The sequence below is a fragment of the Nyctibius grandis genome, chromosome Z (assembly GCF_013368605.1).
Source record: "Nyctibius grandis isolate bNycGra1 chromosome Z, bNycGra1.pri, whole genome shotgun sequence".
NCBI classification, from domain to species: Eukaryota; Metazoa; Chordata; class Aves; order Nyctibiiformes; family Nyctibiidae; genus Nyctibius; species Nyctibius grandis.
The window spans coordinates 25,023,035-25,158,425 of NC_090695.1; the positions used below are offsets into that span (position 1 = coordinate 25,023,035).

The window sequence follows — 135,391 nt, forward strand, 5'->3', positions numbered from 1 at the left end:
TTCTTTGGCCCATTGGCAACTCCAGCTATTCTTGATGGAAGGAGCCAATCCCTTCCTCAGGAGAGAAACATTTCTTCTCTCAGAGACAACAGTGTGACTAGCACTGCAGAAATCTTCTCAGGATACATAGAATCAAGTTAATTACCATGTTAATTACCACCCATGGTTGAACTTCCATTCCCTAGCAACTTCCTAGAGGAGTTTAGATTCAGGCTCACCCAGATCATGCTAATATCGCAGGCCTAGCACAACCTGGACTCAGGCCAGGAAGGGGAACTCAATGTGCTTGGTGTGCATTGCTGATCTCCTGATGATCTCCTGCTCTCCCCCCAAACCTCTGTATGCTGATGGTTAGATGTGAGATAGATAGTGATGTGACAAAAAGCATCAAATCCTTGAAGGAATGCCCCGAGGTTGCCCTGGTGTACCACAAAGACCTTGAGCTGGCGAGAGCTACAGGGTCCATTTTTTCCTCAGTCTTTTTCATCACCTTCAGTCACTAAGTGAGCTGGTTATACAGCATGACCTCAAGCACCAGAGGATGCAAGTGACACTTAGCTATCCCCCATCACCCAGGGCCACATCGTACCTCTAAGAGGGCCTATGGATTGAAAGGGATAATTTCTCTGCAGGAATAACTAATATCTGAGCATTTGTGTCACTCACCTGACCTGCAGAATGCAACATCATGACCTGTTAGCCATTTCCTAAGAGGATGGATTTAACAGCCATTGAACAGAAAGTACAGCAGAATGGATTTTTAAGGCACATATGCTGGTTATAACAGAGTATCATGTAGGCTGTCCATTGAAATATCATCTGTTGGCTGGACTACTCTGCTTCTAACTCTGTTTCTTTAATATGTGAAATGTTTTGGACTGTATTTGGTCCTGGCAGAGAGTGAAATCCTTGCAGGCACTTTTCAACTAATATATTTATTAGACACAAGGGAAAATACTGTCTGGATTAGGCATAGATTTTGAAACTGAATCACAGCTAACCATATCTCAAAGGTATATAGCCTGATTTAGAGAAGCAATCTTTAAAATAACATTTTCTAGTACCTCCTTTGTAAAAATCTCTCTAAGCAATTCTTAAAATAAGACTGATTCTAAACTGTTTACTTGTTCCTAGCTACTCTCTTTGACGAATATAATTGTAGAAAAATTTGAATTGTGTGAGCTGAGGAAACTGTAATAGGCTTCAGCAATTTGTAAACAGAGAAGCAATGTCAGTGCATTCATGAATCGGCTTTTCTCTCTCCTATATAAAACTAAATTCTGATGTACCCACGTTAGCTACACAGATCTATACCTGTGTGTTTTGTATGTGTGTGTATACCTACATACACACACACATATACATATACATATGTATATGCAAGCTCATGCAGAAAAAATTGGTCCATTTGTTTAAGTGTCTTGATGCCTACACTAAACTAAGGCATTATGCAGTTAGTAGGACTGCAGATGACTATGTGAAAAGCTTCTTATTGTTAATGACAAGTTCAGGGATAACACGATGGGAAATGAAAATGCCATATGTGATTGTGACAGAAATGTGACAGTGTTTGGGGAAGAGTTATAAATGCTAAGCATCCAAACCCTGTGGTACTGCTGCACAGTACTTTCACTATGCAAAGCTCACAGGAACATTAAAGTTATCAGTCTAACAACGTGGCTGTAAAATGACTGTTTCTGAAGACTTGGGATTTTTAGAGGTTTACATCATTGTATTTGGTTGATCTAACAGAATACGCCAGGCAAGAGCTATACAATTAAAGTGACATATTAGAAATGTTAATTAAAAGAGCACAGAGAGGAAGAGATAACCAGCGACAGTTTCTGTGCTTAATCGCTACAGCAGAGGCCAGAATCTCATTGGGGCTTGTTGAAAGGGAAGACATAGTGCTAGAAGCTAGAAAGAAAACGTATTCCTCCATCAAGGTACAAAGGTCCAGGGCCAAGAAATGCCAAGTCTGTGGAAGACAGTCTCCTTTTGCAAGTGTAATCATAACATATGCTGCAAATTTCCTGCAGTGACAGCTATCCTCAAACAGACCCATCATTTTCATATTAAGAGCCTCAGTGCAACCCTTCACCAATGGCCAACAGTTGACAGCAACAAGCCTTTATATTGCAGAAGACACGGCATCTTGGCCTCGCAACTGGAACGCTGTGGTAGATTGCACTTTACTGAGGCATCGCGACAAACATAGCACCTGTACAAACTACTCTGGGAAATAGAGAAGTTGTTTCTGCTTCCAGGAAGTGTACAATACATCTTGCTCCATGTGCACCTAAAATTCAAAACGGCTGCCCAGATCATTGCGTTAAGGACAGAGGAGCTGGACTGAGAATTACGTGAGGCTGTTGTTTAGCCCGATGGTGCAGCCGCGGTTTGAAGGTGGTGTATTTGTACAGTGTTTGCTACCGCACCCTGACAAGGACATCGCAGACCTAAAGGAGATTCAGCGAAGGAGAATGAAAACAATCACAGCCAAGGGAACTCCGTTATATACACAAAATTTTGGTGGTTGTTTACTCGAGGAAACAGGTATGATGGTCACAATAAAATGGTAATAATTATTCTTTTGTGGTAGCATAAATTTCCTCTGAAATTGGAAGACAGCAAGTAAAAACCTAGTAAGTATTTTACTTGTCCATTATACGGAATTAACACGCTCGGCAGCTAAACTGCAGAATCACCCACAGCGAAACCCGAACCGGCCGGAGGCTCCCGCCACACCGCCGCCCCTCACCGCGCCCTCCGGCGGCGGCACAGCACCCGCTCGGCGATCGATTGCTCAGGCGCCTCTCGGCCCCGCCCGCTGGAGGGCTGCTCTCCGCGAGGAGCTCGATTAAGAACGCCTTCCCCTCAGCGTGAGCCTCCGCCCCCCGCCGTCCCGCCGAGCCGCTGGGCGCAGCAGGCGGCGGGGCACAGGCCCGCTGCCGTAGCGAGCCGTCAGTGGCGGGGGACGCATCTGCCGCTCCCGATGCTGCGGTGGCTGATCGGCGGCGGCCGGGAGCCGCAGGGCCTGGCGGAGGTAACGCAGCGGCGGGCGTGGCGGAAGGAGGCAGAGCAGGGCGCGGCGTGAGGCGGGGCCAGGAGGAGCTGTTGGCGAGGGAAGGGGAGCGTTGTCCCCTCAGTCTGGAGGCGCCGGCCGGGCCGGGTGGCCGTACCTGGGGACAGCGGCCTTCCCGCAGCACGGTGCCTTGGAAAGGCCGTGGGGAGCTTTAGGCCTGTGGAGGGGGAGTGCTATGAGGAAGAGGGGGCGTTGGGCGGTGGCCTTTCCGTCGGGGTGGGTCCGCTGTCCCGTGGTAGGGCGGCTGGCCCTTGCGCTGGGCTCTGCAGGGCGAGGGGCATTCAGGCTCGCAGCCTGTGGGGCTTTTTGGCAGTTAGAAAGGGTTATAGGCTTTGTTGAAGAGACAGAGGGAAGGGGAAAAAAACACAAAAGCAAACAGAAAAACCCCCAAGCTGAGCTCGCCCAGGAGCTGAAGAGCTCAGGAGCCGTCCCTGTCAGGAGCATCCCGGCTTCCTCCCTCCTGTCAGCGAGTTCTGGGCCAGTGGGGGTTATGTTGTGTAGCTTGCAAGCATATGGAGTCCTGCTGCCCGACTCCCCGGTCGATAATCTAAATTGTAGGCAGTAACTTATTATTTGTGTGGCCTAGTTGTAGTTTGTAGTAGTCTAACATTTCTTATTAGTTTCTCATCCATAAAACAAACGATGCCTATGTAATGCACTGAACACTGACATCCTTCCCATTGCCTTACTTGGACAAAGAATTTTACTGGATTTGAGGGGGAGATTATTGGGATTTTCTTGTCCCTAAGACCGCTGAAGTTAGCCTGGACTTAACAAGAGTTAATTAACACTATTACTGGGCTCCTTATACTTAGTGCTTTTATAGTCTAGACAAATATGAGGAAATAATTATTTTTCAGCTACTGTACATGAGTAAGTCATGACAATGTCATGGTTGATTGCAAATGCCAGTAGTTCCTTTGGTGGAAATTTGAGTCTGTACCAGTTTGGAATGACAGTGTCTGGGAATGCCTCTGACCTTTGTCATCAGTCAAAATGTTGGTTGTATTGTAGTCATATTTAGCAGGTTTGTGTGCAGTTGTTTTTAAAAGGAGGTTGGGAAATATGCAACAGCTTTCTAAGATGTGCTGGAAAACTACGTTGATGTGTGTCCCTCTCCAAAGTTTAAACTCTGGCTATGGTTTACTTATACTGTGATTTAATAAAGCATGAGCATGAGTCAAGGTGTGGTCCAGTTCTTCCATTCTGCCATTCGTAGCTTGGTTAAACCCAATCCACAGGACTTCTGTAACCCATTGGTACCACTGGTTTGCTGAATGATGGTGATAATTTTGCTTCTCTTCAGAAAAACTGCATAACAAATATTCATAAGTGTTAGTCCCTAAACTCTTTTTGTTCTTTTTTCCTGCATTGTGTGATATTCTTTCATCTAAAGATCACGTTCATAACCATTAATTCTCTGTGTACTCTTCTTAAATAAATAAGGAAGCCCATAGCAGTATGTGGACTATGGACTTATGATGTTTGTTTCACGTGCTATTATGGCTTCAACCAGTCATGAAAAGGAGAGATGTATTAGAGTGACATTGCACTGGGTGAATAGATGGCAAAGCTGTCCTAAATTCATGAAATGTAAATTTCTTCTTATCAGTTTTTTATTTTTACTATGGGATTGAAAATCATTTAGACACAAGCTCGTTAATCTCTTCAGCTGATGGCCGTGGTGTACGTTTTAAGCAGGGGTGGCTCTGGTAGTGGGAGCAGTCTAACTGCAGTAGCATCATGGTCCATATAAGCTAATTTATCATGCTCCGTGACGCATACATAAGTATGTCTGTGTACTCTTGTATCCATGATGAATTGCTTTTGAAAATCCTACTTTTAAATGCTTCAGATCATGGGGGTTATAGGAAGTTCTGAAGCTGAGATGAATGTTGTGGGTTTTTTAGTGATTATTGTCGTGATGCTTACAAGTCCTGCATAAAAACATGCAAGTTGGAAATGGATTCCATTAGCATCAGCATCTAGCTTTCTCTTCTAAAAAGTTGGTGTTGCAACAAGAGAGTTCAATTAATAGTTTATATCAAAAATAGATTCCTTCAAAGAAGGAATGCACATGTAACCCAACACTTTGGTAAATATTAATGAAGACCTGAAGAGAGCATAGTTTGTTGTATGACAGTACTGGGGGAAAAACTGTTATTTTGTTGTTATCTATAGTACTTCATCAGCACTGTGCCTTTCAATATTCACAGGCAGTCTTAGAATTAAGAAAAAATAAGATTAAACACATTATTCAAAAGAAGTAGCACTATCTTGTACTGAATAGGAAGTAATAACAGATTGTAGTATTGAGATGTTAATGTTACAAATTTTTACTTTTTCAAAGCAGTCTTACAGTTGTTTTGTGAATGTATGTTTCTATTAGTAAATAACAATGGAACTCTTCTGACTACAGTATTGCTAATGTCATCCAGTGATGCTGAGATTTGCTTAGGATTAGAACTCTCAATTTCTTTAAGGAACGTTTTGATTAGCTTTTGACAGATGAACTCCAAGTTTCCATATTTGTCCAACTTTTCTTTATAACCGTGCAGGGTCTACTTGCATTATTTTAAATGGGAACTGCTATTCTCACATAATTACATAAACTGAGGAACAGTTGCTTCATGAAATGCATCAGATAGCACAAAACCAAGATAAAATCACAAGAACTAGCATTTTGACAACCTCTTCATTTTAAAAATAAACACAGATTTCTTTCCCTATTTATTAACTTTGTCTTTCTTAACTTCTGAAGAGTAGTATCATAATACCAATATAGAAGTAATAGAAAATAATTTATTATTCCTGCAAGGAAATGTTGAAGTTTCTGAGGATATGTTTGTCTTTCATGTAGGATTACCTGTCATGTATGCTGCATGTTGTACAGTGTTCAGTAATTACTGTTTTACAGTGTAGGTTCTGTTGATGTCCTCAAGGAAGAGACAGTCCTGGAAGTAGGATGATATTGACTGTCATGTAAAATAAATCTAGAAGGAGGAGAGAGCTGTCACTGAGTTACTACTGAACTATTTAGATTTTTTTTATTTTTTAAATAATGTCTAATAGCAAGTTGTTCCAGAATGTGGAAATATATACAAAATATAAAAAATACTTAAATACAAAAAAGTTGTCTTCTATTGAAACAAACTGAAGATTGAGATTAGCAGAACTATCGTGCCTTGAAACTGCAGTTCAATGCAATGTTTTATTCAATATTGCTTTGGAACAAGCCCGGTGATCAGCTTCTTATGAGTGATTGATTGTTCTTTTAATTAATAGTCTAGTTGGGAGTAATTGCAGATGCTGTTCTATAAAATGATTAATCATTACATTTTTTTTTAAGCTATTTGCTTTGGTATTTTGTGAATATATGGATGATTTATATATTATGTAACAGAACAGCATTTATTCTTATTTGTTTTAAATATGTCATCTTTGTATAGGATTTTAAAATTGAACAGTAGATGAAAGATATGAGAGGTTCACAGACCTCTCGGAAGAGGTGTAATTTAGTGAAAAACTGAATGTATGGTGAATTGAGTCATGAAGCTGGCTCCACGTGACAGCTCATGACTAAACTGGATTTTCATCTTCGTGTATCAGTGATTAAAGCAGTACAAAATGTTTCTATTAAACATAAAATGCTATACTATAATTTAAAATACATGCTATAGAAAGATATTATTTATTTGAAATAATAAAAAATGATCTTTTGTAATGATTTTCATTAAGGCAAAATTATATTTCAGAAACTTAATTTAACTTCAAATATAACTATACATTCATATGAGTCTGTATGTAGATTGTTAGACATTACAAAAACCTGATGAAAATAATTATGTCAGTACAAAAGAAATTTAATTCCTTTTTTATGAATTTTAGACATCATCTGTACAGACTATTGGTGAAGAACAAATACAGAATCCTTACACGGAGCTCCTTGTGTTGAAAGGTCATCAAGATATAGTACGATTTCTAGTGCAAATAGATGATTACAGGTATGAAATTGCGTTTCAAATTGTTTCACAGCATCCTTAGCACTACTTCAGAGAATATTTATGAAAATGTAGTAATATTTTTAATCCTCTCTTTTTATTTTTGATGGGGGAGGTCAGGAAAAGTCTGCAGTTAAAATAAGGCAAGGGATGAATACTCCCTTTTTCTTGGTATGTTACTACGTCTTTTGGCTTCTCTTGTAAGTTATAGTTTCATGAGAAAACAATGGTGATGGAGTTATATTTCTTGTACAAATTAATTTGTTTGAAAGAAATGCCTTTAGCCTATTCAGCCCTTCTTTTTCAGGCTGTTCCTGGGTTGAATGTTCCCTTCTGTACGTGCATATGCACACTTTGTCCCAGGACAATAAGCAGTAGTGTCTGCTTCTGTTCTGAGTGGGTGCATGTGTTCTATGTTTTTGAGTTGAGGACAGCTGTTATTTCACCTGTTGGTTCTACGAAAGAATGTCATAGACTCCTACAGATATATTGTAGCAATTGAACATGACATTCTCAACAATATTGAAAGTTGCTGTTCCTTTCTTTCCAATCTTTTGTTACACTTTCTTCTGAAACTAGAGCATAATTCACTGGAGCTTTAGTTAATGCAACTTTTTTCTGAACTTTTCAAATTTTGAAATTTTCACCACTTTATTCAGAATGACTACTTAGTAAAATTCAACATATGCCTAATTTCTGCATTACATATCTCTTTCAGTTTCATCTTGTTCAACTTGCTGTACTTTGAAATCTTAGAGTTCCTTTGTTTCCGTCTTCCAGTTTTTAGCTTTGTGCACCTTTTTTTTGTATATTCCCTGGCAATCTGTATCTATTCTGTTCTTAGTTCCTCGTAGCTAGGTACAGCTTTATTGTGAACTCTGAGGACAGAGTTATGTGAAAACTGGTTATGAAGCAGAGTTGAAGTCACTACATTTATGATTGTGGCTTTGGCAGTGTGACTGAGAATTATGATAGTTTTACGTTACGACCTGGCTTCTATCCTAGCTTTGTCCAAATTAGCCTTTCACGTTCTCTAATTTAACTTAATCCTGCAAGAGAGGAGATATTTATCTGCCTTAAAAGTAAGGTTGTGAAGCCTTTAGTCAATAAGTATAGTGACTCTCGGCTAATGTGGAGAATTAAATAGAAAACCTTTAGAACTAAGAACATAAGTAATAGGCAAGAGTCTCTCTGTTACGGAGCTGCAGTAATTTATATCTTTCATGGATTAGGCACAGAAGGGGATTTCTAATATATTCATCAATACACTACACAAAGTTAACGTGGGTAAGAGTTTGGTTTATATCCTTGCAGTGTACAGCAGGTGTTTTGTGAAGGAAGGTTCTCTCCTTCCCCATGCACATTGATCAGGCAGGTGGTCTTTTCCTAATTTGAAATGCCTGCAGAATCTTATTTTCTAATAATTTTGTAAATATATATATATATATATATATATGTAAAGATTTCACAGAAGACTCCATGGAGAATTTTTAGCCTGTCAGTTTTCATTCTTAATGTCATAAATATATGTATCAGAAAAGTTACAGGCATCACCATAAAATTTATTTTTCTACATTATAGTAATCCACCAAAAGATTGATATAAAAATAGAAGAATCATGTGGGTTTTTTTTCAGTCCTTTTTTTTCCCAGACAAGTTATTAAAATAACCTTTCCTCAAAGTACATTTTTCCCAAAACATATACTCAATAAATCTAATTGGTCTTTATATAAGTACCGGAGTATTCTTAGATTCTATGCACTGTCTGATGCAAAGAAATCTTTTACTATTTTGGGCTTCATTGTGTGGTAGCAGGTAAATTATTGAAGCTAAACTAATGATAATCAGTGTAAAACTAAAGCCTGTATGGCTGCATTGAAGATAGGTTATAAAATAGCATATGGATAGGGAGTAAGTTATACAGCTGGTTAATATTCTGGGAGTTTGAGGGGTTTAACAGAGTCGCTTCACTGGACAGTAATTCTAAGGTTTTATTTATCAAGAATATGGTAGTTTCTGGATTGTTAAACAGCTGATAATATTTTTCACTCTATTCTTTTCAGTAAAATTAGTATTGTTACTCAGCTTCTGAAATGTTTTTATTTAGTTTCTGTAGCTATTCCATTGTGTGCTTTTTGTCAACTATTGCAAGCCAAGTTGCACGCTTCAGGTCTTTAGATAATATCATCTTATCGAGAATTTTGCAGAAGGATTTTCTTGTTTTCTCAGTGGCTCAGCTAAAACCAGTGAGTGGAAAATTTTCTCAGATTGGTTTTTGAACGTACTAAATAAATCCTGTATAAATGTAACAGAAAGCTGTTTTTTTTTCTTCTTTTCTCTTGTACTTTTTGAACATGAAGTAAGGGTCATATTGATTGGAAGATCACTAAAGAAGGCTAAGCCTCAGCAAGAGTCTTCCAAAAAATGGACTGAGATAAAATTGCATGTAATACTCTAGCATTTGACACATTAAACTAAACAGAGTTCATAACACATTATAAGAATAGCTTTTTTTGTTGCTCATTTGACCATTCCTTGCTCCTTCAGGAAACAGACAAGGTTATAGATGATGGTGATCATGACTGAAAAAGAATCAGGTGACCCATGAATCTCCACCTTGGTGAACAGAATGTAACCGTAGGATAACTGACTCTACAATATACCTTTATATTTAAACAGAAATCCTGGTTAGAAGATGAGAAGGAAAATACACAAAACAGCGCTCTATTGAACTTCTGTGTTGATGAATTACGCTCATGCCTTCTTTCAAACTCCAGTTTTCTTCCCAGAATTTTGTTCAAGCAGCACACAGCTCCAATATTACTCAAGAAAGGAATTAGAATTTAAAGGGTTATTGCTGAATTGTGAAAGTCTTACTATTTTAAGTTCTTGAAGCTGTGACAAAACAAGGTGTAATAAAGCTAGAAGGCAACTAAAGATAAGAAATTAGTATTATCAGAGGTGTGCATGAAAGATTGTTTTTTGCTCTGATCTTTTTAAAGAAGGGGCTTGATTGGACATAAAATAATGAAAGATATGAAGAAAGTACAGAGTCTGATATATCTTAATATTTTTCTTACGTAACTGTTTACTGCTTTTCCGTTATATTATGCTATATTGACGTTTTCACAGCTTTTTTTAATTATTTTTTTTAATTTCAGGTTTGCATCTGCAGGAGATGATGGAATCGTATTTCTGTGGAATGCTCAGGTTAGCTTTTTTTTGGGGGTAGCTTCTGTGCTCTGGAGAGGGTAGAAGTTGGGGAGAGAAGTTAGAAATGTCTAGTTGCGAAAAAGCTGAATAAATAAGAATTGCTGCGGAGCTACTGTTTGAAAATGTAAAAGTGAAAGGAGTCTGTCAAATCTTAGTTTACAAAGGAGAGCTAGGAGAGTAAAAGTTGTGTGAACCGAAGAGAACAATAAGTTTTAAAAGTTAGAATGTTTTGGGTAGACATAGTGATTGTAGAGAGATTTGGGATGAAAAGATGATGTGAAAAGCAGAAGCGTGTATGAACTTGTGGCTTTAATTCTTTTAAAATATGTTTGGTATTTGCTGTAAACACTGAAACATTGACTAGTGACTCAACAAATGCGTAGCAAGGTCCCAATCCTGCCAAGATTTATATATATACTTAAGTTTTAAGTACATTTCAATGGCTCTATTAGCAATATCTATTTGTAGTATAACTGATTAGTCTAAATGGAGAGCTAACACAAAACTCTATTAGAAAGACACCAAAGTCAGTGGAAGTTAAACATTTCATGCAGTGCAGAAACAAGGCCTTAATTGCTTGCTGTGATAAAAATCTTCTTGTAACTTTTGAAAACCTCACTAAGACATTAGATTTATCAGGGAAATAGTGCTCTGTAAGTATGATACCCACTGTTCTGCTCTTCTGCTCTGTGTCTCCTTATCATTGTATAGAGAAGGGATGAGCATTAGACCTGTGTTAAGGAGGGCTAGTATACAAGTTAGATTGTTCAATAGGAAGTCTAAAAGGGAGACGTGCTGTGCTGTCTAAACTGTGAGTATCAAACATTCAAATTAAGGAAGAAAGAAATCTCAGACAGTAACCTTTTTTAGAAACCTTTTGGAAAAATTATGTAACATTTATGATGGTGTTATTTTAGAATATGGAAGGGGAACCTGAAACTTTGCCTCTCTTTTGAGTAGTTTTGGTTAGTGCTTTGCTGTTGTTGAAGGCCTTTTATATTTCTGTAATTTGGAAAAGGAAATTGTTTTTGAATATTCAAAACCATGTATGTGAGTATATATATGCAGTGTTCTGAGCAGTTTGTGAATGTAAAACTCATTTAGATATCCAGCTTAGGAACTGAGTTCCATTTTCGACTTCTGTAGGTTTTTTATTATGTTTTTGTTACAGCAAATCTTTTTAGTTTTAATTTAAAAACTTAACCCACTAGTCTAAAGAAGTTTACAGTTATAACTACCCTGTATTTTAATTGCATGTTTAAAATGCCAGTATGCTTCTGCATGTTTGTTTGTAGGGTTTTGGCATCTAACTAAACAGAGCAGAAGTAGCTGCAGTTATCTAAACCAACAGCTTGAAGTTACAGATAATGTACATACTAAATAAAGCTGTCAGGAAATTGGCAATACTGTGTTTGCCATAAATATAGGTAAAGTTTTTCTAATCATTAAAATAAAAAAAATTACTTTTTCAAGAGAGGGTTTGTCAACAAATCTGAATTATTGTAGTATTCGTTAAAATGGGTGAGTGGCCAATATTTGCATTAAAATGAAATTAGCTTAATACAGAACTTAGTCCTTAAGGACTTCCAGAGTTTTGTTATTTTTTTTTTTTACTCTTAGAGTAATTTTTATGATGTAGTACTCCTTTACACTTATTCATAATATGTTATTTAATTATGGGTAAGATCCTGAACAGTATTGAAGGCAGTAAGAAGTAAATCCATAAATTACTTTAGAAAAGGAGATTTTAGACTCTTAGAAATTCTTGCTTTCGAAAGTCATTTGGTACCTATATCATATGCTACAGTAGGCATTTTTCAAATTTTACCCTTAGTTTTCCATGTTTTTATTTTTCAGACCGGAGAAAAACTTTTTGAACTTCATGGACACACACACAAAATCACAGCTATAGCACCATTTTCTTCATCAGATGCTTCTGAAGAAAAAAACCATTTCATTTTAACAGCATCAGCTGATAGAACAGTTATTGTATCCTTAGATCTGGAGAGGGTTCAAATTTCCATGGGCTTTTTGTTGATTTTTACTTTTAAAGGTAGCATTGAGACAGGCTGCATGTTGTTTAAATTTATTGGCTGGTAATATCCTGTAGGTATAATTGAATTACAGTAGGATTTTACTAGTTATTGCTCACAAGTAGATGCAATCCTTGCTACAAAAAATAAATCCATAACAGACCTTTATTAATATGTCATTTTGGCCAAATATTGAAAAGGCAGTCAGGGTTTAGAAGACTGAGTCTCTGCATACCTGTTTCCTGATCTGTCATTTAGTTACAAACACAGTAGTTATATTATAAATATATAAAAAACCTTTCTGTTTCCTTAATGAATGAAGTCAGGTTTGGGACTGCACTAGTGGCAGACAGGTTCAGAAAGTGTCATGTTTCCATTCTACTGTAAAGGTAAGCTGAGGAAACCCTAGGTGTGTCTATTTTTTTGTTGTATACAAGAATCTATTATGTATGGCTCATGGGCCATATGGGCAGGTGTGTTAAAGTGAACAGCAGTGTTTGATTTAAGAACAGGTAGATAATGAGTGGGTGACAAGTGGGCACAATTCTTAGTTTGTTTTTGGAACTCTTAATGCCTCAGTTTTCTTTTTGAAAGCATGTAGAACAAAGGACATTTTATGGCTTCGTTTTGTTACTGTGTCAGAAGTGGCAACCTACAGTCAAACTAATTCTTGAATGTTAATAGTAGAAGAAAATCACTGAAAAATCAGTTTTTGCATTGCTGATGGAAAAATGTAGCACATAGTATGTAATTAAATCTGTATTTCTTAGGAAAGTGACACCTTAATACTGTATTTCATAGTACTTACAGCTTTATCTAGCTAAAGCTCATGATCATTTCACTGAAAAATTCCCTGTAGAACTTTTGCAGGGAACATATATCTGATTTTTGTTCTGCAGTGTTTGACAGTTCTTCAAAGGCTGGATGTATGGTTGTCTGGAGGGAGTGATCTATGTGTTTGGAACCGAAAATTAGATCTCTTGTGTAAGACCAGCCATCTTACTGATGCAGGTAAAAATGTAAATGACTCATTATAGCTGTTAAAGTGCAAGTAAAATGGATCTGTATAATGATGCAAAACCAACTTGGCAAATTCTCTTTAATTCTAATGATAACATTATGTATTAGAGCCACTCTTTTTTTAAATGTCAGACTTAATAGTTTCAGAATTAAGACTGCTTTTAATCTCCTGTGCTGTGTGAATTTTAGAATATGTCAAATCTCAGTAACTGTACATTAGCTTGGACTTACAGGGCTAGACCTCAGATGCTGATTTGTACATGTTTGCTGTAATGTGGACCAGATCTTTTGGCTGGCTTTCTCTGTGAATGAGCAGGACTTCTATTATTCCTAAGTAAAGCTTTGTAGTAGTAGAGCAGTAAAGATATCTTTTTATTATTAAGGATCAGTACTTTTGATGTAGAAAATGCAGGTTTTGATAGGAATACAGTAAATGTAATCTGATCTCAATGTCAATCATGCTGTTCTATTAATAAGCTTATATATTATCTATCCATGCAAAGAAAATTGTTGCATATTATTGCCATACTTGACAAAGATACCTATGAAGCTGTGAATCAAGTTCAAAGTTGGAACCAGTATTTTCCTTATTTTTGTCATAGAATGGAGTAGTGGTAGGCAAAACCTTCTGAATCTTTGAGGATATTAATACTTCTTTTGGTTCAATATGAAATACAATGTCAGATACCAGTTGGAAGTGGTGCCACAGTGCTTAGCGTGAAGTGCTATTGAAACTTTTGTACAAGGGGTCAACAGGATATGCAGCATGGGCCCTCTGTTCCCTCCTAATCTCTTGCTTCCTTTGTGGGGAAAGAGACAGATTGCTTTATTCCTTGGGGAATTTTCCTTTAATGGTGTGGCAGCACAAACTGGGGGAATTCTGTGCAGGGTGAAGGCAGAGTAACAGCAAGCTGGATACTTTACCTTGTGCCCTATTCTTCTTCAGCTGGCTCTGCACAGTATTTTAGTATCGTGCATACTGTGGTAGTATCAGTATCTAATAACTTTGGTACTGCATATGTTTAGTGTCTCAGTAATTACCACAGTATCCTTAGTATTGTCCAGCATTAGGACATAAACATCTTAACTGTATTTAAAATAAAAAGATTATTGATTCTCTCAGCTTCACCTCAAGTTTGATGTTCAGAATTCTGGTGGATTCAGGACCAAAACTCCTGACTCTGCCTCCATCTGAGGTAATCTGTTCCATTCCAATGCCATTTAACTTTCACTTCAGGCAATATGCTTTTATTTTGATAATAACTTATAAGTGGAAGGAAGATTATGAAGAACTTTATTAATAAGGAATTAACAGTTTGCTGTGTTTTCTTGTGGCCAACGAGTATCCTTTTCTCCCTTATCTCCTGTATTTTTTCAAAGGTATCAGTGCTTTGGTTGAATTGCCTAAAAATTGTGTTGCAGCAGCTGTTGGCAAAGAGCTAAGTGAGTATGTTGCATTTCTGTTAAATGTTCATGTTCCTTTATAACAGCTGCTTATCAGACATGCGTAAAGAGCATGCTCTGGGATTGTATACGAAAGGTAAATGGTATTAGGGTGTGATTAGCAACCTTCCTCCTTTTTTCCATATTTGACAAAGAGGCAGACAGTGCTAATCTCATTCAGGAATTTTGTTGAGATCTCCATGTCAAAACTTTTGTATATTCTTTGTTATTACTGTTATTGCCACCTGTCCAGATCTGATTGTGGCAATCTACATTTGTCGTTCTGGAGAAGGTCTGGAACTCATTATCTGAGCTGTTAGATACTAGGCTTCTCTAGAGCCTCCTTGTCCCAATATCAGGAGTATGAGATATTGCCAATCTCATTATACTGTCCAAAGCTACAGTGAGACAACGTGATGGTTTCTGTTGCTCACTTGGAGACAAGGTTTTCTGTGTATGAAAACTGTAAGTCATTGGCTAGCTGTTGGTGGACAGTCTTTTAAATAAAAGTGTTTTATAAAATTACTGAAATTTCAAAATACGGAAAAAAATCCAAGAGAAAAAGTAGAGCACCTAATCAGCAAAACAACAGACTTTGCTCAATATGATCAAACACTTAGCTGAAAAATAGCAATCTGATATTCTGATCGAAGAATCGGGAGCAAATTAAAAATAGTCTTGTGTTCAGACATTGGTATACAGTGAACTTCCCACAGTTCTTTTGTAGTGCCCTTGATATATCATAAAAGAAATGCCAAGAGTGGTTAAAATGAAGTCTTAATTCCTGGTGACCTTACTAGAGAATATTGCATCCTTTTGAATAATAGTTTTCGGTCAGATGAGTCCTTAAGAAAGATGTTGCACTTTTAGCTTACTTATCCATAAAGATGTCTAATACTTTTCACTTCTGCTTTCTGCAGCTTCTGCTGTTGAACGATTCTCTGAATTTCAGAGTTACTAGGCTACTTTAGGATGTTTTATCCTATAGTTGCTGTTGTAAGAGGCCTTAATAATAACACGTACATAATTTATTCCCATTTTTTTTTGTGTTGGGAGTGGTCATAAGTGGCTTTGCACATCTTATTCTGTCTCACTTATAATATCTTCTAGTTTGTGTCTTTCAAAAAATTATGTGTTTTATTTAAGCATAGCTACATTTTACTCTGAATGATAAAGCTTCTTTAGACAATTTTTCTCACTATCTTTGAAGTAATTTTTAGGTTGATCGCTTCTAATGATGGGTCTGAAGGTTGGAATGTCCTTGAAATAAAACGCCTTGTTGACCATCAGGATAACATTTTGTCATTAGTCAGTGTCAATGGTAAGAGTAATTTTATAATGTTACTAGTTTTGTTAGTTACCAGTGGGATATTTCAACTATGGAGTTTTCATTGGGACAAACTTCTAACTGGCGTGAAAATTCATAACTAGTAGGTGTACCTCCCTGTGTAGCTGCAAAGGTAGTGAAATGTAAAAATAACAGCTTTATTTATGGTTTAACAGTAAAGTGAAACCAGGCAGGTTACGATGCAGAAAAGGCACAGAAGAGGCAATGTCATTGATGGGAATGGAACTCTGGGTCTTCTTCCTGTTGGGAAAGTTTAAAATGCTATTTTTTTTCTTGTTCCTTCTGATTCTTAAAATGGAATATACAATGCCACGTCCTTTGCAGTTGTAGTCCCAAGGTAACTGAAAGTTATCTTGTGTAACTGTGCAGATGTGGGCCTGCATATAGATCCATTATTTAGAGGCTCTGGAAGATGACACGATCTCTGCTGCTCATGGGGGCAATATTGAGCTATTATGTGAAATTCTGTCTACTACAGGTATCAACCCCTTCTACTTTGTTCTTCCCTGTCTTTTTTTTATGGAGCACTGCCAGAGCCCAGGACGAGTTATTCCTGCTGTGACAGAGAGTGTATATTTGACCTTGGGCTTATTTGTGTCAACCTGGTTGGCACAAAGGGGCTGTGGTACAGAGGTAACAACAAGCTGGAAAGAAGAAAACTTGGATTCTATGGTAGTTGTTTCTGGGGTTTCCTGTTGCCATTTTCTCCTTTTTGATATGAAGGGGAAGCAATATGGGGCTTAAGACAATATGCTACCTGTGTTAAATATTGTTGAAGCAGTTCCTTTCCATGTGTGATTAACAAATTCATCAATCTTGCCATTAACTCATCCATTTAATTTGTGATCTGTTTATGGCAAAGACATACTTTGCTGTGTCTGAGGGGTGCTGATACACCTTCTTGTCCAAGGAATAGAAGGGTTTTTTATGTAGGCAACAAATAAACTTCAGATACTTGTACATACTTCTGGTGGTGTTCCTTGCCTTTGCTATACTGTACTGTGCACTGTAGCTGGTGAATGTTCTCTTCCCTAGTTTTAATTTTACAAGAGAGAACTCATCTCCTTTTGCTCATCTGAGCCATGCTAGGTAATCAAATGAGTATTACTCAAAGGGAGACTTGTTTGTCCAGTCAGTTACATACTGCACATTCTACATAGCTTCACTCAAAAAATGGGCTCTCTTAACTTTCTACTGTAATAACTTCATGTGGAATGGATTTTTTTTTTTTTTTAATATCGTGTGATTTCTATGTGTGTGGGTTTTTTTTTCCCCTCTAGACTTGACTTTTGTGACAGGTTCTCATGTGGGTGAGTTAATAGTTTGGGATGCACTTGACTGGACAAAGCAGGCATCTGAGTGCAACTTCTGGGACTCCTCTGTCCATGCAGATGTACAGCCAGAAATAAAGTTACCCCAAAGCCCAAATGAAACTTCAGTTCAACACTTAACATCTGATGAGGAGGTAAAAAGCTTTAAACAGAGTAAACTACTTCAAGTGAGCTAGCACAACTTTACCACAGAGGGCCAAGTGTTTTGTGTTTTTAGTTTGCTTGTTTTAATATGAGAGGCTTCTTTAAAATGTGCACAGCTATTTTTATACAGTCAACAGTTTTTAGATAAAATTTTGGTCATTGAGCTAACTAAAGGTTTTAATATGTTGATGGTATGGGAGCTACCATAATGGACTGTCATAACAGCATTTCTTTTTGACTGGCGAAGATTTATTAGTTGTTTACAGTACCACTAGAGAAAAATAAACAAGGAGGTGTGTGTTTTGATGGCATACATCTTTCATATTCAATGGTTCTGGAAATGCAGTTTCCACAATAATGTGCCTCTTGAACGGTTATAGCTGAGGGTACTAGGAAGTGAGTTAAAGAATAGGCATATGTCTATGCTTAGTAGTAAATAAATATTGCTGCTTCTGTTCAGATGGGCTATACTCAATTGTAAAGAGCACAAATATGGGTCCAAAATCCAGTCTACTGTAATCATGCTTTGGAGATAATCCAGTGTTCTCGGTCAGAATTCTCAGGGAGAACCCAGTGTTCAGGAAACACTAAAAATCCTCAGGTTGTTACTTATTTTTGTGAAATGTTACTAGCTGTTAGTGGCAAAAGAGGAGATGTTTTGTAGTTGGCATACAGTGGGATTCTGTTTTGGGGCTTGTAGGCCCATTGTTGGGGAATGATTAAGAAAGGGATTCCTGGAAATGGATTCAGGTATATGAGCTATAACAAAATAGAAGCTGTGGAAAAGCCTGAATGTAGGCTGAGGGCAGAGTAGTCACCAGATGCATTTGTCTGTTTGTGAAAAGAGCATTCCTAAAACACTGAGGAGAGAAACATTGCGAGGTGTGGGTGTTGAGGCAAAGAGATGTAGTTGTCTCTAAAGGCAGGATTTCCAGTCACTTTGTTGTGGGTGCTTAGTTCTAGAAAGAGCAAAAAGCCAATCCTGTTCAGGAGAAGTTCTGTAATTGGCTTCAAGACATTTTGATTCCCTGCTTGAAAGCTACACAAGATGTGTTTTAAGGGAGGGAAAGAGAAATTTGGGAAGTTCAGAAGCAGTTAAAACATTAAACATGGAATCTGAGGCTGCTGAGAACTTTCTTCCATTCATGGAACTGAACTAAACAAATTGCTGCAGAATTTTATTTACTGTGAGACTTTTGAATAGTGGGAAGAAAAGGTGGTTCTAGCATTATGTCCTGAAATAGAAGGTGCTTTTAGGGCAGAGCTGTTTGTATTCTAAAGTTCCTATTTAGAAAGTGGTGAAGAAATGTGTTCCTCTAATTAATTACTTAGTGTTCTGTTTTTACATAGCAGGTAACAGTTCTTCATGTTAAAAAAAAAATTGATGTTTTCTCTGTTAGGAACTTTGTCAGCAGGCTTCGTAGTTAGGTCGCTGGAGAAGGTGCACTGCTCTAGTTTGAGCTCATAGGCAAAACATAATTCAGAAACAAATGGGAGGTAAGGGTTTGGCAATACTAGGAAACAGTGCTAAGGAGTGCATCTGCTGTCCTGATACGTGCATGTGTGTTTTTAACTTGCCTGTTAAGATAGGTGTACAATTTATGCTTCATCATCTGTTATTTTTGTGAGGTTTTGCCGGGGCTTGTGTAAACAACAATAAAAAAGATCTGTGAAGATCATCTTTTGCAAAGCTGTAAGACTACATGAAACTCAAGAGCCTGTCTCAAGGTGGAAGACTGTAAGGGAGAAAAGGCTGAGATACAGGGGTGGAAGAGTGGTGTGGAAGGCCATTGAAATGAGCCTCACACAAAAGTAGGAAAATAATAAAAATGGGCTCAGTGTTTTTTCCTTGATTTGGTAGAGTGCTATCAGAAGTCTGAGCTTAGTTTCAGAGCTATTGGAGCTCCTGTGACAGATATGCATAAGGAAAAAAGAAAAAAAAAAAGTGGATAAGGAGTTTTGAACAGTGTCAAAACACTGTTGAATATATATAGGGAATCTTAGTCAAAGACACTGGGTTACCAGTTTTATAAAATGTTGACAAGTGTGTAGTGTGAACTGCTTATGAGACATTTAATGTTGGGCTGTGAAGATGGAAGCAGGCCATTCAGGGAAAAGATCCAGCATACCATCACCTAAACATGATACATTCAAAAATCCAAGTATGTACTGAATGGAAGCATTTTACACTCCTCTGTTTGGTACCAAATATTTATTGTGTGTACGTACACATGATTGTATGTTTGTCCTCTCTAAAATCATTACAAGTCATGAGAGGGTCCAGGTCCAATGATCTGTAAACTGCTTGTGGCTTCTTAGGGCCATGATGGTTATGAGGCAGAATCCCTGGACTTTTCTGAAGAAAAGTATTGAATGTAAAATGGTTCCAGATCTTTGCAGTATTGTGTAATACCTTTCTGTGAGAGAGTTGCTTTTCTACAATCAGTAGATCCCAAACGCTTGAGCAAGATCTCTTTGTGCAACTTCAGTTAAATTTAAAAAAATGGCAAAAATGCAGAACAGCTTCCTGTATTCTCAATCATTCTTCATAAAACAAGACTTTATCAAAACACAGAGCATTATTTTAGTGTAAGAACATAGATGTTTAATTGCAGAAATGTGTTTATTTGTTGGTATGCTTAGTTTCTGCTTAGGCTGTAAGGTACAGGATGAAAATAGAGAAATTAAACAACTGCTTAGAGTATAGGAGGATATCATTTCTTAAAAAAAATCCCTATTTTTTCTATAACTTGGTGATTCCATATGTTTGGAATAAAGCAGTAACATGAGGACAGAAACAAGCTAGATAATGCAGGCTGGATGACATCATAGTACTACTGGAAATCCATTACATGCAGGGTGATCTTTCAGTATCTGTTTCTGTATGTTGTTCCATTGAATTTTCTTTCCAGTGTGTGTTTGCTGCTATTGGGAAAGGCATATACGTATATAATCTTCAAATGAAGCGTGTGATTGCCTGCCAGAGAACCGCTCACGACTCCTCTGTACTGCACATTGAGAAGCTTCCAAACAGGTACAAGTCATGGTACATTTTGTTAATGCAGTAAAGAAATACAGAACTTGGAAGGATGGCTAGAGACAATCTGCAAAGCTACATCTAATTTCTGGGGCAGGGACTTGATCTTTAGTTTGATCTGCTTTTATTAGATAGAGCTTGTTGATTTGATTTTTGAAAATGCATCATTGTAATTCAATGTGGAAAAAACCCCCTATAATCCAGTATGCTTGATGCACAGGCTCAGAGTAAAATGTCTTGTCTGTTTTCCAAATCAGACTTGATAAAGCACTTTTGTCTACCTTGTGAAAGTATAGCTTAATGGCATTTTACTTCTATAAAGCAAAGGCCTATGGCATATTCAGTAAATATTTTTCACTAAATATTTTGTAACAGTTGAAAAGTTCTAACAAAAAATAATAACTTCCAGCCTTTGTTCGTTAGTGTTGAATTTCTAGCTGGAACTTATTTTGACAGCCAAATTGAACAATTTGATACATATATATAATCTAATAGTTGTGTTGTTAGATCCCTTCATATTCTTGTTCAATGGAGAAGTCTGTCAGAAGATAAAAATTAGGGCCTTGATCTTATGCTGTTCTAAACATGTAACGAAAAGGAGTATTTTCCCTTTTGTTCTTTTTCCATAAGAAAAAGTATGTTTTTGCTTCAAGTAAGCTTATGGAAGCCAGTCAGTGGAGCTGTGTTTGCAGAGCCTAGACTTGTTATTTTTTGTTTTACAGAGTGGTATACTTTTGAAAAGAGATTGAAGATGCATTTTTTTCCATCTATTTTTCAAGTCCATTATAGTTTGTCCTGCTACAAATGCACCTTGTTTTGTATGGAGCATCTGGATGTCCTGCTACATTTGAAAGTTCTAGCAAACTTGTGTAGAACCTGAGGCACTTTCTGTCCCTTTTATAGAAACATCACAAGGTGACTTGCGCAGATAAGTATCCATGCTAGTGTTGCTTATCAACTGTTTTTACAGGCAGCTGATCTCCTGTTCAGAAGATGGCAGTGTGCGCGTTTGGGAGCTCCGAGAAAAGCAGCAGCTGCCAGCTGAACCCGTTCCAACAGGTTTGCTAGTAGTCGGGGGTGAAAAGAACACTTAGAAAGGATAACGGGTAACCTGATATTCACCATACAGGAATAGAGAGGCTTACAGGCTTTGTAAGAAGAGATAATGTCTTGTGTTCAACCAACTGATAACAGGTGTGGGCGGGAAACCGAAGAAAACATGGGTGTACAAGCCCTCCAAGATCTGATATGGGAAGTTAGAAGGTCCAACTGAAGCAGTTCTGTGCCATAAAGCTTATATAAAGTTTACAGTTGTATCAGCTGGTTTAATAAAAATTATGACCTCTCCTGACAAATCTTGGTCCACTTCTTCTTGTACTGCATAGCACTGGATCCTCAACCATGCAAGACTAAATAGTTGCAGGAGCTTGTGAAGAAAGATAAAGAGAAGCTTGCAAATGAGCAGCTGGCACAAAAAAAAAGTGTTTTCCACATCTCCTCCTTGAACTTGGAATGACATTGGCTACAGCCTCAGAGTGACTCCCAATCTCACATACCGCCTCTGGGCATTGCAGTCCTCAGGGCTAGTTGCTAGTGTTTTAGGAAGCCTTTTCCCAAGGACAGACATTACCTGTGTAGTGATTGCTGCTCTTTGACCAGGCCAGCAGCTTCCCTGGACACTGGTAGTTGCTGTCTTGGATAGGTGCTGTGGAAAATATAAATATTGTGGACTGGGAACAGTAATAGACTGTTACTGTCTCGTGTAGGAAATTTTTTATTTGAGCTGTCACTAATTTTCTTGATGTATCTTGTTTGCCTGGCTGTTCACCTGTTGATGGTAATTTTTGCAAGTATCTTTTTGCTGCCTGGTTTGATTTAGAAACACTTTTTCAGGAATGTTCTGTCTTCAGTATTGCTGGTCACGGCTGATGTACACAGTTTTGCTTCTTATTGTGAAAAGTGGCATTTGGTTTCACATTGGAAATTTATAACTTCTGTGATTAGAGACATTTGAAAGAAAGCGTATGCAATAGTGAGATAGATGGACTGCTGTTGATTTGCTCTATTTTTATTCTAAGGAATCCCCTGGGTAGTTGTTCATCTCTCCAGTTACCTCCCTTGCACCAGGGCCATGGTCTAGCACAGTTCTTGTTTTGTGTGCTCATGGGGCTGAGGGAAGGGTCAGGAAGAAAGTCTGAATTGCATTGTGTACAGAACCCAACTTTCTTTCTTCTGTCAGTATTATTACACAGTTCTTCTGAAGACTGTAGCACAAATGTGTATTTTCTTGCTATCTAAATGGAACATGTGGAGTACTATCTTTACACTTAGTTTGGCTGATAGTTTTAAATCTGAAGGAGAAAGCCAGTGGGCAGTATTAAACGGGCAATTCAGCAACAGAAACTTGCTTGTTAACTGTATGCCAACACTGTAATGCCTTAGTGCAGGACACACAGAGGAGAGACACACTGTCACCTCATTTCTCTCCTCTTTACACAAGTAGCAGTTTAGGAGGACAGAGCAAAGGTAAACATCACTGTCCTGCATCTACCTGTGCTGTTCAGTTAGTTCATTTAGGCAGTCCTTGAATTTCTTGGTAAATCTGTATATTGTCTCATCCAGATGAGTAATTCAACATGTTTGCTAAATTACATCTAGTAAGGACAAAAGACGAAGTAGCTGTGTTTCCTTCCCCCCTCAAAATGAATAATCCAGATGTAGAAATGCTGTGCAATACAATGCTTCTGTCATTTTGCCATGCAGACTCTCTTCCTTTCAGGTTTTAAGTGACTCCTGTAGCTCTCTCTTTAGCTAGAGGAAATAAATTGTGTTTGTGATTTTTGCCAAAATAAAAGATTTTATTTTCAGGGTTTTTCAACATGTGGGGATTTGGAAGGGCGAACAAGCAGGCAAACCAAGCTCCTAAGAAGATGCAGGACAATACACCAATGTATTTTTTGGAGCTGGTTGGTGATTTGATTGGTCACTCATCAGCTGTGCAGGTAGGTCAGCTTTAGTAAGGACAAGGAAAGGTGTATATCACTTACTAATGTAATTTTGGCAGTGTTTCTTTAAACAGCTGTAACTTTTGACTGTCTGGCTCTGGAGGCTGGGAACACATTGATTTTGTGGTATATTTAATGCAGTGTGAAAATAATATATACTGACTTGAAGTTCTAGTGGGAACTCACTTACTGATGCCTGAGGATTGTGTGTGCAGGTATATACATATGTGCTACAGGTAGTCTGGTGGGGTACTGGGTTTCTTTATAGACTGCAAACAATACATCTGGGAACTGCATGTTTGTTCCAGATGTCATCTTAAGTTCACAACCTAAACAAAGGTTCATATAAACCAAAACCCATTCAGGAATTTCTTAGCCCTTTGTGCTGTGAGCTTTAAGGTGTTTTAATTTTAGATCAAGTACCATTCCATGCTTCTGTGTGCCTAATAGAGTATGTTTTTGTTTTAAATGTCATTTTCGTTCCACACCTTTTCATGTTTGACAAACCTATTGGAGTAACAAATCACTTTCTTACAGTGGACTTTAATACACATTCTTGGCAGGAGCAGGGGGAAGGACAGGTAGAGAGGGGAGTGATGTGGTTCTGGAGTAGTTGTGCTCACAAGTATTCATGAGGCTGACTGTATTTCCAAACTGCTACTGCCAGAAGCTGAAAGCTTTTCACTAATAGCTAAGGTGAACCTTTCTGCTACAGGGATTTCTGCAAGGCTTTCTGCCCCTCTCTGCCATCTTTCTTTCTGAAGAACTGTTGAGAGGCCCTGTTATCAGTATGGAAAGTTGCTATCTAAGAAAGAGAACATAGTGTGTAATTCAGCAAGAGGCACAGCAAAGGAGGTGAGAGGCACATGCTGGGTCTTTGCTGGAATGTTGCAGAACCAAGGAGTAACTTGACATGATGGTGGACGTGATTTCCTGCAACGTTCTGTATATGGAAAATTCCATTTTTATATTCCGGGCAGACTGGAGCAGTTGAGGCTGGAAATGTTGAGTAGGGATGAAATGTGATGGTCAAAGATGTGGGCTTGGCCAGAGTATTTCTGCTGGAACCGCATAGCTAGTAAGTGGCTGTTCTCAGAGCAGGTAGGCTGTAGCACAGTCCTTGGCCTGAATGCTTCCCCTGGGCAGATCCCTTCAACATGTTGAAGAGTCAGGACACTGCAAGCATGCCATAATGGCATTGCGTGACCTGGTTCCATAGGCTGTTGTGTTGAACTGCAATTCATGGCTTATTTTAGGCAGCCTTGTGGAGGTCTCCAAAGTCAGGGATGACTACATGACTTGTCAGCTCCATTGCTCTTGCAAAATCCCTCCACTGCTGCTGTACTTTTCTCCTGTGTTGCAGTTCTTGCTGGTTTGGCTTCCACTGTGTGATGAGGCACATGCTGATGTCTGTCACAGTTGTTTACTCTTTGATCCTTCCAGGCCTGGTGATGCTAGGCTGTGGTGTTGTGTGGGAAGGGGGCAGTATACCCAAGTGAACAGAACAGTGGCTTCTATTCCTAAGAAACCAGGAGATCAGAGTTAATGCAAGTCACTCTTCTACTGCTGGCTTGTTAGAAGTTTCTTCAATATTCTGTACCTTAGCTTCCCTATCTGTAAGGCTTTACTGCTTTTTCTAACCTGAGATCTTTGAGTGTGAAGTGCTATTTAAGAGTTGTTTTCATGTCAGGATTTTATGACATCTCAAACTTACAGAAAGTATACATTGTCATTTTGCATGCGTATGTTCAAGCAGAACCATTTCAGACATATGTATTCGTTTAGTCCAGCTGTACACTGAACACTTAAGCAAGCTGACAATATCATGTGAGCATCATGGTAATAGTAATTGTTTCATTGCAGATGTTCCTGTACTTTGGTGAACTGGGACTGGCTACGTGCTCTGCTGACCACCTCGTTATTTTGTGGAAGAATGGTGAACGCGAATCTAGACTCCGCAGTTTAAGACTATTTCAGAAATTGGCTCAAAATGGTGATTTGCAGCTCAAATTTTAAATTGCTTGAATACAGGCTACCTATGTATAAATTGGATGTGTGTTAAATGTGAGTGTAAAGGAAAGTCTGAGCTACTGGGAATGTGACTATCAGTAAGGTTTACACTTAATGTCCTGTATTGGAATTTTTATTAGTTGCTACTATTCTTCTCAAAGGAGAATTTTGCATGTTGAAACTTACTTGGCTTACTCTGTCAGCAGAAATAGTGTTCTCTTGAAAGACTGAAGATAATGATGACTCATTAAATAGTTTCTAATATTATTCCTAATGTTTAAAAATATCATGGGTGGATGTCAAAATTAAGATTTGTGAAAATCCTTAGATGGATCGTAACTAAAGCAGCTGGGGGCATTCCACAGTGTTACATGCAGAAAGGAGGCACAGAAAAAAAATCTGAGGCTTCCTGCTTTATGTAACTTATTTCTTGAAGCTAAACTTTAGTCACTAATGGCTCAGATTTATGTATCCTCAAAAAACCCCAAAAGAAACAGTTCTCAAATAGAATTTTTTGCATTTGAAGTTACTATCCTACACCAAGGGTAAGAGCAAGAAATAAAAGCAGGCAATACTGGTTTGTTAGGTTTTAATTTTTGGCAAAGCAAGGTACATAGATACTCCTGGCTTGCAGTAGTTGCAGTTTTACTGTGGGTTAACCTACGTTACTGGAGTTTATGCAGCACCATTACCATGTCTAGCATGAAGTGTGATTGGTTTAGCTTAGTCTTTCCATAGTGCATTCATCAAATTAATTTGTATCTAATAAAAAGCACTGGCCTTACCATGGATTTTCATGATGTAAAATACTTTCTTAAGCAGTAGCAGTTGATGTGTTCAATACTAGCAAAACACTTCTGCCAGATGAATACTAAATTCTCAGCTGAAGTTTGACTGCAGAGAAATCTGCACTGAGTTTGTAAGGATAAATAGTATTTTAGAGTTTAAAAATAAAAAGCCTCTAAGTACACAATGCCTTTTTCAAGTCTGAGATGGCAGCAGTAATCTTCAAGCTAAACAGGAGTGGGAAAAAACCCCAAACTGAAACAAAAACCCCAAACCAAAACAACAAAAAACCGAAAGCAAAGCAAAGGTAAACCCAGAACTGATACAAAGAAAGTGGGAGGGAGGACAAGATAATGAGTGGTAAGCTACCATGCAAACAGAGAAAAGCTAGGAAAGGGGCGAGTTTGGGAACTTAGTGGTTGTAAAGCCATGTAGAAGAAGGTGCCACTGTCCTCAGGTCTACTCAGAAGATCCAGCACTTAAACAGTTTCGGAGTAAGTCTCATGCAACTTTTCAGTGCCATCTCTTCCCTTTGAATCAATGAGAACTGTTCTCAGTACAGGAGACTACAGGGCTGTAATTCCAGACTTAAGATCCAGTGGCTGCAGTAAGTGCAATTAAAATAAAGGGCTAAGCAGATCCTAATGAGCAGAAGCAAAAGGAGGAAGCTCTAGCTTCCTAGAAGAAACCAAGGAGCCTTTTAGACTTGCTTCCGCTAAGACCTGTGGGCTCTTGCCTTCCCCCTACCACCCTGAAGCCAAGCTTTGCCTCTTGAGTCTGACCATAATCTTCCCTGGAAGACAGGACAGTAAAATTTTGAGCTGTAGTTTTTTCCCTACTTTAGCTACTTGTACAACTAATCCTATTTGAGTGTAGAGCTCAAAATGACATATTTCAAAAACACAAAATGGAGAAATTGTTAAATTACCCTCTCCTTTCAATTCAGGAAGGTTAAGTCCGCGCTAAATCTTAAGCTGCATGTTCTTTGCTCAGGATGGCTATTCCATAGATCAGCATAGGACTACAGCTGATGATAACATGCCTTTGAGTATATGGTATTAAACTTGGGAGAAAGGCATGCTAAGCCTTTCTGCCTGTTAGTCTGTGTTGATTCAGCTTGTCTTTATCAGCAAGTGTTGCATTTTTGGCTACTGCAGTACAAGCTGGGGGGAGATCAGTTTGTCTTTGGCTCTTTTTTTCTTTTTTTCAATTGAGAAATGACTGTTTAGTTGTATATAAAGTGTGTGTTTACACATTGTTACTAAAACTACAGTGAACGCTTATAAAACTTATTTTTTTTGGAGAGGCTACTGCTATCATCAGTTATAACTAGAAAGAAGGAACATCATCTTTTTATTGTTTCTTCTTCCTATACCATGAGAACAACTATTTCATTTTTATGTGACTGCTTTTAAGTGAATACCTGGTAGAGAAACAGACCTATTTAACCAAACAGTTCTAGTCACAAAACTTGCTGTGCATTTTACGGGGATGTAATTCAGCCTTAAATAGTCCTACATGCATGTATAAATATTTATATCTATCAAAAGTGCCGTTGTTCTCAGATACACTCCATTGGCAATAGATCTCCCAAGAGTCTCTTCCTTTAAAGATGGATGATTTGAAAGTATTAAATGGAGTTCTTTGTTTTACAAATAACAGTGAACACAGTAAGGCTATACTAGCCTACTCCTATTAATAAGAGTTTGTCACTTTCTGTTTGGGAGAGCAGTGAGCAGAATTAAGGTGACCAGATTACAAATTTACTTCCACCTTGTGTCCTTTTAACTTTCTTTTTCTACCTTGCAGTAATGTAGAATTCCATATGTTCATATCATGAAAGTCAATATCTTTATCAGACCTACTCTTGTACAACTCTGAGGTGGCTGTTTTACATATCTGTGCACTGACAGTAGCATGAAACAAGCAGCTATTAGTCAACTGGACAGGTTAGAGTCTAGGACATCTGACAGCTGTCATTTCTTTTGCTTTTAAAGAGGACATATCTACACACAAATTACTTTTTTTACTTAGTCTCTGGATGTGGGAAGAAACACAGGATCTTGCAACAAATGTACTGATTCCACATTAATGCCTTAACTCGTAAACCAGATCTGAGGCTGAACTTTATTTCTTGAGTTCCTTCCACCATTCACATTTTCTTCCTTGTGACAGAAGTGTGACGAAAATAATGAACTGAAATGTTTTACATGGATGTGGTCTTACAGTGTTGCTGTATTTAACAAATGAAATTAAGATGACCAAGCTTTGAGTCTTGTGAAATTCTTTTCTCTAATGCAAGATGCAGAGAATAATTAAGGTACAACCACTGAGAGCACTAGTTCTAAATAAAGGAATGTTAAAGCAAACAGTTTACAGTATAAAAAACAGAGGTTCAACTTATCTGAATAAAAATCCATTGAAGAATGTTGCAATAGATAATAAGAATGAATAAACATACTTCACCAGAAACACCATTCTTCAAATATATACAATGCAGCATTTTAATACACAGCAACCTGCCTTAGCTATGACAAAAGTAAGGTTCTGTTACAATTCTAACAAAAATATAGCTTATATACATTTCTCTGCACATACATTTTATGAATGGTTCCTTTTCTTTTAGAAGTTGGTACAAAACATACAAAAAAGGTTGGCACATTATGTAAGCTACCTGCAGTAAACAACAATCATTGTCACTTTTCTTCCACAGCAATCTAAACTCTGGTTTTGTTTGTTTGTTTGTTTTCCTTTACTGGGTTCAATTCTTGATATAGCATAGGGGAGGTAAAGAGTATGTCTCAAGACCTTTCCTTTAATGGAAAGGTGGACTGCTGCTTCAGCTGCAGCCACAGCTTTTTGACCCTCTTGCCTGAAGCCTGGAGTGCCCAGTGTTAAAAATCAGCATTTCTGCTAGTATTTATTAACTGAATAGTCTGAGAAGAGTCTAAAATTTGAAGTCATGTTCATGTTCTGCACATGATTAAAATGAGATGTATAAAAATATGCATTTGTGCTTTGGAAGCTTTAGCATAGATTTCACATCTTAAAACTAATGAAAAACTATGTTTGATTTCTAACTTATTTACATTTTTTGAAATAACTTTTTACATCACAAAACAAACCAGCATTTTATTAGGAGGGAAAAAGCAGCACAAATTATAATGCTGTTATAAATTATAACCTGGAAACTTTTTTTTAAAAAGCAACAGGTTCATCCTAGAAGTAAGTAGTACAATATATGGACTTACTTATCATAAAATTTAGATCAGTTTAATAAAATTGATGACCATGTGTACAAACACCACTTTATAAAAAAGGATGTTGATCAAGTGCCACAATGTTTTTTGGGTAAAATTTGATGAAACATTGCATGGTAATGTCTCTAAGATGGCAGAGAAACATTTGGATGGCACCAGTTATACAGAACATGCCTATTTTCCTCCATTATATGACCAATTTTAAGGGAATTTTACTCCTACCAAGGTTTTATATTGAAAAGAAAGGAGGGAACAGGTGGTGCTCTGAGATAGAGTCTCTGTAATAAGAAGGTTGTTTTAAGTGTGCAGGTTTAGTTTTCTTTTTTACTGTATCCAATTTATCGAGGGTTACTTGTTCTACTGTGCATGTTCTCTTTAGAACTATGATTCAGAGAGCTGAAGAACATTGATAGAATTGGAGCAAATTTATGCTAGGTAAGTTGGAAGTTTTTATGCTTATTTGTCAACCTGTTCTTACCCTACTGATGTGTAGATTACCCCTCTATCTGAGAAACAGTTGTGTGACGTGTTAGTGAACATAGTTGTATCAATGACAAGATTTGACAAACGTATATTCAGTATTAGAAATTAGTTTCAGAACTACATTTTCTGACACAAAATGTTATTTCCAAAGAGCACTTATTCACCTGTGGATTATATAGCCTTTTTGAAAACATTTTTCTGTAGTATTCAGAGAAGCTTAAAAGTGATGAATAAAATATTCCTTCTTGCCACACGGTCCGAATTTCACTAGAAAGGAAACACCATCCCTCTTGTAGCCAAGTCAGTCAGTGATTCACAGTGAAACTGGTAGATTAAGAGGTCTGTTTATCTTTCCTTAGGGTCAGTAGTTGTTTTCTGGTGGGAGCCTGAGACTCTTGCACTTTAATTCATCCAGTGTTTTCCAGTGTTTGTAGTTATTAGCCAAGTGTTGCATCAAAACAGGCAGATGTGCAAATGCTGAAATGAACAGGAGAAACAGTTGTACTATGTATACAGAAGAACAGCCCAGCCTCATCTGAAATTGGCATACGCCTACTCTCTTGTTCCTTCAGCTGTAAGCTAATGCTAAAAGGGGAAAAATTTTTTCAGTCTGTTTCTCTTTCAAGCAAATCCCATTCTTAATGTATGATGACTTCATTAAATTATGCTAACACCCAACCACTGTGGTCTGTTTCTGCTGCTCAGAAGAAATACATTGCTAAAGGAAAAAAAGACCTAGATGGAAAAAAAAGCTTAGTTTTGAGCCATTACTCCTTCCTTCTTTACATAGATTGGCCGGTAAGCGCTCAACTTTCATAAAGCTGGTGTGTGCAGTGAAACGGACTTCAGCAGCATCATTGCTTAGATCCTGTGCTGTACTGCTTACATACGGGTACTGCCCCTGAAAAAAACGGACTCAAGGCCAGCTTGAGATTATTGATTTTAGTCTGTAGAAATCTGTGCCTCAGAGCAAGGAAGAAAAAAAGCAGAAGTACTTACCATCCCATGCATCGAACATATCTGTTATAAAATAATCAATGAAGGAAATTTGAGACTTGGGGATGCTGCAGGTGTTTCTATCAAATACTGGCATTACAACAGGCAGACCCTGTCTCTTCTCTTCATCAGTCTAAGAAAACAAAACTCCAGTTAGACCCTAGAGCCTTGCTGGCTTTCACGCTGGAGTAGCAAAGACGAGGGGATTAGGTGAATTGCAGGAGGTTTGAGACAAACCTTAGAACCTCTGAGGTGAACTGCCTTAGTTTCATGTGCTGTATTTTATCTGGAACGGGGACTGAAATTAGCAGCTCTAATGGGGCAAAGTCCAGCTGGCGGCTGGTCGCTAGCGGTGTTCCCCAGGGCTCAGTTCTGGGGCTGGTGCTGTTCAATATCTTTATAGATGATCTAGATGTAGGGATTGAGTGCACCCTCAGTAAATTTGCAGATGACACCAAGCTGGGTGGGAGTGTCGATCTGCTGGAGGGTAGGAAGGCCCTACAGAGGGATCTGGACAGATTAGATAGATGGGCCGAGACCAATGGCATGAGGTTCAACAAGAACAAGTGCCAGGTCTTACACTTCGGCCACAACAACCCCATGCAGCTCTACAGGCTGGGGGAAGAGTGGTTAGAAAGTGGCCCGGCAGAAAGAGACCTGGGGGTGCTGATCGACAGCCGGCTAAACATGAGCCAGCAGTGTGCCCAGGTGGCCAAGAAGGCCAATGGCATCCTGGCCTCTATTAGGAATAGTGTAGCCAGCCGGTCTAGGGAAGTGATCGTCCCTCTGTACTCGGCACTGGTGAGGCCGCACCTTGAATACTGTGTCCAGTTCTGGGCCCCGCACTTCAAGAAAGATGTTGAGGTGTTGGAGCAAGTCCAGAGGAGGGCGACCAAGCTGGTGAAGGGTCTGGAGGGTCTGACCTATGAGGAACGGCTGAGGGAGCTGGGGTTGTTTAGCCTGGAGAAGAGGAGGCTCAGAGGTGACCTTATTGCAGTCTACAACTACCTGAAGGGAGGTTGTAGTGAAGTGGGAGTTGGCCTCTTCTCCCGGGCAACTAGCGATAGGACAAGAGGGCACAGCCTCAAGCTTCGCCAGGGGAGGTTCAGGTTGGACATTAGGAAGAATTTCTTTTCAGAAAGGGTTATTAGACATTGGAATGGGCTGCCCAGGGAGGTGGTGGAGTCACCATCTCTGGATGTGTTTAAGAAAAGACTGGACATGGCACTTAGTGCCATGGTCTAGTTGACAGGGTGGTGTAAGGGCAACGGTTGGACTCTATGATCCCTGAGGTCTCTTCCAACCTGATTGATTCTGTGATTCTGTGATCTCTTCCCTTTCACGAGTACTCTTACTGTAGTGCTGTGATTGCTTTTAGCTCCGGCGCCACAGAATGCTCTAATCTGGTAATTAGTGCACACCAGCTAAAAATGGAAAATGGGGTTGCAGAGTCCTTTAGCAGAGCACAGGTTTGATCTCTCCTTTTTCCACATCTCTAGTGGCCGTTTCAAACTGTTTTGTCTTCTAAGAGGGATGTTGCTGTTGCTACTTTCTGTGCTTGTATCAGCTTATAAGATGAATAGAAGTAAGGGTATGCCTTTTAACTATGTATCCACAACTGGAAGAGGGCTGGTTTTGTTGCACTCACTAGGGTGGAGGAGCCAATCACCTCAATAGTCTTAGAATTTCACTACAAAAAACACATTTTAAATGTTGTAGGCAGCACCTAATGCTGGAATTAGCAGCAGAGCAGTCCCCAAAACTACCAGATGAAGTGAATGAAGAGCAGAACAGTGCTCAGCACCTTACATTGCTGCAGGTAGGCTAGTGCCTGAGATGGCAATTTAAAGCTAGCTCATGATGCCTTGACTGGGAGGGAGATATAGCCTAACTGGTCCTTGATCTTACCTAGGAAGTGATCAAATTTATTCACAATGATTAAAATGAAATTCAGACACATCCCAGGCACTAACTGCAATTTTTTTTTTTTGTAATAACTATCACGTGTATGATCTGAATTTGGATGGTAGGCATGCCTGCTTTTCTGTTTCTTGAGTCATAGCTGCTGATTTCCATACCATTAGTGGTAAATAAATGCTCATAATCTATCAGTTGTTCAAATAAAGAACTAGAACAGTGTTTCACTTCCGGGAAGCTGGTGCATTTGTGTTAGAAAAACTGAGTATTAAGAAAGGAAGCTGAACTTCCAGTTCTGTCCGGAGAGATCCCATGTGATAAGCATTTACACTGCCCACACGCCTGCAGTACTGGCCTGCCGCATCATCTGCCCACTGGCTGACAGTAGTTCAAGTGCCATCTAAGAAGAGGAAGGGCCAGCCTGATGATTCAGTTGAGGGCTTCATCAGGCATGGATCTTCATGCTCTCTTCAGGGAAGGTGTTGGGACTAGAAGCTAGAATGGTGACAGTCTTGGATTTCAGCTAGTTAAATTGACTAAGGTTAATAAAATCGTTTTGGTTTGGCCAGACAGAGAAGGCTGAAAGTGTAAGACCTCCTTTCCACAATTCTGTACCATAAGCTTCATGGTAAGCAAACCAGCTACCTCTGACTGTGGTGAATTCTCCTGCATGAAAGTGAGGGGCCAGTTCTGCCGAGGGACGAAAAACATACATCTGGACTGTGTGGTGATGCCAGGCAGACCCTGTGTGGAAGAGCAGACCAGCCAACATGCACTTTCTTACATAACATAATAACCAAATTATAAAAATATACGTACCTGTGCAAAATACTCCTCTGAAATCCTCCCTGCCCATTCGATACATAGCTCTAGGGGGCGACATGGGTTTGCTACATCCGCACATTTAATCATCATGCGCTTGATCAGTGTCTGGTTATCTGGAAAATTCTTTATATTGGCTGTACATTCACAATCGCTGCCTTCGCTCTGTAAAAGAGAGTTGGTCACAGGGGCTGGTGGCCAGCATCCCTGCTAGCGGGAGTGAGGGTGTTGTTATCAGCTCTATTGCACATAGGCAGTAACTGGGCGTCCAGCAAAGCACCAGGAATTTGGAGGAGAAAGTGATGGCTGAGAACTGCAGCCTTGCCACGTAACTAATGATAACCCTATTATGTATGACAGTTGTGGAGATTCTCAGAATTAATAGCAAAGTTTGTGAAATAAAGGAGTCATAGGCTTTTTATCAGCTACGGTGAGTTACCCTTCCCTGCATCCCAGCCTTGCCCTCTTGGAACAGGACCAGGACAGGGGATGCATCCACTAACTGCAAGCTGATATACCATCCTCACTGCTGAGTGTTTAAATTTGGGGGTGGTGATGGTAGGGGACTGCTTCATTTAGGTGAGATTCTAGAGTTTGGTTTCCATTCCTAGATGAGAAAACTGAGGGGTACAGGGGGGATGAACCGACTTGCACAACTGACTGTTTGTTTTACAGGCAGAAAAGCAGCTCTGTGCCAGTCCGTTCCAGGATGTTTGCAAATAAACCTTCTTTGTGTCAGATTTTGAACCATCGACCTGGGACACTTTTTGGTCTTACCAAAAGTTACCAGCTAGGATGAAGTCTCAAATAATCTATGAGATTAACAGTAGGAAAATGCAGGAGTAGCAGACTGACTGCAGAAAGTCTCTGCTTGCTAGGCAGTAAAATACTGAACTGCTCTGGAGAGCGGGGTGGAGAGGACAGAGTAGTTGTTACAAGTCTGCTGTGGCATCATCTTCTGGATCTTGAACTGTTTAGAAGGGCACTGGTATATTAGGTTCCTTACTGAGTAATAAAAAGCCTCCACCTCAGCTCACCATGGCCTTAACACTGTTCTCAAAAATAATATATTTGTGTAATTATGGCCTCCCTTCACTGCTAAATTCAACTCTTGAATCAAAAATTGAACGTAAACACTTTTTACCACCATGGCTAAATTAATGTCTTTGTGGTTTATGGGGAGATATTTTGCAGTGACTCTTGCCAATTCAGGCATTAATCTTCTAACTTTATGTTTAGCAGTTAATTTTTTTCAGCATGGGTAGCCCAGCAAAGAGCTGCCAGATTAACCCTGCTCCTTAACTGCTGTTCAAGATCAAAAACAGGAAGAACCACTGTTAACAATAAGGAACAGAACAACCTAATACTGGGGAAAAAAACAAGTCTCTAATACAAGTGTTTCTGTCCTCCACTTTTATTGCTCTCCAACTCTTGTACATTTTAAAATAGCCTCTGCAATAAGCTGGAAAGATAAAGGAAAGTGAGTCAAAGAAAATGTTTTCTATAGGTTAGAAAAGCTGATTGCAGTAGAAAGTATGGAGAGGGTTTAAAAGCTCTTCAGGAAGTGCTGGAACAAATGCATTCATGGGATCAAAGGCAAATTCCAGAAATGTTTTGAGAGCTTGGAAACACCATGGTTTCAGTGAAGCTTGTGAATCTAAATCCTACAGGCTGATGTGGGGATGCCAGAAAACTAAAGAGATTTTAAAAGGGTGGAGATGGAGGAAACATTTCAGAAAAATGCTCAAGCTGTCAGAGGGAGAAATGAAGCACTGTGAGAAGCCACATTTTCCAGTGACACCTCAGAGGGCTTTTTTAAAAATTGGTGGAGCAAGCTGCTGGCTGGTCCGCATGTTAAGTACAGAGAAACCTGAGAGCAGGTAATTCCATGCCACCCACCAATGTGGACCTTCCTTTCCTCTGGGCTGTGATCTAAAGTGGGATCCCCACGGTCCTGGCTTAGCCTGTGCCATGAGGGCAAACCCATGACACACAGCACCAGGTAATGTGCTGGGAGCACAGTGCAGAACAGTGATAGCGGCCCTCAGCGGTACCCCAACCACGTCCCCCTGTGCTGTGGGGCTTCTGGCACTGAAGGTGATCAGCCAAATTCAGACCCAGTGCCACATCCAGTGAGCCCTCCAGAGCTTGGAAGTGCTGGGGAGCACAGGGCAACGTGTCCACAGAGCCAGTGAAGTTCAGCAGCATTCGTGATTTCCAGCTCAAACCGTTGGGAGAACAGAGGTCAGCGGTTCCTAGAAGGATGTCTGCTCAGATGACTTAATGCTGTCCCTAAGTCGTAAACCCCAACGGTCCTGACTGGTTTCTGCACCCATGATAGTCTGCAGTGCAAAAGGTTCAGTTATGCAGAACTGACAGCACCTACTCTTAGTTATTTTCAACATCACCGACCTTCAATTTGGTCTGAATTTTTTTTTCCAGTGCTTCTAAAAAAGCACTGTTTTCACTAAGCTGTGATAAGATGGTCTTTGCTTAGGTCAGTAACACTGCCCTAGAGAATCCTGTCAGTCACTGAGCGCTCAACCTTAAAAGGCACCAAAAGAAGGTAAAGAGGGGCCTGGGTTGAGAAACTCTGAGGCGTCTTATGAAATGTACCCTGCCTGGTGATGGAGCATTAGGGTGTATAACTGACAGGAATAAAGCCGCAGACATGTCTTGGTGCAATCAGGAATGGGAATGGGGTGGAGAGGTCTCAGGAAGCAATGGAGTTATTCCTCGTGGCTTGAAGGCTCCAGACACAAAACAGTCAGGGAAAGTTCCTCAGTTATGACCCCAGGCTTAGGCAAATCCCACTGTCTGGAGGCAGGACCGTAGGCACAAGCACCGACCTGGCTCCATACATAGAATTTTGCACGTACAAAAGCACCCACCCGCATGCTTTGAAACCAAGGCTTATAAAATGAAGCGTTTAAATTAGCTAAGGGCAGAGCCAGACATAGAAAACAAGAAAACAAAAGTATTTTTTTCACACTTTGAGGTGTGAGGTCACAAATTCAAATTACCACAGTGCAAATTATTACAACGTGAATGAAAATGATACTTATCATTATCTTGGAAGAACTTCACTGAAATGCGTAAAGTCCTGTAAGCACTTACATATGAGCTGCTCTCCTCAGATGCCATTGGCTTGTTGATGCTGTTCACAAATTTGTTCACGTGCTCAAAGTGCTTCGTCATCTCTGTTGCCAAAACCATATCAATAATGGCCTGGCGCAATGTCCGGTAGAGATTTCTAGGAAAGAAAACCAGTTCCTGCTCACAAGACTGCCAGACAGAGCTCTGTCCTTTCCTCGTCCCTGCCCAGACAGTGCTGCAAAACACTGATCGGGGGCTCATCCACATAAGCCGGCACCTTCAGAGTTATGAACGGTCTAGGTTGGAGGAATGGACTAGATCATGCCTCTCTGGGTACTTCCAGCTCCGAATTCCTGTATTGCCTTTTTTTCTGTTATTTTTACCTAATGAAAACCAATCCCCTGAAGTCAATAAAAATTTACAATTCAATAGTTCAGAATGCTGTAAACACTAAGACACCTTCTCCAGGAATGGCACCAATACATTTTCATCTCACTGTGTGTCAGCTTGGAACTCAGATCTCAGGTTCCTCAAAACCCAACAGTGTTATGGGGGGATGGACAAATTCATTACCTGTTTGGGGTCAGGCCCTTTCCCTTTCAGATCCCTTTTTCTCCCACCCTGTCCCTGCAAAAGTTAGGCTAATGCAATGGGAACTCCCAGGCTACGTTCGTGCCCAGCAGCAGGGTACCTCCAACTCTCCCAGAGCTTCAGCTTCCTCCACTACCAACCCTTTCCATCCCATGTGAATGCAGTAGTGCCAGCAAGCATGGGGCCACGTGCAGACACAGAATGCAGCACCTGGCTGCTTGGGTGGAAACCCATGGCCCAAAAGAGTAATTTCCAGGCTCCTGCAATGAAAAGCCAGTGGGTCAAGATACAGCCTTGAGGCTGCCAACTAGATCATGCCAATGTAATCCATTAAAGATTATCAAACATCCCTATATGCTTCCAAAAAATGCAAATTGGAGCTCTGGGCGGGAGATGGAGGGGGAGGGATGGGGAGGGGGGGGAATAAAAGCCTTTTTAAAAGTCATGTCTACATAGGTTTTTGGAAGAGCTTAAATATTGATGTCTCTATTGAAATTATATTTTCTGGTTTAGAAGATAGGGTCTCAATCTGCCCTGAACTAAAATCCCCAAACAAGCAATCCACTCATACGCACTCCCCAGCAGACCCACCTATCAATATTCTTGAAAATGTTGCATTTGCTGTCTTTAGTTGTAAGCTGAAAGGCCAGTGCTGTGTGATGACTCTCTAATACAGCCATATCATTGTAAAGGACAGCTAATTCACTGCCTGCATTGCACAGGAAAGAGTTGGTTCGTCCAGGGTGGTCTACGTCATGAATGGTGGCAGCTATTAAGGCAGCCACCGCATCTAAATGGTCAAGGCTTCCCTACAGGAAGAGAGAAAAATTACAACGTTGCACAAAAATTACAGTAAATAATTTCTAATCATTTCCAGGTACCCACAAATACACAAGTGTAAGCTTGAGTGTAGGGACTCAACCTCCTTGCCGTTGTTTTCCATTCACTGAGCCCACACATTACCTACTCCAAAACTCCCCTCCCACCCTTACCCAAACCCTCTTTCCTTAATGAAGCTTTTTACTGTGCTGTCACCTAAGCAATATCTTTGCATTAAATCCTCTTATGGTGGATGGATCCTCTAATGGTGTCCTTCCACTTCGTGTGCTTGCCTGAACGCCTCTGTACTGACCCTGCTCCTACACAGCTTTTGTGTTTTAGGATAGGATAGGACAGGGTAGGATAGGATAGGGTAGGGTAGGATAGGATATTTCAGTTGGAAGGGACCTACAACAATCATCTAGTCCAACTGCCTGACCACCTCAAGGCTGAGCAAAAGTTAAAGCATGTTAAGGGCATTGTCTAAATGCCTCTTAAACACTGACAGGCTTGGGGCATCGACCACCTCTCCAGGAAGCCCGTTCCAGTGTTTCACTGCCCTCTCAGTAAAAAATGCTTCCTCATGTCCAGTCTGAACCTCCCCTGGCGCAGCTTTGAACCGTTCCCATGTGTCCTATCACCGGATCCCAGGGAGAAGAGATCAACACCTCCCTCTCCAAAGCTTTTGCAAAACTTTATTAAGAGCTGCTACTAACAACCAGTTACCAAGAGATAGGAAAGAGCCAGTTTTTCCCCCCCTATTGTTGCTACTTAAAATTGTAAATTCCTTACTCATATAAACAAACTTTAGAGAAACTGTGTGGGCCTGCAGGCATCACAGGAAAAGACTTCAAGGGCAGAGCGATTTTATGAAGCCAGGACCGTTATTTAAGTAAACGTCTGACTTTTGAATGACACACATAAAATGATAAACACACCAAAATCTTAGCCCAAAGGACTCCTAGGTGATGGTTATACCTTAACTCTCTCCTTCCCAAGAAAGAAGGCAGTAGCATGCAGAACATCCGCTGCATGTGTGGAGTTATGGTATGAGTTGGAGGAGTGGTAGTTGGCTTCAATCACCTGCAGCCACGCTCGCAGTGTTGGTTCTGAACAGTTTAAAAACTCAGAGACTCCAAACCGGGCAAAAACTTTTAAGCCCAAATACACTAATGGCCTGAAAAACAATAGAAGAAAAAAGCACCGTTGTAAAATAGGAACTTCTGATGTTCTAAAGAGCGATGTTTTTGACAAAGAAACCAACAAGACCTTAAAAATAAAAGATGAGGAAGAAATGTTAAACATTTTTAAATTGCACATCTATAACCTCTCAAAAGCCTGGCCAAGGTTACAAATTATTACATCTACCATCCTTTCAGACATTAGTTTAATATGTTTTGTAGAAATGGTGCAGTTCCACTGGAGTTTCAGTAATTCTTGTGGCTTCAGAAAAAATTCTTAAAAGCTCAGGTCTTTTGTGTTTTTAGTATCTGTCAGTCAATCAAAAATACATTTTTTTTCCTGAGGAGAAAAAGCAGACTTTGAACATGACATGGGCACACCCTAAAGGCTAAAAAGCCTTAAGTCAAAAAATGTCAGATGTTTACTGTGAATTCAGGGGGTCCAGATTTCTGCTTCCTGACTATTTGAAGTTGGAAATATGCAAAGTATATTGATGCTTCTCAGAGCAGCTCTTAGCATCAGGTTACTATTTCATGTGAACTCTTCTAGCTTTAGGAGGACTAGGTGACTTTCTAGAGCTGGGGCAGGAGTCTGCCATTGGTAACCCCCCCCCACCCTTGAACTGCAAATGCTAACAGGCAGCAGAAAACTCTGTGTGTGTGCGTGTGTGTGGAGGGGGTTAATGTCTAAAATAGTACTACTGAACCCTCAAGCAGAAGTCTGCTACCTTCTTGCTTCAAGTTGTATGGGCTGGACTAAACAGAACTGGCATGTCCTGAATCGTACCAGCAGTGATCTCACAGCTGTAGGGGGAATTTGAGGTCTGGTGAATGTAATGCTGGGGATGACAGCAATGAGCCCATGTGTGAAACAGTAAGTAGGGTAAAATCTCTAATCTTATTGGTTCTTAAATCCAAATCTGCTCTGGGTTGTCATTTACTTTGTGTTGCCTGTGACAGGGTCCTATCTATCAATCAATCAATCAATCACATTTTTCACTCCTGCAAGATGATCTACAGGTTTTCTGAGCTGAGAAAGGCATAACCAAAAGACCAAAAGCCAACATCTGCAAATTAAAACCAGGCAAATGCAAATTAAAAAAATGGCCATTTTCTTCAAACAGACTATGAGACCTGGTAGTCTCTCCAGTTCTTTGCATCGCGGAATGAAAATCACTTTCCTCTGTGGATGACATGTTTATTTTTGTGGTCTGCATGACCTCAAAACTACTGGCGTCTTCTTTCATTATAAGCTTTAAAATCTCAGGCTTTTGATCCTGTCACTGGTTTATCCTCCATCCCAGTTTTTTATCCCTGTAATCAAAAGCCACAGTTACCTCAGAGCTTCCTAAATCATAGGGTGATTTAAGTGAGTGAAGGGACAGGCTTGCTTTTTCCAGCATGACCGTTTGTGCATCAGCAGAAGAAAGGGGCATCTGTGGGACATCCAGTGTGTAACAACACCAGACTGTGCCACACAGTGTCACTTGGACAGAGTGGATGGGAGTCAAGCAAGATAAAAACTGAACGGGAAGCAATTCTGGAGGGCTGCAGGTGCTGTCAGGGAAGGCAACAGTCTGCACAGGGCTCTCCATGGCCTGTGCATGCATCTCAACCATGGTGTATGCCTGGTTTGTTAAATGGGACAATTGGTATCAACACATACATGCAAAAAGACAGACAGCTCTCACAGATTTGCTGTGTCTTGCTTCAGTTTTTCCAGAGCAAAGCACTTTCTGCTACAGCTCCTCAACAACATTTTTGCGGGCGTCCAGGGAAAGGAGTCCAGTACCTTTTATTTGTTACAGCCTCCAACTCAAAAATGTTGAAGTCCCAGCTTTCCTCATTATCCAGGAGCTGTGCAATACAGGGCGGAACATCATTGATGGTGTTTGGCACTGAAAGGTGACTATGGCTCAAGTTCATATCTGTTGAAATGGAATTTGGGAATTACAGCATTTCTGGGTTATTTTTTTCTGCCCACATGCAGAACTCCATTTAGAAAACAACTCCTTTTCAAGAACAACATCTCTTTTCCTTACATAAAAAAGTCTGTAAAAGCCTATAATATACATGGTTTGTATTATTACAGATGATTTTGACACAAACCAAAAAGAAAATGTAGAATTTTCCTAGTCTGATTTTCTACATTTTGAAATGTGTTATTTAAATTATTTGAACCTGCTTCAACTCCAAAATGGAAGCAGTCTAGCACTTGTTCTGCAGTCACTTAGACAACCATTTCCAAAGACATACATCCTGCTGCAAATTAGCTTGGAGCTCTGTCACTAGCATCTACAAAAGAAGTCACACGTGCAAAGGAAAGTTTAAAATCGTGGCTTACTCTTGGAAAACACATACTCATTTCCTGACAGTCTTCTCAAACCATCCTGAAACAGCAAGTTTATCGTAAGTTTTAGGCAGAGTATCCATGCATCATTAATTGCAAAAACACTACATGCACTTTCTCTTTAGGTACTATTCCTGGGTACTAAAAGCACTGCTCCTACTGTAGCACTACAAGGACCATCCTTGTTTTAAGGTCTTTCAAAACAGACATGAAAGGATCCAAGGAACACTAGTATGAGATCTCCAGAAAGGATATTATTGCCCTCCTTGACCCTTTCATTGTCACCTGCAGGATTTCATCATTCAAATTAACCACTATAATTTATTTTTAATTTTCTTTATTTTACTTTGACAAGGATTAGCTCAATGTATGTTAAACAAAAGAGGTAAGCCATGATGAAATTTAGGTGGTCTGTCTCTGGCAGACAGCATTGCTGCTGTCACAGGACCGAAGTCAGAATCTCATTAAAGTAGCCTCACTCTTACACTGGATCAGCTGTAGAGCAATCCCTCTAATCCCATCTAAGCTTCTAGGGTTTCTAAAAAGTATTTCCTTGAGACAAATCAGATTGGATTATATAGTCTCTAGTGGCAACTGTGTTCACTTATGTATGAGGATGAATGCACCCAATGGACTGAGACATGGCCATATCTTACTACATCTTGGTGCCTACTGTTAGTAGAGAGGCCAAAAAACTTAAGTGAAATGGTGATGAATTACGAGTCCCCTTCCCATTGCTTGTGAAATTTTAGCACAGCAGAGCACTGAACTGTGATGTAGGACACTGGCAGCAGTAATTTCATCTTTGCTAATTTTACTCACAGTCATCAGACCTCCAACAAGATCACTTGTGTGAGGATCTTCATCTTTGGTACCTAGATGAGGGGAGTAAAGTTCTGTTGTCCGCAGGATTTCCAGAACTCTGTCCAAGGCCTCTGCTACTGTGATGGGGCTGTTTTCCTGGGCAGCATTAATTATGTTAATAACCTGAAAGCAGATTAAGGAGGCAGGCAAGGAAGAGTGAATGCCACTTCTGTCTTTTCTTATTACAAAATCTTTATTTTTGGCTTGATTATGCTACTTCCCATTTAGCAAATGCTATGTAATTCCCCCCAACACTTTAAGTACAACTCTGGAAGCGTAAATTTGTGCTCTGATTCCTTGGTATCCATCTGCTATTTATAACTGGCAAGCTCCTGGGAAGTGAAAGAAGAAGGGTGCGAAATATCTGAAAGAGTTGCAGATGGGTAGACCAAAAACTAGCCATGTCCCAGTCTTTCAGCACATGCAGGGCTGCTCAGAAGCAACCATTCAGTCCTCAGAGGAAAAAAGCAAACAAATGAACTCCTGCATGTGACTCGGATATCCTGATATTCGATGTAAAACCTTAGTTTTCTCAATGTGACAACGAAGGGCAAAGAGCAGCAACAGCTGGGCTGTGGTTGAGGGAGAAGAGGATGGCTCTTTGCCTCCCACCTTGTGTCTCACCCACAGTCTGGGAATGCAGCAATGACACAGCAGCACCAAGGACTGCTCCTGGCACTGCCAAGACTGAGAGGGAGGAAGCCCCAGTGCTGTCTTCTCCACCAACCAGAAGCTGCTGCAGGGTCACTACAGGCCTCCCTGCGCGTATGCTTAGGGAGAAGGAAAAGGAAAGGAGTCGGCTGCTCTAACAGGCATGGTGGTGCTGGGAAGTAAAGAGCTTGATGACAGGAAAAGAAGGTGGGGAAAGAGTAAAAAATGGCTGAAGGGTGGGGGATGGCAGGCACCTTGGTTTGCAGGACAAGAGATTGTGCAGCTAGTTTGTGACAGCAGAGTTTGTATAACATGGATAGTGAAGAAAACACTGCAGGAAAGTGGGGGAACAGAATACAGTGCAGGTGCTCTCTCCTCGGCATCTTTTAAATATCAATGGTAAAAGCAAAGGTGAGACTGGAAGCACATATCCTCCTACACATGCATGGCCCAACAGACCTGGTTTCTCCTTCCTGCCACAAGCAGTGCATCTAGCAAGGACACCCTTTTCCCCTTTTTAATATTCTTTAAGATGAGGATTTGGAATGAGATGGTGAGATGCAGAAAGTAGTAAGAAAAAAAAATTGTTTTAAATTATTCTGTTAAATATGAGGTGCAGGAAACCCCTGGCTGTCCTGCCACAAACTACGTACTTCCCTATGAGAGCAACTCCAGACTCCTGAGTTTGTGGAAAAGGCAGTGCCCAGGACTCACCTTTGTGATAGGAGCTTCTATTGTCATAGAGTGGATCCTTGCCATGGAAGAGTACCGTTGGGTCTGTAAACTTGGAGCTGCCATTGAAGAGAGCACAGTTTACATGCCACAAAGTGTAAATTATATCACAGCATTTAAAGAGTGCAGAAGGCTGTCACTGGGGACAGAATCCAGCCTCATCTCCCATCCTCCTGTATCTCCCCTGCTTCAAGTTCGTGCTTTACTGTTTAATTTCTTGCACCATTGTCTACCTCCTGTGCAGCCACCCCTCACTTCTGCTGTCAGTTTTTCTGTCAAGCTGTCACTTCAGCTATACTGAAATGAAGCTATACTTAAGATATATTATACTTCATGCCCAGTGCTTGCCACTCTCCCTTGGTTTGCAATGGACCTCTGTCAGACATGGCTCCTTCTGTGAGATTACGTGTGTGTATGTCCCTCATCTCAGTGATACAGCTGCTCTAATGAAACCTGTTCCTGCTCCCCATAAGCTGTGCTTCTCTCACTGCATACTGGGGCAGAAAGAAATCTCTGCCACCACTGTCCCAGCCCCAGTGAGCAGTCACAAATGGGATCAGGAGCAGAAGTACTGCTCTCAAGTAACCAGCACAGCATAGATCCCTTCATGTCCCACACTAAGGAAACCAAAATACTGGTTCGGGAGCACAAGCTGCAGCTTTCTAAGGGAGGTGGAACTAATGCTTCACCACGCAGCCTTGCAGCAGGCTGCCCTGTGCCGCAGCACAGCCACTCCTTCTCTCTGTGGAGGCACTTCTGCATGCATTGTATAGAAGTGCTGGTACTCACGCTGGGACACTGTTTTTCAAATCAGAATAAAGAAATTGTACAGCAGTTACAAAAAAACTGGAGTAATCTTTGTTTAATTAGCTGTGAATCTGTCTGGTTCCTCTTTCATTCTGCATTTTTATTGCCTAGGGCAAGTCTGTTCTTTATTTATAACATAGAATCATAGAATGGTTTGGGTTGGAAGGGACCTTAAAGATCATCTAGTTCCAACCCCCCTGCCACAGGCAGGGACACCTTTCCTCTAGACCAGGTTGCTCAAAGCCTCATCCAGCCTGGCCTTAAACACTGCCAGGGAGGGGGCAGCCACAACTTCTGTGGGCAACCTGTTCCAGTGTCTCACCACCCTCACAGGAAAGAATTTCTTCCTAATATCTAATCTAAATCTACCCTCTTTCAGTTTAAAACCATTCCCCCTCGTCCTGTCACTACATGTCCTTGTAAAAAGCCCCTCTCCCGCTTTCCTGTAGGCCCCCTTCAGATACCGGAAGGCTGCTATGAGGTCTCCCCGGAGCCTTCTCTTCTCCAGGCTGAAGAGCCCCAACTCTCTCAGCCTGTCTTCATAGGAGAGGTGCTCCAGCCCTCTGATCATCTTGGTGGCTCTCCTCTGGACTCGCTCCAACAGCTCCATGTCCTTCTTATGTTGGGGGCCCCAGAGCTGAACATCATTTTAACAGTTTACTTTCTTACCATCACTACTTTGAGATGCTATTGACTTAACATCAGTTGAGTCTTTCCTTCTATTCTTGCATTTGAAGGAATGGGATTCTGTAAATACAAAACAAAAGCTTTAAAAGTGGATCAAGTAAGACCTCTACAGTCTCCTCCATCTAAAATTCTGAACATTTAATTAAATGATCTTAATGATACCATGTAAGTGAGGGAAATATTGTAATCTCTGCACATCAGAACAAGGGACTCAGCCTATCAATTTACAGCAACTTGTCTAAAGTCACTTGGAAAGCTGTTTTGCAAAGAAGTCAAGATGCCTTATGGAACAGCGGAGTCGCTTCACCTAACTTTAGCTACCTAAAAGCAGCAGCCTTTCAGGCTGTCTTTGTCTAAGGTAGTTGTCAAAGATCCTGCTTTAGGAGACATGTCTCAGGCAGGTGGGTTGAACCTCTCCTTGCAAGGCCCTTTTGCTCTCCAACAACCACTGAACAAGCCTGAATTTAGCTGCCTAGAAATTTAGCCAAGTGAGAAAAATCCTGTCTCAGTCTACACTCTACCAGCCCAAGCACAATTCAGACTCAGACAACTTTTCTTTTAATTGCAGTAATTGTTTGTACCCTGTGTTTAAGAAAAATCCAACATGCTGAGAATTATTATAAACAATCAATTCAGTTGCTGTGAAAATCAACCACGCATCAAGCTGTCGTTCTTGAAACTGCCATTTGCTAAAGCAAAATAAATTATCACATCCAGATAAGTGCAATAGCTGGACGAAATGCCTGGAAAGAGCCTCAAAAGAAAAAAAAAAAAAAAGAAAAAGAGATTTGGTAAAATTTAATTTTCCTCCAAAACATTACACTCTGCACTCTCCTTTATGTTTAAAAACATCAACCGTGCGTCTATGCATCTCTTTGCCAGAGTCTCTATAGTACTTATTCCTGGAGTATCTGAAATGCCACTCAAAGATCAGAGACCCCAGAAAGCTTTCAAAAGGAGTTAATCACCATGGGAAGAATCAGAAACATCATAAAATTGATATTCTCAACACAAGGACCAATTTACGTAACTGTGTTACAAGACAGAATATATGCAGCCTGTCTTTAGCAAAACAAAATGTTAGCACAGTATTCTCCAGAATTAAAAATATATCTGTCTTAAAAATGACTGAAATACAGTTTCTGTCCTAATACTTTTCTTTACCACAGATTTACAAGACAGCTTGGGTCTTTTTATTTTGTTGTAGTCCAGACTGGAGAAACTGAAAACATTTTCCTCTGTCAACAGCTAAGAGCAGGGAATAATTAATGCATGTTAAATTGTTTTATTTATTTATTTGATAGGCATCCTCTTTCAAAGCCCTTTCCTGCATTAACATTTGGAGGAGTTTAACATAAGGCACTTGAGTGGGAGCAAACATTTACACATAAACATAGCTGCGAGTGGCAGTAGCAGACAAGACAACTCTCCTTGTATTAAATGCCAACTAGAAAGTTGGAAGCTTTGCTACTGCCACCTAGAGAGTCACATGTGCATAAAAGCTACTCTGTGCCATGCTACAATTTCAGCTGAAAATATTTAAATGCCTAAATAAAAAATTTTCCTTCACCTGGTGAGCGGAATGGTTCTCCATTCAGATGTCTTACAAATCACACCATCGCAAACAGCACAATCACATGGATTATTTTTCTACCCTCATTACGTACTGGTATATGCCCATGGCTCTGGGAATTTATTCCTGGAGCGCAATCATGGACTGCAGGGAAGGATGACATACATCACATATACGTGACTCTAAGGCTGCCTGCTTTCACTGCACCGCAATCAACAAGGCTTCATGGGATGTGGCTTCCCAGGCTTGCTGAAATCTGTGACAATGATGAGCAAACCTAAATGCCCCACATAATCTCTAAAATATATTAGTAAGCTAGTAACCACGTGTTAACTAGTAACAAGTGTTCTTCAGCTTAATTCACAGGTGTTCTCACCTTCTCCTGTTTGCAGGAAAGAAACAGTGAGAAAGAAAAACTGCATTTATTACAGGAACACCAGGAGTAAACAGTTTAACACATGATGGATCAGTTCTGATGGCAGCAATGGTAATGAGAGCAGCAAATTGCATATATGATCTTTTCTCCTCCCTGCCTGTTATTATTTGGCATCACAAAGCTCTCCAATGCTTGTACATATTCTTATGCTACTTGAAAAAGTAGGAGATGTCAAGCAGTCACTTCCCATGCTCTTGGCATGTTATATCCTCCTCCCATGTGAAAATCAGAAGCTTCCTGACATTGCACAGCAATGCTGTTCAGTGTTTCATAGCAGGAAGGGCCTCGGGTGCCAGAAGGCAACAGGGCATGAGAACCTGTTCACTCAGAATAAGACAGCGGTGCTGCATCTGGCTCAAATCACTAGAATCATAAGCTTAAAATTGGCCTTTAGTGCCTTCTTCTCAGGGAAAATGGTTATTCCAAACATTACACAGAATCAGAAGGAGAGATTATCCCCTTATACTCTACACCTCTAGTCAAAAGCTGTCTGCAGAAGTTACTGAGATCTTGAACGTGCTGTCTGCAAGTGCAAACCTGCCCGAGGCACAGGGCAAGGGTTGTGTAGACACGCTGCAACAACTCAGTGCTGGCTGGATGTGCCTAGCTCTAGCCTGGAAACTACAGACAACTATCTTAGCCCTGCGCTGGGGCCAAACCAACGGCCTGCTGACAGGTCTTAAACTTGGAAACACTAGGGCAGATCTTCTGGCACAAATCAGCACCGTTCCACATTTATTTCAAACAGAAAGGGGTGCCAATGTACACCAACTTCAGGATCGGAGACAGTGTTTTAATACACTGAAGAACAATGCATCTTAACTCTGAATGCACAGCATGAGCTCTGCAGAGGAGACCGAGTTATTAATGACGGTTACAAATCCAATTCGTGGTGTGACATCAGAGCAGTTGGCGTCTGTCATTGGCCGTCTGCTCTGACCACTGACTTGACAGAGGGAAGAGACAACATTTCATACCAGCAAAGCACCCCGCCACAACCTCAAGCACAGTGGTATACAAAGGTAAATGATAGTATTCTAACCTGACTGAGAACTGTCTGCTGTGTACTTCTCATCATGGTGACTCCTGTAGAGCTGAAGATGTACCAAGAGGAAAATATGTATGTAAGGAAAAAGCATACAAAAAGATTTTAAAAGGGCCACATTCAACATGTACTCCTCAGTTATTTAAAAAAAAAAGTGTTTGGCAAAGATTCTTCTTTATGTGTAATTAGAGGTAGAGAAATAATATGAAAGTAAACAGATATGCAATGCAGGCAATCACAGATACAATAGTGCTTTTATGTATTAAGTTCCTCTTTAATACCTGTGTCTGCAAGAGAACTGACAGTGATTTTGAGATTGTGTTTAACTGCAAATTGCATATGAACCTGAAAGATTCCAGGAATAAAATGCAAAAAAAAAAAATCCTAAAATATTAATTTTTGCCCTCTGTACAGTAATTTAAAACCCATTTTCTTAGTACTATCTAAGCTAATTTTGCATGTGTTCTTTCTTGGGTCACTGATAAACCAGACTTCAAAAAACCCCTTTACAAAAAAAACTCTCCAGCAACTGAAGGGTAGAGGTAGGTGTCACCTATCATAACTTTATATATTTCCAAGTAGTTTTTAATCATTCTCATGAATTAAAAAGTTAAACACAAAATCTTTATTCTTTGTGCTTCTGAAACATCTTGGGTAGCTCCACCAATAGATATTTCAATATTTCTTAGAATTTAAATAGGATATTTCCATCATCTTGAAGTTTACACTTATTTATTGGTCTACAATAGCACAGATTAAATACTCCTCTGCTTTTCAATCCCGCTCAGAAACAAAAACACAGTCTGTCCAATACATGACAGTTTAATATCTGCTAATCACTTCACCCTGTTCCTTTGTTCCATGGTTACAAGAAAGTATTTTGCTGTTAATAGGAAAACTGAGCAGAACTTACAGTTCCTCAAGTCTTCCCTCTAAAATTAGCACATGACAAATTTAGGTATAGCTAACAGAGACACTGAAAAGGACTAAAAATAATGCATTACTTTTTTTACTGTGTACACAAGAGAAGGTATACATACCTTCTATTTCAGGTGAATAAACTTCAGTGCTTGACACTGCAGTTACACATTATTCATTACACATCATACTTGTGGCTCCTCTGACCAAATCCATCACCTGCCTATAGCAAAGCACTAGATCATATGCAAGCATGAAATCCATGTTTGCAACCTGTGACTTAAAAGGAGAGTATGACAAGGTTGCACTCATGGGCTCTTAGCATCCATCTCATTTTCTGACAATGCATGCTGCAGGGTCCTTACAGAGATTATTCAGGAAAGAAAGGAAAGGAATGATACAAATCATCTTTTCCATCATTCTTGCACAATTTCCATCCTTTTTTTTTTGTTTTCCTTTTTGCTATTGGGAGGAGGAGGGGAAGAGGGTGAAAAGGAAAGAGAATGGAAAGGAAAAAAAAATTCAGGAGTGGCTTTCTGTAATGAATAAGAAGAAAAAAAAAAGGAAGGGAAAATCCTGCACTCATGCTCCATATAAATCTTGTTTGAGGGAGTGTAAGGAAGAACTCTTCCTCTGGAAAACTGATTTTAAAAGCTTAAACACCTCTCTTGTAATCATGCAGGAACTCTCAGAGAAACCACCTCCTCCAAACAGAGTAAGATCAAGGAAGATCATCATGGTACAGTGACACAATGTATCTGAACTGTTCTGAACTGGTTCCAAACTGGAGCTTCTCTCAGAGCCCATGGATATATCTCTGTCTACTGCACAACTGGCAGAAAACATTGGCACAGTCCTCTAAGTGCTCTACTAAAGAAATAAAACAAACTGCATTTCAGTTCTGAATACTTCTCTTATCCCTTCTGCAGGCACGCCCTGACAGAGCCACGTAAGGTAAGCTATGAGGGCAGTTACACAGTTAATCTTGGGCCGATATGTTCTTAAGAGGAGAAACACCACCTCCGTTGTAAGTTTATGAATATGCAAACACTGGACTCTATTCTGCCAGGTCTCAAATTGACAAAGGCAGTGTTAACCATTACCTGGGCTTCAGTACATGGGAATAGTCGCATGGAAGTCAATCCCCATTCATAATCTTCACTGTAAGAATACTTAATATGCTCTCAGATGTATTTTTTTTCCATGCATAAATCTAACATGCTAAATTTTTATATGTGATAAGTCTGGCACAGAAATCCATGAAGGTTCCTACACAGTGATCTCTAACCATACTGTGATATCCCTTATGGAGGCTGTCAGTAACAACAAAGAACACATCTACATTTTTTAAGGTGAAACAGTGCATAATAATGTAAAGATATTTCTAAATCTGCATACAGTATCTGAATGCTGAGATCAAGCCATTTATAATTATGTTGATGCAGTGAAACATCAGACATTTGCATCAAAATTTGAATCATGACAGCTTTTATTGCTCTCTAACTAAATACATATTGTTTGATTTCCTTTTATCCTTCCGTAAAGAATTATCTGTGGCTTGAAGAGAAACCTAATAATTTTTTAGGACAGAGGAAAGTTCTACAGCTGCAAGTATTCAGGCATGGATTTTAGGAAAACCACAGTGTCCAAATGTTGATCAGGATTGATATCATCACATTAGTATTGCTACAAAAATATTTCTAAGAAGTCTCATGAATATAATATAGATATTCCTGTATGTCACTATCACTGGCTGTGTAAAATGAAAAAAAAAAAAGCCAACCTAAAACCAAAACCACACCCAAACCCCCAAAATTCCAAGACACTTTGAATTTTTTTATGCAATGCAAGAGCACCTGGTTCTCTGCTACAGGCAGGAGATACTTTGACCACAGAGGTGAAACAGAATAATTAACTAGTTCTGTTGGATGCATCTTGTTTTTTCCCCAATGGACCTTAAATCTCCACAAACCGTGCTTTCTGTTAGGCTGTGGTCTTTGACCGTTGCGGTAGCTCCCCACATCTGTGAAGAACCTATCGAAGGCCATATTCCCTGGGCTCATCAAACACGTAAAGCTCCCCAGACCTATAGCTCATTGTGTTGGTGCTTTATTTACCAGTAACTGCTCATGAACCAATACTAAAAAATTGGTTTTTAGTATCAATTTCACTAAAAAATGTGAATTGATGATGCTTTCCAACAGTGCCAGTAGTACAGAGAATATGAATGTGGCCTTGGACACAAGTCCCTAAATAGAATCTGTTTCTTAAGATAACTGGCTTAGGCAGCCCAATGAACAAGGCAATGAAATACTGAAAAGAGAAGGACTTTTATCCATACTCATACTGCTGCTTTTTACAGACAGTTGCAAGTTTGGAATTGTTTTGTACTGATTATCTTGCACTAAAGTTATCACACATCCACACTTTCCTGTACCAATCTTTCAGCTGTGTGTATATTATAGAAAAAATACCAAATTGTATCTCACTTTCAAATCAACATCAAAGCAGCTATAAATGAAACAATAACAATGATGAGGTTTAAATAATGAATTAAAAAGAAATACATGTAACTTTATCACTGCTTCTATTACAAAACTCACTTGTATTCTAGCCATAGCACTTTAAAACTTTCTGCTACTGTAAATGATACTTTGCTGCTAATACTAAAATCCATGTTTTAGTTCAAAGATGAGGTCAGTTTAAACTATTTTGAGCCTTGTTTTTCAGTGATAGACCTTCAAAGCTATTCCAAAAGTTCTGCAGACTTCTCCCTTGACTTGTTACTACCTGCCTCAACAAAAACTCGTGCAAGGGGGATGGTTTCAAGAGTCAAATTTTACCGAATCACCTATGAACTTCTTCCAATAGTAGAAGTTTTCCAATAATGTGTTAATATTCAGTACTGTTATACTGAAGAAGGGGCAACTAGAAATAGTAGTGACTTTCTAAATACCTTTTATGCACAACTGTCTTTACCCACATCGTGGCTAAAACATTAAAATTCTAATAAACCAAGAAACATAACCCCTCCCCTAACGAACATGGAAACATATGTTTCCCAAGCACATCCTCAGTCTAAAATGTTGCCAGCTACTTCCTACGTTCCCTGTTTTCCATCTCACCCCTACAGACCCCAGGCTAAAGATCAATTTCACTCTTTGGCTCACTAAAGTCCAAACTGCTTTACAGGCCATATACTAGAGTATTTTTGAGGCAAAGCATGTGACACAATCATTTGCTTCAGACACTTTCAGAGGGAGTGAAACAGGAGCAGATGACAACAAGCAGCTCCCCATGCCACTGGCTTTGTTGCAGGACCTACTCAGGTGGATATGTGCCTGGACTGCAGAGACCAGGGTCAGCTGCTACTGCTGGTTTACTTGGGTTATGGCTTGGATTACACCCCTCCACAACACATGTTCTGATGAGTACGCAATGTCTCAGGTCCTGCACGAAGGCTACACTTTATTTAGGAACGACACACTGGCACACTTTGTGACAGCTGAGCATAGGTCATTATTAGACGTAAGTACACCAGATCAGACTGGCAAGAGTAGCTCTACAAAAAAGCCCAAGAACTCCCTTTGGACTATGGTCTATGTTGCTCCACAGTATTGTGGACTCAACTGTCACAACCCTGCTCCTGAGAATTAAAGCCTGCCTTTCTCTACTCAGCAGTCCTACAAAAGGAGAATAGCACATTGTCAGGGTTTAAGGCTGGGCCTTCTATTAAACCAGTGCAGACGCTCTCTGTTAACCCTCCTCCCCCTGCCCAGAAGGGAAAGGGAAAAGGGAGAGAGACTTAGGGGTTGGAGAGTTAAAACAGTTTTAATGAACTATAATAATGAAAAAGAATATAATAATAATAATGGAAATAATTAAATATATACAAATATATACAAAACCAAGATCGAGCTTCCCTGATGTCGGCCACGTCACCCCCGGCACTGCAGGGCAGGCTCCGGGAAGGACCAGGCTGGGCCCAGCGACAGACGGGAACTGGATTCAGGGATGCACGGATCGGGATCGGGGGCAGCAGGAAAACAGACAGAGTCCTCTTCGGACACCGGCCATAGCAGAAAGAGAGCGAGACCCTCGTGATCCCCCCGCTTTATACTGAGAATGACGTGTATGGGATGGAATACCTCGCTGGTCAATTTTGGGCCACCTGCCCTGTCCGCTCCTCCCTGGAGGTGTGACCCCCCTTCGGCTCTTCACTCGTAATTAGTGAGGAATTCAGCAGTGACCTTGGTTTCTCGAAGAATAAGTACAGCAAGAGCCTTTCTACATAACATCGTTACTGGTGCCTCAGTGATAACTACAAACTTTGAGCGTTATCAGTCCTGGAAGCAGACACTGTCTGCGAAAAATGCAGTTAGTTTCAGAAATTGCAGTTAACTTAGAAGAAGCTTAGCTGAAAGGAAAAATCACTGAAAGGAAAATTGGTCTGTTTTAGGCCAAGCCAGGACACCCATGCAAATGCTGAAGTTTTCTTACTTGCTCCAACAATCAATGAGAATCTCGTTGACAATATAGATCACATCCTCTTGGAAAAATATCAATTTCTAAACTGAAAAATATCAGTTTACTAAAAGTGATGAAAATTGTGACATGAAAGAAATACAATACCTGTTTGTTGTTTTCATTGGTACAATGCAGCCTTTTGAGGGACACAAAGTGTCTTATTTTCCTAGCAACAGAAATAATCACTTGTTACCATATCAAATGGTAAAGAGAGAAATGAAGTGATACACTGATATTTTATAAAGCAGAGGTCTCCATGCCCTCATGAAACAAAGACACCAAACCCAACACCAAACAGATGACCGGGTGACAAGCACTCCTTCAGCATTACAGCTATGTTTGTGTCTCAGGACACCTGATCCTTTTGCTCCTGCAGGAATTCACCTGCACATCTGGGAGCAGAATTTGGCTACGTGCCCATCCTATGCTGCGAAGGAGTGAGCACATACAAGTACACACACAAACAAGGGGATTGCCCAGCTGCTAATCCTTCCAGCTGACCAGGTAACAGTTTGGATAATGTAGAACAACTTCATAAAGAAATGCATCGTAACATGAATCTAAATATCAGCTTGCAGGTATCTATAGCAGTAACACTATTAATTGTTATGACTTTACAGTTCTTTTAGCCAGCAGATGATGACACCAAAATGGACAAACGTCAGCAAAGAACATGACCTTCTCAACTTTGCTTATTCTTTTCCACGTTGCTTGAAGTCAGCAGTTATATCATCACCCTGCTACTGAATACATGTAGGTTCATGTCAGACTTACAGATGGGGAAAGCAGAGAGAAGGCCCTAAAAACTAGAAAGCAATTATGTTCTGGACAAGTTAGTTACCCTCCTTGACCGATCACAGGTGTTATCTTCACATGCTGCTGGATACTGTCTCCTGATTTTCTTCTTGCATAGTAAACTCCTTGCCATTCCTAAGCAAACACACACAGCAGAGACAGCATCTAAGAATACATAGCTTGCGATCAAATATTCATTTATTATTACATAGTCCTTATGTAGTAAATAATTACATATTATTTCATGGTTGTATTTTTTAAAATAGTGTAAAATTTATTAATACAGAGTAGCACCTTAAACAGGTATTGGCTAATGTAAGGACAGTGTAAATATGTTTCTCCTGTGAGAGAGTATACAATTTTTACAAAGAACTTTAAGAATCATCTACTTTGAGGGGTTACAAACATTCTTGCTAGGTACCACCATAAGCAGTGGTGGCTGCAACACATCCAAAGAGCACCTCCCTTGAGAGCAGCAGAACCAAACTCTGTGCTGAGGACCATTCAGCTTTGAAGTCATCAGTCATCAAGTGATATGTATGCTAAATTTCAGAAGCCCTTGACCTAAGGATGTCCTTCAACTAAGCTCAGGTAACCAATAGCCTATTCTCACTCCAAGACTGTTTTCCCACGACCACTGATAGCCAAGGCACTCTAGGTCAGCAAAAGGAAGAAACAATTTCTTCATGGCATCTTTTATCCCGTTCTCCCACGCGAACGCCCATTTCTCTGACCGGCCACTAATTTTCCCTCCGTCCTTACTGCTACAGAAAAGCATTGAGAAGACTGCAGGCTAACCAAGAGCCATATATGCATCATCCTTAAGCAGTCCACTGATGCAGAGATCAGAGAAGAAAGGAAGATAAAGCAGAAGGCTTCTCTCTCCTTACCACCTCAGAGAAGAGAGATTTTAAGGATGGAACTACTTGGCTGCAGAGTAGGATGAAGTTGGAAAATGGGTGGAACATACCTTCTCCGTCACAGACAAAGATGGACGGATGAAGAAGACACACACAAGGCCTTTGAGCAGGCAGTGCCAGCGGCTGGGCAGCCTATACAAATGAGGAGGAGCAAAGCAAGAGTGTCCTGCAGGTACTGCTAATGAACCAAGGTGAACCTGCAAAAAACTCCAGACAGTGACCCTCAAAGCTCAGATCATTGCTGGAAGTGACTGAAAGGTTCAAGAACTCCTCAAAGTTCATGAAGCAGAGGGTGAGACAGGGAAGGGCAAGAGGTACTTCTGCAACTCATGGGAGATGGGATAAGAGACCATTAGAAGTATTAGGGGAACATATGGCCAGGAACATGTAGTGCTTTTGTAGCCCGTCACCACCATGACAGGAGTTTACAGTGCTGATGCATTTTGGTCACAACAGATTATGCCACATGGCGCTTAAAGCACAAAGTCAATGAAGGCTCTGCAGTTATGAGAGAACAGTTAAACCTTTTGGTTGGATGATGAAGCCACCTCAGAGGCTGAATGAGGGACAAATTGTTATGTTCCAACTAACGAAAGCTCCATGGGCTCTAAGCAAAACAGAAACACAGAAAACGTTCCTATATTGATCTTAAGCCAACAGATGGTAAAGGAGTTCAGTCAGGTCCTAAAAGAAAAGCTAAAGAAATTTGTAGTCACTTGTCTGAGACATGGGCTGTTGTGATCCTAAGACACTTGAAGAGCAGAATTTTGGTCTTATATGTGCACTCATGAAAACCACATCTTGTGTTCTTAAACACAGAGCATTAAAAATAAAGCAAAATAGAAATCTGAAGCAATTTTGCATGAGTTTTATTTGCTTACCTTTATTTGCTTACCATTTTATTTGCTTACCTTTTCTTTTTTAATAAATGTGTTGATAGTGTCTAAAAGATCTGCACAGTTTTTATCACTTTTTGGTAGTTCAGTAAGTTCTTTGCCAATAAGCTCTCCCTTGTGATACCCCATCATCCGTTCAAAGGCTGGATTAACATACTGCCAAAACGAAAGTACTTTAGGATAATATGAAAAAGAACATACTTAAAGGATAATTACTCACATAACTATCAAAGTGTTACAAGTTACAAATCTAAAGCCATAACCACACATCCCTACAATTCAGTGTTTTTCATATGAAAATGCTATGTAATTGTGAAACATTTTAGTCAAGTAAGGGGCTGAACACAGAAGGCGATATGTAAGCTGTTATCAGAAGGCATAGAAAGAGAACAAAACTCTACCGTACAGGTTATCTAGTTCTGCTACAGATTTCATGCTGGTTTTACCGTAAGCCACATTACTGAAAATTATAATCTAAATAAAGTTACTGAAGGAAAAATTTTAAAAATTCAGCAGGTGCCAATGTGCAGCAACCAGAAACAAGGCAGTTCATTGCATGGGGCTTCCTAATGGGCAACAAAACTAAAATACTGAAATAGAACAGAAACTACTGAGCAAAGATCTCTTTGGGGTTCCTCTATCCAAGTTCTAAGATAGTTAACTTTTTTTCCGCCTACCTGAATGACATGATCTTCACTGGTTATTTCTATAGCTTCCTGACAACGGTCTAATGCTGTAAACACTGCATTACAAGCCCTGAAATGACCAAATGATTCACATTAGTTTTATTGTTAGAACATCTTGCTCACTATAAGTACATTATTATACTGTACTTATCGGTAGATGAATCACAAAGTAGCATGTTGTTTTGGGTAAACCATGTCGCTATCTCCATTATGACTTTCTTCAGGAAATTCAGCTTGAGACATCCCTGTCGTTAACCTGTTTTTACTGCGGATCACATTGTAAAATTGCTTATGGATACTGCAGCATTTTAATAGTATATTTCTTTCTCCAAACATGCTCTAGACAGCAGGAACTAACAATTAGCAGTAAAAATAACAAATGGCTGTTACATCAGAATAGAAAGTTTTGTGATCATTAAAGATAGGGAACACAAAAATCACCACAGCAGATACATACAAAGTTTTCAATACAGCAAATAGATTGACATTATCAAAGAAGTTGTAATACAACATAATTAAAGAAAACAATTTAAGCCATCTCAAAGTCTAGTCAGAAAAATATCAATTTTCCTGCTTCCAAGTAATAATTCAGTGACTTGATTTCCATACATCCTGATCTTTATTAAGGGCCAAAATGATCTTCATTTCCCCTTTTTTTTCAGGGCTATCCTTGAACTAATGCAGGAAAACAGAAGCCTTACCTTCTTGCTACAGAATTTAAATTACTTAAATTATAATTTACACAGGATGGGATTACCATTAATACAGGCTCCTAATACTAGAAAGAAAAAAAAATATATATCTATATACACAGAGAGAGTGCATACTAAAAGAACAGCCCATATACTTGCTTTGATAGATGTCAATACTTCATCTTTGATTTGGACTAAACACAAACTAATTGTCTTCTATGTACCTCTCATTGCAGAGAGCATAAATGCACCATGCATAAACATTCTTGTATACAGTTATTACCTAAAAGGAACATCTTGCTCCCAAGCTGCATAGGGGGGTTTCAATTAATACCGATGACTACAGAATTAAGAAATACAGGACATTGCTAGTTCTGCGCATCGTGGAAGTAACTTAAAAAGAAATAGGATACACAAAGAAATATACACAGAGACAGACCCGCAGTGGATGAAGATTTGTAGGAAAAAGTCTTGTATACAGAATACGACAGTAGTATTTCAGCTCATACAATAAAAGTAGCTCCCAATGTAATTTTACAAGTAATTTTACAATTTTCTAGCAGTCCAAGCTGGCTTCAAAGTGTGATTTTGTGCTGTGTGAAACAACTAATTTATCTCAGTGATAGATGCCCGGCTGGTACACCAACTGCTAACAAATGTCACTATGCAAACTTTCTGCAAGAAAACACTCAGCTATGTTTGCACTGTTCAAACATTAGTATTTTCATTTGATCTGGCAACCAAGCCATCAAAATTACAAGTTTAAATGGTCCATATCCTCTTTGATTAATACACACCACTCACAGATGTCCAACCAAGCTTCAAACCAGAAGAAGCTACGTGAAGAAGCGAAGGCCCTGCTTTGAATGGAAAGACGCTTCTGATCACTTACATGACCTTATATACTGCTTTCTTGGGCTTCTCCTACTTTTTCATGTTTCTCTTGTATCTAAACACCCGAAATATCCTGGTTTTAATTCCAACTTTAATTCTAACTTCATGAAAAAATTCCCTCTCCCCTTTCACTTTTACAAAGCTATGTAGAAGACCTACTGAGACAGCAAATAGATCAGAGACCCAGTGGGATATACATGCAGTGCAACACTTTTTTCCCCACTTAATTAAACCACATGACGAAAACAAATTTTAACCAAATAGCGTTACTGAACACTAGTTCTGCTTAGTTTTTAATGGCAAATTCATTTACAGCACCTGCCTAGTGAGGCAGAGGTAGAGGGAAAGCCTCTGTTGCAAGACATCAGCTTCCCCAAGTTACAACTATGCCTTTTCAGACAGTTGATCTTTTAAAAGGCTATTTCATGCCCTCAGATGTTAGCACAAATGTTGCTTATAAGCATTACCTTTGCTTGTTACATGATGAAAAGTTTTTAACTATTTAACTATCCTGGGTGTGCATCTATTAAACTCTTTAAACCACTTAACTGCTTTAGGACTGCATCTAGCAGTGGCAGTAGCAAACCCCAAAATACCACCAATTTTTTTCATAGAATTTTGCAATGCTGCCAAAGATTCCCAAACTAGTCATGTTCAGAGATGATGTGAATATATATACACACACGTAAATATATATATTGTGTATTATCAATATACAAAAGACATGGTAACACAGAATACATTTTATATAATGATATTATTTACATAAATTAAAAGGAAGTAGGCTCAAAGTTTATATAACTACATTCAAGAAAGCAAAAGCAAGCAGAATTGCAAGTGGGTGGTACACTGCTGTTTCCATAAACAACATCATAGATGAAAGAACTGTCAGTAGATGAAATGCTGCTGGGGACTGACATTGTTTCCTTCCAATTTTAATGAATTTTAAGATTTTTTTGATGATTGCTATAAGTAAACTTGCAGGAAAACATGGCAGCCAATATGAATCATGCTCCCTGTATTGGAGTTTTAATTATTTGCATTCATGTAGAGATGCTCAAACTGCATTTGCATCTTGTTCTTGAAATGAAATATAAACTACAAGCATCGTGTGTATGAATGACAGCTTAATCTTTCTATATAAAACTGATGTTTCTGATCTATGCTGACTTAACTCAGAAGTCACTCATTTCATGTTGCATTTACAACTGAACAACAAACCACGTCAGGACCACCATAACACCTAATTAACTTCAAAAATTTCACAGCTGCTTTATTTTCCTGCCGAGTTTTGGAAAACACTTATTATAAATTGTGTGATCCCAAATTCTATTTTTCTTCCCTGAAAATTTTACTGTAATTACATTCTGCATGTACAAACATGTAGTCACTTGAATGTGAAGTCACTTTGGGATCAGTTTGCAAAGAAAATCTTAGAAAAATCTACTTCTTAAACAGAGACACTGAAACTTGTAGAAAAGCGATAGTATTTTCTGTAGATGGAACTGGAATTAATTTATGACACTCAGGGAACTAGACCTTCTCTGGATGACACTCAACTTCAAGGTTTTTTTTTTTCCATATAGTTGAATTGCAAACATATTTACATGCGTGTATAAGCACCTGTATTAAATAGAAAATCAGTCAGTCACATTAAAGAAAAAGGGATAAGTGAATGAAAGTAATTTAATTTCTCACTAAGATAAAAAACTGTACTCCTGGTCTGCCAAGTCTTTCCCAAGCAAGAAAATAAAAACTCAGGGTGTGAAGAGCTGGATCAAGATTGCATTCAGCTCAAGCTATCAAATATGAAATCTCACACACATGAGATCAAGAGTGACTTTGTGAAGTTTTACCGTCATATAAATTTGCAGCCCATAAACCTTACAGACAAGACAGGATTTTTAAAATGCTACACTTGCAATCAAATGAGCCAAAGTTGTCGTTCAGGAGTATTTCTGCCCTGACCAGTAATGCTGGTAGTAATGGCTGCTAGAACATTGCCGAATTCCATATGGGTACCTCAAGACGTATGGGACACAAGCAAGCATCAGAATAAAGGACATGTACCACATTTTGCATTGAGGAAAGCAGTCATTTAAACCATCAGTGAATGAAATATACACAGACCAAGCTTTCCCAGGGTATTAGTTACTAAGGCACTTAAATTTGTCCTTTACAAAATCACAGAAGAAGGAAATAGGGCTATAGTATATTAGTTAACATACAGATGCAAAGCACATATATGCATAGCTGAGAAGAAGCAGAAAGTAACCTGATACAATTATGTAGACCAAGCAACTGATGTTTGCAGTTTCTTATACTTCTACATACCGTAATTTGAACTGAGATCGCACTTCTCCATGTTCTATTTGAACCAGTTCATTGTAACAAGCAGTTATGCTGCTATTCTCCATGAATTGCTGGAAGACAAATCAAGAGTGCATGAAATAGATTGAAATGGCGTTAAACTGTTCCTGCATCTAAAATTCTAACCTTATAAAGAGAGCTGGCATGAGTCCAGCAAAGGGCCACAAAGGCAAATAAGCATCTCTCCTGTGAGGAAAGCCTGAGAGAGCTGGAACTGCTCAGCCTGGAGAAGAGAAGGCTCAAGGGGCATCTCATTAAGGTATATAAATATCTGAAGAGAGAGCATAAGAAACAGAGCCAGCCTCTTTCCAGTGGTGCCCAGTGACAGGACCAGAGGCAATGGGCACAAACGGAAGCACAGGAGGTTCCCTCTGAACATCAGAAGACACTTTTTTTACTGTGAGGGTGACTGAGCAGTGGCACAGCTTGCCCAGGGAGGTTGCGGAGTCTCCATCCTTGGAGATCTTCAGAAGTTGTGTGGCCATGGTTCTGGGCAGCCTGCTTTAGGTGGCCCTGTTTGAGGAGGGAGGTTGGGCAAGATGACCTCCAGAGGTCCCTTCTAACATCAACCATCCTGATTCTGTAGAAATAAAAAGCTCTAGTTGTACCTTTTGTGTTCAGTAATCACGTTTTCCCCAGGAATGATTTTCTAGTTCTTAAGACAACATGGCTATCTAAATGAAAAGCAAGTATAAAAATACGCTAAAACCTCAACTGTGGATCTTCCCATTTGGTTTCAGCAACCTAGTTAGAAACAGATAACCTAAAAAAACCCAACCACAGTCTCACACAAAAACAGTATTGCCTTGATGTTTCGTTTTGAACACTTATCCTCGATTCAGAATGGAAATGGAATACCTTAGAGGTGTAAAACATTCATGCTAAAAAAAAAAAAAATTAATTCTATTTGGCATTTCATTTGTTTTCAAGCAAATATTGAAGCTGAAGCTCAGAAGGTGAAGTGACTTTGCTCCACAAGTGATCTCACTGAGCTGTCACTGTGAATTCAGAAGCGCAGAGAAGTATATAAAGTAAGGAGCACGCTGACAACAGTTAACAAACTTTTATCTACTGCAGACAGGAGAGAATGTCCTCTCTTTGTTAGGCAAAGGTAGTAAGCCGAAAGGTCTTGTGCTTGGTCCTGCTGAAGTGAGAAACTTTATGTTGATACAAAAGAAGTAGATTCTCTGACTTCAGTTAAAGTTTACTGCTCATTAGTAAACTTCTGCTATGAAGAGCTAAATCAGTCCTTTAGAAAATCATGCACCGACTCTAGTTTTCATAGAAAATACCCTGTACTGTCACTAGTTCTCACAGCACAGCTGCCTGCAGAGTCAAGAGGCAGCACTCAAATCTCCAACGAACAAAGAAAGGCTTTTAAGAAATCTACGCTTCTCTCCTGTACGAAAAATTGTGTTCTGGGGACCAATGGCTTAATCCCAAGTTGCCAGCAAAATGTAAAAAGTAAAATTAAAAATAACTGTTGACATGGGTCTGTTTCAATCCTTAATGTTACGATCTTAAAATATTTCTGTAACTCTTCGGTCACACACTAAGTGAATACACGGGAAACCAAAAGGCACAATACGAAGCTGGCAGAAGCAAAGGTGCAAATGATGTTGTGTTTTTGCATAGCAAACTGCCTGCAAACAAACTTGTCTTCTACAGTGCTGTAGATTTAGATTTTCAGTTTTAGGATGCTCTTTTAAATATTTAAATATGCTCATGCTAAATTTAAAACAAAATAAAAACAAATCTATCAATAATATACAATTTAACAATGATGGCAACCTATTTTACAAACTAAACTTACTAGAACATACTAAAGCTTTTTATAAACTGAAATTTAAAGTAGTGCTGTTTACTGACAACATTTAACCACTGCTATTTACTGACAAAAATCAACCACTATCTTGGCACAAATCTTTGGCTAAGAACCAAGAATTGCAGCTTGTTGAAGTGCTAAACCTGCTCTTAAATGTTGTATCGTCTTCTGCAGATGCACAGAATCTCATTATTTAAGTTTATAGTACTAATGCCATTCATTCACTGGCTCACTCAAAACTGAGAAATCAATTGAGACCTGAAAAAGCAGGAAACATTTTCTTTTTTTAATCTGTGCATCTAAATGAGGCACAAGAAGATGAAGACCTATTAACTCTCAAATATTAGAAAGCAGACAACAATACTTTCTTTTAAAAAAGTTTAGTATTTGTACAGTACATTTTGGCTTAACTAACATACAATCTTAAATTACACTTTACTTCATTATAATTGGATTCCACTGTCATCCTACACCTAACTTGACACATGGCATAAGAGTCATCAGCTAGTAGGAATGCATCATTCTTCTTGCTCAGCAAGAAGCACTAAGTTTATTATTAAAGATTTATTTTCTTGCAAACCAGAAATTTTTAAAGTAACTGGTCAATGAGAATCTACATTTGTTTAGGAAAAGAAGTAAAGTTCAAAATACAAGACAAGATTATAACTGAGTAACTGCAAACATTAAGCTCCCTTGTTTGCTAATTTACATCATAGTTAAAAATCATTCAGGAAGCCAAATCATTTGTTTAAATTAGTCCATCCTAAGGAGGCCATCACTATTAGATTTCTGAGGCTGAGAGGAAAAAAAAATCAGCATAATAAATGTACTGCATTAACAACACCATTAATACACAAACACAAAAGCAGACAATGATATAGGGAAAAAAATCAGAAGATGTAATAAAATAGACTTTCTTGAGAAGAAGGAGGAAAAAAAGAGAAATAACTCAGCATAAAGAAAAATGCCAAAAGTCTGTATAAAATTAACAGAAAAGACTCCCAAAATCTTTCTCTGTTCATAAGATCTTTTAGCTATCATAGTGATCCAGATCTGGGTAGTGATCAATTATCACTCATTTCATTAGAAGAAATGAAAAGTGATTTCTTTAGGACTACTTACAATATATATTATAGGTAGACATAAGCATAGAAAGTTATTACTCTAACATAAGTACGTATGAAGGCAACAGAACATTTTAAAGCAGAATAATCAGCTATTCACTGCATGAAAAAAATTCATGGTTATTTGCAAGAGTATCCCCCCCCAAAAGATTAAAGGAGTTCTTTGGAATCTTTAGATCCAAACCTACATGTAAAAAGCCTGGTTTTGTCTAGAAAACTCTACAAAAAGATGACAGACGAATTGGTTAGAAGCTCAGACTTTTTACTAACCAAGTTGGAGATCCATTTAGAAGACAGCCACCACCAGATTGAGAGATTGCATTCAGTGTTTTGTCAAGGGAAGAGGAGGAAGACAATGAGCAAAAATAGGACAAATGCTGGTATGATGAATAGTGATAACGCAAAATAAAGCTACCAGAAAGGTTTGACTGTAAAAATAAAAATAGTGAAGAGAAACTTACAATTTGAACAGATATGATTTTCCAAAAATAAATTTCATTTTGCTGCCGAGGAAGAGATTCCCTGCAAATAATGTCTCTCTATTTGAAGAAGGGTATTTAAACATCTTTGTGTGCGTTCTTTGTGTTAATGGATTTAGTTACTACTGATCCCCACCCAAGCAGAAATAATTCCTATGTCTACCCCCCTGCGAAAATAGGATCTTTGACATCAGATGTATTTTAAAGGCTTAAAAATAATTCCAACAGGGAATTACTATATTATGCAAGCTCTCTGATAAATTTGGGACAGTTAGAGGGAATGCTTAGAGCAGCTGTCAGGTGCAAAAAGATTTTACTTTCCTAGGCAGACAGTGTGCCACCGAGATGTGGCTCAGAGACGCACAGTGTCTCCTCTGGCTCTACTGAGTACTACATCTACAGTTATAATCTAGCCCACAAAAAATATTGCCCTGCACTGCTTTTAAATGAAATACCAGACTTAAGAAGAAATAAAGATTTCTTTGAAAAATATTAAACCCTTTGAGACAGAGAGGGAGGGAGAAAACTACACTAAGAAAGCACTGACATTCTTGGGATTACCTTTCTCTTAGCCTCAAGTTTTCCAACTTTCGGAGCATCTAAGTGCTTCAGAAATGCTTTTGCCTTTAATGTTTTTGCCCCCACAGTACCCTTGCAGGAGAGGTAAGATCTGTTACCTGGTTTTGGAGATGATCTGCAACTGGTGACTCTAGTGCATGTTCTGCTTTGTAAAGAAACTCAAGCTAAATACAAGTTAGCTCAGATACTGGACTCAGTATGAGCATATTAGCATGAGATTCTGCCCGGGTTAATTCCCTTCCTTCTCTGATTTTCCTTACTACCGTCCTAACTATATATAGTTAATTTTCCCTAACTACAGTGTTCACTGATGTGCTTCTATCACTTTAATACATAACCTTCCTTATGAATGGTCAACTTTAATATTACAGCTGAATTATATTACATTAACGTAACATTAATAGCCATCCAAACCACTCACACTAAGTTTGGAAGAGGGTAAGCTACTGCACCTAGATTTTCAAAGCTGAGAGCTCCTGTCTTTCTGCTCTCTCCTACAAAGCTGTCTTGAGAAACAGTATGAACAGTTATCTTCCCTTCTGCTGCCTGTACAGGAGATCTTCTGAAGCTGTCCTGAGAAGAAAGGGTGCAAGCCAATACAACTGGCCTCATGAAAAAAAAAAATATTCTTCTTCACATCAGGAGGAGCTGGATTAGGCTTGTAGTCCCTTGAGAAGAAGAATCCCAGCAGTCTGAGGCACACAGAGAGATCCAGGTGAATACTTTTAGCATGCTGCAATATGCAGCACACATAAATCAGGGTCCCCCCATCATTGTTTTTTAATGCAGTCATAACCAAAACCCACTCACCACCCACCCAGACCACAGGAAGTTTATCTCAGTATTACTGCTTTCTCTGGAAGGGTTAGCTAGATCAACAGATTCTCTTATTTCATATGCTTCTTGGGATACACTGTTGAAAAGAAAAGAACAGCCAATCAACTGCCACTGATTTCTCACCAGTAAAGTTTTGACAGAAGCAAATGTATTGTTTTCAATTTGAGGAAGTAGAAGTGACTGTAATTTATGAAGCTATCATGGTTACTATATTAAATATGTAATTTATACATACCCTATCAAAGCCTGCATTAAGAAGAGGAAAAACGGAAGTCTCTTCTTGGTCAGCAGATCTAAAAAATAAAATCATAGAATCATAGAATCATTTTGGTTGGAAAAGACCCTTAAGATCATTGAGTTCAACTGTTTACCTAACACTGCCACGTCCACCATTAAACCATGTCCCTAAGTGCCATGTCTACACCAAGGATGGTGTCTCAACCATTTTCCTGGGCAGCCTGTTCCAATGCTTGATAACCCTTTCTGTGAAGAAATTTTTCCTAATATCCAATCTAAACCTCCCCTGGCACAACTTGAGGCCGTCTCCTCTTGTCCTATTGCTTGTTACTTGAGACACCAACACCCACCTCACTACAACCTCCTTTCAGGTAGTTGCAAACAGCAATAAGGTCTCCCCTCAGCCTCCTTTTCTCCAGGCTAAACAACCCCAGTTCCCTCAGCTGCTCCTCATCAGAATTGTGCTCCAGACCCTTCCCCAGCTTCCTTGCCTTTCTCTGGACTCGCTTCAGCACCTCAATGTCTTTCTTGTCGTGAGGGGCCCAAAACCTAACACAGGATTCCGAGGTGCAGCCTCACCAGTGCTGAGTACAGAAGGACGATCACTTCCCTAGTCCTGCTGGCCACATATTTCTGATAGAACGCAGGATGCTGTTGGCCTTCTTGGCCGCCTGGGCACACTGCTGGCTCATATTCAGCCAGCCATCAATCAACACCCTCAGGTCCTTTTCCACCAGGCAGCTTTCCAGCCACTCTTCCCCAAGCCTGTAGCATTGCATGGGGTTGTTGTGACCCCAGTGCAGGACCTGGCACTTGGCCTTGTTGAACCTCATACAATTGGCCTCAGCCCATTGATCCAGCCTGTTGAGATCTCTCTGCAGAGCCTTCCTACCCTCAAGCAGATCAACACTCCTGCCCAACTTGGTGTTGTCTGCAAAGTTACTGAGGCTGAACCTGATCCCCTGGTCCAGATTATTGATAAAGATATTAAACAGAACTGGGATGTTGTATGATCACACAACATTTAAGAATTAGATGGTATAAGTTTGAGATAGTTACCTAAATGTAATGAATGCAGTGAGAACACTCTTGCATAAAATGCATCCATAAAATCATACTGTTACAGAAGTTGATGCTATAGTCTTCTTCTATAGGTATTTGCAGCTATTACTACAACCTGGTAGTTATTCCTACAGCAAACCTGACCTGTGTCTCTTCACAGACACACAAGGGCATTATAAAAAGAAAGCATGAAGAGGATAAAAGACATCTTGTGATATCCTTTGAGAAAGAATCTAAAAAAGTGTTTTTAAGTAAAAGGTGAAGCAATTTGTAAAGTCCTGCTCAGCAGCAAACTTAGTCTATTTTCTGATCTTGGCAGGAATAGTTCTTCTCCTGCCACTCTATTTCCTAATATTTTAATCGAGCTGGGAAATTAATAAAATTAGAATGGATTCAGTAGTGTGCAGGAGTTTTATCAAAGACAGGAAAGGTCTCTTTTTTGAAGGTATTTGATAAAAATATATTTAAGTCGGTACAAATTCTGCCTGAATACCTGGGGTATGAATTGCTGAATAAGGATTTCAGGACAACATTCTGGAGAGTTTAGTACCAACAGGACTGATGTTTATTCCATTAGCCAGTTCTCTAATTACCACAGTGTGTTATTTGATTTAGTTATTTCCTTTAGAAAATAATACACAGCTTTCTATTTCTTTCTTCTAGAAACCAACACATAGCTTTCTAATTTTTCTTAGTATACAAGCCATGACATTATGATCCTCTTAGGATGATAGGTATAATAATAGTCTGTATAAATGGAAAGTTATCAAATACTTAAATAGGCCACATAAAACATCACTAACCCATTTCAGGTAAAATAATCTTAAACTTACTCTATAAGGCTTGCTAGTAAGATACTTTCTGTTATTAGATAACTGTTAGATGTAACATTCTTCTAAAGTAAAATAAAAATCTTTCACAAAACAGTAATACTTACGTACGTGGAACCACAGCAAGAATTACAGTGTGCTCTGATGGTTTTGTGGCACGAATAGACCTGAGGAAACAAAAATTTCTCCATTACACCACATGCTTTCTCAATGTCACTCTGAGTATATTCACAGGCAATATAAATGAAAACAGGACTGAAAGACACCACTGAGGCTAGAAAAAAGGATATCACACTGTCAAAACCTACCTATCCCCAGTTAGAAAATCCATTTCCATTTTGCTACCAGATTCCTCAGATTTTGCTCAACGCAGTGAAGAGGCAAGAGCTTCAAAAACACAGGGCATGAACAGCAGCTCTTCAAATCCGCTTTTATAACCTAGCAATAGTTTGCATTGCTTAGCTTATTTGGGGCAGGCTGCCCTGAAGGCATAGGTTGAGAAAGGTCAGACTATACAATGCATTTTCAATATCCATTAGCTAATTTAAAAAAAATTTCCACCATCTTCTCCTATATTTGCCATTGTCCTTCTAGATAGTGTAAAATTTTCTTTAGAAGGTGGGAAGTGCTTTTTGGGCATGCAAGTAAGAAAAGAGGGTATAGCAAATGTATATGATAGACTATCATTTAGGAAATGATGAATAAACAAAATTTTACCACTTTACATACTATTGAGAAACTGAAAAAAATACGACCAACAGAAGAACAGTCCATTCACCTTTTTCTGGCTAAAGATAACTTTTTTCAGTCATGTCACACTGTCCCGAATAAACAGTCTTTATATTTATTTATTGGTCTTTTAGAAGAACTTCCATCAGCAGAAGCCTTTGAGCTTTAAAATGCTCCTTGTCATAAACACGGTAAATTTCAGCTCATGACAGACTGAGAAGCACAGTATAGTGTATGGTACAAAACGTATGCTTCAGCTGTAGCAGTGTGTTCTAGCAAAAAATCCCAATACTAAGCACTTGCAACCTTAGAGCTGTTAAGACAGAGTCGTGTGGACCAGAAGAACGATGTGAACTTTTGTGAAGAGCTGACAGTGCCTGACCCAGTGGACAAATAAACACATTCCTTTGAAGCCCTGCAACTTCAGACTTTGCTGCAGCAGTAACCCAGGAAAGAAGCAGACACAGACAGCAGAGAATAATTTCACAACAGCTCTGGCTTATGCTCTGATAGAAGCCCATGACCTAAAGAGACAATTCTACAATTCAGCTTTGCCAAAAGATTATTTTTCCTATTCTTCTCTTACAGATGTATGCAAACCTCCTGGCCTCAATCCCCAGACTTCCACTTTACTACAGTTCTGGGGATTCTTTTTTTTTTATTTTATTTTGGTTGGTTTTTTTTCTATTTTTTGTTTTTAAAATTAGGAGGTTTGGTTTTGTACAATATATTCTGAAGTTCAAGGAATGCGTAAGGTCCTTTAGGTTACCTGCAGATATCTTCTGCATCGAAATATCTGGAGTTCCTGTGATCTATAACAATTATTTCCTGGTGCTTATCAAGAAAACATTCAAGTGCTGACTCTGGAGTCCGGGCAATATTGCACCTGTATCCAGCTCTGTCACAAGCCCACCAGAAACCATCACTTTGGTTGTCTTCTTTTGCAAAGATCAGCAAAACCTGCAAAGCATGCAAAACAGCAGCACCACATTAAACATACAAAATAGTTCTCTGCATGATGCAAATCTTAACAAACATTTCTGCTATACAAAAGATTGAGTCTACTTTGAAAGTGGGAAGACTGAACTACAGACTCTAAAACAGCTGATGCAGTAGCACAAGTTTCTTAACAGATAAGAGTGATTATCAATAGATAACCAATAATGAACTGTGTAGGACTGATATTTAGGGCAAAACCAGCTGTCAGATGATGAGTCTCTTCTAAATCATGTTCAAATTCAAACAGCACACACCCAGTGTATGTGGGTAGGTGTTCAAACATCATTGCAACTCTCATCAGGCCATCCAGGCTACACACACTTTTAATTGTAATGAATCCTCTGAAATGCAACTGCCTTAATTATGCTATTCAGGGAACAAACAATTAAGATAACACAGGTTTATTCATTATTTCTCCTTTGACATACAACAAAATGGAGTTAACCCATGTTCTTTCAAAACTGAAAAGAACAACAGAGAAGCAGGTATGGACAGGGCTAAGTAGAGGAAAAAAACTGATTCAAACATGACAATTTTTACCCAATAAATTGTCCCTAATTATGTAAATATATGAGGCATTTTCGACAACTTTAACTGAACACTTAAGGAACTGCTCACACAAGATCAGGTAGGATGCGTGCTGAGGCGCTCTTCTAAAAATCAAATTGATGCTGTAGGAAGTCTGTTTGCTAACTGACACACAGAATATGGACTGAAAACAGCTGTATTTGTGTGCTTCCTGTGTGAAACAAAGAGTGTTCTTAGGAGAGAGCAAATTTTTCATCCTTGCCCTGTAATACATATATTACCAGTGTACAAATTACACAGCTAGGAACACAAGTCACAATTTGCACATATTTACCACAGCAACTGATCACTAACCATGCCACCCTGTCTGACAGATAAAGAAAAGGGTTAATTTAGCGCAAATATGCTGTGAAAGAGAAAGGCCTCAAAAAGTCAAAAGTTTATCCACAGCTATTCAACTTGCACAGAAAGGCAGCAGCCAGAGAATAATCTATGTATAAAGCAAAATTCTGTTCATTTCACAAACAAAAATCGCCCCTTAACTTCACTGAAACAACCTGTCTGAGCAAAATATGCAAAATTTTGCCCCAAATACCCATAAGAAATGTCAATAACCTTTCAGCTGTGCTGCTCTACACAGCTGTGGTGTCACCATGTGAAATTCAACACCGTCAGTCTAGAAGCTAGAAAAGGTGACCATAACTCTTCTCTTGTCTTGAGCTGTCTGGATTGTTGAATTCTAAACAGTAAACAAATCAACTAACGTTACTGTGGCAGTCAAAGTTTCATTAAACAGTGGAAGAAAATTATATGCTCAGAATTTCCATAAATATTAAGAAATAACTTAAGAAGTTTGAATTTATTAGAAAGAGTATTTTTAATTGCAATTAACAATAAGCAGATTTGGGTTACTGACAACATCCAAGGTAACTGTTGTCGCTCTACCTAAGCCTTCACTTTTTTCCAGCCATCAAAGTGTTGGAAAGCAGTGAAATGGTTGAGCTGCAGACTTTGTCTGTGAATACTCGGGTAAAGTCCCTACTCTGCTACAAGATAAATTAGAAAGGTGAGCAATCACCAACCGCATGAAGTTTAACATGGGAAAGTGCCGGATTTTGCATCTGAGACATGGCAACCCCAGATGTACATACAGACTGGGGAACGAGAGGTTGAAAAGCAGCCCCGCGGAGAGGGATCTGGGGGTTCTGGTCGACGGCAAGTGGAACATGAGCCAACAGTGTGCCCTGGCAGCCAAGAGGGCCAACTGTGTCCTGGGGTGCATCAAGCATAGTATTGCTAACCGGTCGAGGGAGGCGATTGTCCCGCTCTACTCTGCACTGGTGCGGCCTCACTGTGTGCAGTTTTGAGCGCCACAGTATAAAAAGGATATGAGGATACTAGAGAGTGTCCAGAAGAGAGACACAAAGATGGTTAAGGTTTTAGAGGGCAAGCCATATGAGTTGCGGCTGAAGTCAGTAGGTCTGTTCAGCTTGGAGAAGAGAAGACTGAGGGGAGACCTCATTGCACTCTACAACTTCCTCACAAGGGGAAGTGAAGGAGTAGGCGTTGACCTCTTCACCCTGGCAACCAGTGACAGAACTCGAGGGAATGGCAAGAAGATATGCCAGGAGAGGTTTAGGTTTGATATTAGGAAAAGGTACTTCACCCAGAGCGTGGTGGAGCACTGGAACAGGCTCCCCAGGGATGCAGTCAGGGCGCCAAGCCTGACAGCATTCAAGAAGCATTTGGACAACGCCCTCAGACACATGGTGTGAATTCTGGGGTTGTCCTATGCTGGGACAGCAGTTGGACTCGGTGATCCTTGTGGGTCCCTTCCAACTCAGGACATTCTATGATTCTATAAATCTTCTGTTTCGTTCCAACTGCTATTAGCTTTATTTTGGTCCTAGTTTGACAGATACAATATGGTTCAGAAAACAGGTATTTGGGGCATATTTTTTGGTATCTTCCTTCTCTCAACTTTCCCAGTCTGGAAATAAAGGATTGCAAAGTGCAATAATTTACTAGCTGTAAAATAACGGAGCTTAATTAAACCACCCGATCTCCCACTGGTAGCTAATTATCAGTGTGTGAATCCTGCTGAGAATATTAACTTTAAAAGGTTTTTTAAAGTATTACTACCATGCTTTCTCATTAACATTTGTATGAAGCTTACTATAAACCATAAAAACATAATGTAACTAGAAGTATATTGCAAGATATGCTCTCGAAGTCAGGATAAAAATATAATAATCCATCTAAACGACACTGTCAAGAGAAAGCTTGAATTCAATATGTGTTTCTTGGCAAAAAAACCCATGTAGCTATTTTTTGGTGTATAATTTGTCAGTGTTACCGTAAAAAGATCATTCTACTCAGTGCTGCCCTGGTCTAGGAGCACTATGGACTTCTCCTGTGGAGACCTTTACATTTTTTGGTGATGTATTGGAATTTTTACCATCTTTCTAAGTATTTGCTTTGTACAACTATTGCATGTCTTGTTCCCAGTTTATCATACAAATACAGAAAATGGACAGAGATTTGTTTTAAAGAGCTCAAAATAAAACAAGAGACACCAGCTGAGTACAGACACATAGGGTACCACAACACAACTGAGAAAATTATGAACAGCAACTTAAGAAGTGAAATTAATTAATTAATTAATTAATAATTAAATACTTAATTATTTTTATGTTATTGTACCCCAGCAAGAGAATTTTAAGGTGGAAAAACACACAGTGGCTCTGAATTAAGTTAGGGAGGAGCTCTTGTTACACCAAAAATTGGCACAGGGAAAGAGTAATATGCTGTGCATCATCATGATTTGTTTGCAGCTCAACAGGGAAGATCACCACGATCTGAAGAGAAATGGAGTTTGATGTCAATGCTGTGAAAGAGATGACGGCCAATGAATGTCCTAAGAGGTGAGAAAATGCAGTATTTGAATGGGGGACACATCGAAACCTTTATCAGCCCTGGTAAACACTTCTGCAAAAGGATAAGAGTTTTTTAATGTGCACTAAATATTTACAAAAAACACCTTTCTTTTGTGTCCTCTGGAGGAAGCACATTTATATGTACTTTTGTAATGGTAATTTCTAAGGTCTCAGAACCAAACCATGCCTAGTTGCAAGCCTTGGTACAAAATCCAGGCAGACATGCAAGCTGCATGTAGGGAGGGTGTTTGGAGGGTCGGAGCTGGTAGGTTTGCTTTGGACTCTTACCCTTGCCCCAGCACCGGGGTCACGATCTACTACAAACCAAACCAGATTCGTCCTCCAACACAGATGGTCATAAAGTCCAGTGGGGAATCTATTAAATGGTTTATGGCAGGTCATAGTCATAAGTAAGGTCACCTCTCAGACAAAAAATACGGGCCATTTCAAGGTTGGCACAGATGCCCCATAACACCATAAAACACGCACCAGAATGAAATGAACATCGATAAGAAAAGCCCCAGTGGCAATTGTTTTAACAAACTAAATTGACGTATCAGACAATTGTGAACATGATTAAGCACCCACAAACAGACATTTAAAATGTGATATTCAGTAGCTGTTTGCACTGCACAGAGAAAAAAGTAACTCCATTGTCAACATGGAATAAAAGATTAACGCATGTTTTTTTAAATGAGTGAATGTGTGCAATACTTGCCAAATTAGCTGAGGTAATATGGCTTGTTCCACAAACAAAGGAGGTGGGTTTACCTAAAGTGTTTTCCCTTTACTGTAAATAAGTTAGTGTATGGCAACGTCTTTACGGAAAACACTTCTGTTAATGTTTTTATTTAAGGTCTGCTTTCTGCTTTACTTAAGGTCTTGTACAGTAGTACTATAGATTCTCACTCGTGTAATGTAGGGACAAAATAACATCCACTCCTGACAAGATACCAAGAAAAATGTCAAACACACTTAAAAACAACAAAAAACCCACTTTCCCTTCTTATATGAAAAATCTTCACCTAGAACAGCTGACACTGGTACTATGATATTTCGGTAAATGAAATTTCTACAAAGTAAGATCCTGACATAAACATTGAGAGTATTTGTTAACTATTTGCTTGACCATCTTTCTGAAGATGATCACAGTCTAAAAAACATTTTTCCATGAAGAGTTTCACACTTTTATGTTGAAATTCCTTGCAAAACCAAAGACCGCTCTACTGCTGAAGCCACTGTTCCACAGTCTTATTATAATATAAACAAACAGATATAAAACAATATAAACATCAGATCAAGTCATCATTAAGACTAAATGCTTAATACAGATATAAAAATGTAAAACTTTATGATGCTTATACACATGATTTCTTTTTCTTGAGAATAGCATTTCTTTCACGTGTAGGTTTTTCCTCTCATAGCCAGATATGGGGAAAAAAACCCACAAAACAGAAAAGGTGACTGGTCGCTAAATGTCTCTTTATTTTACAGAGTAAAGTGACACAAAAAGTTAATTCAAATGAATGCTGTATCACTAGAACTATGTTAAAGACTAAGTTTATTTAATTTCCTATCATCTGAGAGCTCTAATACCCACTATAAGCTAAAAAAATAACACTCTGCATCTGTTTACTGGCAGAGGAACAAAATGTACAGAAACAGAAGCAAGTAAGGGTGAGAGCTGTTGCTGCTTAAGCTGAAGTTCAGCCTCTCATGTTATATCTGGTGTGATTTCTTTGGATTGATGACCTGTAAAAGCACAGTTCTCTGTCCTGTTGTGCAAAACCCAGCAAAACTTGCCAGGTACCTAAACTTTATAAGGGAGCTCTCTGCTTTGGTACATCAGAACCGAACAGTTTTTAGCATCAGAGAGGCAGCTCTTTCCCCTGCTAATGCACATACACACACTCCTATTAACAGGACATATAAAAGGAATGATTTGATGTTAAAGGAAATCTAAGCACCTTGTTTACCAGGTTCATTTACTTGTAGACCTCTTCTCAAGCAATCAGATAAACCAAAACACCAATTACCATTCTCACAGTCCTTGCACAAGCAAAATGAAAACATTACACTTAACTATAGGGGTTGAACCTTGATTTCTTCACCCGTTAACACTGAATTGACCATATCAAGAAACTGAAAGAGCACCTTACCTGAATTGGATCTTGTGTCAGTCTCATGGGCCCAATTTGTACTTCTGTAGTTGAAGCCTGCTAAAGAAGAGTAATACAGATATTTTTTTCCAGTCTTGTTCTTAACAAGATAGCATTTTACATGCAAGAATGAAAGATCAAACAAAACCATAAAAGACTCTCAAAGGTAAGCAGGCATATGACTAGCAGCCTTATTTAGTTGCTTTCAAGTGTATATTTTATGAACATATTTTACCAAACTCCTAATTCTGTTTTATTTGCCTCTAAGTTAAAAATTGTAGGGTTTTAATTAAGGAAACAAGAATCACCACTTCCCTTCCCCTCTTTCTCCAACAGAGTACCTTGGTTACACAGAAGGACTTAAGACCACAGAAAGCTATTTTTTTCTCGCCAAAAATTGCCTTATTCATTCGAATGTAATACAGAACTTGTATTAAAGGTCTTGTGACATATATTCAAGAATAATATTTTCATGGATTTGGTTAGGAATAAAGTGACTTTTCAGACAAGATAACTTGCTTGGATTGCAGATTTAAAATTGTTTTCCAGAACCATAGGCTTTAGTTTGCAGGAGAAAACATTGCTACCATGTGAGCCATGACCTTTTCAGAAGACGTGAGAGCACAAAATAATTTAAAGCTACTGCAAGAAAGCCAGCAGACGTTGGCTGTGGCTGCTTTGTTGCCATATTGCCTAGGAGTTGGACTACCTTAATACTTTTTATATCTTGACACATTGCAATACAGTTCTGTACAGTACTGGTTTGTTTCACTCAGACCATTAGCTACAGAAGGTTGTTAAGCAACTGAACAATGCCTATGTCCTCCCACAGATGCATGTACTTAAGGAAAAGAGTCTTTGAACCCTTAAGGTATTGTTCTCCTCATGCCTATGGAGGATTATTTGCAAGTTAGCCACCTCCGAAAGGGCAGAATCTCAGTTACCCCAGGTGCCTGGTCCATGTGAGTTAAAGCTGCAAGACACGTAATTTGAACAAAACCCTAATTATAAGCAGATTCCCAGGACAGTTCTCTGACTCACAGGAATCCTGGAGCCTTATTTCTGCAGCATTTTGCTCTGTGGTGCTCGTTAGTTTGAGCGTTTTGTCCAGATATTACCTTATTCTTAAATTTAGTATTTTTCAAAGGAATATGTATAAACATCCAAAATGGAGGAAGTTACCAGATTTCAACTTTTTTCCTTAGAGAATACAATACTGCGTAAAGTATTAACAGCCTTGCCTGCATGTGAGACTGGTATTATGTATAGCTACAACTGATATGTTGGACTTTCATGCACCACTGACCATGGATTCTTCTCGGCCCAACAACGTACGTCAGAAGGTAGTAACAGGCAGTACTCCAAAAGATTAAACTACAAAGCCTGCCACTGTTTTCCAAAGCAAAAACTACCCCCAGTATAAGTGTAGTTAACCTCTCCTTTTCTCACACAAAAGCTTCACTTCCCACTTGAGCTCCTGCCACAGCAGCATGTAACTTCATGCCAGTAAGCGTATCAGAATAGAATTGGAAGCTAGCACCCATCATCAACCATGAGTTATGAGTAAGGTTAGAGAAAGAGTTCTCTGCAAGCTCCCAACCCCTCTCCACCCCCCACAACAAAAAAGAAAAACAGCACATTCACACTCCAATGGTATCATATAGGAAACTCTCAAATACATTTTTTATCATGATTCACTTTGATAAAAAAAAAAAGTTTTAAAGTACTCTCATTAGACTTATCTGTAAGAATACACAACAGAGTTGGGTCAGTATCAGTGCAAAAGCTTCTTTTTTTACAGTGTACAGCTTAAACTGTCCCAGAAGGTATCGATCAAGAGCCTAGAATCCTTCCCAAAAGATATTTAGGACACATATATTTATTTTATTATCCATTTATTAACGCTACTAGGGAACTGACATAGTAAATTAATGCCTTCCACTTTTCTACCATTTCAGAGGACATCCAGCTTTAATTACTCTGTTTTGTCCAGGATGGAATAACTGTGTCTAAGACATAGATCGATGCAGGCACGTCTATCAATCCCTTTACAAAGATTCCTTTATAGGGTAGCCCCTTCTCTTAGCCTGGGTATTTTAAAACAACAACAACAAAAAAATCCACACAACTGTGACTCAGGGTTTCTCTCCCTGCTGCTTCTGCATCAGCCTCATGAATAGAAAATGCCCGAATAGAAGGACCTAAAAATCAGGGTCTTTCTCTCTTCCCCCCTCCCATTTTCAGGGTGTTCCTGCCTTTGCTGACAGTAGGAAAGCTTCATGAGGATTAGACAATCTGAGAGCCCCGATCTAGGTGAACTTGTTCCCGTCCTGCTCTGCACAGACATAATAGGGTCAGAACCACATAGGGATGCAGAAAAGGTGCTGCTCCATCTGGAAGATTGCCACGTATAACCTTTAAGTCCCTAAGGTGCACAACTTCATTACTTATACAATGCACGGAAACAGATGGGACTCTCAAATTAAGACTGGTAATGAACCTGAGCATAGGATCACAGAACCACAGAATCACAGAATGGCTGGGGTTGGAAGGGACCTCTGGAGATCATCTAGTCCAACCCCCTGCCAAAGCAGGTTCCCCTAGAGCATGTTGCACAGGGTCACATTCAGGTGGGTTTTGAATATCTCCAGAGGAGACTCCACAACCTCCCTGGGCAGCCTGTTCCAGTGCTCTGACACCCTCAAAGTAAAGAAGTTTTTCCTCATATCCAGATGGAACTTCCCATGTTTTGGTTTGTGCCCATTGCCCCTTGTCCTGTTACTGGGCACCACTGAGAAGAGTCTGGCCTCATCCTCTTGACACCTACCCTTAAGGTATTTGTAAGCGTTGATAAGATGCCCTCCCAGTCTTGTCTTCTCCAGGCTAAAGAGACCCAGCTCCCTCAGCCTCTCCTCATAAGAGAGATGCTCCAGTCCTCTGATCATCTTTGTAGCCCTCCACTGGACTCTCTCCAGTAGTTTCTCGTCTTTCTTGAACTGAGCGGACCCAGAACTGGACACAGTACTCCAGGTGTGGCCTCACTAGGGCAGTGTAGAGGGGGAGGATAAATTCCCTTGACCTGCTGGCCACACTCTTCCTAATGCACCCCAGGATACCATGGCCTTCTTGGCCACAGGGCCACAAGGGATGGATTAATAAACCTTCTCATCAGATACAGCAAAAAGTATGTCTGAAATCCTCCTTCCTGGATTTGGAGTTCTGAGTTTTGTTCTATAAGCTGAATCAGTCCTTCGGATTTATATGCCCAAATTGTTCTGGGAACAAGTGACTCTATCAATTTTCTCTTTCAAAACACAACTAGAGGAGGCAGCAAGAATAATTGCGTGAGTGCCTGGCCTTCACAAATGTCCTGCGGATCTGCCCTTGGTCTGAAGGAACTAATTCCACATCTTCCTAACTCCCAGAAGAATCTGACCAGGTAGACGTTGTATTATTAGTGATACCATGACCATACCTCTGCTCATTTCCTGACTTAAGTGAATATACCATTGCTGATTATTTCCAATTTAAATAAATTTTTCATTATTTGATTGACTGTCAGGAAGGACTGCTAATAGATCTGCAACCTAAATCAATTAGTACAGTATCTCATGACAAAATATCTGGTAAAACATGTGGGGATAAGCCTGGTTCCAAAGAGGTCAGTGAGAAAATCCCTGATTTCAGTGAGCAGAGGAAAACACACAGGGTTGGAAGCAAAGAAATCATAAATAAACTAACCATCTGGGAGTAACAAAAGCTTAAAAACAGTGAAGAAATTTTTTTTTTTAACATTTTAAGCTGTCCAATATTATTTCCAGTATCGTTCTAACCTCCTAGGCAATCTCCACAGGAATCAGCTATTAATCACAGAATTAAAGACAGTCAATGGTACTTTCTTAAATCCTATGTTTTTATGTAAATCAGTGATCATCAATTACCTTACTATCATAGCAGTACCATTAAGCAAAATGTACTTACCACTTCATTAAAGTTCCACACTTTTAAATCACCAATACAAAAACCTTTACCCCTCTCCATATGTCTGAAGACTTACAGCCCCTGCAGTTTGTGAATCGTCAATAATTAGTAACACAACCACTATAAAAATATTGACTAATTAGTACAGTGAAATCTTTTTGAATAATTCTTCATTGCTTCAGAGCAACAACAGCAACTAGAGCCAACCAAGCAGTGAAGCAAAGGTGTTGGTGGGTTCAACCTCCTGGAAAGGCGGATGGATATGCCAGTTGAGAAGCATCTCACAGATGCCAAGGTCCCTACAGATACCCTTTTGCTCTGAAGGCTCCTTCCCCCTACCCACTATATCTTCTTTCCCCTTTAGTCACTCCCACACTGATGCATCCCTTCCCTCACCTTTGTAGTATGTTTTCAGACCTCTGTCCCTTTGGTTTTGTAAGCAGGTAACTGGACTCTCTTTTCGAACCAGCTCCCACTGCACCGCTGCGTTCCTCTGGTTCCACCTTCCCATCTTTGCTAGGGCTTATTTGCATTTCTCTCCAGCTCAAGCTTTCCCCATCTACACCGCTGGTGAGGGTTGTCACCTCAGCCCATCCTTTGGCTATTACCATTTCCATATTCGATGATACCACTATTTTCAACCTCAAATCCCTTCCCTTTTTTTCCTGGCCAAACCGCAGCCCTGAAAAAGATTACAACCATGCATGACCTCAACACTGGTCTTATGCTTGCTTGAATTCCCTTACAAGTCAGAGGGCCCACAGCTGTTCTCCAACATCCCTGGCCTGGAGCTAGTGTCTTGCTCCTCTTCCAGCTACAACACACTTGACCAGGGTGTCCAGCTCCTTTTCCACTGTTCAGCAATGTTACACCCCTCTCTTCTTCTCCTTCTTTTCTTTGTCTTGTCTTTCTTAGCAGAACTATATCCCAATCTTCTCGTTTTCTTTTACTTTTTTATCACTTCTGGTCCATACAACTACCACCCACTGGCATTTTTCTATAGTTTAACACTTGGCCACTCCTCCTCTGTTTGGAGTCTTCCCATGCTTCTTTGCCAGCTTCAACTATTACAGGGAATATCACTTGACTTGTCTAGCAGTTTGGGTGTATTAAAGAAGGGACAGATTTGGAGGAGAAAAATTAAGAGCTCTTTTCACAAAGTTGCCACCTCTGACTCAAGAAGCCCCTAAATGATAAGCTGGCAAAGGCTAGGAGAATAAATGGGATAGATCACTACATGCTCCTCCTGCTGGAGCCTTGGTCCTGAGCTAGACGGCTTTTGGCTTGACCTCCATGGCTTTTCCAGACACCATCCTTCCCTGATTCATTCATTTGACCACTGCCTCTGTTCATCCTCTCCACTCGCCAATATATCTACTCTCTCAGCTCTCAGGGAGCACCACTCTCTGCCACCTCTGTTGTCAAGTTCTGCTTTTTTATTCTCCCCTTGCTGTGGCTTCCATTTGACTCGTGTTTATGCTTTCCCAGCTGCTCACACCCTGCATTTCCCTGGCTCCCACTACACGGCTGCCAACTCACTCTGCTCCCCAAGCTGCTCATGCCAGCCAGCTGCCACAACTCCAGGGGGGTCCAGAGCCCCAAGCATTAAATAATTGGATAGCTCAACTTTAAGGTTAATGTAAGGTCATGCTATTTTGTTAACTGAAAATAATGATCAAACACACATACCATTTAGAAGAAATAAGGCTTCATCGTTGTTGACTTAGCCACTGTGAACTCTGCTAGCATCCATAACAGAAGCCTGACCTATCAGATACATAGGAACTGGTAAAAAATTATGCATATGCATTTTGAAGAGTTAACCTATTCATGACATGTGTGACATAAGCTTTATGTAAGTCACAAATATTTTCAAAACCAGCAAGTATGAACTTTCTGTGGGGTGTCTGGAGCAAAGAAACCAGGACCACTGCAGACCCTCCGTGCATCAATAACCTTTACACAGGCTTCCACTTGTGGCAACACCATGGAAATAACCTGCTGTATGACATCTACTGCTATGACCACAAAATTATCTAGGCTTCAGTTTCAGCCTAAGATGACTCTCATGCCTTTCCTTCCTTAACTTATTTTGAACTCAGGTTCTCTTCGCACTCCAGTCTCTAAGTGTCTCTCTTTAGAGTCAAAGCTCAGCAGTAGTTCACAGTCCTCTTCCATGCCCTCATCAGCTGCCTTTCACACCACTGACACTTTATTGTTTGAAATCTAGCCTGATGCTGGCTCTCAGAAATCTCCTCCATCCTAGGACCATTTCTACTTCTCTCTTCACCCCTTCAGAAGGTCCTCCATAGAGTATCCTCTAACTTTGGCAAAGATCTCAGGTTGTTTTTCCCTCCATGTGCATCACTGCAGGGATTGTGCCTTAGAAATACTGACCTAAAGGCCCATTTGCCTGAAGTAGGAAACCTAGATTTTCTTCTGTGGTTTTCCTCTTTTTCTTGACACAAGAAACAAATTGTTTGCTCCAAAAACACAGCTCCACTGAGAACTTGCATCTATACCCCTCTACTCTAGATCTCTTTCCACTTTTGGCAACAGAAATCTCAGCTTTTCTCTATGTGTGTGTCTAGCTGTCATTTCAGGTAAATCCCCCTTCCAAATCCGCATCTCCTCCATCAACCTCTGTCTGCAACCCTGCAACCTTCTCTCAGTCACTGTGAGTACTGCCACCAACCTTCTTTTGCTCATACCCACAATCTCTAAGTCATCATCCACTTGAACTTCACTTAAGTCCTCCCACTCTGGCTCTTTCTAAATCTTGCTCATTCTACATTATCTATAAAATGTGGCCTTTCCTTCTCTACCACCTGCAGTCTTTTCATCCAGCTCTCTTACTTTGCCTGGAGATTATTACAGCATCCTTCTCTTCAGCTGTGACACAGGAAAACTTGCCACGCTTACATTCAACTTGCAGAAGGCCCAGACAAAATCTTCTCTGCAGATGAAAGCAACAGAGAAAACAAAATAAAAGGGCTGCAAACACAGAATCACAGAATCACAGAATCACAGAATGCTAGGGATTGGAAGGGACCTCGAAAGATCATCTAGTCCAATCCCCCTGCCGGGGCAGGATTGCCTAGACCATATCACACAGGAACGCGTCCAGGCGGGTTTTGAATGTCTCCAGAGAAGGAGACTCCACAACCTCTCTGGGCAGCCTGTTCCAGTGTTCAGTCACAAAAAACAAACAAAGAAACAAACCTGTCTTCTCTCTGAAGACCTTTCCCAGCCTATTTCTTACCCCTATGTGAATTATCCCTGCTCCCTTTGCCTGGGATATCAGGCTGTGCAGTCTGGCTGTTGAGTTTTCAAGTTTCCAAGTTTTCATGATCTCTGCATTTTTGCAATGCTGACAAACAGCAAAAAGTAACCCCAAAAGCCATGCCTCTAAGTGTTTAGATGGTTTGTGGATACGATGGTGTCACTCTTACAATACTGTCTCACTCCTCTCATCTGTGCCCCTGTTAACACTCCATCAACAGCTACAGGCTACTCTGTCAAAGGCAGCAATGCTATTTCCAGTTTGTGTTGTACAGCCCTTCCACAGTGGTGTCCTGGTCTTTTAAACAATACTCATGGCTGTGGTACTTTTGCTCTGTTGAAAAGCAAACACATCCAAGGCCAGCATACGCAAAAAAAAGCTAGGAGTTGCAACATTTTTCTCATTTTGTAAGTTTGTTCTTTCAAATAGTATCTGCATATTTTGACTCTTGACTAAAATTTATTATCTCACTTTTATGATTTTATGATTTTCTGCCCAAGGAAATGCTAATGAAATTTCTACCTTAAATAAAAGCAAAAAAAGGATAAAAACAACATCATGCCTATTTCGCATAAAGCATTAGAGTACAAATTTTTTTTAAGATAGGACAGAAAGTGCAACCAAATTTTTTCAGAATATTGATATATTAAAAGTACAGCCCTGAATTTTATAAACCTTGCAAAAAAGTGGTATTTTCCCATGGTTTTGGGAATCAGTCCAGCTGCTCTTACTGTAGAAAATACAATCAGAACCAAGCTCTCCTTAAAGGAAATTGGAATGTTTTGGAAAAAATCTCCTCTCTTCTCCATAATTATACAACTCAAGATTGAGGCAAGTGGGATCTGACTGTTTGGAATTTAGATCTTTGTTTTGCAAAACTTTCAGTTAAATTTCAGAATGCTTTCTCTTTTTAACAAAGTGTTATTTAAAATGTGGCACCTCAAATAAGTTAATGTTATGAAAAACTCCAAATCAAAACTATTTTTACAGCATACTCCATAAAGAAGAGTATTAAACAGTTTCACTACAGAATTCTAAGATAAGCATAGCTTTTTTCCTTAATATATTAATTTAGCACTCATTTAAGCAGTCTGCGATGTATTTGCATCTTAGTTTTAACTCATGCAGTACAGCGTTTCCCCAATCTAATGATTTAATCACTTAAAGCTTATCTATGACAGGAAAATTTTACTGTGTAGTTTTGAGTGTACTCTTCCTATAGGTATAAGCAAAATTCATGATCCATAATGGATTCTCCTCTTCTAGATACTACATGCAATTTTGTTGACAAGTAACAAACCTCAAAATTCCCTTGGGGAAAAAGAAGTCTTTTATTTGTGTAGCTGCCACACACACAAGTACTCAACTGGGCCACAACCTCAGCTCAGGACAACACACACTGAGGCACACAGCATGAAAACACTACATATACAGGCAATGAACTGGACCCAAATCCACAAAGACATGTAGGTTTAGCAGGCTCTGCTGTACTTTCATGCACCTAGCTCAAGGGTAGAGTTCACAAACCTGCAACTGGAGGCCTGCATGGATGAACAAGGATCTTCTGGATAAACTCAGGCACAAGAAGGAAGCCTACAGAGTGTGGAAGCAAGGGCAGGTAGCCTGGGAGGAATACAGTGAAATTGTCCGAGCAGCCAGGGATCAGGTTAGGAAAGCTAAAGCCCTGATAGAATTAAATCTGGCCAGGGGTGTCAAGGACAATAAGAAATGCTTCTATAGATATGTCAGTGATGAAAGGAAGACTAGGGAAAATGTGGGCACTCTCTGGAAGGAAACGGGAGACCTGGTTACCCAGGATATGGAGAAGGCTGAAGTACTCAATGACTTTTTTGCCTCAGTCTTCACCAACAAGTGCTCTAGCCTCACCACCCAAGTTGCAGAAGGCAGAGGCAGGGACTGGAAGGATGAAGAACTGCCCACTGTAGGAGAAGATCAGGTTCGAAACCATCTAAGGAACCTGAAGGTGCACAAGTCTATGGGACCAGAGGAGGTGCATCCACGGGTCCTGAGGGAACTGGCGGATGAAGTTGATAAGCTGCTATCCATCATTTTTGAGAAGTCGTGGCAGTCTGGTGAAGTTCCCACTGACTGGAAAAGGGCAAACATAACCCCCATCTTCAAGAAGGGGAAAAAGGAAGACACGGGGAACTACAGGCCAGTCAGTCTCACCTATGTGCCTGGCAAGACCATGGAGCAGATCCTCTTGGAAACTATACTGAGGCACACGGAAATCAAGGAGGTGATTGGTGACAGCCAACATGGCTTCACCAAGGGCAAATCATGCCTGACAAATTTGGTGGCCTTCTACAATGGGGTTACAGCACTGGTGGATAGGGGAAGAGCAACTGATGTCATCTACCTGGACTTGTGCAAAGCATTTGACACTGTCCCACACGATATCCTTGTCTCTAAATTGGAGAGACATGGACTTGATGGATGGACCACTTGGTGGATAAAGAATTGGCTGGATGGTTGCACTCAAAGAGTTGCGGTCAACGGCTCAATGTCCAAGTGGACACCAGTAACGAGTGGCGTTCCACAGGGGTCGTATTGGGCCTGGTCCCATTTAACATCTTAGTTGGGGACATGGACAGTGGTATTGAGTGCGCCCTCAGCAAGTTTGCCGATGACACCAAGCTGTGTGGTGTGGTTGACACGCTGCAGGGAAGGGATGCCAACCAGAGGGACCTTGAGAGGCTTGAGAGCTGGGCCTGTGCAAACTGCATGAAGTTCAACAAGGCCAAATGCAAGGTCCTGCATGTGGGTCGGGCAATCCCAAGCACAAATACAGGCTGGGCGGAGAATGGATTGAGAGCAGCCCTGAGGAGAAGGAGTTGGGAGTGATGGTTGACAAGAAGCTCAACATGAGCCAGCAGTGCGTGCTTGCAGCTCAGAAGGCCAACCGTATCCTGCGGTGCATCAAAAGAAGCATGGCCAGCAGGTCAAGGGAGGTGATTCTGCCCCTTTACTCCGCTCTCGTGAGACCCCACCTGGAGTACTGCGTCCAGCTCTGGGGCCCCCAACATGAGAAGGACATGGAGCTGTTGGAGCGAGTCCAGAGGAGGGCCACCAAGATGATCAGAGGGCTGGAGCACCTCTCCTATGAAGACAGGCTGAGAGAGTTGGGGCTGTTCAGCTTGGAGAAGAGAAGGCTCCAGGGAGACCTTCTAGCAGCCTCCCAGTACCTGAAGGGGGCCTACAGGAAAGCTGGAGAGGGACTTTTTACAAGGGCATGTAGTGATAGGATGAGGGGTAATGGTTTTAAACTGAGAGAGGACAGATTTAGATTAGATATTAGGAAGAAATTCTTTCCTGTGAGGGTGGTGAGACACTGGAAGAGGTTGCCAGAGAAGCTGTGGCTGCCCCCTCCCTGGCAGTGTTCAAGGCCAGGTTGGATGAGGCTTTGAGCAACCTGGTCTAGAGGAAAGGTGTCCCTGCCTGTGGCAGGGGGGTTGGAACAAGATGATCTTCAAGGTCCCTTCCAACCGAAACCATTCTATGATTCTATGATTCTATAACTGGTTCTTCTGCTCCCAAAAGCAAGCAGAGTTGGGATGAGACCCTCTCAATGCCTCCAGTTAAAGCTATGTCACTGCACACAAGGGAACTGAAAATCTGTGAGGGAGAAAGTCATGGGGAAGAAGAGTCTTCCCTTCCATGACCACCCTCACCTCTGGGTGATGAAGTCAGGGTCCTGTTGCATACTCTCTGCCTCACCCATGACTGCTGCACTCCTTTTTCCAGTGACCTGTGCCTGAAAAGGAGCCTTGAACATTGTCTAACTTCCTTTCCCACCTCCCTCTTCCCCAGCAACCTTGCCTTCACCTGGTTGGGGAGAGAAGCATTTGGAACCAAGCTTGGCTGGGCATAGGCTATCATATACTAGATGCACCAGCCCACTGTTGTTCCTGCATTTCCCATGTGCTCTGAGAATACCAGCCTGACTGAGTCCTTCAGGGGACCTGTCATAGAAATGTCTCTGGCTGTGCACCCCCCATGTTCTTCAGTGTGAGGTATGTGCCAAGACCACATATCTTAGTAGAGCTAAGATTGGCAGCAGTTCTGGAGATAAGCAGAAGTCCTCATAAAAACTTCAAAGCCTAAGGATCAAATGGCTGAAGTTGAATTACTGTGAATTACACAGCTGGGAACATATTGGATGCTTCAGTTGTTTTTTGAGACTGGTTCTCAGAGTCTGCTCCTACAACTGCTTCTGTGCAAAGCTGCAAAGATCTGTCTGATCAGAGTCAGCTTCAGGAAGAGACGTTAAGATTTCTATCTTTCTTCCTTCATCCTCATTCCACTCTACATGGTTTCCTGGCTTGTGTTTCAAATAAGAAATTAGAAAAGTAAGTATTCAAAAACACAGATTTGCTTCTTCTCTAATTCTCACTCTTTTTTTCCCCCTGCAACATAATTCATCTATTTTTAAGCAATCACAGACAGTAGTGGTAGTATAATCTTGTGTTTCAATCTAAAATCAGTGGTAAGGGAAGAAAAGCAAACCAATGGGTTGCAGATAACACTCTGAAAGACATGGGGAAGAGAGATGTGAACAAAGGACAACTAGCACAAACAGGTCACAAAAACTGGATCATCCTTAAGGGAAAAAGAATTGAGAAGGACAAAATGTACCGGTGTGAAGTTGCTAGCAATTTTAGGCAACCTCTTGAACAAGCAAGCTGACACTTGTACAATAATTCTGTGAGCTCTAATATAACAAATATGTGCCTGATATAAAACAATTACTGAAGCAAGAATATTATATTAAGACTTTTCGCATTTTGTTCACAGTTTCCTTAGAAATACATTAGCATAACAGGAAGTAGAACAATCAAGTAGAAAATATGTAAAGGGCAAGTGTCATGAGGATGGAGCCAGGCTCTTCTCAGTGACATCCCTTGACAGGACAAGGGGCAATGGGTGCAAGCTGGAACACAGGAGGTTCCACATAAATATGAGAAAAAACTTCTTTACGGTGAGGGTAACCAAACACTGGAACATGCAGCCCAGAGAGGTTGTGGAGTCTCCTTCCATGTACCAGGACAAGTTGGGGGCAGACCTGTTGGAGACCAGCGTAGGGGAAAGGGACCTGGGGGTCCTAGTGGACAGCAGGATGACCATGAGCCAGCAATGTGCCCTTGTGGCCAAGAAGGCCAATGGCATCCTGGGGTGTATTAGAAGGGGTGTGGTCAGCAGGTCAAGAGAGGTTCTCCTCCCCCTCTACTCTGCCCTGGTGAGGCCGCATCTGGAATATTGTGTCCAGTTCTGGGCCCCTCAGTTCAAGAAGGACAGGGAACTGCTAGAGAGAGTCTAGCGCAGAGCCACGAAGATGATTAAGGGGGTGGAACATCTCCCTTATGAGGAGAGGCTGAGGGAGCTGGGTCTCTTTAGCTTAGAGAAGAGGAGACTGAGGGGTGACCTCATTAATGTTTATAAATATGTAAAGGGCAAGTGTCATGAGGATGGAGCCAGGCTCTTCTCAGTGACATCCCTTGACAGGACAAGGGGCAATGGGTGCAAGCTGGAACACAGGAGGTTCCACTTAAATATGAGGAAAAACTTCTTCACGGTGAGGGTAACCAAACACTGAAACAGGGTAACCAAACACTGAAACAGGCTGCCCAGAGAGGCTGCGGAGTCTCCTTCTCTGGAGACATTCAAACCCGCCTGGATGCGTTCCTGTGTGATATGATCTAGGGAATCCTGCTCCGGCAGGGGGATTGGACTAGATGATCTTTCGAGGTCCCTTCCAATCCCTAACACTCTGTGATTCTGTGATTCTGTGATTCTGTGATTCTGTGATTCTGTGAAAAGACACTGGTTTGCCATTATTTTGTTAAATTTGGCATACAAACTACCATTGTCAATTAGTCCTCAATTCTGCTCACAGCAGCAGCTGTTTTGAGACCTGTCAAGGGAAGATAGTCTGCAAAAACCCCACAATCCATAAAGAGTAGTCCACGTCCCTTTTATTCCTACAATTCGCAGATTAAGGCCTCCAACAGAATCTGGAAGCAATTCTGTGGGTTTATACATACAATTTCTCCCCACACACATTTTTCTTACATGGATTCAAGGCTCATGTTCTGCGTGTTGGTCCTACTAAGACCAGTACCATGATTCTGGATCTTGATGTTAGCACAAAATAGATTTGGTGTCCAACTACAGTTGGTTGAACACAGTTGATTAGGACATCCCTTAATAAAACCTCACAAATCTCTAGGGAGATTTCTAAACACATTCCCATGTCCTTTAGAAGCTCTGTGAGGAACAACCAAAAATTGGCCAGACCAGCCAATCTTGGTTCAACACCCAGTCTCCAGAAGGGGCCAAAAGCAGATGAGAAATTGAAAAACACAAGAACAAGGCAAGCACAGAGTGACACTGTCCCTTATACCACCTAAGCTTGATGCTGATGGCTCATCTCAGCTTATGCTTTCCTTAGGAAAAAGCCACGCTAACTCTTCTCCAGCACGTTATATTATCCAATTACCTACCACATTTATTTGTGCTATGTTTTATCTCTAGACATAGTGTCTTGCCCAATATGGAAACAGAATGTGGTTCCTAGATGATCTTTGGTATCCTCTAAGGAAGACTAACAAGTCATTATCTGATTTTCACTCCATTGGCACTGAAATCAGTTTAAAGAACAGGTGACACACCTTAGTTAGTAGTTCAGCAATTTCAGATTTATGTTCCGTGTGAACTCCTGGGTCAATATGCCAACTGGGCCATAGCAACTTTTCCTTCTCCTTCACCTCCTCCCTATGGCAGAGAAATAAATGGCCCACATCCCCAGATCTACTACCCATATGTCTCTTGTTCAAGAGCAGAGTGCTCAAAGAGGTGGCTCAGATGACTTGTCAGCTATTCACATTGCTTGAGAAGAGCATGGTCTTAAAAAATTTAGTTATCATTATCAGTATACTCATTGTCATTGAAGTTTTTATGCCAATAACATAAAAAAATGTTAAGTATAACAAAAATGTTATAAATAAATTTTAATTGGTAAAATATACACCAGGAAGACATCAAATTACAAAATGCTGCATCACAGTCTGATACTAAACACTTTTCTTTCAAGAAAGTCTACTTCAGTGCACCCTGTCTTTCTAAATTCAGCATTTATTTTAAGGAAAAAAACAATCATATTCCTTAATGGGGTTTCTGGTTAATGTTTTACATGCAGTCTACAGAAACAAGAAAAATAGAGCATAGTTGTCTTATTTCCTGTCTTTTCATAAGAAAGCTAAGCACTTATTCCTCTTCACATTAAGCTACTCTTAGGTATTGCAGGTTCCTTATTCTTCTGTTTATGTAGAAGTTTAGAGGTACATCTGCTTAGAATTGGCTGGATTTTTATACCATAGGAATATAAAATTTGAGAAACCAAACTGGCTGTGACAAGGTATCTTTTCAAGATAACAGCTTCTTATCCGCAGATGCTGTTAATTTGTTCAAAAAGGAAAAAAAACCCCACCAAACATCCAAAAAACAAAAAAAAATGCCCTGCAGCATTTTTTCCTAATTAGGGGGTTAATTCATGGCAAAAATCTAATGCATCAATTTCCAGTAGTATTTTGACCAGGTATTTTGACCAGGTACTCCTGCTCACAAACCAGCACGACACATAAATTAAGGGCATACCTTTCTCCACTGACTATCTACAGAGCCTCAAGGTCTACAGCAGTAGGAAAATTCCTCCCCTTCCCCCAGGTACTCAGAACCTGAATAGGAAGAAAGGCCTGACTAATGTCTAGAGATGCTCAGTGAAACACTAATGAGTAAAGAATCACAAAAGTGTTGGCTTGAAGGGACCCCTGAATGTCATCTAGTCCTTCCAAGTGGTGCTATCAAAATGATAGATCAGGTCAACCATGCCTCTGCCTATCCCTTTTCAGCACGGCTGCTGCTCAGGCAATCACCTCCCAGCCTGTACTGACAAGAAAGGAACTAAAATCCACAGGCCAAATGCTTTAGCTTCTGAACTACTGTGTAAGAGAAATATCTGCTATCATAATGTAGCCCTGTTTTATTTCACTCCTTTCCCCCACCTGTAATATTGAGTAAATTCAGACCAAATTGGCACTTTTTTTTTTGGAAAACGTGCAAATGAATATCACTTTGAAATACTTTTAGAAGTGATCACTGAACAGACCCTATGGACTCTCCAGAGATATGAAACTTCAGTAACTCTCAGCATAACAGTTGTGACAAATGCAAAAATGATGGCTTTTTTAATAAAAATGCACTTCCACATTCTAACCCAGCAGCACACAGATGTTGAGGTGTTGGAGCGAGTCCAGAGGAGGGCGACCAAGCTGGTGAAGGGTCTGGAGGGTCTGTCCTACGAGGAACGGCTGAGGGAGCTGGGGTTGTTTAGCCTGGAGAAGAGGAGGCTCTGAGGTGACCTTATTGCAGTCTACAACTACATGAAGGGAGGCTGTAGTGAAGTGGGAGTTGGCCTCTTCTCCTGGGCAACTAGTGATAGGACAAGAGCGCACAGCCTCAAGCTTCGCCAGGGGAGGTTCATGTTGGACATTAGGAAGAATTTCTTTTCAGAAAGGGTTATTAGACATTGGAATGGGCTGCCCAGGGAGGTGGTGGGGTCACCATCTCTGGATGTGTTTAAGAAAAGACTGGACATGGCACTTAGTGCCATGGTCTAGTTGACATGGTGGTGTCAGGGCAATGGTTGGACTCGATGATCCCTGGGGTCTCTTCCAACCTGGTTGATTCTGTGATTCTGTGATTCTGTGACTCATGTCACACACAGCAACATTTTTAGACTTGTGGAAAGAAAACCAATTATAGAATGCAGTCCTCAATGACATTTGGTTTATTTTGAATATTGACTTTGTCAATAGAATTTTCTCTGAAGTGTATTTATTTTGTTAGCACACACATTTCACTTCACTAAATACGCACGGCAGGTAAGTTATGTTAATGTCCTTGCAGCATGAAGAGGAATGAGGAAAACAAACACTTCCAAACATCTGTCAAAGTAAGCAGGATCTCCCCAAGACTTGTGGATCTCGGCATGGTGAGACCTCTTTCTGTAAATCCATTTGTCATTACTGTCCACTCTCAACTTTGTAAGAGCATGAGTCACACACATTACTGGAGAATCCAGTCAAATCCCTTTACATCAATCTTAGGGAAAAACACAGCAACTAAGCCTGCACTGTTTCAGCAATACACGCACTGGTGTTTAGGAGATAGCAAAATCCAAAACTATAGACACAGGAAGATTTTTAAATTAATCTTATTTGCATCTTTGTATGTTCAGATAGTCAAAAAAGCAACCAATGTGAGGATAGGAACAAAGAGCCAAACAAAACAACTTTAGGCTGCCATGTAGATTTATGATGAACCCACACTTTCAATGCTGTACATCATCTTTTGTTTTCCTTGAGATAAGTTTACCCAAACTAGAAAAATTAAAGAGAAAGAAACAGGAATAATCATAGATATTCCAAGACATTTTCAGAGAACTAAAAAGAGTAGGCTGTTTCTGACAGGAAGAGAGGTAATGGAGGAACAGGATAGGCATCTGTGAATTCATGAATGGTGTAGAGCTGAATGAAGAATGACTCATCAATAGCCTTCACAATACAAGAAATACAATGCTTTTACTTAAATTATCAGGCCACTGGAGGGGGTGTTGTTCAAAAAGCAGTTGAACAAAATTTACCAAAGGTAGGCCCCTGTGTTTCTGTGAAACACATCAGTAGGAACATAATCTCAACTCAGAAGCCCTTTAGGTAAAAGGCTAAGAGAGGCCCAAGAAGAGATCCCTCTCCATCTGCCCTCTTTTCTGTCTGTTGCATAAGGCTCTTTGCTCTTGCCCAAGACAAGATAATGGGCTGGCAGACCTACGGTTCAACACAGCACATCAATTCTTTGGCATGGCTGTTAAAATTGGTACGAAAAGTTAAGAAGTGAGTTTCAACACTGGAAGATTCAGGTAATATGATCATGTAAGTATAAATGGAAACAGCTAGAACATAAATTTACAGCAAGCTGCTACTTAAATAATCCTGATCTTCTTCCATCAGCTCTTAGTCTAGGTAAATTCTCATAACTTATGAGAATTGAAGCATACTGTTAGTCTGAAATCAAAAAATCATTTTAAAATGTAAAATTAACTTTGCCTTCCAAAGACTGACTAAGAAAAAACATCTGGAGGTTGTCTGCATGCACTTGAGGGGCTGCCAGCTCAACATTTGCACTAGAGACTATTCAGTTCCCTACACCTCACATGGAAGGTGCTGCCAAAACAAATTTTAAGTCTCACTTCTGTGCCGGGTTGTGGGGGGCATACTTCCAGGGTTCTGCAACATCAGTAAGAGTTTGCTGGAAGACAGTTACCATATTTGAAATTCCTCCTGGAAATTAGCAAAGGAAGAAGTTAAATACTTTAATATGTGAATATTCAGGAGTTTTCCATAAGTCTACTTCTACTAGAAAAGGGAAATCTGTCTCCTTTCTCTTCATTCAATGTATTGCCAGCTTTGGCTGCTGCTTGTTGGAGGACTACTTTACTTCAGGGAGATTTTGACAAGAAACAGTGTGTTCTCAAATAATTTAACACTGCTGTTGCAGTAGTAGATAACATACCTGGTTTCTTACCAAAGGAGAAAATTTTAGTTGTCTTGGCTTCCACTGTTTATCTAACATAAACTATACAGTACTTCACTGAAAGTGAACAAATTAAGATTGAGCTGAATTCACAGGTTCTCTTTTGCCTTCAAAACCACTAAATGCCCCTCAATAGTCTGAGAGCAGTCAGAAACAGCACCTCAAAGGCTGGTTTGCAAGTGCACACATAGATATTATGAACTCTACTCCAAGGGTTAAAAGGAAGGTAACTTTTTGGCCCAGTGCATGCACTATGTTTTTAGTCTCCCATTTCTCCAACACTGTTCAATGTGGATACTGCTAGCTATCAACACCAACCTTAAGCTGGAGTAGTTAGCAGCCTTCTTCTTCAGAGACACATGATGGATGCCACCATCAGAGTTTTGGCTTGGTACAACCTCCTTTTATTTCTTATCCCAGGTAGGCATAGCTGGGAAAAATTTCTTCCTGGTTCAACAAGGTCTGTTTATATCTTCCTTTGCCAGGTACTGTAAGGCACCTACATATTATCTCAGCCTAAACCTAACACCATATTCCTCTTGCTGGAACACAGAAAAGCAAAAAAAAAACCCAAACCCCAGAACAAAGACATTCTGATGAGCTCTAGTCACTTATTAAAGTTTTCTGAATTGTCTTTCACTTAGAAAAAAACTCAGCTGTGAACTCTGTTCTACATCTTACAAAAATACCAAAATAAGCTCTAGTAAAGAATACGGTATTCCTCATTTTTTTCTAAGACATAATGTTCTTTTGCCCCGCCCTCCTTCACACTGCCAGTGTTTGCTTCACAGTTCTTCTGTCTTGATTGTTCGAGTCTGGGGACAGGCAGCTGAAACCAACTAGTTTGTTCTTTTAATTAAAATTTTAGCATCCACAAGACATGTCTTAGAATTATACCTAGAAACTCTATTAAAAAAATAAAAACAAACCCCAAACCAAAACTCAACTACAACTCCAAATTGCAAATACACAGTACAACCACCAATAAAACAAAAATTAAATCTTCACAGGTTTTCAGGGTAACAGATACATATATGCACTTTTTCCATTACAATCTAACATTGACTCTAAAATCCAAAAATAGCATTTAAATATAGGTCAAAATTAACTATTTTGCTGCTGATCTTCTCAGTGACAACCATTGACAGGACAGGGGCAACGGGTGCAAGCTGGAACACAGGAGGTTCCACATAAATATGAGGAAAAACTTCTTTACAGTGAGGGTAACTGAACACTGGAACAGGCTGCCCAGAGAGGTTGTGGAGTCTCCTTCTCTGGAGACATTCAAAACCCGCCTGGACATGTTCCTGTGTGACATGATCTAGGTAATCCTGCTTTGACAGGGGATTGTACTAGATGATCTTTCAGGGTCCCTTCCAATCCCTAACATTCTGTGATTCTGTGATCCTTTTATCAGAAACCCGCAGATAGAAGAATTATTCCCAGAGCAGACACTACCAACTCAAGTATCAAGAGTGATGCTGTCTCCAGTAACAAAGCCTCCAGCTCAACACCACCCGTTAACTGTGCAGCTACAAATCACCAACATGAAAGTCTGTGCCATGTCTCACACTAAAAACTGTGGAGACAACAAAAATCAGAGCCAAATTCTCATCAAAATAAACAACTCGGAGGCTCTCATGCTGACTGAATAATTCATGATCACATTTAATTCAGTTTAAGTTTCTATTTTGAATTTGAGAAAGCCGCTGCAGATAATCCAGACAGCAGCAGTACTGTGTGAATCTAAGACTTCAATACTGACATCGGGATGCCACCTTCTGGGACATGCACAGTGCCTTGCCCACTGCTCAGTCATCTAACTAACTGAGCCACATGGATTTTCACCGTCTGTATTTTGTCATTCAAGACTAAAGTGTTTACGAAGCTTGCCTCATCTATTTAGGTTATAAATCTCAGATGTAAAGATCACCTCTCACTTTTATAATACCTTGTATAATAGGACACATGGGCTCACTGATCCTGTAAGCCCTACCCAAATACAGCTGAAGAGTGAGGAAGAGTAGAAGTGGTATTTATACAAGGTGGGTATAGCGGCACAGATGAAGTGGTCAGAGGAAGGGAAAGCTCTGACCCAGAGGAACAGAATAGCAAGTGCTAGATGTACCTGAAGTATTCATACCTCACGAGAGTAAGAATTGTCCTGATAAACCTGGAGACTTCATTACCCAGTCTTACAAACTTGAGCACAGTCATATTAATTTCACTGCCATTACTCTACTCATGTAAATGCATCTTATGTTAGGGTTTAACTTTTGCATACAGCTGCAATCCAAATAAGCTCTGCTAAAGTATGGAAAGAAGGCATTGCATAGTCCTTCCGCTGGCATGATGCACCAGAACAAATGATTACTTATGAAATAAGCAATAATAATTTTTGTGTTACTCATCACTATTTCCACAGTGTAGGGGGAAATCATTAAAAGCTTTCTGGAAAAAGACTTTTTTTTGACATTTTATTCCAGTCTTAACAAGCAGAAGCACCACCAAATTTAAGTGCTACTTTCCAGACTCAGCATTACAAGAGTCATGTTAATGTTCTACCGAGAACTCTTACTGCTACTCTAGTTTTTATTTACTGACATATATTTAAACAGAATGTCGTCATTGTAGACCACCATTAGGATTGTCCACCATCAGGATGTATTATGCAACTCACTACCAACAACTGATCGTCTCCCGTGGCTCCCGTACATGCACAGTATGAAATTCCACTCAAGAATTAAAAGCAGAAGTACTGGCTGCTGAATGCAGTGTTAACTGCCACAGTTTCTCTCCCCAAAGAATTGTTACAGCTGCTTATTTTCAATGCACCTTATATCGCAGAAGATAAATTCTGTGCACCACAGCCTCAGTTCAGCAATCTGTTTAATTTTATTTTATGAGCAATATCACTGAAGACAAAAAGGGCTTCTTGTACAGTTAAAGGTAGCACAGCCCAAACGCTCAGCATTTTGCAGAATTAAGCACTACTAAGCAACAGGAACTACATACATATCATGAACTGTAGGAGAATATTAATCTCCTCTCCAAGAGATCACATGGACAGTTCAAAGTCTGACACCTTCCAACCACCTTCATCTAGAAATCCTGTCTCTGAAAGACATAAAAGATTTTAGCTCCAATTCACTGACAAAATGTTCATGAATAAAGCTTTTATAAGGCATGATCTCTTTATTTTAGTGGAGTAGACTCAGTATCACATACAACTCCACTGAAGAACTGCTTATGCATAAATTATTCACAATCTAACACTACAGTCCATGAGATTACAACAGAAAAATATATTGCCAGAGTTCTCTGTTATTTCTCTTATATGTCTCTTTATTTTACAGCTGTCTTTGGAAGGGCTTTGCAGAGAAATATGTTATATTTCCTCTTAATATTGTACTTATTCACAAGTGCTTATCACAATACAGAAAACAGTAACTTCTATACATTTCTTGTTGAGTCATATTCAGTTTTCAAATAAGTTCAGAAATTTTTGATTGCCATAAGCTGGGGGAAATGAGCTGCCAAGAGAGCAGGGAAAGTGATCTGGGCAATCATATGCCCATCACATTGGCACTCATGCCAAAAATCTGTGCCAGAGCTGTATAGAAGATTAAAGACATTGAGTTATATCGAACAGAAGAAGCAATTCAATATAATTTTACCACATTTACTGGGTCACTCTAATATAAGTGCTGGTAAAAATGTATAAAATAATAGAAGTTACTTTCTAGACAAAGGAAGCTTAATAAAACTGTCCTGTTCAAGACTGCTGAAAGGCATTAGTTGGGATGCCATAAGCAAAGCTATTAAAAAAAGCTGCTGAAAATGGAGTGAATAAAAAAACTTCAAGGTAGATAGGGTAGCAGAGAACCTTGAGGGCAGGAGTCATAGAAATGGGCTGAAATTCAATACGAAGTGCCATACTGTGTGCTTATGTTGCTATATGTTAGAAGCTTCTTAGCTGAACACAACAGAAAAAGCATAGATGACAGCTTAGGACTCCAGACAGTAAAGTCAGGGAGGACCAGAAGTAAACTTTTTCAAGGCTTTGTTGAAATTCTACAATTTCAGGGACCAGCTCTCTGACCCAAGGTGCCTTTCCAGAAATTGCCTTTTACTTCACCTAACAAGTTACCATAAAAGTTTATATGCTTCCCCAAAAGTAAATGAGAGACGTTGGGCTGGGGGGCCTCCTAAAAAAATACATCTGTAATGAAAAGTTACGGTTCTTGAACGTAAAAAGCCCATTTCTGGGCTCACATAAAACAGTCTGACCAGCTCACTGGTCCCATCTGCAGAAATCTTGTGATGAAGTAATATGCAGTACGGACAGCCGGATCCTCCGCACTGAGTAACACAAGAGCATCACTGATTATTTCAGTTACTGCAGTGCAATATATTAGTACTCCTCCTTACAGAATTTAGGCCCCAAGTCTTCAGACCCACATAACATTATCAGAACAAGAAACTTTCACATATACAGCTGTTCTTGCGGAAATACCGTTTTTCCTTTTTAGACCTTTGTAGTGTAGTCCCTTAGGAAAGGTGACCCCCAAAAACTTAGTCATAAGAGGAGAAAGAAGGTGATGAATCATTTTGCTAGTGACGAGAACTGTAGGGATTTTATAGAAGCATGCATTGTTGACCCATTCCAGCATCAATTTTAAAAAAAAACATGCAATGAATACATACAAAATGCTGAAAAAGTGCCATTCCCCCATAAAAGTGAGTGCTGGGCTATGCTTAATATTTCATGTTTTAGAAGTTTTTTTGTGTTTTAATTGCCCTCACAGCTTCCAGTAGACAGGTAGATATATTTGCAGATACAGTTATTCCCATAAAATTTTTAATTAAATACATTTGCATTAACTGGCATTTTTATATTTCACTTCATGAAAGAAGCCCAAATATCCTTTGCCATTAAAAATAAAAATTAAAAAAAGTCATCATAGAATCATAGAATGGTTTCGGTTGGAAGGGACCTTAAAGATCATCTTGTTCCAACCCCCCTGCCACAGGCAGGGACACCTTCCACTAGACCAGGTTGCTCAAAGCCTCATCCAACCTGGCCTTGAACACTGCCAGGGAGGGGGCAGCCACAGCTTCTCTGGCAACCTCTTCCAGTGTCTCACCACCCTCACAGGAAAGAATTTCTTCCTAATATCTAATCTAAATCTGTCCTCTCTCAGTTTAAAACCATTACCCCTCATCCTATCACTACATGCCCTTGTAAAAAGTCCCTCTCCAGCTTTCCTGTAGGCCCCCTTCAGGTACTGGGAGGCTGCTAGAAGGTCTCCCTGGAGCCTTCTCTTCTCCAAGCTGAACAGCCCCAACTCTCTCAGCCTGTCTTCATAGGAGAGGTGCTCCAGCCCTCTGATCATCTTGGTGGCTCTCCTCTGGACTTGCTCCAACAGCTCCATGTCCTTCTCATGTTGGGGGCCCCAGAGCTGGACGCAGTACTCCAGGTGGGGTCTCACGAGAGCGGAGTAAAGGGGCAGAATCACCTCCCTTGACCTGCTGGCCATGCTTCTTTTGATGCACCGCAGGATACGGTTGGCCTTCTGAGCTGCAAGCGCACACTGCCGGCTCATGTTGAGCTTCTCGTCAACCGTCACCCCCAAGTCCTTCTCCTCAGGGCTGCTCTCAATTCATTCTCCGCCCAGCCTGTATTTGTGCTTGGGTTTGCCCTGACCCACATGCAGGACCTTGCACTTGGCCTTGTTGAACTTCATGTGGTTCGCACAAGCCCACCTCTCAAGCCTCTCAAGGTCCCTCTGGTTGGCATCCCTTCCTTGTAGAGTATCAGCCACACCACTCAGCTTGATGTCATCTACAAACTTGCTGAGGGTGCACTCCATCCCTCTGTCCATGTCGCCGACAAAGAAGTTAAACAGCGCCAGTCCCAGTACTGACCCTTGAAGAATGCCACTCGTAACTGGTCTTCACTTGGTCATGGAGCCATTGACAGCAACGCTTTGAGTGCAACCATCCAGCCAATTCCTTATCCACTGAGTGTCCATCTGTCAAGTTCACGTCTCTCCAATTTAGAGACAAGGATGTCATGCGGGACAGTGTCAAGTGCTTTGCACAAGTCGAGGTAGGTGACATCAGTTGCTCTTCCCTTATCCACCAATGCTGTAAGCCCGTCGTAGAAGGCCACCAAATTTGTCAGGCATGATTTGCTCTTAGTGAAGTAATTCCCTAATCTGGTATTTTAGTTTCAATCATGATGCATGCAGAAATATTTTTAAACGATTCAATCACTCTTACCACATATTTAAAATATGATCGCCTCAAAACACTTACCTTGAGCCAGCTAAGAAATATATATTTGGAAGTTTTCAGAGAATAACTAACAGCAACTCTATGCACAGTTCCCACTTTGTCCAGAGTGGGATCTTCATTTCTGGATTGGGAAATATCCTTCCAGCCAAGGAGGAGTCAGCTAGGAGCTTGCTCCCACTTGGCAACACTGAGACAACCTCTGTGGTGGCACAGGAATCCTCATTCCAAGCAGGAACTCTCTCTGCAGCCAGACATGTTGGGGAAGGCAAAAGCCACAGCAGTAAAGACATCAGGCCATCTCAGAACTTCAGACACACAAGTCTCAAACTGACTTTGCCTATACCAGATCAGAAAAAAGTTTACCTATTTCTACATGTAATAAAACTTATTTTGTAATTATTGATCATTATCAGATTAAGAAAGTGGAAATATGATGTCAGAATAGAAACCTTACCTATGTTCACAGCAAATAAGAATTATTGTTCCATTTTTCATGCATGCCAGTTACTTTAATTGAGTTTTTCTTTGTTGCATAAGATATTTGCGATAAATTGCAATGAAATTTTACTCAGGTTCAAGTAACTGGATTATACTATGAACACAGTAATTTCACTGGTACCCACCACAAATTATTTTATTATCCTTGGAAAACTAGTGAAGATGCTGCGACTGTGCACAGAAATAGAATAAATACACTCTGCCTGGCAAGGATTTATAAGTGAGCTCTAGTGAAAAGACTAATTCTGAGAAAATGAAACAGCTGCAAGAGCGTCTATCTTATTTAAGATGGCTTAGTTTAACGATTGTCTATGCTGCTGTTGAAAGGCAGACTGCAGACATTTCCATCTGAGATTATTACTTATCACTGAAATGTGTACAGCATGAAGCAGTACAGAAGTCTCCATGAATTTTTATGTACAGTAGAACACACACACTATTGACTGTCGTTCACTTTACCCTTCTGTGGCTGACAGTAATATCAGGCAAGCATTTCATTCATATGCTTCCTCATATGACTAGGTTCCCCATGAAAAGAAATATAACGACAATGGATCGAGTAACAGCCTACTAGTCCAATTTAAAACCTTGCTTGGCTTCTTTTGACTGATTTGGATTCCGATGCAAACCAAGTCAGAAACCATATTTATTTAAAGATAGCTTGCTAAATTCTTCACCTTAGTGCTCCACTTCATCTTTTCCTTCAAAGGGAATGATTTCCCATTTCCATATGTGCTCACTGAACACATCTGCAAGCATTAAACACAGACAGCGAAGCCAAATCTGTAACAACACAAATGATGTTATGGCTGATGGTAAGAAGAGTAAATAACCACTCATTTTATTTTTCACCCTGAATTTTGTTCTAACAGTGCAACCTCTACCAAAGATGCAAAATACATCATTGCAAAAAGTAAAAAAAAATTAAGTCAGTTACCAAACATGGAGGAAGAGCAGCAGGAAGCACTGCAATCCCGTTTGTGGAGCCACTGAGCCTTTGTAGGTCTGATCCAGTTGTCCAAGGCCACCTACTTGTCCTTTACAACAGTGGCACAACTGAAGTGTTTAGACACCTGGTCAAGCCCCTTAGTACAAGGCTGGTTGTGTCACTATGAGATCTCAGTCCTATGCTTTCAACCTCAAAAGCATACATTGTTGGGCTGTAGTCAGGCGTAGCCAGTGCAGCCAGCTGCTGAAGCATACATCCAGCCTCCCAGTGTGTGTTTTACAGCTGATGTTGCTGTAGTCATTAGCCCTCAAGCTTTTGTAATTTAAAGGTGGTTTAAAACTACTGTGGGTATCTCTACGGTAACGTGTCTTTGGACCTCCCAGCTGCAACACGAAGTGAAGTTATTGAAGTTAGCACTGCCAGACAGACATTTTCCAGGTTGATCCTCCCAGCCACCAGAAAATTTTCATTTATTAGAAGCAAAGCCTTTTGAAGAAGCGGTAAATCAGATGGATATTTTTGTCAAAATATAAACAGAATCTGAGACTGACTATAGAAAGTTCTGATTGACTTGAAACATTTTTGCAGAAATTTATCTTTGAAATATTTCTCTTGTTGAAGTTTCCAAATAAGCAGGAAATCCAATTCTCACTAACTTCCCATCAGCATACAAGTCAGTTGTCAAGCAAATTTCTGAGCAGACAAGCAGCAAAAGTTTGGAAGGAGTTTAGAGAGGATGCACAGAAGAGTATCTTTCCTGCTTTACACTTAATCCTGTGATAGGCAGCAATGAAAGTACTGTTTTAAGTCACACACGTGTCATGACTTTTTCCTGCTAATGGCATACATGCTGGTAGCAGAAAGGAAGATATGCCTACTGTTGTCAGATACTTATCAATTTTGGTAGTTCTTGGAACAGACAGATAGAACTGCTCACTTCCAGAGTGAGACAGAATGTAAGTGATCATCAAAGAATGAATGAAGAGACTTGGCCGACATCTCCAAGAGATGCAAATATGTTGTACCTATTCCATGCCACTACCTCCTTCACTCATCAAGAAATGTTGAGCACTTATGAGGGAGAGTTAGGAATGAGGCATTCAGAGAAGCAGCACTGCCCAGCCCAACTACTAGATACAGCTAAAACAGATAAGGGCTGTGTGGGAGATACACTGCCAGCTGTTTTGGTGCCTGACAGTCCATTAACCAGAAAAGGAGATATCAGGGCCAAATCATTTCTTCTGTTGAACTAAACCTCATTGATGTCAGTGGAGTCTTTCCAGGAGGAAGATTTGCATCCTAACATATGGAGTGGTGACTTCCGAATTTGGCCATTTTTACCAGACTGCACATTTCTGCTCTGGGGCTGGAAGTGCAAAAAAGTACAAAGTTTTTACTGTTGTATCATTGAATATTGTTTTGTATTTTAAGCTTTTTCATTAGATTTTCAAATAAAATGCTGTTCTTCCTTCAATGATAAGAAGTGATACACGAAAAATCCAGAGTACTTCTTGGTAAGCACCTTAAAAAACAATATCACATTTATCTTCTTCATGTTCTGGTGTTCGGTTAGAAAGCTAGCTCTCTTAAATGTACTTACAATGTGTGTCCACAATCAGAGTCAACCTGATCTCTCTCCTAAAAATTTCTGAAGTGCACAAAAATTTATTGCTACTCTATACCTCTCAGATATTCCTAAATCTGCCTGATAACAGTATCTTGTAGGAGTAGCTCTCCAGCCCAAACTCAAAGATTATCATATATGCCTAGTATCCATTTTACAACATCAGTAACAAACAGAAACACCTTCCAACTGTGAGCAAGTTGCCACCATTTTCCTTTGTTTTGTTCCAGTGGATCCTGTGCAGCTATTCTACATGTGTTCCTGAATAAAACAAGTGTATGTTGAAGACATTCTTTACTCAATCGCTGTTTAACATGCTATATACCAAAAACTGTATGTGTGTCATAAAATACACATATCTCAGACTTGGATAGGGAAACTGCATTATGTATTGACACCAGAGAATAAGTGTGAGCATGGCAATTAAGGGTCATCCTTTCACAGGCAACAATCTGCATTACACATGCAGGAAACCAGTGTTCTCTGAGAAGACTTTATTTGTAAGCTACTGAAGTACAAAGCCCTTTTCAATTTTAAGCTATTTGCAGACTATTTGCAATCAAATGAAAGATAACAGTAAAGTGAACATGAAAGGATGGCCTTAAAGGAGTTACTTTCAGCACAGCAGATTTTTCAAATCTAAGGTGAGGCCACAGATGTCTTATAGTTCTATGGGGAAAAAAAATCCTTGATCTAAAAATAGCATCTTGTATAAATCTGGTGGAACCCATGAAAATTATTACCTTCTTTGAAGATGATTCATTACTGAACTCTTTGAACTGTATGGATGGTCCCTAAGCCACTAAAATGCCAGAGGGCCTAAAAAGGTCTGTATGTGCATTGGCTGTTCTAGTTAATGCGTATCTGCAAACAGACAACAAATGAACCTTCCAAGTTGACAGGGTAGGAAAGAAACAAACAAATGTAAGCCCGAAGTCTAAAACTGTTGGTTTGAACTATTTTTTAAGAGAGTTTATCAACACCTGCTAGTTTTTCTTCCTGAACTCTATAAACATGTGTTGTGACAAAAAGGCAGGTATTTGGACAAAACCTGGGAACACACTGAAATACAAGACTTTGTTCCACACACAATCGTGAGGGCCCAAACCCCCAAGAGCAGCATCTAGACGTAATTCACTGCAGGATCCTACCAGAGGTCATACAATACCCTTGTGCTTTCTGGTTGAGTGTAACACTGATCAGTCCTGCTAGTTTTCATGTTATTGATAATTTTATGATATTTCACTTTCTTAAACATCTTGGCTTTATACCTGAAAGAAAAAGTCTGCTATCTCTAACATGAGAATGCATGGAATCTAACTTAAAATGATGAAATTTTAAACATATTATTTTTAAGACTGGCACAACTCTTGTCTTGAGCTTGAGTCTTTAGTAATATCTATCAAACACACGATTTTCAATCTACTAATGGTGTGACAGAAAAACAAGTTCTCTTGCTCACTCCAAGCCCACCTGAAGGACCAGAATAGTAAAAGGTAGCTCTGTCACACTGAAATGAACAAAAATGCCAGAATGCACCAAAGAAATTGTTGCACCAAATAAAGTGACATTTATACAGTCACTTTAGAAAGAAAAAACTGCCATTAAGATTAAATTCATTCCCGTGCACCAGACCCACAGAGCTAAGACACTGTGTGAGTTCTCTCCTGGCAATATCCTATTTGGGCCTGGAATACAGGAGTGCATGCTGCCATTTCACAAAGTTGTACCAGAAGTATATCTATATTACAACAAGTTTGATTGTTATGCCCTGCTTGGTGGTTTTGTTTTTTTTTGCTTTGTTTTGTTTTGTTTTGGTGGGGGTTTTGGTTTTTTGTTTGTTTTGGTTTGATTTTTGCGGGGTTTTCTTTCCCCGCCTTTTGTCAAAGCTCTCTGCAGGGCAAGACCCTCCCAGCAAACTCCCTTTCCTGTCTTATAGTAAAAGCACTGATTTAGCTACCAACACCCTTCCCCCAACTATCATGACACCACAACAAACCAGCACAGTTTGTCTAGAGCAGTACTCCAGACAAGGAGAAAAAACACATGAAGAGAAGAATTTTTTTTACTTTCAAGAACATAGAGCTTGCACTGGCAAACAGACTGGTTAGCAGTCTATAATTTGTCTAGACAAATATTAGATACTTCTCTCTTGCTCTCAATACTAAATTACATAGATTTAGAAGGAGTCTTCTGATGTTGTGATGGGGTGGCAAAGAAAACCACAGAAAACCACAGACTCCTAGGTGACTTTTGGTAGCTGTGGATACACCACTACAACTTTGTAACACAGAACACCATCTATGCATTTCCTGTTGCAGGGAAACTGATGTATGATGGAATTATTTTAGAAGCTCATTAAGACTACCACAAACAAACTCCTGAAACAGCATGTTCAAGAGGATTGCTACAATCCACAAAATTTCTTAGCACTGAGCTGCAAGCTACATTTTTGTCATGTAGCTATAAGATCTGGACAGAAATCACTAGATTCATTCATCACATCTTCTCAATACTTTCAAGTGCCATTGGCATCCTGTGCCACCAAGACAAATCTTTTCTTTTTTCCCCAAAACACCTCTCCACCCATGCGCCCCTTCAGCCCCACTCCCTTTGGCTTATGTCTCTGTCCCGGCCTCCTCCAGCCCATGACAGATGCTCCTTCCACAACCACTCCAACTTAGGCTAGATTGATTACTTTCTTTTCACTTGGAACAATGATGTCCTATTCGGTTTAGCCCACCTCAGAGCTTCACTTCATCCATCTCTTCTCTAAACATCTGCTGTACCCTCATAGTACTCTAGTTGACCGTTTTTATGTGTGCAAAAACCTTCAGAGCAAAGATAGCCAAAGATTTCCCAGGTTTCCACCAGTGCACTGCAGTGACTATCCAGAGCTCTGTGGGGACGGAAGCGCTGTCCAGCATCTGCAGCCCATCACACCACATCCACGGCCCACCACACCATGTCCACAAGAACGTAAGAAATCAAAACTTTCAAGATGTCTTGCTGTCCTGGCCTCCCTCCCTTTGCAATCTGAGGCAAAGGGAAGCAGCCTGAAATGAGGCTGTGGCAAGGTGCTCAACATGGCAGTTACTCACCTCTTCCACGAGTCACAACACTGCCTGGCACATAAATGCAGCCCAAACTGTTTAGCACACGTGAACGGTTTTATTCTGAAATGGAACATACTACCTTTTCCTCAAGTTTGTCTTATTTCCCAATATAATTAATATTGGATTAATTATAATTAATTAGCAACAATTAGGAAATGGCTTTCTTTGAGATAGGAGGAAGCAGTGATTAATCAGGATGGGACTATTTAGAATGGATGGATTTCAGGGAAGTGGTTTCAGAGCCAAGAGAAAGAGAAACCCACAACAGCTGACAGTCCAGGAGGCAGGGGACTCACGTAGGAGAACCTCTTCAGGCTCTTTCAAATCAGAGAATTGAACTTGGGTGTCTCATCTCCAGAAAACACCCTAGCCACCACATTACCACCTACCCCGGGGTCTCTGAGTTTCAAAAGAAATTTGATTCACTTTGGAAATGAACATACACCAAAGTTAAAGCTTCATTTTCCCCCTCCTTTTCTAAAAGAGATTTATTGGTCTTCTGGCTAGCACAATGGCTTGATAAATTGCATTTCATAAATCAACACAATTATTATTAAACATAACTGCAGGAGAACGACGATCATTGGCAACATTCAAGTTCACAGTGACTTCAGACAGCCTTCCAAAACTGCGACGGGAGTAGAAGAAAGCTTCTTTTGCTGCCCCTGTGGCAAAATGGCAGACCTAAGAGCAAAGGGAAAACGGAGTGCCGGAAGCAGCTCCAGAGCTAGCTTCAGAGACCTTGTGCCCAGTTCCACATTTGATTAAGCTAACTTTTTAATAGCACTAAAACATATGCTGCTGGTAAGTATATGACCATTTTGACTAAAACATGCATAAACCGAGAAAGGAATCAGACCCTGCCCCTCCAAATATAAACAAATAAATTGTAATTAAATCTAACAGGCTACAGCTCTACATGCAAATTGGCCATGAGCACAGTTTGTCCTAGGCTTATAAATCACTGTTGAATAGCTTGTTTTCCAACAACTACACTGCTTCAAAACTCCATTCTGCCCATTTCAGCTCATTGCCTTACCTCAGAGTAGACATTACTGACCCTACTAGTGCACAGTCTTTCAGCGAACTGTTGTTACTTTGGATTTCTTATTTAAACACAATTTCATAACATCTATACGCATGCTCACACTTGGCTGCATTCTCTGTGAATTCTGTGTGCTGGAGTCCAGGCGGCCCAGATCTTTGCAATTCCTGTTCCACTCTTTGATGCTACAAAAACAACTGACATTGGTCCAGTTTTCCTGTTCTTTTAGAAAGAGCGCTGCCTCTTCAGATGTGGTATGAATCCAGGGCAAGAGATCACTGAATGGTAAATCTACATCAAAATTAGTTCTGTTTTAGTGAGTAACTTGCATTAGTAAGAGCTTAGTATTGAGACTGATTCTAAGGGCTGAGGGGCTTCTTAGCATAAATTTAAGCTCTACCCTTTCTATATTCAAGGTATGAAATATTTGGCACTGGATGGGCAAATCAGTGGGTAGTGATACACAGGGATTTTTTTTTACCAATTTTTCAGAGCAACTCTCTATTCACAGAGTCAGAGGTAATCCAAAGGAACAGAATGTCTCTAATACATTTTGTTCTTTTATAGCTGACAATATAGGTGAGAAAGACATCTATAAATAATTGGATGCTGAAGGCTAGGGCAGTGGTTGACACAAATGGTTGACCTGCAAGGCAAAAATAAAGCTCATGAGCAAATGGACTAACGGTCCTCTCAAGCAAAGAAAGTTACCTGCACTAGACACTACCTCCAGAAGTCTGTGCAGCATGCTGTCACACTCAGAATTAATAATGTATCTCTGGACAGCACTTCTTCCTCACACAAAAGGAAAGGTGACTCAAGCTGCACAGCCAAAAGCACCAGTGTTTTGCAGGAGTCGTGGGAGCTCCTCTGGAATGAGCTCATCGTACTTTATGGCCTGTGAGAATTGCCCCAAAGAAGATGCCCTCAGAGAAGCAAGGGGACAGTTAGCTGCTGCTGCCCTGCAAGACCAGTGACTCACAGGGCTAGAAGTGCACCTACTAAACTGGGCCAGAGGGAGACAGTACTACACAAGAGATCATCAGCTGGCAGTCATGTTGCTGTAAGCTCATGCCCTTAACCACAGAATGATGCACTTTAAACACACATGCCGCGTTCCACAATGCTCTGTACATTTATCTTTACATCGGTAAAGGTGACTGTTTATTTTCTGAAGCCATAATCCTGCTACCATTGACTTATTTTGAAGTCCAGAAAATACTGGGTTTGGTTACCATGACAACACTCCCCAAAAGAGTTAAACTCTGCTACACCATAAAACACTTAACACGCTATTTCCTAGCAACCACACAGGTACATACAGCCTTCGCTGAAGGCAATTTTAGAAAAGTAACATGTACATTAAGATTATTCTACAAATTTCACATACACCGTGCATCTTCCACTTTGGGCTACACTGAGAAACCCTGTAACTGAGACAGACTTCCCCTTCACACCACTACTTACACTGTCACCAAATCTTACTCTCCTGGACTTGAATTTTCAAGCAACAACACTTCTGAGGGAGTACGCATGCAAAGTAAGAATACAGTAGTCATACAAATAGCACGTCTGCCTTGTACTATGAAGTTTTTAATTTAAAAAAAAAAAACCAAAACCCCAAAAAAACCCTAAACAAACCCCTCAATTCTGCTTCTTTTTTGCATATAGGACTAAGGCTTACGAATGTCCCCAGCTCTGGTTGCATTAATCTGACAAGTGTACCCATGAGCACACAGCATTTCAGAAATCACTAGGATCTAGAAACAATAGAGCTTTTAACTTCTACAAGCTTTAGGTATCATTGCACAAAATTCAGGACTACTTCACAGAACATTACCAAGTTACTAAAAATATGCACTTGCACTACTCCTTACTTCAGGAATGCCTACACTGTATGATACAGCCTGGCACAACTATCTAGGATCTAGGAACCCATGGACGTAGAAGAGATACAGCAACCTGTCTGAAATAACAAACTAATGGGGAAGCTGAAAGACCCCCCAAGGAACATGAAACATTTTTGCAAGTCAGGTGCTTAAATGCTCATTACAGGAAGCAGGGAAAGCTCACCATCTCAGTGTGATAGATGACCAAGGCATGGAGACGGCACTCAAGCCAGCTGAAAGGAAATGTTCACAAAAGATGTCTGGTAGCCTTGCCTCTCTCTTAGACTACCTGCAGAGCAGGTGTGAGGTTTAGTTTCACAACCTACACCTGCTCAATTACTCTGCTGTCTAAACCACTGCTTAAAGTATCATAGATGAGTAGATTATTACTCACCTGAAGGAGAGGAATGGGAAACCATGTGACCATTTTCTGTATCACACCCCAGTGATCATTAAGCATTCACAGCTGCATTCACAGCTGCAGGAATTCAAACCTATCTCCTGCATCCCAAAAGCATGCACTATTCTCCAGGGTATATAGCACAACTTCTAAGCTTGTATTATGTCTTTCAGCTGTGTGGTCAGTTTTATTTGGAATCCCTCTGCTCTGCATTCAGCATGATCACAGAATATTAGAAATTGCCAAAGCATGTACGCTTGCTTACTTTTTCTTGAGTGAAGTGTGGACTGAGAGACAGGACACCATTCTTTGAAAGCCATGCAGTGACATATGCTTTCTGAAGTAGAAAATACAGGCTACTAATGCTCAGTTTACCTAAAACTGTTCGGTACTTTGGGCACTGAAAGCAAATGTTCCTAAATAACTTTTTTACTGGAGGACTTAGAGGGGTGCAGGGGTTCTGAGATGCCTATTGACTCTCAGTGCTGAAATGGTTGAGGCTCATTGTTCTCTTACAAGCTTCCAACGCTTCTCTTTTCCTATACAAACTAAGGGGGGAAAAAAGATGCATCTTATATTTAACAACATAAATGCCTATCACCCAGAACAGTTTTGGAAGTCCAGAATGTTGTGTGACTCAATATCAAGCAAGTTTAATCTACCAGGCTGCTCTGTTTCCTTTGCCAAGCGGTTTATTATTTTCTGAAGAAACGGTTTTCTCCATTCTGTAACACTTCTCGTGTCTCGCATTGCTTAAGAGCACAACTACAGTGCTTGTTGAGGTTTACCTGCACCATTTGAAGGAGGAATGGAAAGGTCAGATACGGAGCAGCAAATCTTTGCAGAAGTCCTTTAGTGTATTCATTTAAGAAGTCGGGGCTTAGTCCAAGAAAAGCACTTCTCTACCAGTGATTTTCTTTATGGTATGAGTTATTCAGGCCAGCACCTCTCAGAGAACAGCTAGCCTAAATTAATAAGGCTCTCTACTGTAACATAGTTCAACACTTTTTGGCCTGCCCAATTTTTTTTTTTTGCCAGCTTTGCAGCCCCAGAGTATGTTCAAGAGGACTCTAATGTCTTAGGTGTCCTATTGAGTTGTGAAATGGACCTTCACCACACTAAGTTACAGAGTTGGGGGGTTTATTTTCCAAGTTTGCCCTACATCTGGGATGTTCCATGTTCTACAGAACACACTAGCAGCCAGTTAAACAGTAGTACACTTCAAACAAAACAAGAAGTACAGTGCCTTTTCTTACACATGGAACTGCTTTAAAGAGAAGAACCGTATTTGAAACCAAGGCAATGCTCAGGGTTGCATTTCTCCAGGACCCGTGGACCTGATGCAATTCTCTCAGTACCTGGATTTCTCAGTGCTCTCCATAGCACTTTGTATTTGTATTTGGCAGCTGCATTCTTTTCCCTGTTCCCCCAGATTAAAAAAAAAATTCATAAAAGCTAGATGCTTGACATACTGGGGTGCATCCTTCTCTTCAGTGCTTCCACCTTGGAACTTTACACAGACTATTGGTAAGAAATACTGTTCCACTGTATTTCTTCTTATTTCTGAGCTTTGCTTCTAAGAATTATTTGAAAACTGTAAAACCCTGTTCCTAGTGTAACTCACTTTCAAGAGAGGTTCATAAACAGGTTTTTTCTCTTCCACTGTGTAATAAGGAGCATAAGAAGGACCAAATTATTACACCTGCTGTTCTTGTCATTTCAAGAAGAAAAATAAGATAATCAACAGAAGACTGCAGAGATTGGTTTTTATTTCATACTAGGCTATATGTGAGCAACAAGAGCCTTAAAATGTGTTTGTTCTCGTAGTCTTTAAGTTTAGATAATGTTTAAGTATCAAGATGTTCAAGAAAAGCATACTTATGCATGCACTTTTGCTTAATATTTGTATTTGGCCATAAATAAAAGATGTATTTGTAAACATAAATAAGGTAAACTTTTATTATCTTTTCAAATCCCCAAGGAAGTGTTCAAGAAGCTGTTTACTTCTTGCTACACAGCTGGTACTGTTGCACTTCAGAATCAGCAATAGCTGAGCAACAGGACAAGCAGCCATTATATACTCAGTGTCTCATCCTCAATGTTATGCTTCAGTGATGTAAGCTAAATGCCTTGTATCTTTATACAGAGCTGATGTAGGGTTTGAGATATTAATACTGTTTGCTGTCATGATACTGTTTGGTTTTATTAAGGAGGCAATACGGGCAAGGAATGTCTGGTTTTAACTTGAGTGTTTCTGCCCGTGTACCTTAGTAACGTAGCGTATGGCTGGGCACCAGAAACTGTGGGTCCTATTCCAAATTAGGGCGCAGACGCATCTTGTAATACTCAACAAATCCACTTCAGATCTTTGTCAGGTAACCTGTAGATATTTGTTACCCAGCTTTTGAGAACCACAAAGAAACGCACACACGCTAGAACTGCAGAATGGTTACTCATAACTGGTGTGAGCAGGGTGCGACCAACACATCTGAATACTCTCAACTCTTCAGAACTTTTTATTAAAGAAAGGAGAAGAAAAGAAAACAAAAAAATTGTCTTTGTAATACTGACCTCACCCCAATGAACAGAGATTAGATGGACTTAAAAAGTAAGATTTAGGTAAGCCATGTATTTTAAGCAATATAGGATCTTTTTTGGGTTTTGTTTGAATTGCACCAGGTTGAAATAATTACAGGTTGATTTCTTTTAACGCCAGTTTAATATTATGGCATGGATGCATTTTAAAACATTGTATGAAGATAGGGTCAAATGTAAATAATGCAATACTTGATTGTGTAAATAACTACAGAACAGTTTAGAACAGAAAATGAAGACAAATGAAGCATCATGGTTTAAGTGGGTTGAAGAGTTACACAACTGGAATATTATATTAATATATAATAGTGCTAACAGCCGTTTGACCTGTGTATTCGTTTTGTCCCCTAAATACAGTTAGTTGAGATTTCAACACAGCTAATACATGCAACCAAGCATTACAGCAGTTAAAACCATGTGGTATTACTAGACACTTTTTCTGTACCAAAATAACTAATATTTTTCTTCATTCTTGAGCTTCTATGGCAAGAAATATTGTTATCATTTACTATTGGAGAACCATATTTCCATACTTTTCCACTTCTTATAACCTTACAGGTATCAAGTATTATTTTGCCTTTATGATAGTTCTGTAATATTCCAATCTTGCTTTGATCAAATACTCAAGTATGATATTAACCTGTAGGAAATCATGCCAGGAGTAGCAGCAAGAATGGAGGCTCTCACTCAGTTTAAAAATTACATAAAATATGTTACAGATCTTAATTCTTATAAGAATGGAAACATTTCTACTATATAATTGAAGCAGTTGTTAAATAAAAAAAAAACATAATTTCCCCTTAGGTGCTTGGGACTCTAAAATTGTAAAGAGAACTGAAACTATCCAAAATAATATTATAGTGTCAATTATGAAGTTCAAAAACATCTGAAATATGTTCACTTTTAATAACCAGAAAGTTGACAAATATATTTGTTTAAAAGAGCACAAATAATAAACAATTCATGAGAACAGAAAAGGGCATTATCACTTTAAAAAAAAAATCTTTTTTTCAAATCTCAACTTAAAGAATTGTGCAAGAATTCTATTTTACTCCCCTCTACATTAAAAAAAATCATATTTTGCCTTAAGTATACCAGTTTGAAATGTAAAAAAAATCCCCAAATCCAAGAAATAGAATTTTTTTTTACTCCAGTCCTACTCAGACTTTGTCCCTATCACTGATTACACAGGTTCTGCTTCTGAATGAGTGAAACAGTCAATGTCACCGCAGATAATTCTTAAAGTTTCTCAGCATTTGAACAAACAAACAGACTATGGGTTGTGGTGGTGGTTTTTTTTTTCCTCTGTGATATCTCTCAGTTATGTATTCCTTAGACGGTTTCTGGATTTTTTAAATTATAGAAGAAGATGATATAATCTCTTAATTTCTTAATTATATTCTAATAAAATACCACGATCTATTTAAGACGATGGAATTACTTTGTGATATGATATCCTGCTTTATTAATACAACAGAAAAGTAACCTAAGGTGAGGCTGGGATCATGACACCATTTGTTTTGATAATAAGCTTTGGAATAGGGCAACAAAGCAAAATTTAATTCTTAGAAAACTTTCAGGGAAATTAATGAAAAATCTACTCTGACATTAAAAGAAAAAAAAAAAAGAAAGAAAAAAATTCAGAGCAATCATTTCTTTTAACTGCTAAACTTCAGTGTAGATGCTGATGAGCAGGTTGCAGCGGTGCTTGCCTTAGGCGCTGAGAGGAGACCCGCGCCTTCCAGATGTGGAGTGAGATGAGCCTAGAGGCACAGCCCCTGCCCGCCCCGCCCGGGACTGTCCCCCAACCCCACACCAGCAAGGCGTATTTGCCTGTGTGTGCAAATCCTAGTGGTTCCGTTCTCAGATGAACATCCACGCCCACCAGCAACAGTTCATTTTAACCAGGTACGGGGGGAAGAAAAGGGGACGAAGAAACCCCAGCAGCAAGTACGGCCTTCTTTGCTGTTGAGAATTAAGCGGGGGGAGATTTTATTCGGCATATTAACACCTCCCCCAGACGCCCACTCCCTGCCATCAGCCAACACTCGAAGCAGACCCCCGCTTCACCCCAGCTGTAACTCCAAGAGCGATCCCAGCACAGGGGCACCCCGGAGGCATCCCGGGGCTGCGGGCGCAGGGCGGAGGGAGCCCGCGGGGCCCGGTGACCAGCGCTCGTCCCCGGGCGGGCTCCAGGCGAGGCGGCCCCCCGCAGCAGTGCCAGCCCAGCCCGGCCCGGCCCTGCCGCCGCAGCTGCGGTGAGTCAGTGGGCACCAGGGCAACCGCTCCTCGCAGCTGCATCCCACCTGCCCAAGCACCATCTCCCGCCCCGGCGGAGGCGGGGGACGCTCTGATTCCGTCCTCCCTCTGCCGCGGCCGGCGGGAACCCAACCCAGCCCCACCGAGGACCCCCTCCGGAACGGCCGCCGTTTACCTTGACGCTGGCGTTGCTGGTCTGGGTCTCCGCCTCGATGCCGCAGCAGCGGCGCGCCCCGGCCCGGGCCGAGGCGCCGGGCTCCTTGCGCTCCTTGCGGCGGGGGCCGGCCGAGGGCGGCGGCTGCTGCCGGCTCTGGTAGACTAGGGCGGAGGGGATGGAGTCGGCCGCGTCTGTCTTGATGAAGAGGCCGTGTAGGGTAGCCGTGCCCTGCGAGATGGTGGTGGTCTGGTGGGGGGAATTGGACTCGTCCGAGTCCCGGCAGTAGATCACGCCGCTCTGCGAGACGTGGATGCTGGGGGCGCAGCCCATCCCTTCCCCACCCCGCCCCACGGCACCGCTGGCAGGCCGGCCCGCTCTTACCCACCTGCCGCCCGCCCGGGCTGCGGGACCGCCGCCCCTGCGCCGCGCACCCCGCGGCGGCACCGGCACCACCCCCCGCCGCTGGCGCTGCCCCAGCCGCTCCCGCCCATGCGGCGCCTCCCCGGCACACTCGCCCGCCTCCCCGCGCCGCCTCGGGGGACCCCAGACCCGTTAAGCCCCTTCCCCTCTTCGGCGGTGTCTTACGAAGGGCCTGCGTCCACCGGATCCTCCAGCCGGGGGCAGGAGGAAGAGGAGGAGAGGCATCATCAGTGGTGCAGCCCCCTCCCGATCCCGGCAGAGGGTCTGCTTTCGAGCCTTCTGTACGTACAACATGACACCCCTCGCAATTGTGCCAAATACTTTTTTTTTTTCTTTTTTAAAGCAGTTAAAAGTACTTATTTTGACAGTTTTTTTTTGCTCACCTACTTTTCTTAGCCATGGGTGAGCAAATCTCAATTGTTTGGGGGGACTGTGGGGAGGAGTTCAGAGCCACAGAGCACCCACTGCAAGTTACGAAAAAGGGCCAGGATTGTTCCACAATTTTTAATGCTGTTTTTCAACTAGGCCAATATTCAAAGACACAAACTGCTACTTTAGCCTATACGTCCGATAGCTGCCAATGCCTTTTTCTAGTCCCTGGGGAGATAATCAAGCAAAATGTTTAATGCTGCAGAGATTTACGCACTTTCTTAGCTTTCCACAGTGAATATTTTCATTGACTTCAGTGAAACTACCTATGAGGTGTAAAGCTAAACATGCGGGTTTTAAGTCTTTGCAAGATTTTAGTTTAAATCTGTTTTTCATGGCACGTTATAAATCCTTCAAGAATTGGCAATGTCATCCAAGCAGTATGCTGCCTGCCTAATAAAGCATTTATCTGTCACCCAGTTACCAGAAAACACTTTTTCTTCTCCTTGGAGTGTTACCTGATGCTTAATCACTGTTTCTCCACCTAGTTTTTAGTCAGCGATGTAAAAAAACTAGAAATGTGAAGCACAGTTGGTGCAAGGATTGTGATGCTGAATGACAAAATGTTCTGACCATGTTATTTTGGCTCCTAATACTCCTGAAGCGCTTTCATGGATTACAGAATCACAGAATCAACCAATTGTCCTGCATGTGCCGTGTAATGGCACTCAGGATGATCTGTTCCACCACCTTGCCTGGCACGGAGGTCAGGCTGACAGGCCTATCGTTCCCTGGATCGTCCTTCCGACCCTTCTTGTAGATGGGCGTTACATTTGCTAATTTCCAGTCAGCTGGAACTTCTCCAGTTAACCAGGACTGCCAGTAGATAATAGAGAGTGGTTTGGCAAGTTCATTTGCCAGTTCCTTCATTACTCTGGGGTGAATCCCATCCGGGCCCATAGCCTTGTGGGTGTCCAACTGGCACAGCAGGTCACTAACCGTCTCTTCCTGGATTACGGGAGGTTCACACAGCCCCCTGCCCCTAACTTCAGGCTCTGGGGGCCGAGTCCCCTGAGGACAACCGGTCTTGACATTAAAGACCGAGGCAAAGAAGGCATTGAGCACCTCTGCCTTTTCCTCATCCCCTGACACTACACTACCCTCCTCATTCAGCAAGTGGTGGAGGCTCTCCTTGACCCTCCTTTTTGCTGTTGATGTATTTGTAAAAGCTTTTTTTGTTATCTTTGACTGTAGCAGCCAAATCAAGCTCTAATTGAGCTTTGGCCCTTCTAATCTTCTCCCTACATGACCTGCCAACATCCCTATAGACCTCCCAAGTTACCCGACCCTTCTTCCAGAGCAAGTAGGTTCTCTTTTTTTCCTTAAGTTCTAGCCTAAGTTCTCTGTTTAACCAGGCCGGTCCTTTTCCCTGACGGCTTGTCTTCCTATACACCGGGACAGCCTGTTCCTGAATATTTAGCAATTCCCTTTTAAAGCACGTCCAGCCTTCCTGGACTCCTTTGCCCTTCAGGACCGACTCCCGAGGGACTTGGTCCACCAGCCTCTTAAACAGGCTAAAGTCTGCCCGCCGGAAATCTAAGGCAGAAGTTCTGCTCTTGCCCCTCCTTACTTCCCCCACTATCGAAAACTCTAACATTTCGTGGTCGCTGTTCCCAAGACGGCCACCGACCCTCACATCTCCCTCTAGTCCTTCTCTGTTCACAAACAACAGGTCAAGCAGGGCCCCTCCTCTAGTGGGCTCATTTACCACTTGCATGAGGAAGTTGTCCTCCACACATTCGAGGAACCTCCTAGATCACTTCCTCTCTGCCATGTTGTATTTCCAGCAGACATCTGGCAAGTTGAAGTCGCCCACGAGTACAAGGGCCAGCGACCGGGCGGCTTCTGACAGCTGCTTGTAAAACGCCTCGTCCGCCTGCTCATCTTGGTTGGGTGGTCTATAACAGACTCCCACCGTAATGTCCGCCCTGCTGACCTTCCCCCTGATCTTCACCCATAAACATTCAACCTTGTCAGAGACCAGTTTATTCAGAAGTGATGGCTTCACAGCTAAAATGCATCAGTTTAGAGAGTCTGAGCCTTTAGCCTCTGTTGCTGCTGATCCAGTCCATGGATCATTGTAATTATTGCAATATAGCCATTCACTCATCCATCAAAAACTGGACGGAGGTCATCAACCTATTTGACAAACTGTGGTTTTGCAGTTACCAGAGAGAGCCTGTGTGGCCCTAGTAATAAAATTTCTCTAGGTAATTTTTTTCCCCACTAGTTGTCAATGTTCACAAACCAAGTTGTGGCTCACATTCTGCATATACTGCATGTTTGCTTGTTGCCCTGCTGCTCTGCTGGTGGCTGTCTTTGAGAACCACCTTGAAGACAGGCTCAGTACACGTGAGATGACGCAGAGTACGCTCCATCACTCAGCCATGATGCCTTTCTTGCTGCTTCGGCTGTGATTCTGGATGAGACCTTCCAGTTTCCCAGAGCATAATTAGTTGCAGATAAATGTGTCCTAAAACTGCATTTAATAGCAAAAGAGCAACCAGTTGTATATATTCCTTGCCGTATTTTCAAGTCCCTCTTCATTTACCTTCAACGGTTGGGAAACTAAAGTTGGGGATTTGAGTTACCTGCTCTAGACCACACCTGAGATTTGTGGCAGAGACAGGAGCTCAGGAATGCCACTCAGAACCCATACATTCATGTAAATTATGTTGCCCCAGAAGACCTCTAAGAGTAGCTGACTATCTAGCTTGAGACTTTGTTTGTAGGAATTCACCCAGCCCAGGTATCAACAGTAAACTGTATTTTGACTTTGCAGACTGAGCTTGGTGAAAATGACATGTTACACCCCAAACTGTGTTGCTAGCTATTCATGGTCCATTTTTCTGAATCGATATCAGTGATAAGTTATTTCATCAGTCACTCAATACCTAGGTTTCCTTAAAATCACAGTACTTCAGTTTCCCCCTGTTCCTACTGAATTCTGTGACAACTTTGCTATTGATTTCAGACAGCATTGCAAATACCTGCTCATTCTCACATGGATTTCCCTTGCTCAGGTATAACATTTGAGTCGATGTCAGAGAATAAGTTGTAGGAATAAGAAGTCACAGCTCTGGAGAACCTTTGCTAAATGCAGCTCTCAAGTAGCTCTCTCTGTGCTGCTGATTTTGGGGTAACAGTGAAGGATCACCACTGAAGAGGATGAGCCTGCCTGTGCAAAGTGCCAGAGTGCTTGAGAGGAATTAATGCTGCAGGACGGGGAACTACATGGACTGATGAAAAGCAACAGAAAAGTGGGTAGAATAACTTAACGCTTTGACAACACAATCACAGAATCATAGGATGGTTCAGGTTGGAAGAGTCATCTGGTCCAACCCCTCTGCTCAAGAAGGGCTACCTAGAGCTCGTTGCTCAGGATGGGCCTATCTGGATGGTTTTTGAATATCTCCAAGGATGGAGACTCCATCACCCCTTTGGGCAACCTATTTCAGTGCTCAGTCACCCTCACAGTTTCCTCACAATGTTCAGAGGGAACCTCCCATGTTTCAGTTTGTGCCCGTTGCCGCTGGACCTGTTGCTAGGCACCACTGAAAAGAGCCTGGCTCTGTCCTCTTTGCACCCTCCGTTCAGGTATTTACTTGGTAAGATCCCCCCTGAGCCTTCTCTTCTCCAGGCTGAACGGTCCCAGCTCTCTCAGTCTCTGCTCATACACACAGTGCTCAGAAGGAACTCAGAGAAACGGAACAAGCAAGTAATTATTAGCATGAGCAGAGGCTGGAGTGGGGCAGAGTGAGTGGGTGCAGAGGAGAAGGGTGACTGTCTGTCGCTGAAATAGGAATTGAAGAAATGGAAAGTTAAAGATTCCTTTTCCTAACATCAGTACTCTTCCTGCATCTTGCCTGTGAGAAGACAACCATGGATTTACTGGACAGGGGGGATGAGGGAATATTTAAAACACATGCATGCACACTTGCACCACCTCTTATGGCATGCTCAAGTCATGCTCCTGCAGTCGTCTTGACTGCAGTCTGCCCCAACTGCTGCCCACTAAAGTGGAAAGCTTCACTGTGAGCAGCATGTACTAATTCAGCCAGGGACTTACAGGAGGGACAGTTAGTATACTGAAGCAGACTCTGCCCTCAGAAACGCATATTTAGTATGGCCCCAGAACTAAGCCAGTGCATCCGACCACTGGAAGATATTCAGTTTTTCCACTACTAAAGAGCCTTCACTGGCTTTATTTGCAACTGTATAAATCCTAACAAATTTTATGCTCACAGGAAACTAATTTCTTACAAAACAGTAATTTCTGCATGATGAATTTAAGCATATGAGTGATTCTGGAAGCCGTCAGTGGAACTCTAAGGTGTCTCGTCTTTTTTCCAGTAAAAAGCAGTGGATATACATTCTCTACAGTGTTTACACCTGCAAATCCCCTCACAATGAGGAAAATATACTCCTCCAAACTTTATATCCCTTCCAAAGCCAGTTATATGCTTCACTCTGACCTCAATATTAAGACTTTATGCTATGAGTAGATTGGTAAGTTTATGTTGGCATTATTGGAAGTAACATCTGTAAATCCCAGTTCATTGCAGTAAGAATATACTACTTCAGAGGTCGCGTTTTACAGAGACTTAAAAATCTGGTACTTGACAACCAGCTACTGAAGACAGTTACCTCTATTCATGGTTCATTTACTGTAAAACCAGTTTAAGAATGTATAAATAATCCTGCGCAAAAAAAAATTTACTAGGCTCTTATGAGGCTCAACAGTTTCTCAGTCCTTTCATACTGGTCCAACAGATTTCTAAACTACAGTAAATAATAACATGCTGCATATCCAGATTAGAGCAAAGTAAATATCTAAAAATTATTTCAATTATCCAGACTACACGTGTTTAACTTAAAATAGATACAAGGAGAATAATAATCATGGCAGCTAGAATAGAACTCCTCTCTGTATACCTCTATTTTGCTAAAACCCTCCACCTCTATACTAATTTGATAATCTATAATAGATTATCAAGTGCTAACCTTGTGTTTTTACTCATCAACAATACCAGAAATGATGGTGCTTGGAAAACAGGAAGATATTAAATACAAGAAGTGAAGGTTATTTCTTTTGCCTGAGGAAGAGCAGAATTTATTTTTCAGTCCGCAGATCCGATGACATCAATGTAATCAAGAGTAAGTTCACTGAAAGCAATGACCTTTCTCCAACTCAACCAAAAAGCAAAATAAAGTCCTGCTTTTTTCCCTGCACCAAACTCCTTTCATTTCATAACTTTGAGAAATCATGCATTGCAGCAAAACTGTGTTTTAAGTTACCATGTGGTTGTTATACTGTGTTTGCATACTAAATTCTGTGAGTGCTGTGAATAAAAATCTCCCAATAGCAACACCCTACAATAAGACACCCTCAGGTAGGTATTGCTTAGACAGAATGGGTTTGCTGGGATTGCTTGCTAATCATACCATAAAACCTGATTTTGGCCTTCTTTTATAGTCAGATTTTGACTGGCTTGGACAATGCTAGCTATCTCAGTTTTCCCCAGAAGTTCATAAAATACTTTGCACTTATGGATACTTTGCAAGTGGGGAAACTGAGTCACGGAGAAGCCTGTCTCCAAGCTCACTCAAAAGAGCAGAGCTGAAGAGGGAACTCAGTCCGGCTCCCTTTCCACTAGCACTGTGCCGCTGTAAATGCTGCGAGGCACATATTGTGCTGAGAGTGCATGGAGGGGCAGGGGCCTTCCTCCACACTCTGCCTTCTCCACCTCTTTGTGTGCGAGCAAGGAAAAGCTCTGGTTCCTGCCCTCCTCCGTCTGCTGCTGTTTCTCTCTCCCCAGGGGCAGGAGAAGATGCAGTCCTGGGCTTTTGCTCCTCACTGCTGACAGGTGATGAGCTGCCCCAGGGATGCAGACTTCCTCCTGGGGACAGACACCTGCAGTCATTTTCCCTAGAACAGGCCAACTTGGCACTGTCCTTGTATCAGCATATTTTTGAGAGGCACAGCAACCCTTTACTACACTGCTTTGAAGGGTAACATGTAGAAATACATAGCAACTACAGGTTTCAGCCACCAGCAGTAGCATCATGTGTTAGCATTATTCCCCTTGAGGAGCTCAACTTTTGGCAGGATGGTGGCCAGATACTTCTAGTTACAAGCAAATTTTCTAGGGCAACAGTGATCACATCACATTTAAACGGCTTGGACTTCTGCTGTCCACCAAACCCTTTGGTTTGCCTTTGAGTAGGACTGAATCAAGTACATCACAGCACTCAAAGTTAAGAAAAGCGACGGCCGTTCTCCGACCAGCACTGGAAAGTCCCCCAGCAAGACTTCAGTGGTCGTTTCCTCACAAGAAGCTTGCTCTTTGCTCGTTATTACTTTAATAACACAATTCTTCTCCCTTCATTCATTCTTTCGCGGGAATATTTGAGTATCTGCACAGCGAATCCCTGTCGGTTGGTCGCTGCGTACTCAGGCAGCCTTCGGCTCTGCACCCCGACACAGCTCCCGGCGAGCTGAGCCGTGCCGAGCCGAGCTCCCGGCGAGCTGAGCCGTGCCGAGCGGGGTCAGGCAGACGCTTTGGCAGCACCAGCTGGCCGGACACATCTCCACCTGCTCCCGGGGTGCCGCCCGGAGTGGGAGACCACCCGGAGAGTGTCAGCACCCGACGCCGCCGTGCCCCGGCTCTGTGCGCCCCGGAGAGCGCGGGGGGAGACCCTCGGGATCGCCCCGCTGCCCCTCGACCCGCCCGGCCTTCTCTTACCTTCCTCCCCGGCCCGTTCATCCTCCGAGGAGGCCAAGGGAGCTGGAAGGGCGCTGCGGCACGGCTGCCCAGGTGAGCGGGGCGGACCCCGGCCGCCGCCGGCACCGCCCACGGGGCCAGCCCGGCCCCCCCGGAGCTCCCGCGCCGCCAGCCCGATTCCCCGGAGCTCCCCCGCCGCCGGCCCAGGCCCCCGGATGTCCCCCGCCGCCCCGCGCCCGGCCCTGCCAGGCTGAAAGCACTCCAGAAAAACTGAGTTTCGTCTCCGGGGCTCCACCGGGGAAGGAGGGCGAACCGACTTCCCCGAGTCGTCCCGCCCCCCGGCTTTTCCCCATGCCTGTGTCCCGTACAATTTTCTGCCCTGAAGGGGGACATTTAATAATGGGGAAGACCGCTCGGGGAAAGTAAGGTGGACCAAGTGCTCTGAGCCTGGTTTGGTTCAGTATGCTGATAGTTACACAGCCTGTGGAAAAAGGCAAACCCTTACATCGGGAGAGAGTGGCAAATCGACCCACGGTGCAGATAGCTGGCTGCTGGTGCTTTTTAGGATCCTCGGGTAAAATCCAGCCTCACAGTTGAGAAGAGGGGAGACAAACTGCCTGGGACTGAGAGAGGGCAGCACGATCCTGATCTGGAGCAAATCTCAACTGCCAGAAGTGGGACCAGACATGTACTTCAAACAGCCTATTTTAATTTTGAGATATTCTAGTTTGCAGGAAGTACCAGCTAGGTGGAATGTGTTGTCTTGGGAATGACACCTTTGGGCTTGACTGGACTTCACTCTCTCACTTTGTTTTGTGTGCTCTCTCCTTCTTTACGAACAGCATATTGCTCTTTCTCCTTTTGGATTACTGCTGTTCCCTGGGAGTTCATTAGTATTGTCAATACTGTCACTGCTCTGTAGTGGCATGCAAGGCCTCAATGAAGGAGCTGTATAAGATACGCAGCAAACACAATAAAAAACAATTCTTACCCCAAAAAAGTCAAACACAAGACAGTGGAGAGGACATGAATGTCACAAAAGTAGAGCAACATTAAAGATGACTGGGGGTTTTGGGACAAGTAGTGGTCAAGTCACAGCAGCTGCCTACCCAAATTCCCACAAAACCACAGACAACAACATAAAATAAACCCAAAGTACTGAACCCGTGCAGAAAATCAGTTCTAGAGAGGAGAAGAAGAGTGTGGGTCAGCAAATTATGTCAGTTTGAGGCTACAGACTGTGAAGACTTGCCCTACTTCTAGCGGAGAAGACACACAGTCAGCAAACACAATCCTTCTTGATCTCCTTTGAAACCCTAAACAGTGCACATATTGAAATACCCTCGACAGCAGATGAGAACATTCCCCCTTTTGCGGCCATACATCTGCAAGAGCTGTTGTCTGGCAGCTCATGTCTTTGGCACTCTCTCAAATGTCCTGGTCCTGCATGGATGAAGTAGACGGGAGGCTTGCTACAGGTTCTTGGATACCTGGAACTGCAGCCCTGGTATGGTTTCAGAGGAACTGTAACCTTTCCTCTTCAGCACCTCTGCACAAGTGCCAGCTGTCAACCAGCCAACTGCAAACCTCAGAATCAGCTTTGCCCAGTTATTTCAAAGGATTGACAGACAAGCAAGCATCACAGCCTGCCCTGGGACCCTGCTTTACCCAGGCGGACAAATTAGGGACTAATCAAAGCATGCCTCTTACTCCTGCCATTCTGTGCAGCCAGGCTGCCTTCCCAACAAAGACCGAATAGAAGGAGGAAGGACCTCACCCAGACATGGCACCACAATCAGGACAAGGTGCTCACCTGGACACAAGGGCTCAGAATTGCCCACAGCACTAAGTTTTGGATACAGCCACATAGACTTTTTCTAGTTCCCACACAGGCCTTTCCCTGTATTTCTCCTTGCACTGTCCCCTTCGAGCAGACGTGGCTTTTGAAGGTTCTCTAGAGGAATGCTGAGAGCAGCCAGAGCATCAATTCTTTGCAAGCACTGAGAAGACAACACGAGAAATGCAGAAGGCTCAGCCCGATTGCTAACAACCACGCTCATTATGTGGCAGACAAACGGCATTTTGCATGCACTCTGAAAGGAGGATGCCATCCTGCAGTGACTGTGCTCTCAGCAAGGCTTTCCCTGAGCGAAGAGCACAGGCACAGGTCCACTCACTTTTTATTCACCGGTGATTTGGGACCGGGCTGCTGTCACTAACTGCAGCACTTCAGAAGGTAAAAAGTAACTCAGTCTTTTTTTCTGGGGAAACAGCCCAAATGTAGGGGATTATTCTGCCTACTTTTCATTTAGATGTAGAAGTAAAATAAAAAGTAAATTGTCTGCTTTTTTTAGTACTTTTTGCATGCATGTAGATTTTAGCATGCACTAAGGACCCCAGTTCAGGCTTGGTATACTACTCCCACTGAACTTAATGGGAATGTGGCTGTTTATATTTTAATAGGGATGGAATTAGGCCCTTCATTTGAACTTCAGGGCTTTTTTATTCCTTTTTTTATTAATCTATTTCATCATTCTTAATTTGTTTCTGCTGTGTTCTGAGAACATCGTAAGTACACTCCAGCATCCTGAATAACATCTTCAAATTCTAGTATGCAAACATTGTGCCTCCTAGTGGGTGATGTATATGGATTTCAACTCTCCTTCAGGTTGCATTTTCATGCTAGTTTCTTGGGACTTTCTTCTGTTAGTATCAAGGAGGTAATTGTCAACACTTTTATCACTCTGGAAGTCCCTCGTTTCTTTCCTGTGCTGTTCACTTTGCTCTTTCTTGCACACAGCCAGTTAGTTTTTGAACATTCGGCCCCTGCGATTTTCTTTGCTGTGCATAAATCTGCCATTAAAATTCCTCTCATCCACAAACCTGTTTGTGAGGAGCCCATTCCCGAGACATTATTGCAATCATACAAATAGCAAGAAAGTGGGTGTTTGCATATGCCCCTGAGTGGACTTCCCTGAGTGAGTGAATTGTACCATGACAGCAATAGAGTTCATGTTTCTTAAGCAAGCGAAATGCCCACTCCACAGATTCTGGGACTTTTGAAAGAGGTGTCTAAGACATGTCACAGATAAGACCCAGGATACTGCTTTTGTTGGGTGAATTCCCCAGTCTATGGAAGCAAATGACAAACTCCAGAAGCAGACCAGTAGGTCTAGGTACAGCAAGGTCCATAATCCATTTCTGTCTCCTCAGCTGACTGCACCATGGCTGTAGCTTCAGCTCAAAGCATCTACCCAGACAAGTTCTAGGTACCTGCTGGTGGTCAGGCTGAAGCGTGCTTGCCCAGACACTCCTTCCTGCCCCAACTGCAAGGACCAGAGCTTGGTCCTCCTAGGCTCAGGCAGACGCCAGAGCTCAGATTAAGTTTGTACTTGACCATTTGTTTGGCATTAGCAAAGCACATGATAAAACACTCCTGGTCTTGCAGACAGACCCAGTCCCCTGAATGTCATCCTCACTCATTTCTCTGCCATCAGAATTTCCTCCTCTAATCTCATGGTAGGCAGGAGTAGGATGTCTTTGCCACTTAGACAAGAAGTTTTTTTCTTTCATTTATATTTGGCCAGCATTGAAAATGCTGCTTGATCTCAATAGATAAGAAATAATCTAAAATCAGCTGTGCTTAAAATGAACAAACAATTTTTATCTCTGAACATACATAACCTACGTATAGGTTAGAATACTAATCCTGAAAAAGCCATGATTTGCCAGACTGCAAGCTGAATTGGAGCATAGAATATGGTTTCATTATTTTTTAAATCCAGTTCTTATACACTAGCTTGGGTTTAATCACTCCTCAGGTTTTGAGGTCATCACAAGGACAAACAGCAAAAAAAATCATTAACGGCATAACGGGCACCTCTCCCGTTCCCTGTGACTTAGCAAAGATGATGGAGAGTGGCCTAGCGATGACTTCCGCCAGCTCCCTCAGCACCCGCGGGTGCATCCCGTCAGGGCCCATGGATTTATGGACGTCCAGGTTGCTTAATTGGTCCCTGACCCAGCCCTCATCTACCAAGACAGATTCCTCCTCTATCCTGACGTCTTCTGGGGCCTCAGGGGTCTGGGGCTCCTCAGGACAGCCTCCAGCAGTATAGACAGAGGCAAAGAAGGCATTCAGTAACTCCGCCTTCTTTCTATCCTCTGTCTCCAGGGCACCCACCTCATTCATCAGTGGGCCTACATTGCCTCTAGTGTTGGTTTTACCTGCAATGTATTTGAAGAAGCCCTTTCTGTTGTCCTTGACCTCTCTTGCAAGGTTTAATTCCAAGGAGGCCTTAGCTTTCCTAGTTGCCTCCCTACATCCTCCGACAACAGACTTCTATTCCTCCCAAGTGGCCAGCCCCTCCTTCCATGATCTGTACACCCTCTTCTTCCACTTGAGTTTGCCCAGCAGTTCCCTGTTTAACCATGCAGGTCTCCTGGTGCCCTTCCTTGACTTCCTACCTGCTGGGATGCTCTGATCTTGAGCTCGGAAGAAGCAGTCCTTGAATGCTAACCAACTATCTTGAGCCCCCTTACCTTCTAGTACCCTGTCCCATGGGATTTCCCCTAGCAATTGCTTGAAAAGGCCAAAGTTGGCCCTACTGAAGTTCAGGGTTGTAATTCTGCTAGCTATTCTGTTCCTGCCACATGAGATCCTGAACTCCACCATCTCATGGTCACTACAACCAAGGCTGCCCTCAACCTTCACCTCTTCAACCAGACCCTCCTTGTTAGTGAGGATAAGATCCAGCAGTGCTCCTCTCCTAGTTGGCTCATCCACCATTTGCATCAGAAAGTTATCATCAATGCACTGGAGGAACCTCCTGGACTGGGGATGGCTGGCTGAGTAGGCCTCCCAGCAAATATCAGGGTAGTTGAAATCCCCCACGACAGCCAGGCCCTGTAATTGAGAGACTGCTCTCAGCTGCCTGTAGAAGGCCTCATCACCCTCCTCATCCTGATCCAGTGGCCTGTAATAGACACCCACAACAGTATCACCCCTGCCAGCCTGCCCCTTAATTTGCACCCACAAACTCTCATCTCGCTCCTGATCCACCCCTGGACAGAACTCAATACATTCTAGTTGCTCACTCACATAAAGAGCAACTCCACCACCTCTCCTTAGTGGCCTGTCTTTCCTGAACAGGACATAGCCATCCATGACCACATTCCAGTCATGCGAGGTGTCCCACCAAGTCTCTGTAATTGCCACTAGATAATAGCCCCCCGACCGAACACGGATTTCTAACTCCTCTTGTTTATTCCCCGTGCTGCATGCATTGGTGTACAGGCATTTCAGGGAGCGAGCTGAGCACACCGATTTCACCCCAGGGGGATGGGAGGCCTCCTGGTCTACCTCAACACTAGAGCATTGCCCCAGTGGTGCAAGCCCAGCTACTGCCCCATCTCCCTTCGAATCTAGTTTAAAGCTCTCCAAATGAGCCCTGCTAATTCCTGTCCCAGAACCCTTTTGCCCTTACGACATAAAGCTTTCCCATGTATTACCGTCACACCTGGTGTCTTATAAAACCAGCCATTATCAAAGAACCCAAAGCCCTGCCTGTAGCACCAGTCTCGTAGCCAGGCATTTATAGAGAGAACCCTACTATTCCATCCCACGTCATCACCCGAAAATGGAAGGAGAGAGGAGAAAACAACTTGTGCCCCAGACTCTTTCACCAACCGTCCTAGGGCCTTGTAGTCTTTCTTCATCCCCCTCAGACTATGGGATGCAGCTTCTTCCCCACCTGTCTGGAAGATCAGCAGGGGGTAGTAGTCTGTGGCCTTCACCAGGTTGGGGAGTTGCCTGGTGATATCCCTGATTCGGGCTCCAGGCAGACTGCAGACCTCCCTGTGATGGGGGTCAGCTCTGCATATTGGGCCCTCAGTTCCCTTTAGGAAGGAGTCTCCAACCACTAAAACTCTTCTCTTCTTCCTTGTGGAGGAGGTTGCTATACGCCTGTCAGGTTTTTCTGACTGTGGTGGGACCTCTGATATAGGTTGCCTCTCCACCACATCCCCATTGGACCGGCTGTATTCCACTAAGGCTTCATATCTATTTCTCAGAGGCACCTGTGGAGGCGAGGTAGGCAAGGAGGGCACTTGCCTTTTGCCACAGTCATAGACTTGCCTCCACTCACTCCTTTCATTTAGGTTACTGTTTTCCATCTGAGAGGGGCAGAGTACAGGGTCCCTCGATCCTGGGAGCTCTCCGGCAGGTGCTCCCATTTTTGTTGCAGGGAGGGCAGAGCCTGACTCCACCAGTCTATCTCCATTTCAGCCTCATGAATGCTCCTAAGCCTTTCTACTTCGGCTTGAAGCCTTTCAATCTGGCTTTGCAGCTGTGCCGCTCAGCCGAGCAGATCATCTACCTGCTCACAGCGCACACAGCCCCCTGACACCACAGAGACGCTGTAGCATTCCCTGCAGCCTGCAACCTGCACCATCGCCTCCTTCCGTGGGAGCTCTGTCTGGGTTCCCACATCCATTTTGGTCTTCTTCCACCGGGTGGAGACCATTGTTCTTTCACTGAGCTGGGAAATACCTGTTGGTGCCACCCCTGGTTCACAGCTCCTTGGCACCTTCCTCGCCTTGTGCACTGGGAGGGAGTCAGTGCCCTCCCCAACGAGCTGCAAATGGCTGCGGCCTCTCCCTCCCTGGGACACACACAGTCACTGCTGACTCCCCCTCTACCCTCTGGGCAGGGACTAGTCCCTGTCCTCCCAGAGGCTCTTTATCACCCTATTGACGGGGGGTGGTGCTACGCCCCCTCCTCTCCTGATTCGTTGCCGGGAACTTCCGGGTCCAGGGGGAAGCAGCTCGGGGCTGCTGCTCAGGGGCCCCAGAGTATGAAAACCGCCCGGTACAGCCTGATCTCGCCCTCGCCCCGCACTCACCTCAGTCGCTGCCGCCGCTGCCGCTGCTGCCGACTGACTATGTTGTAAGCAATCCTTTGTCAAAGATGATGATCACATCACAGACTGCATACTTGTGCGACACCCGTGCATGGATGGACAGGCACAGGGCTCATGCCAAGGCAGCTACGACGAATACAAACTTCACACGAGTCATTAACATTTATAAAACTCACTGGGGTTATGCGACAAAAGACAATATGCCTGTGGAAAACAAGTGTTAATACAATGTTTACAAATGAATGCTTCTGCATCTGCTAGAATACAAATATTTTAACAGGTGCATTTGAAACCTCTCCAATGTTATAGCTCTGAGAAACCACTACCCAGTTCATCATATAGAAATAATCTGATTTTTTCAATTCTTTGCAATAATGCAATGAATCTGCACAAACACAATCCTGAACAACTAAGGAGATGGATGCAGCAGAAGAATCCTTTTCTTTCCATGCCACAGTGTCTAACCCAGAGACATTACATCAAAATACTGGTATTCAGATCTCCAAGTCATGGCTATCTACAAAGAGTCTCTGTTTAGAAAGTTTGACCCTCTTATTGGCCCTTTTGCTTTCTATTATATATATGTATGAATTTAGTGTAAGCACATGCAAGAAAGAGTAACATTATGTTACTCTAGGAATGACCAGAATGATTTAATTTTAGAAAACCTTGTAGTAAAGATCCACTAGATCCAGCAGTTGACAGAAAAAAAGTTACTGAACCATTCTACTTCTCGTCACAATGAAATTGTATATCCTTTATGACAATACTTATGCTTGTCTCATGGTGTCTACAAAGTTAGCTGTAATTGGAGAAAAACAATTTCCAGAGCAGGAACAGAAAAGCAGCAACACTTTAAAAAAAAATCACAGTAAAACATAACAGTTTGTGAAGGGATATGGTGGCAGAACTACACATTTTTCTCTAAGCTGCACAGTCCTGTCTGAGGCAGAACAGTTGCAATCTGCTCATTTCCACAAGCAGTGACGATGACTTGCGTTGCCCTCCAAGAAGCATGCAAGAGTCTTCACCACAGCTTAGTCTCTCTTCCTAGCTGCGATAGTAGGGGTGTTAAAATCATATCTGCACAAAGGGCAGAGAAATCTTTCGCACAGGGAAAATGAGAGTATAAAAGGCTGTGGTGGGTTCAAGGCACAACGCTGGAAGTGCAGCAACAAAGAGGCGCAGTCACCTCATGCACAGCACCTTGGTCCCTCTGTCCTGAAGGCAGCCTGAAATTCATAAACCTGGGGGGGTGTGGATCAATGAATGGCTGCATACCAACAGTTTTACTCACAAAATGGCAATGTGATATCCACCAACCCAAGGGCTCCCATTCTGGTTGCAGCCTGCAGACTCCACAGGAGTGTGGATGAATGGCTGGAGTGGTGGTAACCAGCTCCTACCTACCTTGCTTCCTTCTTTGCCACTGTGCTGGGTTGCTGTATGTGCTCTACATGGCTGTGTAGTAGAAGTATGTATCTGCTTCCTTCTTGGGAAGACAGCAGAGCACCCTGGGCTCTGTCGGCTGCTGTGGTTACAGCAGTTGCACATCCTTCTTTAGGAGAGGCAGACTGACTGATCTGCTCACAAGCCCCTTAGGTTGGAAAGGTTATATGCTAGCCATAGCGCACAGACTGTGAGATCTTCAAAGCAAAGCACTCCTGACAAAAGTCACAAAAGCAAAGTCACTACTCAGTTGAGTGAAGGCTTCCGATGTAAGGACAAAGGGTACAAAAGCTATGACTCCTCCCAACTCTCTTCTCATGACAGAATGAGCACATAAAATCACAGGCCAGAGGGCAGTCCTACCGACTTCTGGAAAACCTCTTCTAAAAAACGTGATGAACTCCAAATGTGACAAAACAGGCTTTTTCATTCTCCATTGTAATCTAGAGTGCCAGACCATTGCAACAATATACAGCTATTTGAAACTTGTTTGCTGATCCAGGCCATTTTCACCCACAAGTCAGGTAGGTAAAATATTCTTTATTTGCAGTCAGAAATCACTGTGTGCAATGTTTCCAGGCTCATATCAATGCTCATATCAATAAACCGAGTTCAAATCCATTTAAAAATCTGACCTTTAAAATGACATAATGGGTTGCTCAGTGCATTGTATGAGAGTGATTACTTTTCCATAGTGGGTAATTTCAGATAATAATGAATACCACAACTTCAGCTAAAGAAGGAAACAAACTCCAAGAAAAAAATCATGCTGCATTAGACTTATGACAGTACCAGTTAATTTTCATTAAAAAAAAAGAGATGTGCTTTTGCAGATACTATCCTGCCTCAGTTTCCCTTCAAAATTCCAAATTAATCCCATTACTTCTCCAACCCTTTTATCTTTTTCCTCTTCTCTCTTAAAGCAGTTTCTCTCTTACAGTTTTTGCCCTTTTCCCCCACCTACCTACAGGGATACACCTTGGCTTTCCATTCAAAAAAAACCTTTTCCTTGGCAATAACTGTTTTCAGACTACTGTCTTCTCTCACCATCCTTCTCTCACCTCCAAGACTATGGACTATGCTGTTCTCTTTCTCTACTTAATTTTCCTGTAACTAAATGGTCACCCCTTAAATCAGGTCTCTGGTTTATCCTTTTTCTCTATTCCATCAAATTGTTCTTTTAAAGGCTGATGATGTTCTCGCTCATACTGCTGGAAGAGCAAATAGCGACAGTGACCATTCTCTCACAGGGCAATCGTGATTGCTTGGTTGCCTGAACACAACCAGAAGTATGATTCTACATACAGGAAAGATCAGTTGGGAACAAGGAGTGATCAAATACAACCAAGGGAGCAAAACTATCCCAAAGAAGTTCTGCCTCTTCCTATATGTGACCATGTGACCATCATTGCATGCTCATCCAAGAGCAGCAGGATGCTCAAACTCAGTTTGAATGAATCTAACAGCATTCATATGATACTCCTGTCCATTGTGAGAAGGTCATCATCTACAGCTACTGCTGCTCTTTTACTCACACGGCTCTGAAATGAGACTGATAGGAAATACTGAAGGCAGAGAGATTGCCTTCTCATCATCCTTTGTACAAGGAGTAGTTTAGCATCAGCTAGTAGTTAATGAGACCACCATTACACAGATACATTTGCTTCAGTAGAAGGTCAACAAAACCTTCCTGAAGAAATGTGATACCCTATTCTACAGTGAGTCAATGGACAAAAGGATCAGTGTTACTATCCAACATCAAAGGGGGTGACTTCACTGAAAGTCTAAGAAAACTCCTTGTTTTTATCCCTAAAAGATTACATTCTTAGCCCAAGTAAGTAAAAACCCTGGCTTACTCTTGGAGCAATCTCATCCACAACATGCCTGCAGAGCTGTATACAGCAAAGACATTCAGTTCTGTATCCATGGGGTGGTCAGGCACTTTTCCTGACCTCTTTCTTTACAGAGACCTTATCTCCTTTTTCCCAATCCATCTCTGAATGTTGCAAATGGCCTACATGCATGCTTTCTTCTTGTCCTATCTGGTGCTCTCTTTCCTTCCAATCCATTCATTCCAGGAATCCTCTAAAAGGCGGGCTTGATTTTTTCCCAGATATAATCTCTCAAATCTACCTTTAATTAGATAATTGTTCTTTACAGTGTCTTGACCTATCTTGTAGATTGGAGCAGAAATGGAAAAACATAACTTTGTTTGTGTTTTGTTGGCATTGTGTAGGTATGTGGTGGTCCATAGATTACTTAGTTACTGCTAAAGCCTAGTTCAGCTATGAGGTTGGTTGCTAGCTATTCAGCTCTCCCGATGACAGAAAATTTCCTCTCCTGGTCCCTGGAGAGTGTATAAACAGTCTACATGCAAGGTTTTTAGAGTTGCCACAAAGGCTCCCACCTGGTGGAGGTTTTTTAACACGGGATGGTGATATTACATAGCACAGTGAAATGTACTTACAGGAAGAGCTGCAACACTCATCATGCATGAGGCTTATGCAAGTGCTGTGTATTTGCTCAGGCTTTACAGTATGGGTGACAAAGTGAGTAATTTTATGATGTGGAATGTCTCCTTGCATGGGAAATGGAAGTTTGTAAGCCCAGAGAAGACAAATATGCTTAGTTTTGGGAGGGGACAGAGGAGGGAGTGAGCCAAGTACTATAGGTTTGCTTACCCTGAAATGGTCCTGGATTCCCAGACTCTACCACATCTATTTTAATCACTTGGAAGCTGTTGTTTAATGCTGGTTTGACGTTTGTGCTGTGGTAAGTCATGTTTGGCCATGATGTGAGGAACAATGCAGTGATACCATTCGTGCTGTGCTGACGAACGCCATTAAAATAGCATCAAGATGATGAACTACTAACTCAATCAGCAAGAGCCTCTTTCAGCTTGCAGAAGCTCTAAATAAAGAGACAGAGGGAAAACAAACAAGCAAACAAACAAAACAGCCAGAGCAAGTAGGAAGATGAGAATTAAAGCCACAACTAGCTGCATAAAAGCAAAAAAGCCAGAAACGTCTATTTATAAATTCCCAGTAATACTGCTGTCTGAGCACCCTCTAGTGGTATGCGGTTGAGAACAAACAGCTCCAGCGATGAAAATATAATCCCACAAGGAAAAAAACAAGCAGAAGACATAATGTCTCGTTGACTTTGTTCAGACAATTAATCACTGTGTGTGTTTTCACCTGGAAGACAGGGAAGTAACTCAATATTCAAAAACAATTTCATTCTTTATCTCCCAGCATTGTGTTCCCAGCATTTCCTTAATTTTCATGTCATCCAACTGGTTAAAGGCTTCTGTTCATTTAAAATTATTATATCGATTTGTTTTAAATTCATTTTCTTTGGAATGGGAGGTTAGAGCCAAATGAAAAATAATAAGCCAGTATAACAATACAGAGGGAAGATACACAGGGAACAGAAGTTAATCCAACTGATTTCCACTCCCTGTGGCATCAAGCTATATTTTAAGTTGTGCACTTATATTTTAAGTTTATGTGCATTTGCAGCCCAGAAAACCAACCGTATCCTGGGCTGCATCAAAAGAAGCATGGCCAGCAGGTCAAGGGAGGTGATTCTGCCCCTCTACTCTGCTCTTGTGAGACCCCACCTGAAGTACTGCATCCAGTTCTAGGGTCCCCAACATAAGAAGGACATGGACTTGTTGGAGCAAGTCCAGAGGAGAGCCACCAAGATGATCAGAGGGCTGGAGTACCTCTCCTATGAAGACAGGCTGAGAGAGCTGGCGCTGTTCAGCCTGGAGAGAAGACTTCAGGAGACCTTATAGCAGCCTTCCAGTATTTCAAGGGGGCCTACAGAAAAGCCGGAGAGGGACTTTTTACAAGGGCATGTAGTGATAGGATGAGGGGTAATGGTTTTAAACTGAAAGAGGGTAGATTTAGATTAGATATTAGGAAGAAATTCTTTCCTGTGAGGGTGGTGAGACACTGGAACAGGTTGCCAGAGAAGTTGTGGATTCCCCGCCCTGGAAGTGTTTAAGGCCAGGCTGGATGGGGCTCTGAACAACCTGGTCTACTGGAAGGTGCCGCTGCCCATGGCAGGGGAGTTGGAACTAGATGATCTTCAAGGTCCCTTCCAACCCAAACCATTCTATGATTCTATGAAGTTAACTGCAGATACGTACTGAACATGCTTGGTTTGAAGAAAAGGCTATTCACTATTTTATACTTGTATTTAACCTGGAAAATGAGTGGAGACTGGTCTAATCATGAAGTGATCACACATCGCAGCTCTATAGTTCAATATTTTTCAGGAAAATTTTAAACTTAATTTTATATATGCACAGAATATGCTTCTTACAGTCTCTTATCCAGTTGGGTTCAACATACAAGAAGTATATGCTACTAAGACCATGGTACTACCATTATGAATTATTTTACTGTAAAAAGAAAAAATCATTCATCCCAGATAGCGTGAGATCTCTTATTTCCTATAGAAATCTCCTATCCTTACAACATTTCTAGATCCACCAGACACTACTGCTCGAGACTTTGCCATAGTAAGGGTAGTTGTCATCAGGAAGAGTTGAACTGGTGGTGCCAGACAAAACTTGAGCTCTTATGGTTTCCTACTTCAGGGACTGTGGTTGACCTCCTCTGTGGCAACACTAGCCTACACAAAGAGAACAGCTTCAAGGAAGACAGATATCTGGAACTACTACATGGAGACTTAACACATTCGAGCATCAAATCATTCCTACAGCCGGGCCTAGGCTCCTTCAGGAAAGACAGGACCACAGATAAGGCTCCCTGAAGGTGAGATATCTATCTTTGGTACCTGTCTTGCCAAGCAACTGGATTTGGCCAGCAATAACAAAAAATGGTGGCTCAGAAGGAGAAAGGCAGCTCTGTCAGACCACATCCC

At 41.2% G+C, this 135,391-nt stretch overlaps 2 protein-coding genes across 4 annotated transcripts; one reads left to right on the plus strand and one right to left on the minus strand.

The window, feature by feature from the left end:
• The first annotated feature begins 2,901 nt into the window (after nt 1–2,901).
• On the plus strand, nt 2,902–26,461 carry WDR41 (WD repeat domain 41). 3 transcript variants are annotated; one of them, XM_068422134.1, is made up of 13 exons: nt 2,902–3,046; nt 6,974–7,089; nt 10,248–10,296; nt 12,157–12,288; nt 12,659–12,721; nt 13,232–13,343; nt 14,733–14,795; nt 16,006–16,116; nt 17,424–17,608; nt 20,531–20,652; nt 21,626–21,714; nt 23,524–23,657; nt 25,524–26,461. In XM_068422134.1, the coding sequence occupies exons 1-13, from the start codon at nt 2,996–2,998 to the stop codon at nt 25,674–25,676; spliced, it is 1,380 nt and encodes a 459-aa protein (XP_068278235.1). In that variant the 5' UTR covers nt 2,902–2,995; the 3' UTR covers nt 25,677–26,461. The 3 variants fall into 3 exon arrangements, with proteins under 3 accessions (XP_068278235.1, XP_068278236.1, XP_068278237.1); XM_068422135.1 differs by having other exon boundaries at nt 17,442–17,608; XM_068422136.1 differs by having other exon boundaries at nt 17,535–17,608.
• Nucleotides 26,462–30,560: 4,099 nt separating this feature from the next.
• Nucleotides 30,561–115,043, minus strand: PDE8B (phosphodiesterase 8B). Its single transcript, XM_068422133.1, has 22 exons — nt 114,571–115,043; nt 75,789–75,848; nt 69,936–70,126; nt 68,545–68,604; nt 66,544–66,601; nt 61,429–61,517; nt 57,500–57,578; nt 56,838–56,978; nt 55,053–55,141; nt 54,317–54,377; nt 48,764–48,815; nt 45,695–45,772; nt 44,201–44,277; nt 42,794–42,958; nt 41,966–42,011; nt 41,414–41,549; nt 39,419–39,617; nt 38,213–38,430; nt 37,052–37,187; nt 33,932–34,099; nt 31,199–31,328; nt 30,561–30,676 (listed from the first exon to the last, which is right to left on the minus strand). Exons 1-22 carry the CDS (start codon nt 114,880–114,882, stop codon nt 30,561–30,563), a joined length of 2,661 nt encoding a protein of 886 aa, XP_068278234.1. The 5' UTR covers nt 114,883–115,043.
• Nucleotides 115,044–135,391: the final 20,348 nt, after the last annotated feature.

Excerpts from the sequence above, each read along its gene's own strand:
- WDR41 (XM_068422134.1), top strand. The coding sequence starts at position 2,996 with ATGCTGCGGTGGCTGATCGGCGGCGGCCGGGAGCCGCAGGGCCTGGCG. Across the intron at positions 10,297-12,156 it reads TATTTCTGTGGAATGCTCAG|ACCGGAGAAAAACTTTTTGA; the intron begins GTTAGCTTTTTT and ends TTTATTTTTCAG. Across the intron at positions 21,715-23,523 it reads AGCTGAACCCGTTCCAACAG|GGTTTTTCAACATGTGGGGA; the intron begins GTTTGCTAGTAG and ends TTTTATTTTCAG.
- PDE8B (XM_068422133.1), bottom strand. The coding sequence starts at position 114,882 with ATGGGCTGCGCCCCCAGCATCCACGTCTCGCAGAGCGGCGTGATCTAC. Across the intron at positions 44,278-45,694 it reads AGCATCTCAAAGTAGTGATG|CTCCAAGTTTACAGACCCAA; the intron begins GTAAGAAAGTAA and ends CTTCAATGGCAG. Across the intron at positions 42,959-44,200 it reads TAGAAGCTCCTATCACAAAG|GTTATTAACATAATTAATGC; the intron begins GTGAGTCCTGGG and ends ATCTGCTTTCAG.